This window comes from Sylvia atricapilla, chromosome Z (assembly GCF_009819655.1).
Source record: "Sylvia atricapilla isolate bSylAtr1 chromosome Z, bSylAtr1.pri, whole genome shotgun sequence".
NCBI lineage: Eukaryota > Metazoa > Chordata > Aves > Passeriformes > Sylviidae > Sylvia > Sylvia atricapilla.
The window spans coordinates 85,736,717-85,858,612 of record NC_089174.1 but is presented as its reverse complement, the minus strand read 5'-3'; the positions used below and the strand labels follow the sequence as shown (position 1 = coordinate 85,858,612).

General features: G+C 36.9%; 1 protein-coding gene across 1 annotated transcript; it reads left to right on the top strand.

Annotated features, from left to right (window-relative positions):
• Nucleotides 1-3,274: 3,274 nt before the first annotated feature.
• Nucleotides 3,275-108,398, top strand: RFX3 (regulatory factor X3). The gene is made up of 17 exons (XM_066338835.1): nucleotides 3,275-3,588; nucleotides 56,059-56,183; nucleotides 64,654-64,751; nucleotides 73,231-73,489; nucleotides 85,274-85,348; nucleotides 89,365-89,546; nucleotides 90,107-90,226; nucleotides 92,656-92,777; nucleotides 93,974-94,086; nucleotides 94,859-94,974; nucleotides 95,570-95,724; nucleotides 99,354-99,451; nucleotides 99,722-99,871; nucleotides 101,349-101,557; nucleotides 102,525-102,678; nucleotides 104,780-104,822; nucleotides 105,757-108,398. The coding sequence occupies exons 2-17, from the start codon at nucleotides 56,067-56,069 to the stop codon at nucleotides 105,993-105,995; spliced, it is 2,250 nt and encodes a 749-aa protein (XP_066194932.1). The 5' UTR covers nucleotides 3,275-3,588; nucleotides 56,059-56,066; the 3' UTR covers nucleotides 105,996-108,398.
• The last annotated feature ends 13,498 nt before the right edge of the window (nucleotides 108,399-121,896 follow it).

Genomic DNA, 121,896 nt, shown 5'->3' with positions numbered 1-121,896 from the left:
GTCTTTATCCTCTTTCATAGGACAGATAGCTACTGTGCTCTGCACAACAGGACTGAGAGGAGTGACTTACAGTAAGTTTCAGATATGTGAAAAAGGGCAGAATATATCTGAAAACCACTTGGAAATGCAACCTATGAAATGGACTTGAATAAAAAAATGGGCAATGTTATATGAGATTACTAAATAGGCTAATTATGACTTTATAAGAAAATATCCAAACTCTGTAAAATTCTAAAGATCTGAGGGATAGTAATGTAGCTCTGTTGAAAATAAAAAATTAAAGCATTATAAATCTAGTATTATAAAAAAGGAAATAATTAACAGGAATAGTCTTTCTTCCATTGCCACTCTCAACACACAAAATTGCAGTAGAAATTCCTGCATGACACCATGTTATATGTTACATTACAGTTATATTTTCAGAGGTGTTGAAGTTTTGAATCTGGCAACAAAAAGTGGTAATTCTCAAGGTACATGAACAACTTCTGTCCAACCGTCCTTTAGTGAAAGACTTTGATTATATTCTGATTATTCCTTATCTACATAGTAAGGTATAAAATTACTTTGAGATATGCAGCATATTCTGCAACTAAATACAAAACACAAGGCTTTTAGCAACACAACCACTTTTAATCAACAGTGCTTTCATATTTAAATTTGACAGGTTGTTTAATACTGTCATTAGTTACAAAAATTCTGTGAAAGGACTGAATGTTTTAGTGATTGTCTTGCAGCGAGTAACTGTTGAATAAGGTTAAAAAAATACTTCATCAAAAACAAAGATTAGATACGCATTCTCTGATAAAGATCAAATTCATGAAATGTTGGGATACAGATTTTCAGAAATTTATTTAAAATTATTTGAAACAGATTCCATTAGGTCCTGCCTGATCTAATTGGGTACTTCTGCAAATTAACTTCATAGATGGAGGCATCAAAATGTTGAAGTGGTTAAATAATCTTCCTATAACAAAAGTAGCTATTTCCCTTTGACAAAGAAATTGATCATTTCCTTGTAGACTAAAATGTTGCTATAGACGAAAATATATGCAAATATACTGGTTCAGGGAAGATGTACAGAGGTATTTATATGTATATTTTAAATTTCTGCCAAGGCCTTGATTTGTTTTTTCCACACAGTTAGACACATGAAGTTCCACAATTTCAGGAAGAAAACCAACAGCCATTTCCAGGAAGAAAAACAACAGTGCTTTCATCCTCCAACTTTACTGCATTCACCACAGCTCACCCTACGAAGGCTGCCAAGCACAAAACAATGCAAGTGACAATTGACACAATGGAAAATATCCAGAATTAAAATACATAAGGTCAATGCTTTCTTTAGCAATATAGATGACATGGATGTTGCTAAAACTTTACCATGGAATTAAGTCACGTCACTCAATTTTCTGGTAAAAATTACTCAGTATCTGACACCTCTATTTGGTTTTCACCTTGTTCCAATGAAACTTAAAATTGTATGAAACATAAATCATAAATCCTTCCCATGTAAAAGCTAAATTAAAGTACCTGTATTTGCTAGATAGAATAGAAGATGCTTATCAAAATATCTTTTACCTTTAATAGAATTAATTGCATGCATTGCTATATATTTTTAATAAATAAAATTGCTTATAGTTGTGTCTCATTTTCATGCTTTTGAAGAGGTTAGTCATGTGAGTGTGAGGTCTCCAAACACCCAGACATCCAATGAGGTTGAAGATCTCAGCTGAAATTAAGTTTAGAATCTCCCAAAAATCAGGTTCCACAGCAGAAGTATCAAGACATAGCTTCAGCTGCATAAGTGCTTTAAATGTTTTTATTAATTCAAGATAGCTCTGTTACAGACTTAAATCTCTGTCAGTCAAGACCTTGTTTGTATATACTTCACCCTATTTCCCAGTATTTTTTAGTAAATAGTTGCTGCAGCTGAAGATGATTACACAGGGCACTGAAAATCAGAGTAAATCGACTAATATAAGAGCAATTGCAATTTGTTTCTGTAGGGATAGGTGGAGCAGAGTTGATGGTAGGTCATTCCACACAAATGTCAGGTGCTTTTAGCAGGAGGTGAGATGTGACTGGTGAACCATGTGTTGGTAAAACATGTGAAGATCCAGTACAAAGGTCAAGAGGGAACTCCACGGTTTACACGGAGCACAGGCAAGCATTACTGCCTACACAGACTGCTGCAACTGTGTATAAAGCTTCAGAGATACTTTTTCTGGCTAGTACAGGGCTGCAGAAGGAAATGAATGGGGACTACCGGGAAACATAGTAGCGGCCAGTAGATGCACTGTACATAGCCTCAAAGTCACCTACCCAGAGGAAGAACTTATTTACCTTGAGAGCGGCAGAGCACTGGGACACACTGCCCACCGAGGTCCTGGAGTTGCCCTCTCTGAAGACATCCAAAACCCACCTGGAGATGTTTCTGTGTAACCTGCTCTGGGTGACCCTGCCTTGCCACGGGGGCTGGACTAGATGATCTCCAGAGGTCCCTTCCAAACCCTGTGATTGTACACACCAGGAAGGAGCGGACACGGGCTGCCAGGAGAGCACCCGGCTATCACACTTAGCGGTAACCGCCATGGAGGTGTTTAAGGAAAGACTGGACGTGGCACTCAGTGCCGTGTCTAGATAACGCACTTGTGTTTGGTCACGGATTAGAACCGGCGATCTCAAAGGTCTTTTCCGACCCAACCGATTCTGTGACTCGGTGTGCCGGCCGGGACAACGGCCCAACAAACGCACTAGAGCCAGAAGGCCACGTGGGCTGAGAACGGCCACCGGGCACTCCGAGGCCTTGCCCCGGCTCCCCGCACAAGTCCGGGGCAGGCAGGGCTGCCGCGAGGCCACCGGTGACTCGGCGGGACAGCAACGACGCCAGGAATGGTGGCGGCGGCGCCTCCCCCTTCCATCGCCGCTCGTCGCCGCCGACCCACTCATCCTCTTCCTCCCCCCCTCGAAAATGGCAGCGCGGGCCACGGGCGGTGGGGGAGCGGCCGGGCCGCCGCCATCTTGAGGCGGGAGGGACGGCGGCCGCCGAGCCCCTCCTGCCCGGCCTCCCGCCGGAAGTGGCGTCAGCCGGCCCCCCGCGGGGCCACGCCCCCCCCCGCCGGGCCCCGCGCGGCCGCCGCGCGCCCCGCGCCGAGCCGGGCCCGCCGTGCGCGCCCCCCCGCGCGGGCGGGGAACAGGGCGGGCGCGCGCCCGGCGCCGGGGGCGCCCGGGGGAGCCGCCGCGCGCCGGCCGTTACCGCAGGCCCCGCCCCTTCCGGGGCGCTCGGCCGCGCCGCCGCCCCCGCCTCCCTCCGTCCGCCCGTCGGTCCCTCCCTCCCGCTCCCGCTCTCCTTTTGTGAGTTATAGCAACCGTTGCCTTGTGAGTCGAGCGCCATAGTCACCGTAGTCCTGGCGACTGTTACCCATCAACAACAGCCGCTCCGCTCCCGCTCCTGCTCCTCCTCCTCCTGCCGCTGCTCCGCACCCCCTGCCTCACCGTCACCCACCACAACAACAACAACAACAACCGTAGCCGCCGCCAGCAGCAGCAGCGACAGCGGGAGCGCCGCCGCAGCCCGCCCCGGCACAGGTGAATGCGCTCGGCGGGCGCACCCCGGCCCTCCCTCCTCCTTCTCCGCGCGGCATCCGGGCCTGGGCTGCGCCCTCGGGCTGTGCCCGTGCTGGCGGGGCGGCCGGGGGACGCGGGGCTCCCCGCCGAGCGCCCGCGGCCCTCCCGGGAGCGCCGTGCGGCCGGGGGGAGAGGGGCGGCGGGCACACACGGGGGTGTCGGGCGGGGAGCGGGGCCGAGGAGGAGGAGAGGCTGGGCGATGCCGGGGCCGCGGGCACGCTGCGGGACCGCCAGGACAATCGCGGGGATGCGGTGGGTGTGCGTCTGAGTTGGGGCTGGCTGGTACGGGCCGGGAGATGGAGAAACGGGGGGACGCGCTGCGGCCGCAGCCGGAGGGTAATGGCTCTAAACCTGAAAGGAGCCGTAGGGCTGGGAGGAAAGATGCAGCCGGAGACGGATCCTGTAGGACAGCAGGAGCAGGGGTTGGTTTCTCCCCTTTCACTTACAGGGGCCTTGTTCTGATTTGGTGTGGCTACTAAATGACTAAATGTTGCAGATTTTCCTGAAAACTTGCTGTATCTTTCAATGATACTCTGGATCTTAGCAGCCCCCCCCCCCCTTTTTTTTTTTCTCTGTGTGATTTTTTCATTTATTCATAATTAATATTGCAGTTTATTTTTTGTGCAAGCTGTATCTTCTTTGTATTGTGAAAGTGGGGTTTTGTTTATTCAATACCCTTACCAATACACACACAGAGTAGCAGGTTGTGGTGTTGTGGGTTGGTTTTTTTTTTTTTTTTTTATTTTATTGCACTCCTTCTGCGGGGAATGTTTTTAAATAATGCTTTAATACTGACAGTGTGGCATGGAACAGTGCATGTGTAGGTCTAGTTTATTGCACAGTGAGTTACGTTCGTGTGGAGAGAATCCATTTGTTTCCTGAAACTCTCCACGATGAAGGAAATTCAAGATACTGACTGCTGGTTTCAGTGCTAAGCTGCAAAGAAAGGAGGAAAAAAAAATAGAAAAAGAATTCTGTATGATTTTGTTGGTGGGGCTGCTTTTCAAGTGTACTTTTGTGAAAGAGGGTAAGAGCACCTATTTATCCCTCGGAGATGTAGTAGGACTCATGTTAGTGATGAGTATAGTTTGCTTCATATTTTCAATCCAAAATGCTTATTTTCTTCATCCTTTTTGTGATTGCTTAATAAGATCTAAAGATTTGTGTTGTCATTGATGTCAAATTATACTTCATATACTTTCTGAATTCTTTGGATGAAATAAATTTTTGGCATCTTTTTTGGCAATGGAACATTTAACATCTTCACATTTCCATACCCAGCTGCACTCTCCCCTTTGACTTGTCAAATCATGTGTTGTTTTGGTAGTCTTTATTCTTTCTGAAGTGGTGACTTATTTATTTCCCTATTTATTTATTTAGTAAAATAATTATTATGCTCTTGTTTTTAATCTACACTCTCCATTTAAATGTGTATACACCTTTTCCATTTTTATATCCTTATATATCCATGTAAGATGTGGGATTTGTTTCACATTGGAACTACCAGTGAGTGTGACTGGGGCAATTTTTTCAAGCAGGTATTAACTTAAAAATCTGCTAAGTAGTTAGTGCTTTGTTTGATACTGATATTCCTTGAGGTAAGGCATATTGGATCTTCTTTTTAAAGTGTGTTTTAATATTTCATAGTTCACAAGAACTCAGTAAATAAATTATTTTGGATAATGACCAAAAACCTCTATATCATCATCTTCTAGTTTTTTTACTCCAAGATGAAACCACTGCATGCTAATTTTGTAGGTCCTGGTGATGCCTGGAAGGCTGACCTGAAACAGAGACTGGACAGAGCTAGAGAATAAAGTAGGTATTTATTGGAAGGCTTCCAGGATCTACTTTGGGCAGGACAGGAGCCTGACTAAGGCTGCACTCAGCGTCTACTCAGCAGTGGCTAACCGGTCACAAGGACTTACATTTTTATCAGTTTTGGTCCATTTGCATATTGGGGTTTAATTTTCCAATTACAGCTCAGGTTGTGAGGTCTCATCCTTCTTGTTCTTGCCTTCAGCCCACCCTTGTTTGTGCTTTTGGGTGTGAAAATTGTCCTTGGTTCTCAGCAGGAAAAGGATTTATTTTGTCTACCTACCCTGTGAAGAGAGCTAGCTGGCACTTAATGTGAGGCTCAGAACTGTACCCCTGGGCAGCATAGAGTCTGAAAAACATGAAAGATAAAGCTTAAGACATCACTGGTGTTAGTAAGTTCTAAATACATTAATAATTTTCAGTGTGAGTTCTAGTAGGGTATCAGTTATATGGCACATCTAAGTCTTTATGAATTTGTTGTTAGTTTCTGTGATTCATTGGTTTTGAAATAATTCCTGGCATCTACTGTTGTTGAAAAGAGATGTCAGTTCTGTACCATACCTTTCTTGAGTAACTCTCCTAGACCAGGACCCAATACTGCTCAGGATGGGATCACTCCTGGTTTTGAAATCTGTCTTTGTAGAACATGTATTCAGGCTGCTGGGGAGCCAAGGAAGGTGTGTGCCTGTGTGTGAAGTTTCTGTTCTAACTCTGGAGAGATGTATGCAGGTGTTCTTTAAAAATCGAATTAAAAGCACATGTTTCTGTCTAAAACCAAAGACCTTTATAGTACTGTTTGGCTGCATTTTCCTTAGTCAGTGAATACGGTTCAGAAAACAATAAAGCAGGTGTAGTCACTGCCTTTAATATTATGGACTTTACTGAGAAAAGTATTGAGTCCTTATTTTTTTTTGAGATACTGCAGACCACAGACAAGATCTGCATTATGCATTCTGATTCCCCAATGCCCACAGCTAACAAAATAGTTGGTGTTTGTGATGCTAACCAGTGTTTTGAAAATTACATGGCTTGTGATTTTTATTTATTTATTTAAAATGCATAGGCTTTCATGACTTACAGGGTGACTATCTAATTTTGTTTCAACATATCCAGCAAAACAGTTGGGATCAGGTGTTCTGTTGTGTTACTAGTAAGCTGACCTACATTATGCTACTTTGGAGAAATCCTTTCAGTGAGGTAGTGTAGGTAAACGAAATCAGCATCAAAGATACTGCTAAAAGCTGTTAAAGATTTTAACGTCATGGTGCTTTATTAGATAATTAGGTTCAGCTTTGTTAGCACTATCCCATTTCTTGTTCCTCCCTGACAGAGTAGTTTGTTAATCAAAAATTGCCTGGAGAAGTAAATCTTGCACTTTATTTCCATTTACTAAACTTTTGAGAGGTCAGGCTGCTTTTGTTTTCTTCTCTTACTTTAAACATAAGCCAATGTCTGTATAGTGCTTTATCATTGTGGCTTCTTTTAGTGATTTAGCTAGTGTTTCTCATTTTCATGCTTTACTTTGAAAGGCTTTCTTCTCTCAGAAAATGTTCTAGATTAGTTGTATTTTTTACTGCAGTCTTCAACAGCTGACCTTCTGCAGGTGTGTGTCACTCAGAAGGCTTAAAAAATGAATAGGCTTAAAAAAATGTATATGACTGTTAAAATGGTTTTCAAAAACATTGTCAGTTGGAAAGACATGTGAATGCTCTTTAATACAGAATAAAAAATACGCTTTCAGTGGCAATGCAGTGTCCTTGTAGTTGGAGTTCCATTTCGAAATTGAGTTCTTTGTCAAATTTATGTACTAGAATACAAAAAGAATGTTGTTTTGAGATTATCAATGAAAATGCCTTTTTTTTTTTACTAAAAAATAGGGCTGAAAACTTAATGAGGCTTTTAAAATGAATAACTAATGTTTAAGACCTTTTATTTCAATTAGTACCAAGTTTATTATCCATGTATTTTGCCTGCAGTTGGCTGTCAATCAAAACAATATTTCTCTTTTCTCACAGATGCTATGCATGCCCATATTTTGGAAATTTAAGGATCAGTATATATACTGATTTGGCTAAATCTAGTTTGTTAGGGACAGATGGCTGATTTAAACAGGTGTCACTTCATTTCTTGTGCCTTGTGTTGAAACTGGTTCCAGAGGTTTACAAAAGAGCTTTCTAAAGCACATGGTGATTTCCACTTCCGTGATTAGAAAAATGTACTTTTGTGCAAAATTATTTTCCTAGTGACTAGGTGTATTTTAATAGTTTGGTGTGTCATATTAGAGTTTCTGTTTAACTATTATGTTTTAATAGTTAAAATGTCATAGCAGAGTTGAAATGTCTCATATAGTACAATAATTTAAAAATTTCTTTTCTCATTGGACATTTCATAGAGGTGTGATTATTTTGGTTTGAAATTCAGCAGTTTGAGTGTATGGATAGCTGTAGACCTAATAATTGTTATTCTTGCAAGACCAAGAGCAGATATATTACTTGGTGTAACATTTTGTTTCACTACCTTATCTTTTCTACTTAAAAATTATTTCATTTTGGAGTATTTTTTAATAAAAATTAGTTACTCTTAAGACCATAGGATTAGTTTCAAACTAATGTATGTTTAATTTTTTTTCTGAAAGCCTGCTGTATTAGCACATCTGCAGGTTTTAAAAAATTTTTATTCAGTAGTTATAATTTCCTCAATTACAAAAGATTTTAATAAGAAATAATTAAATTGAAGTTGGTTTACTATTTTTTTTTGTTATTTTTATTTCTAAGGGTTCCTTTTTTCTTTTTTTTTATGTTGACTTTTTAATCGCAATGTCTGGTGTTTATTGTTAGTTGTTTTCTTTCTAGCAGATGCACCAGAGGGTGCTATGCTATTTGAAATACAAAAAGGAAAGAAGATCCTAAAAGTTTGTTCACTGAAGTGCATTGATAATGCATGTGAGACTTGAATAAACATTACTGAAATTTTCACGCTTTTTTTTTCTGTGCAGTGCGATATAGCAAACTTACTGTTTTGACAATATTATGTTATAAATCATGGGGGAAATTGGCTGTTCTGAATCTGATTTTGTCTATGTATGTAGATTTACACACGTGAAATGCAATTTCTGTTCATCAAGAGAAAACAAATATTTATATGTAAATTATGTCTGTTTCACATGTTGCTGAAACGATATAAGCTCTATACTTATTGAAGTACTACATGAACTTACCAGGCACACATGCATTTTGGAGTGACCTTTACTGTGTGTTATATTTTTCATTTATAAGACTATAATCACATTTCATGTAGCTGATTTGCTCACATATGAGCACTTTTTTAAAAAAACGCATTGCTGTATATAGAATTTTCTTCCTTTCTCACTGGATGTCTTCCAGATGAAACTGAAGTTGGCATGGGGGGTATGTACTTATGAATTGCAAAAAGAACAGGATATTTTTCTCCATTCATCCTTAGTTCTGGGAAAGAAAGCCAGTAATCCACCTTCCCTTCACATCCTTCCCCCCCCAAAAAAAGGGAAAAAGGAAAATCCAAACTAGCCCCTGCCTCTACATATTTGTAAGTACCATCATGTTTCATTTCAAAAAATTCTCTATGGCTATATGAACCTAACAGATTAGAAATTAATTGTAGTAACTTCTGTAGTTTAGTAATACCTATTTTTTATCATACCCCGTAAGATTAATAAGGCAATATTTTTTTTCCTGTGTGTAGGTAGTTAATGGTGTCTACTTTAGTGTAATTTTCATTTGGAAGCATGCAAAAAGGATGCAGACTGTGTCTAGGGTAGTACACCTTAAACTGCTTAGTTTTGCATACTGTTGCAAACAATTTAGTTGTTCTACCTGTTCCACTATTTCAAGTTCTTTGGTTAATTAGGAACTTTAGTTTTAGTGTCCTAAAATCAAGAGATAGTGGATGGAATGGAATATATTGTAAGTTCTATTTGATAAAGAAATTTCCCATTTTACAATATAAATTTTAGTGAGACTTGGAAGGTTAATTTCTGGCAATTTAGGTTTTATCTTTGAATATCTAATTTATTTCTAACCTGTCTTCTTTAAATTCTTGCATGACATTCATAGCAATGCAATGAGAGTACCAAATATTGTATATGAATAACTAAATTGGAGTACTTGTAGCATTTATAACTTTATTCATTCATCGAAGAGAGGAAAGAGGAATTTAGCACTATTTTTAAAGGTAATTTCATTCATCCATAGACCCGAAGATGTTGAGTACACCTCAGCTTCCAAGTAAACAATATATTTAATTCTTTCATTTTCCTCTTATTGAAGAATGATTTCAAGTAAGTTTGTAAGGCCTTTAAGGCAAGAACCACATATTTAGATTTTGTTCAGGCTTTGGATGCTGCTACTATAACTAATGACTCAAAGTCGTGTTTGCCGTTTATGTACCAAGTAAATGGATTCTCTCTTCTGTTTTACTTCCTCATATCTAATCTAACTATGCTTTTTCATGTACATCACATCAGGGATGTTTTCTAAACTCTAAAACTCAGTGTGGTTAAATCATGTAACATTGCAGTGTAGAAATAGAAACAGGCAAATCTGTTGAAAGGTGAAGTATGTCGGTTTGCAGGTGCCATTGAGTCAGATTATTCTACCTCAGTTAGGATGTTCTGAGGTTTTAATTTTTTTTTTGTCTGATTACTTTTTTAAGTGCTGTTAACTATACATCCCTTACAAAGAACTTTAAAGATATGTTAGGATTCTGTGACAGAACTACTTGCAAGGCCATTATTAAGGTTACAGATAGCTATTTATTTATTGAAAAATACATTTTTGGCTCCAGTGAACTAGTTCATGTCTGCTGAATTATCAGGTGATTGTCTAATACCTTTGGTCTGATTTTCTTCCTCCCTCCCCTGAAGTTCTGAAATTTGGAGCGGGAAGAAGGGAGAGCAGTCTTGCTTATGTATCTCTCTTAATCTGACAGTGAAATTGGATGTTTATTGAATTTCTGAAGTTTCCTTTCTAGTGGGTTAGAAAACTAGGACTGTCAAACTGTACAATTGTCTTTTGGTGTGCCCTTTTGCAGATTATCCACAAAGCATTTTGGAACGTTGCTGTTTGTACTGTATGGCCTCATATTAACAAAATTAGAGTCTTATCAGCTGGGCTTTTTCTTCCTTGCATGGTGGTAGCATTCTGCACTGTGAAGAGCTGGGAGTGAAATTAGCCATGAAGCTAGCGGAGTTGGATGGTAATAAGTAACTAGCATTATCTAAGGAAGACTTAATCTGTTCATTATTGGTAGGGAAAGCAAAAATAACGAAGTAGCTATAGTTCTCATGCCTTTGGAAGCAGTGGAAATGGCAGGATTTCTTACATTAAATGTCTCATAAATTTTAAGACTTATTTTCTATTTAACTGCTGCAAAAAGTATTTTAAATTCTTCATTTAGAGTCCTAACTGTTTTCTTTTCCCAGTAAGATGTCTGCTGTATTCTTACCTCTTTATTGTTCTGTGGCTTGACAGTAGATACAATAGAATTACAGATTTAATGGAGGAAAAATGTTTCCTACCTCTCATTTTTTGCTAATGAGATTCACATTGTAGTTCTTTCATTAGGAAGGACATGTGCCTATACACAAAGGATTGTCCATTTGTCTTTCTAGTTAAGGTTTTATATATTGTGTTTATTATCCTAAGTCAGTGTTAATTACTTTGTATCCCAGAGAATTTAGAAGATACAATAAAAAATTAACCTTGCCTCATAACTACTTTCTTTAATTAAAATCCCATTCTTCCATCTCAGTGTTTTTAAGAAAAATAGTTGTTCTATAATCCTTTAAAACCTAAATTTCTCAAAATTTCTCATTGAAAAATCTGGAGTAATTTAATGATCAGATGATATGCATTTTACAGTTAAGTTATAGAAAGGTATTGTTTAAATTATATATAGTTCAAGAGACTATTGGCATAATTTATAAAATACATGACATATGAAAACGATTTAGATCACTTCTGTAGGGAAGTCCAGCTGTTTCCACAGTTACATTGGTCTTGGATAGTGAGGAGCACTTGAGTTACCTGTTGAAATGAATCCCCCGCAGCCCGCCGGGGCTAGCTCAATTTCTTGGGAGGCTTTGGGGGAATATTTTAAGGGTAGGGCAAAAGATGCAAAAGAGGCTCTTACCCCCAGGGCTGATCCAAGACGTTTATTCCAGGAGGGGAAACAAGGGCAAGAGGCCCAGAGGGCAAGAGAGGTCCAGAAGGAGGGAAAGAGGGCTGGAGCCTTGGAGAGCCAGAGGGCAAGAGGAAGAAAGAGGAAGAACAGACCCTTATCAAGCCTTCTGTCCGGGGGGATGGCTGGATCTCAGGCAATTGGGTCAAGAAAGGAAGGAAGGGTAAAACTACATGGTTACAGGCTTCAGGGGTCCTGGGGAAAACCATTCCCCAGAGAAATACAACAACCTGTGTAGCAGCTGATTTATCAAATAGACTGTTAGCCATGAGGTGAGGTGACACACTGTGGTAGCTCAGATCACATCAACATTTGTGTTTATCTTTAGTATTTAGTTCACTTCTATTTTGTTTTGTCCACTCTGTGTTAAGTCACTTCAACTGAGTTGCAATTTGCAAAGGAGTTGCAAATCACTCTTTTTGCAGGAGTTCTTAAATAACTCTTCCATATTAATCGTATTGTTTTCCTGTCAGATTTAGTAAATGGGAAAATGTAGAATTCAGTATGTTTCTAATTCCTCAGAGCTGATTCTGGGTATTAGCAATAGCAGTTCCCGGTAACTTCAAAGAAGTTTATTTCTTGGACTTTCTCAAAGGCATGGAAGATCTTCCTTGAGCTATATCATCTTTACAGTTGTTTTAGAGAGTAAAACATGCTTAGTGTTAAATCATAGATTTAATATAATTTAATATAATCATTATTCAATAATGAGTTGAGATAAGTAAGACAGAAATACAGCTTGATTCCCTTAATTTGTGGAAATACTTTTGAGCTGCAAGTCTGGATTTTGAAGTGAGGCAAGAGTTAATAAATGAAGATGAAAACACACCTCTTCATGGTATTGTCTCTTTACAAGTATTTTCTGATGGAGGGTTGTCCTGAGTTGCTGTGGCTTTCTCCAGCCCTGAAACTCCTTTCTAGTGTAAGGAGTCCTGAGAGGATATTTCATGAAACAGCAGTGAGCAAGTAAATGTATAGAGATTTCAGTATACCGGGTCCGCAGTGGTGAGGAAATAAGAAAAGCTTAGGGTTTTGCAAATCTCAGGCTAGTTCACAGAATTTAGGTTTTGCGTCCGAAGTCCCCTTTGCTAGCAAACTTATGTCACAGTGAGGAAAGGCTTATCTGCAGTAAACTCAGAATTAGAGATGGTCCTACAAAACAGTAGCATAACTTATCATGTAAATAATAATTCTGTTCAATGAAACAGACCTTCCAGTGTTATAACAGTTTTGGGTTTACACTGATTCAGTTTTATCTGTTTGGTGTAGTGTAGTCTTTTTAATGCTGTTGTTTCAGGTCATTCAAGTGCTCAGTTGACAAAGTTTATAAACTTATGCGGTGTGGTATATTCAGATTTTGTGTTACTATTTTATATCCATTCTTCTTGTGGAGGCAGATTTAAATTTCAGGTGTTGAAATTTCCTGCCATGATCTTGATATGGGCCACTGAGTCAAATTTCTTGTCCTTAATGGGGCTTGAAAGTCTTCAGTATCTTCACTCCTTGGCCTACTTTAGTATTTATTCCTCATTGAATTCTGAAGAAACTGACATTTACTGAATTCAGGGAAGAGCTGGATACAAGATCATGATTTCAGTGCAGTGACCAACTTTCATAACCTGATGAAAATAGATTCTTCATGGGGTCTCAAATCAATGTTACAAGTTTGTCACGAACATATTTCAGGCAAATGAGATGAGTAGGAGTTTTAGTGTTACTTTGCATGTGAAAGATTGCCATATAAGGGCTCCCAGTGCTTGATTTCAGGACAAAATACTAGGTTATTTGGCTAGGACTTGTAACAACTCATGCTGTAAATTTCAGCAGCTTTTAATGGCTTGTGTCCTCAGCACAGTTGTAAGTTTGAGATACTCAAAAGTTCTTGTGTCAGCATAGTTGTATTTTCTGTTACTTGCTGTGATCCAAGGATGGTAACTCTTCAGACACAGCTGAATGTCTTGAAAGCTCAACATCAACAAACTGACCATCTGTAGCCGACTGAAAAAAGTGTTAAGCTGGAGCCAGCAGTTCATTTTTTTCCTGTACTTGAAAATAATTAATATTTTGAAAAACTGCAAGCATTTTCTTCCCATATTTTATAAAATGGGAAAAGATAAAATGTCCTAGTCAGAAAAATATGTGGATATGGCAGATAGGAAAATAGAAGATATGTTTTTTGTCATCTATAATAGGGAAGTTATGTTTTTGTCATCTGTGATAAAGAAAGCAGTGTATGTCTGTGTAAGTTTTGGTTAGAAATGCTTTAGTACTTGTCCCAGAGTTTGTAGTATAAGAAGGGGAAAGTAACAGGTTTTGGCCATTCAAAATGGCTTGAATATGTAATTGGGTGTTAATAGTGGGAATTGAGATGTTGGTTCATAATATGTTAAATCCTCTAATAAAATTACTTGTGTCATCTCCATAAAACAAACTGCATGGTCACAAATATAACTTTGTTTTATAGCTGTGCATCTGACTTCTCAATGATCTGTTCTCTTTGGCTAATGTTTAGATCTCATTTTTAAAAATATGTTCATTTTCCATGAAGTACTTCTGTCTTCCACAGGCTGATTCAAAAGCACTTTAATATGCTCTAGTTACAGCATTTAACTTAGTATGGAAATGGTTAATTTTACCATAATGATGCCAGAATGATTTTTGCTTTTTTATTTCCTTCATATATGGATATTTATAGACTGCTGTTGTGTAGTTATATAGTTCCGAGCTAGCTCCAGTACTTTTCCCTACCCAGATAGGCAGAAAGACAAAACACATTCCAGAAGCTCCAAGCCCCGGGAGTCCAAGGCCCCTATCTTATCTTGATTCTCTTTGGGAGCCAAGGTTCAAACCAGCTCTTGGAGACACATTTTCGTAAATAAAGTTTAGTTCCTATCTGTGGTAGGGGGAAAATCAAGAAAAGGATAGAACCCGGAGGAATTACCTCATTGTTTATGGTTCTAATTGGGGATTCTTTTCAATTATGCTAATTCGCTAAATTTGTAAAACTGTATTCACCCTGTGTGGGATGGATATTTTTGCATACTTACCCCTTGGAGACCTCTAATAAAGACCAGCCTTTTTATAACCTCTTACACTAATACTGTGTCAAAAGTGTGTTGCTCATTTCTAGATCTTTAAGACATCAGTAAAACCAAAGGAGCAGGAGATCCTTAGGGTACCCAGTGCAGTATGGTGTGCAGTTTGTGGTTGGTTTGTATTTGGTCAATTGATTTGTTTGTTTGTTTGTTTGTTTTGGTTTTTTGGTTTTTTGGGGTTTTTTTTTAAGAGTGAAGGAAATGTGGCAGATAACTTCATAAGAATAAGAATCATCTATCAGGACATTTTATTTTCATCTAGGTGGTTCAACTTGTCAAATGGAGTTACTTGTCTTAAGGCATAGGGTAAAACTGGTGTTTTTCACATCACTGACTGGTATGTAATTTCTGTACTGAGCGTATTTTCTCAGATAATCTGTTAACCATCCTTTACAGGATGTTAGAAAGGTTATCTTTTCTTACAGGAAAAATACAGATAACCTATTATAAACACAGTTCTCTTAGTGAAATCTAGAACAAAAGCAGTCACTGAAAAAAATACTCTTTTAACCTACTTCTACAATAATCTTCTAGCCAAAAGGGAGAGGAATGCCAGTCCTGTGAAGCTCTCTAGGGCTTCACAGATCTGTAGCCACAGCCTGCAGGCTGGAAACAAAGTGGCTGGGACTACAAGCTGGATGAGGCCCTGAGGTATGTGGTTATCAGGTAGCTGAACATGTGCTAGCAGTGTGCCTTGGCTGTAGAGAAGATTAAAAATGTCTCTTGGGCTGTATGAACACAAGTATAGGCTGGAAATTGAGAGAAATGTTTATCCACCTGTCCTAGGGTGACTTTATGATGCAATATCCCCAACTGTCTGTTCTGTTTGTGCTAGATATTAAGTTCTACACCTTTAAGGCTGGTTCTGAGAGTGAAGAGGGTGAGAAGAAGCGTGGAGTTAGTTTTCAGAAACTGCACTCACTCCTCCACATTCTGCTCCTGGATTGTTGTCTGCAGCAGGGACAGCGAGAGAGAGCTTTCCTTTGCTTTTTAGCTAAGTTTTTAGCTAGCTGAGGCAGGGAAGTTCTCCAGACTCTGGCTTTTCTTTTTCTTGGAAGTGATCAGCCCTGCTCTGGGCTGAAAACCCAGAAAATACACCGGAGCTCACACCTGTGGCCCACCAGGGCTCAGGACACTGCATTCCAGTGCTGGAGTGACTGATAAAAGACTAAGAGGGCCAAGCTACAGTCCAGAACAAGGACTTTGAAATTTGCCATCTCTTCAAAACAACAAAAGGTTTTATTCTTTAATATTATTCCATTTTTTATACTTGTGAATAGTTTGCTTGTTAAATAAGCAGTTTTTTCCCGACTTTTCTCCAAGGAAATCTTTTCCTGAACCAGCTGAGGGAGGGGCTACTTGAATCTGCTTTCTAGAGGAACCCCTTTGGAAGTTTCCTCCCAAATTTGCTCTAAACCAGGACATCACCTCTCTTCTGTATTTATTATACAACATTCACATGCATTTCTGCTTTTATCCTCACTCTTCTGCAGTTGTGGGAAAGATGTTGGAGTAAGTTCAGCAAAGGGCTACTAAGACAGTCAGGAACTAGAGTGCACATGTCTGTGAGTAGGCATGGAAGGACATGGACTTGATCAGCCTCGAGAAGAGACAGTTACAGGGGGCCCAACAGCAGCCTTCCCTGGAAGTGCACTTCCTATGGAAGCACATGGTAAAAGGATGGGAGACAAATTTGTAAGCTGAAACAAGAGACGTTTAAATTTGAGACAAGAAGAACCTTTTTCCCCTAAGGACAGCCCAACAATGCATCTTGGACCAAGTGAGGTTTTGCCATCTCCATCTTTGGAGACTTTCAGGCTCTGACTGGATAAAGCCCTGGGGAGCTAGTCTAATGCTGACTTTGAACTTGCTTTGGGAGGGAAGTTGGGCTTGGAGCTCCTGAAATCCATGGCAGCCCGAGCTATACTATGGTTTTATTTGTGACTCTTGCTCTAGAGCAGAAGTTCCTAGATGTAATTTAATTTGCCTTGTAGTCTAGTTGGCCAGTTCAGTTTCCTAAGACTGCATTTGAATCCTCATATCTGGAGGTAAATTGGAGGGATAGAGCTAGAGTCACAAAGTAGTCCTCTTTACATGTGTCACAAAGACCTACATTGGGTGCCCAGGAGATGATCTCCCAACTCTTGTGTTCCTTTTATCTTCACTGCATTACATTTCTGTTATTTTGGTCCAACACTTCATTCTGTGGGTTTTGCAAACTTAGGTCTGGACATAGACTGGATTTCTTGCATTTATTTATGCAATATTTTAGAATGAAACCTCAAGACTTCCCACTGGAGTCCTGCAGAGGCCAAAAAAAAAAAAAAAAAGGCAGCAGAGAAAACTGCAGTAGCAGGAAAACAAATTTTCTTAGGTCTCTTCAGGAAAAGATGGTGATGAACAAAGGGTTTTATAAAAGGAAGAAGGACTTTGGTTGAATACCTGGGAAAACCACAGTTGCTGATTTCTGTGGACATCTATTTGTGTGTATTGATCAAAGTCTTAATTTGCAGTTTTAAACTCCTTTGTTATAGCAAAAGAGAGGAACAAATTAAAAGAGGAAGAACCACAAACAACATTTTTATTGGAAATTATTTAGAATTTTAAAATAAACTAGATAATTTCCTTTCTTTATTGAAACAAGTTCAGGGGTGTTGAGGAAACATTCTGTATTTGGCTAACTGCCCAGTGATTTGTAAGTGGTGTTCAATGTACATAACAGACAGCAGTATGAAGAGGGGGTCTTTTTTGTAATGTCGATATCTAAATATTTTCCTGTAACTTGCTTATATCTCTGTTCATTTTGATAAGAACTGGACTGAGTCCAAAAAGAAAAATAATTTCAGAAGCAAGGACGATCATTTTCTGAATCTATGTAAAGAGATGTTTGTTTTAAAAAAAGTGTTTTCTTTATCATATAGCTGCAGATACAAAATTTATAGCACTGATAGAGATCAAGAGGAAGGATCTAAGGAAGGGTGTATTACAGTAACTATTACTGGTGAAATCAGAAATAGGTTGATAATCAATGCTTCTGTTGACTGGAGTGGTTCTCCTTGGGGGTCTTTTGTTTGTTTTGGCTGCAGTTTATCATGATGGGACATTGAGATCCATAGCAAAATTAATGTACTTTGATTTCTCTTAGTCTTGTGTAGCACTGCTTGAGGAATAGGCAAAAACATATGTATACAATACTAATTATGATAAATGTAGTCTTGATAATCATGGCAGTATTAGAAAGTAATTCTTTTATTTAAATGGAGATGTTTCCTATCAGCTAATAAGCTGAGTTGAATTGAATGATTAAGGCCTGGATAAGCAAATACATTGTTTACAATGTGTCTTTATTTTATTCATAATTTGTTAAACTTACCTCTGTCAAATTTGAGAATTTAAGTTAAAGAGGGTTGTAGGATGTCCAAAAAGTGTTTCTAGTGAATTTTTTTCCAAGGAAAAATCCATTTTCTGATTGAACAAAGTACATGAATGCACAGTGAGACTCAAAGTTTCCTAAAAGATGTAACACCATGACATAGTCAGTACCTTTTTCAAGTACCTCTGTTCTAATGTGCTTGTCTTTTAGAATGTTCCTGTCAAGTCCTGCCTGAGTTTTCAAAGTCAGTGATTAAAATGAGTATCAAGAAATTCAAGTAAAATTCAAGCTGGGCAAAACAAAGAATACTGCAATATGGAAAACAAGTGAAATAAACTTAAGCATATCTCAAAATGTATGTAATTAGTGTTCACTGTTGGTATTGTACATGTTGTAGTTTAGATTTCTGTATTTCTGTATTATAAATGAGGTAGCTGATCGTATTTGTTTCATATTATTTTGACTATTACTTGGCTATTATGGAAGAACAGTGAAATGGTATGTTATGCAGACATATGTCTATCTTAAGACTTAGCAATCAAATTCAGTTTCCACTGTTCATGACTTAAATCTTGAATAAATGTTGTTGCTGAGTGTTCTTTATGTTTGAATTGGTTTTTTTTATTCTCTATAGGTGCAGTAGGCTGGAGCCTAATAAAGAAAAAATACCAAAGAATTATAAAAATCAATTACCATTACCTATTGTCAAAGCATCTTTTGAAAGTAATATTACCTAAACTTCCTGGGCATGAAGCTTTTTGTCATGTTATATGAAAATTTCTTTCATGAATGTTTTGTAACATTATAAGCCAGAAAACATAAACAAACAAATATGCTTCGTATCCAATTGTACAACATTCTTTCCTCTTTTTTTGTAATTAATGAATTTCCCTTATATTTTTACTTTTTTTAATTACTCTTATTATTTGCATTTCTGTGTGCTTTTCATTGCTCTTTACTTCACTTGGGTTTTACATTGTGCTTCTTTATTTTTAACTCAGTGTTTTTCTTTGAGGGCAAGAAAGCCATGCTAGATAAACCTAGCTAACAAGAAACCTTATGCATGTTTTCATTTTACAATTTCATGGTTTCAAATGCTTTCTACAGTCAATCTTCGCTATGAGCTCAGAGAACTGATTCTTTGAGAGAAAGGTAGTGGTGAGTAAAGATGATTTAATAATTTTAGGATATTTTTTATAAATAAATGCCTGTAAGCTGAAAATATAAGTTGAAGTGGTTTGTTCTAAGTCACACATGGAATAAAAATAAAATATTGGTATCTATCCAGGAAATACAAGCTGTGGCTTGTTCAAATCACTATCTTTTCAGGTGTTGAGTATTGTTAGGTTGGAAAAGCAGAACAGAATGTGCTGTTTGGAACTGAGTGTCTTTTGCAGTGAGGTCAACAAAAAGCCATGTGGGAGGTTTTTTTGTATGTTTGGCTTACAGAATTTTGGTTTACTTTTTTGTGTATGAATTTGTATGTATTTTAAGTGTTAAAATAGATCTCATTTCGTGCGACATAAAAATCAACACTGGTAGGAACAGTGTCTTGGTAATAAACATGTGCTTGTGAAAGCTAACATTTTGGGAAAGGTCACACAGGAAGGCAAACAAAGTTATAATTAATATCTTAAATAATGTTATCAAGTGTGATAGTAAATTTCAAGCATGTTTGGTTGGAGTGAGAGGTTTTTTTGTCATTGCTTTCAACATAATGAATTTCATGTGTATTTTCTGTAGAATTGCCACTGCTGAATTTGCTCTTAAATTGAATATAAATTTCTTAAATAAAAAAAGAAAGAACATGGTAAACACAGTGAAATATAAGTTGCCTTGTTGCAGTACTTCAAATACATGGTTACAAAGCTAAGTAGTAGATTTCTAAAGAGATGCTTAAAATCATATGGTAGGGCAGGGTAAAGGATATCTTCAGGACATAAAGCAGTTTTTTATAATAAGACAGCTTTCTGTAAATGGGTTTCTAAATTTCTAAGTTTGTAAATGTTTCTTTCTCTCTTTTCTTCTTTCAAATTAGAGTATATGCCAGTCTTGATTTTTTATGTCAGCATTTTTCCTTTACTGTTTATAATGTAGTTATTTTTTTGATGCTTTATTCTGCCATCATCGGTGACAGTGATATCTGCTTACTTATATTTTACAACTACAATTATTTTTTCAGTACTTTTGTGGCATTCACTTTTACTTATTAAGCTCTGCAGTTCAGTATCCACAGTTTGGCTGTTTGTTTTTTTTTTCCCCTTTTCTTGTTGGATGCCTGGGATGTGGTTTAATATTTAACAGTTTACCTGAGATAGTGGGATGTGACTCGTCTGCTGAGCATCACACAGTGCTGACATATACCCAGCTGGTTGTAGGGATAGCCTACAGGTGCCAAGGCTTTCAGGGACTGCCTGTTTTTTTTATTTGCCAACAGCCACTTTGCTTTCATGTTTGCTAATCTCTGGCTTTCTCTCGGGGTGCTTTAGCTTGCTTCATGGCAATGTATACAAAATTGATACTTAAAAATACATTTGGAAGAACATTCTTTCAAATCAAGTTGGTTTGATGTAATTTGAAATAACTTGAATTGAGAAATTCAGAATCTGTTTCTTCTAACAGCTACATGAGAACAGGTAAACAGAAAATAACCCCACTTATTGAGGAGTGGAATGCATTAAGAATATCTTAAAAATAAGATCTTGAGTTATTTAGAGGTTTTGGTAGAGGGGCTATATTTGTTGTTGTTTCAGGGAAATCAGGGGAGCAGTTGTACATGCATTTGATCTGGTCTAATTGTGGTGGTAGTGAATTCTATCCTAAGAATAGGATTCTAGAATTATGGGAGAAATATTCCCTTCATAAGTCATCTTACTAATATGGAATTTTCTTCTAGAGCCGTGGGAATGTTCAGCTCTCAGTTTATTTGAATGGCCAGTTTACAAGTGAGTTATCTTCTGTGATAAAGGATGAAGGAATCTGAGGCTAGTCCTTAAGCTAATTATTTTGAGATTCTGCTCAAATTTCTGTTACTAAACTGTCAATGAAAACAACCAGAGTGTCTCATCAGACTGAAGGATCAAGGCCCTATTCTTTTGTTTTGTGTAACTAAGCCAGTGATGTCTACAAATTTCATTTGCTTCAGTACCATTAATGTAAATACGTTTACAGAAGAACATTTAAGAAAAAATGGTGATGGGCATAGCTTTGGATCAGTTCTCTTTGTCAAAGTCTTCCTTGTCTCTAATAAATTCTTGGGCAACACCGAAGTATGTAATAAGCTCTAACAAAATGTTGACTACAGAACTTGATTCAGCTAATCAGTACCTACTTTTTAATTCTAAACCTGTAGGCAGTTTTACAGCATGACATGCATCTGTTACATCTCTAGCTGTATCTAGTTGTTATTAGTGTCCAAGCAGCCTATCATCTTTGAGGTCATGATTTCTAGGGTAACATGTTACAATGATTCTTTTTTTACAAAATCATAAAAAATAAATTAGCAATGGTGGTTATACACAGCAATCATTCTAAATTCTATAGATTTATGGATTTGGCTGTAGAAGTCAATAGAATGGGTTTCATTCTGACATTTGGTTGTAGACTCTACTAGACTGGTGGCTGTCATCTGTTCCAGGCTAAATCCCTCAAGTACAGGGGGTAAAGGCAGGTTTTTTGTTGTTTGAGTGTTACCCTGACACAGGTGAAAAATTCAATTTTGCCTTTGAAAAAGATTTTGCAAACTTAAAAATTCTGGAAAAGCAACAGAGTTGCAGTTGGAAGAGTTTGAATGAATGAATGCATTCTGCTGATATTTGCTGTTTTACTCCCAGCCGTCTGAGATTTTTGTCTCCAGAACACGCTTCATATTTGTTGTTTTCATGGTTCTCCTAAAAAAACATCAGCCACTAAGTAGTGCAAAGCATTTTGGAAAGGATAAACCCTAGCATTTCCTTATATTACTACTGGAATCCATTTTGTGGCACTGTCTGTTACATTTGTTGTCTAGATAACTAATCTTAACATCTCCAATAACTTTTGGGCTAGTGCAATAATTTCTCAAATTTGTACTCTTAAAGTAATTTTGGTTGGTGGGTCACCCCCCCATATGCCTGTCCATCTTATTTAAGAGGATTAGCAGCTTCAGAAAAACATACTAACAAAATAATTAGCTTGAAAAGGTAAGCAAGAAGAGGTGTTACCGTTGAAGAAGAGACATTTGCAACTTATTTTTCACTCCCAACATTCTGGATAGTCAGGCAGCAAATACTCACAATCCATCCCACAGTGTTGTATGGATCTGTTTAAAGGACCAAGCTGGAGGAAATGCTGTTTTCTTAATTCTGGTGCTGTGGAACAACTTGTTCTTTGATGCAGACTGGAACTGCCTCAGATTATTAGAAAGAAAAGCCATAATAATCAGCTCTTTTGTATGTCATTTCTTAGCCATTCTTCAGCAGATTTACAAAAATATTGCTGAAAGAAGTTAATCTGCAGAGATTTACATGAATGTCTAATATGTAGAATGTGTAAAGGTGACAAAGACACAAAAAAACAACTCAGTTGGAATCTGCTTAGTGGTTTGTTGGCTGTCTTTTGATACAGATTATAAGTAAGAAATATTCTGCCATTTTAGAGTTAATTAAGTTCTTTTATTTTTTCCTCAAAGTCCCACTTTTATGATCTAGAGCATGAAAATTTTATGAAAATGTATTGTTCTGTCAAAAGTTCATAATAGTATCTTTGCAGAGCATGTTTAGCAACTACATTTTTCTAGCTGGTTAGTATGTGAGGGTTAAACTATGATGGGGTTTAGAGTTAACAGATTTTAACTTTTCTAATTTAAATGATAGATTAGAGGAAATACTGCTGTCTGCTTTGTTCTAGCATGCAGTATAGCTCAGATATATTGCTTCTGTGTAATTTTTTGGGGGTTGCGTTTGTATATAGTATTCAGATCTGTCATTGTAGCTTTTTTTAAGGGTGTGCCTGGAATTGGGGTTGACTAAGGCGAGTGTTAATCTATTTAAATGAACTGGTTAGAGCCATAGGAGAAGGCCTGTGGTGTTTTCAAGGCTTCTCAGACTGAAAGTGCCGCATAACCCTTTTAGGTTGCATAGCAACAGGCTCCTAGCAACAACAATAGATTGAATTTCCAATAGTGACCAGGCCGGATGTAATAATAAAGCAAGAGTACAAACAGTTGTCATGGTTTTCTTTTCACAGTAAACTAGTGTTGAATTTAGGGAGATTCTGTTTCTCAAAGCGGTGAACCTCTTTGCAAAATGAAAGTAATTTTGAAAATTGAGGTAACAAAACCCTGACAAGGTGGTTAAAATGAGTGACTTTGATGTCTAGTAGTTTGAAACACTGAATTAGTTTTAATGAAAAAGAGTATTTAGTAACCACTTTAAATTGCTTTTAAATCTCAACTTCTTTTATAAATTGACCTGTACTGGATCTTCACAGAAACCCCTAACTGTACCGATATACATGTTGTTTACAAAAGTTTTGAAATAATCTTGTGAGTATACTGTTAAAAGGTAATGAATAATACTGAGTAACAAATTTGTTTTATATCACTAAGCTGTCAGGATTTTGTATTTTCAAGACCTGATATGTGTGAAAGGTAGAAATACATGGACAAGCAAGCAAATTGGAATGAGAGACAGAAATAATCTCATAAAATAGTAATAGTTGTAATTCTGGATGATTACATTTCAGTTTAAATGTTTTGACCTAGCTAACAGTTGAAAACTGTAACACTGGTTGTTAAAGATGTAGATTGACAGTAGATGAACACCCTCTTTTCAGTTCTTATATCTGTTTTTAGGCTAGTGTTTAAGGGTCCCTATAGTAAAGGGCAGTTATCTTAACAAAAAGGACAATTTTGTTATTTGTAATCTGCTATATTCCATTATTATGGCACCCTTTGGTTTCTGAATAGGTGAAAACTGTTCTAAGAGTATAAAACATTCCTCTTTAGTTGCTGATAACATGGGCAGCTCTAGGGGCTGCACAATATTGAAGAAAAAATATAAAATTTTATTTTAGAAGTTATAGACTTGAGGTGTTTCACTAGATTTTGATGTTTCAATACATTCAGATGTTTATTGGTAGTGTTTTATCTCAGGAATTTTTAAAACTGAATTCTGAAAAAAGCTTTTATTTTCAGTGGACCTCTTAGGTCTGACTAGAGATGGTGTTCTCCATTTCAACTGTTAATCTCTGTGTTTTGATAGAATCATAGAATGTTAAGGGATTTGAAGGGACCTTAAAGGCTGTATAGTTCTAACTCTCTTGCCATGGGCAGGGACTCCTCCCACTCGACCAGGCTGCTTATGGCCTTATTCAACCTGGCCTTGGACATTCCCAGGGTTGGGGCACCCACTTCTCTGGGCAGCCTGTTCCAGTGTCTCATCAGCCTCACAGTATAGAATTTCTTACTAAGTTTTTCCTCATTTGACACTAGAATTCTCATGGTGAATGGTATTATCATGGTGACAGAGACATATTTTGGATATATCCAATGAAACAAGGCGCTTTTATGTGATTGTATTCAAAAATTGGGTTCTGTTATTTGAATTGTGAGTTAAGCAGTGGACTGAACAACATTCTGAATTCATATTACATTTGTCATTTAGACAATCCATGCATTTAAACTTTTGAAATTTAAAGCTTAAAAAATTATTTTAGGAGTGTAATCTAGTCTGAGTCTGACATCTAAAGAGAGGCGTTTGACTAGCATTTGTGGATTTCTAACTAATTTTGTGCACTACAGGGGAATTTATGTGGTAAAGTAATAACTACTGCCACAGCTGGAGAGCTGGGAGAGTTTGAAGGATTTGGCAGAATTAGAGGTTTGTAACTTAAAATAAGGTTAAAATCTGATAATGGAATTATAGCAAGGGTGTAGAAAGAAGAAATTTAAAAATATAGGAACATAGCTTTTACAGTATTCATAGATTATGACTGTTAAAGGTGTTTTTACTGAGAGGTGTTTTGTATAGTGCAGGGGTGATATTTGCAGAGAAGTCTGGAGCATTTTAACCTTCTATTCTAACAATAGTATCTAGTATTTATTATGGCAAATACATATTCTTAAATCATGTACATTACAGTCAGAATTCCTCTAAGAATGTGCTTTCCAGGAGTGCAGTCATTAACTTTGTTCAGCTCCCTGTGCCCCTTCTCCTACATTGTTGGATTTCTGTATGTTCTATTAGTGCTTGCTTTTACTTTTAGACCAGACATATTGCTTAGAATAGTTACTTACTAATATTGTTCTTGTTGGGCAAACATAAATAACTGGATTTGTGGGTTAAGGCTTCCAGTTCATCCAGACCTAATGTATCAGGCTGCTTGCCTTATAGTTTAAAAAAACCCAAAACCCCTTTTCTATTCAAATCAAAAGAGCAGAGGTTAGATATTTGACTGTGCCAGACATGATGATAATGAGTGTTTCTTTGCTTCCTGTGCTTTTAGGGGAGTTCAAGTGAAACTTGCATCTGGAAAGAATACTTTGCATTTCTTAGAGTTTACAGTTTTTATGAAAGAGAAAAAATAATTATTTAATATAATAACTAAAACCTGAGAGGACAGAAAACTGACTCTAGAGTCTTGTAGCATGTAACAATGGAAAATCTTGAGGAACAAAAACAGAAGGTGAGCTAAAGAAAATTTTATTTATTTATTTTCAACGGTAAGAATATGTAATTTTAGGAAATTGTTCAAGTGTTTGGAAGTGTACAAAGAAAGACTGGGAGGAAGTCGGTCTCTGAAGTTCTAAGGACAATAGAGAACAAGAAGTTTGGCAAAAAATCTGTGTAGTCTGTTGGGCTGTACAGTTATCCTCCTACTGAATTGCCATGAAACATAATGTGTTGTGGCATGGCATTGTGTGTTTAATCCTATTTTTTAAAAATTATTGCTTTTGATATATAAATTTATTTTCAGGACTTTCCATTTCATGTAAACATATTTCATTCTCATATTAATTTATTGTAAGAACAATTACACTACAATTTAGTGTAAGAAGTCAAAATAATTATTTTTAAATGTCTATAAGTTGAAAAATGTAGTTTGCATTAATTGACTAGACACCATTTGTGAAACAAACATCTCATATACTTTCTGGGTTTTTTTGTAGTGATGTCTTCCTTTTCTCAATAAACTAACCATGACTAAAATAACAAATACAAGCAATAATGTTGGTTTTTATAGTGTTAATGAAATGTTGTGTAAAATTAAAAGATATTTAAAAGTGCAGAGTTTTTTTAATGGGTAAAGAAACAGGCTGAAGTATTGAATGCTTCTAAGCAAAAAGCTAGATTAGCATTAAATGTAATTGTTGTTTGGAGAGCTACAAGATCTAATTAACTTTTTGGACTTAACTGCTATTTATGTACTACTGGAGCATACAAGATATTCTTTCATAAAATTACTCATGTACAATATTCACTCTTTGATCATATACTGTTATTTATGCCACATTTATCTCCCAAGAAGAGTGAAGAATGTCAATGAGATGTTTTTCTGCTTAATTAAATACTTAACACCCAACTTAATACGTCTACATCACATAAACATAGCCATTAATCAGATATAAGTACAGAATGCTGTTTGTGCATTGGACCTGAACTTGTGTGTTCAGTACCTCTCTTTTTGATACACCCTTGAAGATTTTAAAGTTACTTGTAGTGGAAAGGTAGGTGTAGGAAGCTACTGTGCAGTATTCCCGTGAATCAGACCTGCTTTTATCTAGAGAGGACAAATATATCCAAAAATAATCTTTGATGGTGACCCTTTGAAGAAAGAGATACAGATTTATGTATGTTTATGTTTCTGGGAAGTAATTCTTCAGAATGCTCATGTTTTACCTTTTTTTTTTTTTTTTTTTTTTTTGGCAAGGGTTTCATTCTAGGGAAATTCCAAGTTGCCTAAGATTTACAGATTTTCTTAGGTATTTTCCTATGTTTCTGGCAATTGAGAATCTAAGATTTCTGTGGTATTCTGAGAAAAAATATTCTTTTGCCATTTTTCTTCCAAATACATTTTATATTGTAATAAATAGGAGAGTATTTAAATAGTATTGCTACATATTACATACAGATTTACATTTATACTTTCATGTGCTAGTTTTTGTGTTTCATTTGTCTCATGTTTTTAGTAGAATTATTGACTATTCTGAAAATGCTGACTATGATCATACAATCCTAAATGTAGCCCTTGGGACTACCTATTTTGTACTTGTTATTGATGAGAGAACTGTCATTAAGGACTTCTCTTTTAAGAACTTTACAGCTATAGTGTGTGAATTGCAGTCTCTTATGATTTAATTTTTAAAGCATACTAGAACAAAAAGCCATGTGTTTGGAACTTGGTTAATTTCTAGGTCTTTCTAGAAGCACAGAAATTTTCTATTACAGTTGTTGAAGGTGCTGACCTATAATGTAAACCTTATTTTAATTTTCTCATACTTGATCATGAAATATAACTACCAAGCCAAAATCAATCAGAAATATTATTCATGCCTTGAGTTAATATCCCATTTAGTTTTTACATAAATATGAGAATAGTGGTGATACCACCTTATAGTCATTTACTTCACTGAAATAAAATATATTAAGCCTCTAATCATTAGATAAATAATACTGTAATTACCTGAAATCTCAGTAGCTAGGCCTGTTTTTTCCTTTCCTGTAGAAGACAGTCACTTTTGAACTTGAAGGTTGCTTTGACATGACAAATGTGACATTAAAATCAGTGTAGTTCCTTTGAATAATTAATTGGCATGCCAGTGCTCCTTTAAAAGTGGCAAATGTAGGATATATCTGGTGTTGTTATTTCAAAATAATTTAAAACTGCAGTAATGCTTACTGTAGAAACATGGTGTGATACATATGTCAGTTCTTTTTAAAAGTTTCACTTCCTTAATGTGTTTAACTAGGTAATTTTATCAAAACTTATTACCATGTCAGTTGTGCCTTGTATTTGAGTTTGGGGGAAGGGGGAAAAGCGATGTTCCCAAATGAATTCTAGTACTATTTCAACTTTCTTTGATATTATTGTTTTTAATACCTGAAACAAAACCATTGTAGTGTTGAAAAAAATATCTTTTGCCAGGCAATGATGCCTAAACGGGGAGAGTTTGACTCCCAACTTGTACTGTTAGTCACTTCTGCCTGCACACTACAGTTCTTTCCTGCACTTTTCACTCCATTTCTTCTTCATTATGTAAGATAAATGTGTAATGGAAAAAGCAAGTAGTTTAATTTTGAGTTGAATCAACAAAATACCAAACTGTAACTGTATGACTAAAACCATTGTGGTGTCACAGTCTTGCATACCCTGCAGTGAATTTGATCACAAGGGAACAGCTGATCACTGTGAAAAATAAGTTACTGTCAATGGTCTCTTCAGGGGATTATTTAAATATAGAAATCTACGGAAGGGATGATAGGGAATGGAATCTCCAGATAGTAATTGAAGATGAGTTCCCTGGATAGAATTTGGGGCAGATCTGATAGAAGGGAGCAGTGGTAAAGGCCAAGGTACCTAAGATACATTCTTCACCTTGGTCTTTATTGGTAAAATCTGCCTTCGGGTGCTGCAGGTACCAATGGAAAACTTCTGGGTCATAGAGGGTTTGCCCTCTGTGGAGGAGTGTCAGGTTATGACTATTTAAACAAACAGGATGTACAGAAGTCCATTGGTTCAGGGAAAATGCACACAAGAATCCTGAGGAAGCTGACCAGTGTCACTGGGAAATCAGTCTTGATTGTTTGAAAGGTCATGATAGTCAGGGGATGTTCCAGATGTGGGGCTAGAGATATGTGATTTTGTTACATTTTTGATCCATGCTTCTGTCTGTAGACAATTACCACAGAAATGAAGTTGTTTTGTACTTATTCTTACTAAAAATAACTACACATTCTTGCACGTCTTACTCCACTTTATTAAACCCTTTTTCCCCCCCAAATTAATAGATATCTACATAGTGTTCACTTGTGCTTAGGATTGAATTTTCTTTTTTGGTACAATACTGACTAAAAACAGATACTAGCATTGGATAATTGAACTATTCAGCTACCAGTTTAAGAGAATTTATTCTGAATGCAACATGATATGATTTAGTTAAAATGCTTTCAATGCTGTTTTGCTGTCTGGTTTATTAAAGATGCTTTAGGATAGTAGAGACTCTGCTAGTAAAAGATTAATGTAAGGAAGTAATTTAAGAATAGAGTGGTGAGTTGGGTTTCATTAATTTAGTCAGTTAAATACCTTAATCAATTAAAAAAACTGTTGAGCTAAATCTGAACTAAATGCCAGGGTATGTGATAGTATAGATGCTAAAGTAAGTAGCATAGAACTATTCCTTGCTTTTCATTTATGCTAGTGTGATTAAAAAGATGCCGCATCAACATTCCTGTGGCTTTGTCACTGCATAACTTACTACATGACCTGCTGTTCAGCAATGAGCTTATTCCTCATGATTTGCTTTTAAATGGGAAATCTAATTTTTGCAGATTATACAATTCCTGTCAATGTCTATTGTTCAGCTGGGAATATTTGAATTAAAATGATTAGGTATTTGAGAATTGATTTATTGGTCATAAACATTAACCAGATCTTTCCGTAGGAAATATCTGTCAGGACTTAATTGTTACAATCAACAGTTTCAGTCCTACAAATGTGTGAATAAATAATTTTGTATATTGCCATTTCTTTACTACTTATTCAGATATTACTTATTCAGAGATGGGAATGTTGATGAAGAGGATTGAGTGGTTGAAAAGGCAAAGAGACATATCAAAGATCATAAAAAGAAGTGTGGGAAAACAGAGTACTGAATTTAAAGATTCTCAGCTCTTAGACAAGTATCTTCACTGCATGTGCCAGGATGCCTGAGAGTTATTTTGGTTTTTCTAGCCTAGACGTTGTATAGAAAATGAAACATCTACTGGATATATTGAGAATTTTTTTCCTACACTTAAATCAGTGAAATACTTAGGACATGCAGAACAGTAAATGGTTATATGGAGATAGATGTTCATTTTGTCTATATTACTAGAGTCTGGAGCTGAAGAGACTCAGTTCTGCTGCTAGCTCTGAATTCAACCCTCTAATAAGATGAATATAATACTCATGTATCACCTCTAAGAGGGTTGAATTCTAAACATTCTAAAAAGGGGTGAGAAAAGCAAGAGGATTAGTACATTAGTTGCATTTTGAAGAAACTTGTTAACATCACCTGAGATTTATTAATAACACATTGTACAGCACACACCTTCTGTAATGATTTTGCAGTTGTCCAATCTGCAAATCTGCTCAAGTAACATAATAAGCCACCACAATTTTTACTAAAATGAAGTTAGTAAGCAGCCAAAGAAGAGTTTCCATGGACTAGAACTCCTAGGATTAGCTGCAGCTTAGCAGCATTCTTAATGTACTAAGGTCTGTGTAATTCGCATGTTCATAATTGTATTTCAGAAGCTAATGTCATTAAGGTAATTTCTGGAGTTTGTGTTCATTCATGACTGTAACATAATAGAGCTACATCGGTGTATCAATTTATCTCCCATGATACTATTGGAGTTGACCTAATAACATCTTCATTAACTGAATTTTAAAAAGTAGGTTTCATAAGCTCAGTCACTGTAGGGAAACTCTAAATGTAGTATGTTACCTTGGTGCTCAGATAACTGATTTATCAATATGATTTGTATGAGAGAGATAACTATTCAAAGCATTTAAAATGACATGTGGCTAAGAAAGATCATGCCAGTGATTATATTTTAATCTTCCGTTATATTTCATTAATTTCAAATGTTTCATGTTTTATAGAAATTTCTGCATACTACAACAAGAAAGATCAAAAAGAAGCACAATTAAATAAATATTTATAATATGGTTTCAGATTCTCTATATTTATCAGTCAATCTGTATCAGTAATCAAGAGAAGATGGGGAAAAAATTAGGTGATGGATTTCATGCAGGTATGCATTTAGAGTTAAAAACTACCAGGTGTCTGTAGTATTTCTAATAGGTCATAAAAATAAGGATTGGTGTCTCAGCCTGTTTTCAAATATCTCTACAGTAGCTAATTTTATTTTTATGCACTTGGTGTTTAAGGTTTCAGGAAGCTTAAAGACTTCAACTTCCATGCCATTAACTGTTTAAGGATGGTTATGTAGATAACTGTCTTACTTTCTTTGGGCTGCTTCTGTAGTTATATCATTTAGATACTATGGCAATAGTGGTGATGGGTATTTTAGTTAGGAAATGTTAACTTATGTTTGGGGGTTTTTTTGACCTTGCTTGAAAACATGTAGATCCCTGTTCTATTATTTATTTAGGCTGAACTGGAATACCACTGTACCAATGCTAAACTGGAAGAAGAACTAGACAGCATTCCCTGTAATAAAGATTTATCAGAAACCCTGGAGTACATGAATGAGTTTCTTTAATTTAAGGGTAGGACAGAACACACTTTGGGGAAGAGTTATGCTCACTAAACTGCATCTCTAGATACAAGCTCTTGTAGAAAATGTATAGAAAATATTCTTAAAACTGTGCAGTTATAACATTATATTATAATATATTACTTGCCTAGTTTTCTACACCATAATGAATGTGTAAGAAAGCCATGTAAATAAATTGGTACCTTATCTCATTGTTACACCTCACGTGTGTGTGTGTGTGTGTGTGTCTTTTCTGCCACCCGTGAGCCAATTTAATTTTTTTTTTCCTAAAATGAAATCTTCCTTTATTTCCTGGAGAGGAGCAGTTAAATTTTTCCTTACATGGATTTTTGTGCAGTTGTTTTCTGCTCATTTTTGTTTACTGAGCTGAAGTTGAACAAAACTTCTCCTAGTGTTTTAAATTCAGCATTAACTCTCCTAGGAAACTGATCACTTCAGTTTCTACTATCAATGGCTGGAATTTCTAAAGATTCTAGCAATATGTTTTTTTCCTCAGCTCACTTTGTAGCACATGGTGTCAGTTTAAGAACAAAGATGTTAAAAATGGCCAGGAGTTTCAATTTTCAGGTGGACAATGTGGTCTCTTCATTTGTTGTCCTCTACTTGGACACCCTTCTCTATGGACAGCTGACTGTTAGAGCAGTTTCTAAAATGGAAGATATTTTTGGAAAATCAAATTCTGTGCAGGGGAATCAATGCATTTGTGATAGCAGACATGAAAGAAGGTGAGGCCAGCTGGTGAGACCCTGACTATGGCATGGAGGATTGAGAAAGCATGTTGTAATAAGCATGTGCTGTAGATGGAGGTGGAAAAAGGATCAAGACATTCACTACAAGAATAGGGATGGGAAAGTTTGAGAATTATTGTAGCACAGATAGATTTCTATAAAAGATAGTAATTTTTAGTTTTTGAAAAATATGTGGTAAAAACTAAGTAAGATTTCATGAAAGCTCTAGAGGCAGTGACTTCTGTACCTTTAACAGTTAGAAAAGCGAGGACAGAAAGTACACTTTTCATCCTTTTCTTCCTGACTGTCTGCCACCCCTTCCTTTTGCCTTTGCTTTCTCCCCTTTTCTACTTCTTTCCCTTTCTTACACTTTGCCAGACAAAAAACTGTGATAGAAGAAGACAGTGAAAGAAGAGAGTTTTAAAGCTCTCACTTCGTGTAAGTGCCCTTAAAATACATACTTTAACAAAACTTTAGGTTTCTTTGATATCTGAAATGAAATAAAAATTGCAGTATTTCCCTTTTTTTTTTTTGTGAAATACCCAGCCTTTCTCATCTAAAGGTTGAACAATGCCACATAGTTTCAATTTGCAACAACTATTCTTGCTGTAATTTTTAGATTAAATTTTTATACAGATTCTTTGCAACAAAATTCTAGATATGATAATCAAAAAATTAAGGTGTTTATTTCATATAGCATATGCGTATTTAAAATAATACAGGGAATTTTTTATTAAAAATAAATTATTCTAGCTTTTATGCTTTATGTGTTCATTAATTTGTAGAAACTTACTGGTTTTTTTAATAACATCCTGCTTTCCAGAAAGGAGACAGAGCAGGGGGAATGAAGTTTAAATGTGAATTGTATTTTAGCTTTTCCAAAACTTATGTTGACATAAACAGATCTAGGTCTTTATGATTGGCGTTTGTAGTTAATTAGCTTTCTCTTCCTTAACAAACAAAGCAAACGGAGTCACAAGACACTTGTTACCTTCTCTGTCACTCTAATAATAATTCATGTATTTAACTTATGCAGGTTCTTCAGTTGATTTTAGTGCTAACCTTCCTACATTACCTGTAATGGAAGTGATAAATAAAAGTTGCAACACAACTGTGTTGCAAGAGAAACCATGATTGACAACAACATTCCACTCTACAGAAAGGAAAATAAAAAGCGTGTGTGGTAGAGCCTAAAGAATGTCCTAAATGTATAAACCTTAACACTTCAGGTTTCAGAAGTTAGCTTTGAAAAATTATTGCTACTTTGGGTCGCTTTTCGTAGGGAAAGAATAGTTTAAGTAGTACTTTGAAAACAAGGTTTTGTTTTAATTTTTTGTCAGCAGTATCAGTAATAGAAATTACAAAGAAAATTCATTTTGTACTCTAAAATAACATTTTATCCCGTTTGAAATAAACCAATGTCAAAACTGTCAAATCCAAATAGGTAAAGTGGAAGACACAGGAAAAGAAACTTACATGCTAAAACCATTCCACTTTAATGTGAAATAATATAGGACTTGTGGTATTGCTTTGTGAGAGATGGTTATGAGCTACAATAATGTTTTTCTAAATTGAAGGCTTACCTCTAGTATCTGTCATGTCTACTGAAGAGGAAAGAAGATCCAGAAATAAGGGTGTTCATCTGGAAACTTGCAGTCTGTTCCCTGTGTTGGTAATTCTCTGTGTGTTGTCCAGAATTAATTGTTCAGGCCTACATACATGAAGGTTTTCATGAATCTAATTCCTTGTAGCTGATTCTTAGTCAGAGTTTCTAAGTATTAGACTTTTTTTGGTTGTGATATTTTTTCTTCTTTTTCTCAGAAGTGTGAGATTTTTTTAACATACTGATATTTAGCACCTTGAATTTGTTGTGAAATTTAGAAGGAAATGGCTAGGATTTAACAGATGCCAGTCTTGACTTTATTTTTTTTAGTATTTTATATAGAGAATTTTTCAGATTGAAGAGCTTTTCTCTGAGGAAATAATATATTGGTATAAAATTGACAATATCCTAATCAGCAGAGAAGAAATGAGGCTAAATTGAGGGCTAAAATTTCTTAGGATCTATCACTCTCCAAAAAAATGTTTTGGAACTCAAGTATAAGTGTTTTTTTCTTAATCTTATCCATTTATTTCATAAAGATTGATCCTTGTCATTGTTCGTCAATGCAAGAATGTGAATTGTTAAAGTAATTTAAAAGGAGACTGATTTCCTGATGGCTTTTAGTCACTACCAACCACTGTGTACAAAACAGTCCTTGCAGTTGTGTATCACCCACAAGCCTAACTGAGGTACACTGTGTTCAGTGCTGTAGATTGTTAATGAAGACATTAAACAGTGCTGTACCCAGTACTGATCCTTGCAGCTGATCACTGGCCACCTGCTGAACTTCGTGCCACCCTCTCTTGTTAAATTCTGTTCAGAGCTCATTTGAAATGTGGGTATCAGCAAATACATGTTTCAGAACTTCAGAGACTTTAATATGCATGCTTTCTAGTCCTAAGACATCACTAATGGAGCAGGCTGTCTCTTGGGCCTTAATATTTCATTTGTAGGGTTATATAAAAAGACTCACTCACAGGACATACTCAAACCTGTGTGTGCCCTGGTTCATAAGGGTTGCCTGACAGGCATTCCTCTCCAATTCTGCCTATATATGTTAAGCTGATTATAACCTTAATTCCTGTTTTTTTCCGAGTCTTGTATTTTAGCACTTTTTTTCTTTTCCTCTAATGATGGCTATGTTCCTGATGACACAATAGTACCAAGTTTCAGGTGTATCCCAAAGTAACTGTATTGTGGTTTTGAGCAGGAAAGTGGGGGAGGATACTAAATCTTTGGGGTTTTTTGACACACAAGATTGTAATTATCCAAATCCATTTTTTAAACAGATTAGACACAGTCCTTTCATCAGCTTTTACTTTCCTTGCCATGTGCTTTCATCAGTAGCATTCTTCCCTTTGCTTTTTTATTCTGTTATTATTAGCTAATTTTCTAATTTATTTAAAATAATGATTGTAATGAAATTACATAAATCCTGCCCAACTTTCCTTTCTTCAAAGCTTTCTTTACAGCATGTGGCAATAAACTACAAATCTACCTGGGTTTTTACTTTGAAAACAATCTCAATGAATTGCTGGTCGTGACCAAATATCCTATAAACTTAATGATAAAATCAGCTCTTAAGCTATTATATTTTATTGGGTTTTTATTGTGCATCTGTAAAGACCACTTCATGTTCTCTAGTCCATGAGACATGTTGCAGAGGATACAGTTTCTACTTGTCTTGTGTCAGAGTCTGTGTTTGTTATTAGTTATTACCTTCTTCCATTTTGTCCGTCTGGTTTCTGGCTGTAATAAAATACAGCTTCAAATAATGTGCTGCTTATCCTAAACTAAGACACATAAGAAATTTTTAATAATTTGATTATCATGAAGATACATCAATCTTCATGCAAAAGTTAGACAATAACTTCTAAGACAGAAATGATAAAGTGCTAATATATTGTGACTTTGATGTAATATATTAACTCCTGAATGTATTCTTATCTGACATTTATTGCACAGTATGCTAACAGTAACAGTTTAATGTATGACAGCTTGCCAAAGGAAGTATGCCCTTATTTGCTTGAGGTAACATTCTGCTTTTGTACTTTGTATACTACTTGTGTACATATTTTCTTTTAAAATCATCCTTTTTTTCCAATGATATCTCTTGGGATTTTCTTCTTGTTTGTTGTTGGGTTTTTATCCTTTTTCTTGCTTAGATATATCTGGAAACTTGTTAGCATTTGTTGGAAACTTCATAAAACCAGAAAACAACAAAATCCATCTTCTTGTTAACCTATGCAGCTTATCAGTATAAGACAAGGAAAGGAACATTTATGTTTAAAAAAAAACAAAGGAAAAGATGGACTGTACTTTTGGAGTGCATTTTGTTTTAGTATCTGCAGTGCATAGGAAGTTATTTTAAGATGACAGACTGAAAATCTTGTAAGTATTACTATGCCCCCTAAAAACTATCAGCGTTTCAGCTCACTCCTGCTTTTTGCCCCTGGGAGGCACGATGACTCATTTTAAAAGGTGCAGGGTGTCATGGTTTGACCTCAGCTGGGAACTAAGCACATGAAGCCTCTCACTCCTTTCCCCCAAGTACTGCTTCCCCCCACCCACCCACTGCGGGGGAGAAAAGGTAAACTTCATCGGTTAACGCAAAAACACTTTATTAATTTAAACAAAACAGAATTCACTAATACTAGTAACGACAAAGAGCGTCCAATATACCGAGGGAGAGACGAGTGTCCCGGAAAGCCTCTGGATGTTCATTCCCGTGCGCAGGGCCATGAGGCCGCCCGCAGCCCCGGCATGTCCCCAGCAGGAGCCCGAGATGTCCCTCGGCATGTCCCCAGCAGGAGCCCGGGATGTCCCTCGGCAGGTCCCCGGCAGGAGCCCGAGATGTCCCTCGGCATGTCCCCAGCAGGAGCCCGAGATGTCCCTCGGCATGTCCCCGGCCGGGCGCTGCCCTGCCGCTCCTCCCGGGCTGAGGTGTCGGAGGCCTCGGAGCTCTCCGCGGTGCGCTGCCGGCCGCCCCCTGCTCCCGGCAGCGGGATGGCGGCGGGGCCGGTGCGGGATGAGGCGCGTCCCCGCTGCCCCACCGCGGCTCTGCCCGGGCCGCAGGGGCCCGGCCCCGACTGCCGGCAGCCGCCGTCCGCCCCGAGCCGGCGGCAGGCGCGGCCCGAGCGGCCGCCGGGCGGAGCGGGAGCCGTGCGGGCCGTGCCCACGGGGCCCGCGGTGTCCCGGTGTCCCCGGGCCGATGGGGCACGGCCCGGCCGCCGCCGCCTCCCGCTGCCCCCGGCCCGGCCGAGCCGCTCTGCTGCGGAGCCGCCGGGGCCCCGCTGCCGAGGGACGGCCGAGGGCTGGAAGGGGAGACGGCGGCCTCCCGAGGGGTGTCCTTGCGGGACAAGGAGACCTTCCTGCGGAGTGACCGAGCGGCCGCTCGGCTGCCTCCCACACCCGCTGCCCGCTCCGTGCCCCCGGGAACGCTGCCCCGTTCCGGGAGAAATCGCCCTTCCACAGCAATCTCCCGCCCAGCCGGGGGCACGGAGCGGGCACCGGGGACCTGCGGGAGGGGCGGGAGGCGCTCAGTGGTGCCCAGAGCACTCACAGGAGCCAGGACTGAAAGCTCCAGCTGCTGATGTGCAGTGAGTTTCTGGCTGTTTGCCCCCCAGCCATTACACGTAAGTCTCTGGGCCTGCACCACAACCAGCACCTGAGGAGGACAGCAGACACCCCCAAAGGGGAAACACCTTTGAGTGATAGGCTGTTTATGTTTAGGTGGCTTTTAGAGTTGAGACTCCTGGTCCTGTGGTGACTGACTGTTCCCCCTTAGTGTGAGGACTCAGCAACAGGCAGTGCAGCAATGCAGGCATGGAACTCTTGGTGCGTATGAAGCACTCTGTCTTGGCACTTTAAAGACCTGTCAGGGGAGAAGGACCCCTTGCATGTCGTAAGAAAACTTCAGAAGTGGAAAGTAAATTCTGGAGGCCATCTCTTCCAAACCTCTGCTCGACAGGGCCACTTAAGAGTCAGTTGCTCAGGACCATATGCAGATGGCTTTTGCAAGTCCTCAGGATGGAGATAGCGCAAGCCATTCTAGTGGTTTTTCTACCTCACAGAAAAAAAGATTTTCCTGATATTCAACAAGAACCCTCCTGTGTTTCAGTCACAGGCTGCAGAATGGACGGATATCTGCTCCATTGTGGACCTCTCTGGATTGTGGGGGCACAAACTGTGTCACCATGTTTTTTCTACAACGTTCAAGAATCTCTGTTCCTACACCTGAATCACTTTCTCTGTCTCCTCCTAACCTCGATGTCTGCAGGACATCTTGCTTGTCTTTCTCAGCTGTTGTTGGATGGCATTTTTTTACCCTCTCTTGATTACATTATCGAAGGGACATTGCTGCCATTGCTGTTCAGCTCAGCTTTGGTCAGCAGTGAGTCTGTCTTGGAGCCACGTGAAAGTGGCTCTCTCTGACATGAGGGAAGTTTCTAAAAGCTTACAGAAGCCAACCATGTAGTCCCTCTGCTAACCAATTGATACAGGAGCCCAGAATTTGACACAGCATTCACTAGTGCTGAGCAGATGGCAATAACGATCACCTCCTTTTCTTGTCTTCAGTACTTTCTGTAATGCAGCTGGGGATTTTTGTAGCAAAATACAAGCTAGCTTCTGTCACTGTGGGAAAATTCAGGGTGGAACCTGTTGTGCATATACATGTGCATATCAATATGATTTAACAGGAAAGTGTTTCCTTGGCACATGAATTGCTCAGGTTAAATGGCTTCCAGCTGTAACAAGGTTAAGTTTAAATATTTGGTGTTTTGAAGATGGTTCTATTGAGCATATATGGCCTACCTTAGAATAAGTTAGAGCAACTTCAAAAATAACTTTTTAATTCTTTTTTGTGTTGTTTTTAGGTTAGACAAGTATATGTGTATACTTGTGTATGTAAAGGTTTTTATTTCTTCTGTCCTTTAGGTCAGGAACTTACTTTTGTTATGTCTGCACAGAACTTCCTAGATTTTTCTTTTTAATATTTTGATATTGTGTGTAACAGCCCGTTATATTCGTGGCATGTAAAATACATGCAATTTATATTTTAAAGCAAGTTTCTGGTCCTAGAGCAAAGTCTTAAGAGAAAGATTTTTAACTCTGTCATATATACCTTGCACTGAGAAGTTCAGACACCTTTCCTTTTATTTTGCTGTATCTTGTTAGGTGGTAGTTGTGTAACAGGGTTTTTTGTGTGCACCATCTCTTAAGTGAAAGCTATGCAAATGCTGAATTGTTTCTGTTGATAGAAAATATGGCACATTTCCAAGTGCAAAACTAATGTATTTGTAAAGGTTTGTGTGTAGTAGATAGACATCTGCAGTGTTGAGTACTTTTGTCCAGGAGCTTGAGGGTCTTGGGAGAGTGTGAGGAGAGATGAGAGGGAGAGAAGAGAAAAACAGCAATTCTTGTAAATAACCACAAAACTCAGGTAAGATACTGTTGTGGCTTTCTATTATTCTAGGACCTACACCATCTCTCTTCTAGTAAGCAAATTAAAAGAAGGGAATAGTATTTCATTAGTATTTTGTTAGGAGTGGTGTGTGTTAACTGTGCAGTTTGTCCTGGTGTTCTAGATATGTGCAATTTGTACTTCATAAGGAAATTTCTAAAATTTCTTCCCTAAAGTGTTTAAATGCTGTAGTTGAAAAAAGTAGCATATATGACTGGCAGCTTCATTGATTAGTAAGCAGCTCTGACATTTCAGATGTGAGTAGACCATTTAGATTGTGTTCATTTGCAAATGTATTTTGAAAATGTAGTGGATACAGCAGAAACTGGAACATAATATGTCCATTTTTCAACTCCTTTAAGTATTGCCAGTTATCTTATTCTGTATTTGGTGTGAGTTGAACTACCTTTTTTATTTGTGCTGCCTTCTCAAAGCAATTGAGGTAGTTGTGTCATTATCTTGATTCTCCAAAAATGGAGAACCACTTGGGAGCATAGCAGATTTGGAAATTTTAACTGACTAAGTATTTTAATCATGGCTGTAGAGTTCTGTAGCTTTTTGGGTTTTTTCTTAGAATGAGGATGAAATAAATATTTGGTAGGTGGGCAGTGTTGTTTACATAGAAATAACACACTATAACATAGCTAATCAATGTTGATTCACTTATAGTGAAAACAAATCTTGAAGTAGCTTGACACATTTTTTTACTTGGTACTAGAAATTTGAACTACAATCCACAGACTTAGAGGAAAGCTGCTCTTTACCAGAAATAAAAAATCAGCAGTTATCTAAGCATGATGTAGTCAGTGTGATACCTGTCAATTCCTCTCAGATATTAAATGTAAATATAATAGCTGCATTGGCGTATGTGCTGTGAACAGCAACACTTCACCAACTTGTTTAAAATACGTAGTTAATTATGGGGGGTCTGACAGGCAAGTTTTCTTTTGCAATCAAGGAACTTGCCTTACAGTGATTGATAGTTTTTGCTTGCTTCTTTGAACTGTAGTAGAACTGCCAGGGTCTCTCTATATGCTGAATGAGTGAATAGTTGAGAGTAGTTCAGGCTTTCAGCTCACCATGCTACAATTGTCCTCCTAAAGTTATATATATATAAAAAAAAAAAAAAAAAAAAAAAAAAAAAAAAAAAAAAAAAAAAAAAAAAAAAGTTAAGGTAAGAACTATTTGCTGTGAAATTGTAGAGAGACTTGAAATATTAGCTCTATAACAATGAAACTTTCTTGTACTGAAAGGCAGTGCATTTTGGTTTGTGCAGTGCAAGTTCCGAGTTGGCATCAGGATGATCTTTTTCCATGTGAAGGAAATCAGCACAGCAGCATCAGTGTAATTTTCGCAGAGTGAGAAAGAGTCACAGTATAGGTTGAAGCCTTATGGAACAAAAGGTGTAAGAAAAGCTGTAGTAGGAATCGAACAGTTTTTTTCAGTAAGGATAACAAGCCTACTGCTGTAATACTGCAAGGATGTGAGCAGTGAAAGAATTAATAATTTTTGTGTCTCTTAGCTGGAGACAGGGAGGTATCATGCTGTAATCCAAGCCAGGCAAATAATAATAATAATGTCATATATTCTGAAGTTCATTCTTAGTAAGGCAAAGTTATGTAAACTAGGAAGTATGCTAAGTTGTTTCTTACACCTGACCAACCATTTGAATTAAATCTTACTATTTCTACCTGTCAAATGGTGAGGAAATTTGGTTCTTGTTTCTGTTTTTATCTAAGAGCTTTTCTTTTCCTCTCTTACTTGTGAGGGGGATGTACAGATCTAAGCTCATTCTTAACAGGAAATTTTCTTATCTCAAAAACCTACATATTTTTTCTAATGTATAGTGCTTTAAATTTCATCTTCCAGTGTGCTCACACTAGTTTTGGGTCACACTATTCTTTTGTGTACAACCACAGAGGATCAGATGCAAACTGTTAAACCTGGACCCACACTGTCAGTGACTTGTCTTAGTTTGATTTTTGAATCCATTCTTTCTGTAACAAATTTTTCAGTTGCTGCAGCCAGTCAGAATATTTTTTTCACTTTCCTGTGTACAGATTTCTTAAATGTAAGTGAACCTATCTATAAGAAACTAAAACATTCCAGTTTCCCAATAAAAGTCTCTGCTCTTTTGTTGCCTGGAAGATACCAGCAGGTAAGTGAGAATGTCTAGTTAACCTGAATATAGGTTAATAATTCAGTAACTACTGATTTACTTTTTTTTTTTCTCCAAGATGTTAGATGGGTTAAGAAGAGATAAAAAAAGTTATGGGAAGAAGGTTGTTAGTTTTTCTTTAGGTTGAGTTAAGGAATCCAAGCACTCTGCTGAAGTCTCTGTTTTGTTGGTTTTTTAATGAAGGTTTAGGTTGTCTTAGAAAAACTAATGGATTACTGATTATTTGAGAATTATTGTCTACAGCATAAGTATCATCTTTAGCATTTAGAACACAAGTCATCTGGAAATTGGCTGCTTCTAAGATGGAATATGTGGGGAGGTTATCTCAGAGAAACCCTGGTAATGCAATAATCATATTTACCATTAAAAGTACTTGGATGTTTTGGAGTTATAAAGGTGTATCATGAAATTCAGGAGGCAAGCAATTTACCTGTGGGTCCTTCTTCAAGAAATTATATGTGTGTAAACTTCATTTATTAACGCTGAACAAATCCCTTCTGGTCTGCCTTTCCTCCCACATCAAATATACTTGAGATGGATAGAACATTTCAGGTGGGGTCTAAAGTCTGAAAATGAGGCATGTGCCTTTTACAGTCAAGACTGCTTTTTGTCTTTACTGCAAGGATATATCAATCTGCAGTTCCCATTTTCTTTACTCTAGTTGTGTCCAAATACTTAGTAATTTTTAACATATCAACACTTAATACATGTTACAGTGTATTGTTTTTTAGGGAGATCAGAAAGACTTATCTGACACAAGTTAAAGTCATACATAGTTAAAACTATCAGCACAAATGAAGTATATGAGAGTATTTTTTCTATTACTATTATTAAAATAGAGAGCACATAATATGCTGAGATTTGTACCTTTAAAAAATCACAGATATAAATTAAAATACATTACACTGTCTGTTCTTTAAACAATTTAGTCCTTGCAGATTCTCTTTGCAATATAAAATAAAGTTGTCAAAGTATCTTGAAAGATGAATGTTCTACTATAGCAAATGCTGCCAAGACAGGAACAGTCTTAAGTAGTCCTAGGAAGAGAGAGGAATGTTGTCCATTGATACACAAAGTATATCAGATTATGGTTTAGGAACATACAAGCCTTCTGGTAAGTCAGAAATACTAAGCCATCAATTAGTGGTTGATCAGGACCTGAAGTTGTTCAAAATACTACATTTTAATTTTTTTTCTGTTGTAAGTTCCATCTTTTCAGGTTCCTAACCTTAATGTGAATTATTTGATCAGTTCCTAGGTCTGAAAGTTTAATTTCCTTGAAATAACTTTGGAATTTTTTTTTTTTTTCAGTTTAGGGAGTTCAGAGGATACATCTGCCTGGTGTTATGCAGGCCATGATGAGAAAGCTTTGCCATTGTTCAGGGCTGACTGAGGCTTCAAGGCAGAGTTAATTGTTCTAGTGCTAAAGAAGAGTTTGCATGCTCTGCTGAGAGCATTCCACATAATTCATGACTGAATGTGATCAGAAAAAAGCTGCACTGAAGTATTCACAAAACTTGGCTCATTTTTCATGACTTCATTGTCAGTGCTTCTGACAGAATGCAGAAGTACTGTGTTTTATTCTTTGGAATATTTTTAGGTTTAAGTGTGGTTTAAATCCATCTGGCACCTAAACCCCATGCAGATCCTCAGTCATTTCCTCACCAACAAGGTGGGGGAGAGAATCAGGAGGGTTATCCCTGTGGTCAGTTTGGGTCAGCTCTTCTGGCTGTGTCCCCTCCCAGCTTCTTGCACACCCCCAGCCTACTTGTATTACCACTCTTGGGGTAATACAAGAAGCATAAAAGGCCTTGGTTGTGTGCATGCACTGTTCAGCAATAAGAAAAATATCTCTATATCATTAACCCTGTGTTTAGCACAAATTCAAAACCCAGCCTTACACCAGCCATGATGAAGAAAATTAACTCTACCCCAGCGAAACCCAGCACATTCCAGGCTTTATTTCCTGGCATTTACATCATGCTGAGGTCCCATACTACTTGGTATGTCCTCATTAATCACTACCTCCTTCTCACTGTTTGATACAATACACAGATAACGAACACTCCTTTAGTCTGAGGAGCACCTCAGCAATATGTCCATTGAGTTTATTTAGTCCATGACTTTGGGCTCCTTCTGTTCTGGTGGTCATTTGGGACAAGGGAGGTTGGAGTACCTGGCCACGAAAGCCAGATCAGGTCACATCACTGCTGCACTGAAACTGCTTTTAAGACTTCTCCTGCATTGGTTTGAGTGGTTACTGCCATGGTGATTCCTATAAGATGCAACTCAAATCATGGCTTACAGCAACAGTTTAAAAGTATATCCACTACAAGCTCTGTCCCTCATCCTTTTGGGCCAGGTTTTATGGTTTAACATTGCAGAGTTAAACTCCTTCACTTGTTCCTACACTGCCTAGCAGCAAGGGGTTTCTGCTGTGGTCCACCATTAGCCTCCATGGGCTGTGGAGAGACAGAGTAACTCACCATGGTCTTCACCAAAACAGGCTACTGGGGAAATCTCTTGCTTCCTCTCCTCCATCATGGGGTACCACCCATAGGAGACAGTTCTCCACGAACTTTTTAAATGTGGATATTTGTCACAGACTGCAACTCTTCATGACCTGCCCCAGCCTGAGTCGCTTGCAAAAGGTGCAGTTCTTCAGAAACAGCCTGTTCCAGCATGGGTCCCTCACAGGGTCACAAGTCCTGTCAGCAAACCTGCTTCAGGGTGGGCTCCTGTCTCCATGCATCCACAGGTCCTGCCAGGAACCTGCTCCAGCATGACCCTGGAGCAGGGTCACAGCTGCTTTCAGTCATCCAGCTACTCCACCGTGGGGTCCTCCATGGACTGCAAGTGGATACCTGCTCCTGCATGGACCAGTCCTTCTGCTCGAGTTCACACTAGTGTTCCAGCCTCTCCAGTACAGCAGCACAGAAGATTGCAGCAACACCCTGGCCACCGGCCAGCCCAGGCATTTTGCCATGTCTGTTTTCAAAATGCTCTCAGGCACAACACAGGGAGGTGGTCAGCAGCACTGTGGTAAGCAGCAAAGACAACAAGTGGCCATTCAGTCAGGCAAGCAAGCCCCATGGCAAGCACAGGAGCCTGCTCATTACTAGCTAAATTGCACTAGCTGTAAATTTGATTGAGTACATTCCAGTCAAATCTGTTGTTATCTTGAACCCTTTGTGCTTCATATTGGCCCCCAAAAAGGACTGTTATGAATTAATCCCTGCTGTTAGCTAAGCCCCATGCAGCTATTCACTCACTTCCCTACTAGTGGGATTGGGAAGAAAATTGGAAAAGTGAGAAAATGCATGGGTTGAGATAAAAAACATTTTAATAAGTAAAAGCCACATACAAAAGCAGAATAAAACCCAAGGAATTAATTTGGTGCATCCCATGGACAGGCAGGTGTTCAGCCATCTCCAGGAAAGCAGTGTCATCAAACATAATGGTGACATGGGAAGGCAAAGGCCATTGTTCCAAATGTCCCTCTCTCCCTCCTTCCTCTGATTTTATATGCTGTTGTTCCAGCTATGTCTCCTCCCAACTCCCTGTGTAACCTCCAGTCTCCTCACCACCATGGCAGTGTCAAAATCAGAGAAGGTCTTGCTCTGCAATAACAAAAGCAGCTCTATTCTATCAACCTCCTGTTCAGAACAAATCCAACACATAGTCCCACACCAACCACCGTGAAAAAAATTAACTCGATTCCAGCCAAAATTACATTATGAAAATAGACTTTTTTTTTTCTTTGATTAATGCTTTTTCATCAGGACCATAAGCCAGAGTAAGACTAATTTAGGATAGGAGGATAATTTGGGAGAAAGGTATAAGGATAAGCAAGGCTTGTTTGGCTACACAGCTGCTAGATGCAGAATGACAGATATAAATGAGTATGATGAAGTTCATCTGGACACCGTGTATCCTTATCATCCTCTACATTCCATGCCTGTTGACATCTTAGTTCTTTTCTAATTGCATTGTATTTCGGAATTGTCTTGCATTCCCAGTGGTTTCTTCTCCTTTTTCAGGTGAGTTGACACCATACCAAGCAGAGTCCCTGTTGCAGCTAAGGTGTGAATTATTTGCAGCTACTATTACTGAGTAATTGGGGAGTTCTGTAATGGTAATGATCTGAGAGACACTGATCCAATCTCCAAATTTCAGGCATGCATTTTTTTTATGTTCCACTACCAGCTGGTTAGTCTGTTACAAGCTAAGAATCAAGCACTAATCAAATACATTGTTCTTTGGGTTTCTTCAGAGGGTTGATACCTAGTGTCAGAAATCTTTCCATTAATCTGTTTCCTGCAAATAGTTGCAGACTGTGGCACACAATTCAGTATGGTAAAATACTGTATTTTTGATTCTAATTCATTCTTTCTAGGTGTCTGGGTGTAAGGTGAACAGAATTTATTTCATTTTTCTGTTTTAAGCAAGCAGTGTAGTGTCTCAGAGCAAGAATAAAATGATACGTTTCAGAAATGGACCTTCTCAGTACAGGGAAGGAAAGCTCAAAGGAAAGATATGCTTCAGATGATGCCTCAGTCATTAGCAAAGGAAAATAGTCACTAAGTTCTCTCTTGACATGGATGATATACATTCTTCTCTTATGAAATAAAATTGCCAGTTGAAGAAGACAGGAATGGGAGAAACTGGTGAGATTTTATCTGTTCCATTCATTAAGTAGATTACATTTAGTTATCCCTGAAGTAAGCCTGCAGATATCCCAGCTATAAGCCTCTTTGCTTGTTTCCCAGGTCAGTGTAGAAAAGATTTGTCTTAGCTTGCTTCTTTGTTTTAAGCCAATATAGTCCTTACTGGTGTCAGAGTTACAATATTCTTGTTGGAGTCTCCTTCTTTGTACTTTCACAGATAAAAGACAGGTGTGGCTTCTGTATTTAGTAACCAAATGGATTTCACATTGAGCTGAGAAAGCCATCCTGACTTGAATCAGCAAAAGTGTGGCCAGCAGGAGCAGGGATTGTCCCCCATGCTCAGAACTGATGAGGCCACACCTCAAATCGGTGTTCAGTTTTGGGCCCCTCACTACAAGAGAACTGATGTGCTGGAGCATCTCCAGAGAAGGGCAATGGAGCTGGAGAAGGATCTGGGGCACCAGTCCTATGAGGAGCAGCTGAGGGAGCTGGAGTTGTTTAGCCTGGAGAAACAGGAAAACCTTACCAATGTACAATTGCCTGAAAGGAGATTGTAGTGAGGTGGGGGATCAGCACCTTCTCCCAGGCAACAAGTGACTGGACAAGGGGAATTTGCCTTAAGTTGCCTAGAGGGGTCCAGGTTGGATATTAAGAAAAAAATTTTGACTGTGGTTAAGCATTGGCATGGGCTGCCCAGGGATCTGGTAGAGTCACTATCCCTGGGAGTGTTCCAACAATGAGACATGGCACTTTATGCTATGTTTTGGTGGCCATGGTGGTGTTTGGTCAAAGGTCACACTTGATCTTGGAGATGTTTTCTAGTATTAATGATTCTATGATTCTGTGATAGTTTATCATTGTTTTTCAGAGCCTAATATACATCTCCAAATAACTTTTAGTGTGCCAACAGTATTTTTCACTTTCAATGGTTTGAACTGCTTCAGCTTCTCAAAAGCTGAAATATTAAGATTTATACATCCTAACTGAAAAAAGCCAAAACTTTAGCCATTTGGAATCTGATAATTTTGTGATATAATGATTTTTTGAAGCAAACTTTTCTGTAGTTCAGAATAGGGAAAAGATTTCTCTCTTAATTTTCTTTTCCCTTTAGGTGCAAAATCATGCATTAGGATTGCTATTCTCTGATATGGTGTAGCAAGACAGGATCATGCTGTTTGACCTTTTATTCGCTACATATTCCAAAATCTAAATTTTAATATTGAACCACTTTTAGTTTCTAGAGATCCCTTTGATAGCTTTCATCAGATTTTATCCTAAGCCTTCTTTCCTACGCAGTGACTATAAATTCTAGTTTGGCAAATGGTATTGATGATAACCTGAATATGATGTGATGAGGTTGTTCTTGGGTGAAACCTGTGTGTCTCCATCTACATTCCCTTTTTTACCCTCCCCTCTTTTTTCCTTTTTTTTCCTAATTGGTTTCCCCCATCCCTATTCATAGAGGAACCATGGATTCTTACCTGTCTCACCATCTGTTTAAACTACAGCTAAGGTGATGGGTAAAGGAAGAAAATGAACAACACAACCATTGGGGCAATAATTCTGGCATGAATTGTTTCCTTCCTCTTGTACCTGTTGAGGAAATGGCTAAGTGAAGCATTTGAAAGATATCAGTGTATTACTAATGTAATAAAACCTTTAAGCGTTAAGTTATGACATGGGCCAAGGCAGAGCTGACTCTTTTCAGTGGTGCCCAGTGTAGGTCCAAGAGGCAATAATAGGTGGTCCTCTCAGCCTGAACCAAAGCTTTTTCTGTGAGGCTGACCAAAGATAGGCACAGGCTGTCCAAAGAGACTGTGGAGTTCCCATTCTTGGCTATATTCAAAAGTCACCTACACGTGGTCCTGGGCAGAAGTGTAGAAGCCTGTAGGTAACACTACTTGAACGGGTGCCTTCCAGTCTCTGGGAGTGTACTGTCATTTGGTGAAAGTCCAAAAGTAAGAATCACAAGCAGAAAATTTGTGACACAGAGGTGACACATGGAGAACATAAGCTGTTTCTTCTAATACTGCTCATTCTGTTAATAAAGTAGATTTTTCCAGCTATAATGTTTTGATATGTTCATTTTATGTTTCCATCTACTGAGTGGTCAAAATAAATATAGTCTCACTTTTGACATCACTTTTTCTCTCTTTATTTCATTATTATCAGGTACATATTTAGTCTTTTGATTAAAGATCTGCAGCACAATATCATACTAGGAGGAAAAAACCCACCCAAACATCCATAACTCACTTCTGAAATAACATAGAGATCTCCTTTCATAACTGTATAAATTATGCAGAGGCAAAAAAAAAGCTGTTTTATCCAGGTGGTTCTCTTGCTTTCATATTCTTCCTCAGAAGGTAATCAAAATACATTTTGTTGTCAATAATTTTGAAAGGTGTGAAGAAGTGTACATGTTAGACTTTATAATTAATTCTGCTGTTATCATTAGTGCCTTAGAATAAGATCTTGGCTCAAGCTAGAAATTTCATTTGATATTGTAACTTTCATTCTGCATGGAGATATTTTTGGGAGATTGTGAACATGCTCATTCCAGCCCATGACAGTTATGCTAATATAATAAGGACAGATGCTTTAGAATCTGAAAAGTATCTGATTACTATTAAAGATGGATAATACGTGACTAACTTTGAATTAAAAGCTGTAATACACTAGACTTAGCAGTGTAAATAGCAACTTAGAAAGCGCACTAAACTTGTAGCAATGTTCTGTACTAAAATTTATTATCAAAACTTGTTTCTGGTTAATTACTACAAAATGCCACCCCAACAAGGAAGTTCCTGTGAACTTCATCCTGGATTGTTTCCTAAAGGCATTTTTATTTCTGAAAAAAACCCAAACTGTAAGGTCAGATAAGCTTATGTCCCTCCATTGTTGCCATTCAGTCATGTTTGCTGTCTCAGCATGTCACTGTCATCTTGACAAGACAATTGTCCTGCAAGTGCACAGAGGTCTCTATTCCTCATGTTTGTTCACCATGCTGGGTGTGAGGCCACTGAATACCCCTTTGGATATGAACTCTTCAGAAAGTTCAGTGTGCTGATTTCTGTGTGTCTTCCTCATAAAGATGCCTTCCTTGCTCATATGCACATTCTTGAGGTGACTCTGCTGAAGCGTCATTTTTTGATTTTGTGTTGTTGCCTTTCATTCATGACACCCCAGGCCTTTGCTTGTTGAACATGTCCACCTCTCCTTCACAGGGCTGCTAGAAACTCTTTCTCTTCCCATATCAGTCCTGATTCCAGTCCCTTCCTACTAGGTCAGCTAGTAAATATATTTCTGCCCAAATTCATGAGGTGCATCCCATCTCTTCTAAGTTGTTAACCTCAGAGAAGGCCCTGTGGTCATAAAAACCAAAGCCTTGTTGCGAATGCCAGTTCTACAACCAACAACCAGCAGTATCTGTGACCTCTTCCTCACACACTTTCACCCATGAGGAGGGAAACCACTTGGACTTTTATACTTGCAGAACCTCTACTGGACAAACTCATGCTTTAGAATAGCAAAAATGTAGTTGTTTGATGGTTTGCTATTTTTCTCACAACAAAAATATTGAGAAGCTTTATCCTGTTTGTGAATGTGATCTTGGTGCTGGTGTGTATAATGGGTAGGGCTGCTGTGTGATACTGATTAATTTTCCAGCAGGAGTAAATACAGTTTTGATGGTTTTAAAGGTAAAATTAGTAAGTAGGTGAAAGTGAGAGCATCATGAAGTAGTCATTCAATCTAAGCACCCATGTGTGCTGTGATCTGCTGGCAATATGGAATTTCATTATGACTGTTACTGACTAGCACTGTTCTTAGGTACTTACTAAGCTGATCATCAGGACAATGCTTTTTATATTATGAACTTTCTTTGAAGGTGTTACCAGGAGTTTCTACTTGCAGAGGTCTCTTCCAGTGTTCACTTCTGTATCTCACCCTTCTGTTTGTTACTCTTCTACAGGGTTTTACTACTCAGGCATATATATGTAAGTCCTGAGAGGCAGCTTCTAAACTTCATTCTGTGCCATTCAGCTAACTGTTACTCCTCCATAAATCTGTGAAAAGCTGAAGAAGGAGTAAGGAAATTTATATTACTAACTGCAATATTTAGCAACCAGTACTAATACCAGGCAGAGTTCAGCTTCCTACTTCAGTGTCCACAAGAACCTTGGGAGGAGACAAACAATCAAATGATGTTTAGTAAGAAGCTGGGGTTCTAACATGAAAATGCATTAGCATCTGAAAAGTATAGTGATATTCTATTCTTCCTCTGTGAATAGCTTGTGCAATCTGTCTTCTGCTCTTTGGCTAACACAACACAAATATGAAGTCAATTATTCATAAAATTTTTGTTTGTACGAAAACTGGAAAGGAATGCTTATGTGAAACTAGTGTATTACTGAAAACTATTTCCATTTATACTCTTGTTCAGGAATCAAGCATTCTGTATTAATTGTTGAAACTTAATGTTCTGAGAAGTCTTCCTTTATTGTGAAACACGTTATGTTGCTGCAAATTCTTAATTAGTATATTGGCTATTCATCATTATAAATAGATAAGATCTTTAGATTAGCCTTTTATTCGGACTATTAAAAGCCTGCCATTACTGCATGTGATTACGAGATCTGGTTCAGTTTATCTTCTGTGATGTTTTGTTTAGGCTTCTAGAGGAGAAAAAAGAAATTTCCTGCTGCACTTGAAAGTAAATTACAGGCTTTCATTTTTTGCATTGAATTAAAGCCTGCTACATTATTTGATCTAGACAATAAAGCATATGTAGCTGAACAAAACTTTGCAAACTCTGGTCGCTTAAAAAAGTAAATTAGTTCAGTGTGAAGTAGTCCGGGAACAAAATAAACTGTAATCTGACACATTTTAACAATCTCTTTTGGTAAGTAATAGAGAAAGTTATACTCTTAAATCATTCTATCTTCATATTTCAAGTCTAGAAAACAGAAGGATTCCAACTGAGAATTTGGGTGTATTAAAAGATCTTTAGGGAATTTAGCAGTCAACATGAAACTGCACAGAATATAGAGGAAAGGAATAATTTTCAGTAGCTTTGCCTAAGTTCTGCCCATTATACTGAGGAAATATAACCTTGTTGCATTCAGCAGCTGGGTCCCGACAGTATCTTTTCCCACTTGGAGGGGTTAATTAGTCTTCTTTCAGAATGTGGCCTGTTTAGCTTACATTCACATCATGCAACAAGCACTGGCTATACAAAGCAATACCATTAACAGATGGGTGTGTCCACCTGCTTAATTAGGCAGAATAAAAAGGAGCTTGTCAAACATTCATCTGTTGTTTGTCATACACCTGACAGTCCAATTAGGCAAGGATGACGTCTTTTCTGCCGTAATATTCACTTCCTTTACTTACATTGAGTGTCAGTGAAAAAATGGCAGTCTTCATTTAGATTATTGTTGTGGCTTTAATCGTAGCCCACAGCCAAGCCCCTGCAGCCAGTCACTCTCCCACCAGCAGGGCTGGGGAGAGAATCAGAAGGGTAAAAGCTGAAGAGCTCAGGGGTTGAGATAAAAACAGTTTAAAAGCGAAAGCAGAAGCCACACACGCAAGCAAAGTAAAACATGGAATTAATTCACTGCTTCCCAAGGTCAGGCAGGTGTTCAGCCAGCTCTGGGAGAGCAGGGCCCCATCACATATAACAGTGGCTTGGGAAGACAAACACTATTACTTCAAATGTCCTCCCCTTTCTCCTTCTTCCTCTCACTTTATACAGTGAGTGTGGTGCCACACGGTCTGGAACATCCCTTTGGTCAGGTGCAGTCACCTGTCCTGGCTGTGTCTCTTCCCAGGCACCCCCAGGCCCCTCCCCAGTGTGGCAGTACCAAAAGCAGAAAAGGCCTTGGCTCTGTGCAAGCCCTGCTCTGCAGTAACAAAAACATCTCTGTGTTATCAACCCTGTGTTCAGCACTAATCCAAAACACAGCCCAATGCCAGCCACTATGAAGAAAGTTAATTTTACCCTATCCAAAACCAGCAGTGTGTTCTCAATATTTATGCAATGTAAAGGAAGTACACTGACTGCATCACTGACATGATGCTGGAGAAGCTTCCAGTAAATAGGAAGATGCTTAAGGTTAACTGTCAAACGATATTGTATAGCACCAACAGGAAAAAAAAATCTGCACAGTGTACTGAACTATAATAAAATTTTGCATTTAGGATAGAGATTTAAACCAGAACAATGAAAGCGGTCCTTGCTGAATGCCAGGTGCTCACCAAAACTACTCTATCACTCCAGTCTTCAGCTGGACAAGGGAGAGAAATGTAACTAAAAGCTCATGGATTAAGATGACGACAGGGAAATATCGCTCACCAATTACCATGACAGGAAAAACAGATTTGACTTGAGGAAAATTGTTTTAATTTATTGGCAGTTAGATCAGGGTAGGATAGTATGAAATTAACCTAAATCTTCAAAACACCTTCCCATCATCCCCCACTTTCTCCCTGGCTTAACTTTATTCCTAATTCTCTACCTCCTCCCAATAGCGCAGAGGAATTCAGAATGGGGATTACCATCAGTTTCCCACACATTGTTTCTGTGGCTGTTTCCTTCTCAGAGGTGAATTCCTCATATTCTTCCTCCTTCTGTGTAGGGTGATGTGATGATGTTTGTGTCCCCAATCATCTGTTGGGTCTGAGAGCAAAGGGGAGGGAGAAGCACAGAGTTTGTTTTCAGAAACTCTCCTCTGCTGGCTGACCTTGAGAGTCGAAGTCGGCAACACAAAGCGTAGGACAGAGAGGTTTTTTCTTTTTTTCACCTTTTTTTTTAATTAGTGTAGCTGGCTGAGAGGAAGAAGCTTCATTTTGCTTTTCCTCCTGGTTTTTTTCTTCTTTTTCTTTCTTTCTTTCTTTTTTTTCCTTTTTTTTTTTTGCCTTCCCTTGGAACTGTTAAAATCTCTCTGGACTGAGGACCTGGGGGAGCACTTTGGGGGGCTTGCCCCTGGAACCCACCAAGATCCATCCTGCACAGCAACTTTTCCCAGCACCAGAGGGACTGAGAACAGAGCAACCACCTCCAGGAAGGACTTCTTTTCTAAATCTGTCATCTCTTCATAGCGGCACGATGTTCTTTTCACTAGGTATTGTTCAATTTATTTTGCTGGGGAATGCTTTGCCTGTTTGATAAACAGGGTTCTTTCCACTTCTCTCTGAGGAGGTTTGGTTTTTTCCCGAGCCAGTTGGGGGAGGGGAGAGAGGGCCCCTTAGGAGGTTTCCTCTCAGATTTGCCCTAAACTACTACAAGTCCCTTCCACAGAAGATAGTCCTCCATGCATTTCTCTATGAGTCATTCCCATGGGGTACAGTTGTTCACAAACTGCTCCAGCATGGTCCCTTACATGGGGTGCAGCCCTTCAGGACCATGCTGTCCCACATGGCTTTTCACTGGGGTCACAAGTCCCGCCAGCAAACCTGCTCCAATCTCAGCTCGGGCACCTTTCTCCTGCTCTTCCACTGACGTGTCTGTGGTTTTCCTAACATTCTCACTCCTTTCGTCTGTGGCTGCAATTTGCTTCTGCCCAATACCTTTTTTCCTTCTTCTTAGATAGGTCACCTCAGAGGCGCTGCCACTGTCACTGATGTGCTCAGGGCTCAGCTTTGGTCAGCAATTGTTCTATCTTGGATCCAGCTGCCACTGTCTTCATCAGAAACAGGGGAAGCTTCTGGCAGCTTCTCAGAGAAGCCGCCCATGTAGTCCCCGTTGCTTGCTACCCAAACCTTGCCAGGCAAATAAAATACACCTATCTCTCCTTCCTCACCTGTTCTTTCTGAACAGCTTGTAACCACTGATGGCTGCACTCCAGCCATGGGGTTCATCTCACCAACTTTGAGTAATGACAACTAGGTTTTAACTTTCTAACAGCGTGGAGGCTTCCAACTCCTCCATATTTATTGTATGGACATCTGTTTTAATTGTTAGGATTTTAATATATAAATGTAATCTGAAGTTTTGTTTCTTTCTTATTTTTCTTTTGTATTCTAGTTGTTGTCTAGTGTGCTGGATCCTGAAGTGCATTCACTGCTTAAAAGTAGAGGGTTCAATTAACATGAAACTCAGGGAATCTGATGATAAATCTGAAATTAGTTTGATCAAGAATTTATCAGTCTTTATGAATATTTCAGAAGAAGAATTTTAATCAATCAGGTGTGCCATAGGAATGGTTTCCTGGAGTTTAAACCTAGAATGGTCTCAATTGGTGAGGTCCTGGCCCTATCACCTGGCCTCATACCATATTTATATACCTGTTTCCTGCTCTGTAGTAGCTGCATTTGATTGCAAAGTGAACTAGAGGTAGTCAGAGCTGCAGAAACCAGCCTTAAATCAGCTTAAACTGCTGTGGAACCCAACCTTCAGAGGAAAGTTTGCTGTTGACAGCTGGTTCTATTGTCAAGCAAGGAGAATACTGAATTTTATTTTTTTTATTTTGATACAGTAATTAATTCCTTCTGCTATCAGTGGTATGTCCCTCATTTTTTTGTTATGGTTTTGTCTCAAAAAAAAAGTAGAGTTTTTAGGGGATCTTGTTATTCGGTGGTGGTGGTAGGGATTAAAGTCCAGTTTCTTCGCTGTCAGCCATCTGGGTCTCATGAATTAATCTGAAAACCAAATCATTTGCATAGGTCATTCTAAGTATCTATAGATTTTTTTTATTATAAATTTCTTTTATTGTGCATGATAAAATTATTCATTTTTAATGACAGCGGTTGTCAAGTTGAAGTATTCTGTACTAATATAGATTAATAGAGACTGAAAGCCGTAAAATTTCTCACAGAACATTTGGATTACAGACTCGTAATTTGTGTTTGTTCACTGTGATTCTTCACAGACACATACAGTCTTCTGTTTTGAAGGTACCAGGTGAAAAAGAACCTGCGTCGTCTGTTTATTATTTTCAACTGGTTAATCATTGACTGATTAAAAGAAATTTAAGAAGAAAGGGAAATAAAAGGCTGGTTCACAATTTTGAATTAATTTTGGTTTGTCACCATCCAATTGTATTGTCATTTTGGCTGTGCTAAATTGAGGAATCTGCTGCTCACAATCTGTGTTTCATATGAAGGCATGTAATTCTTGGTTGTTTTTTTTGATAAGCTTTCTTGATCAGGCATTTTCCCTGATTCTTGAACCATTTCTTAATTCTGCCCCAATTTTGTTGTTTCCTTTAAATATCAGGACCATGATCATAGGCACTCGTCCACCATTTATGTATTTCTAAATGGTTTTGGTGTCAAGAAGTTTCTTACTAAATGCTTTAATGCTTTCTACTGAAGAAGGTTATTTGACTGATTTTTTCAGTGGGACTCATTAGATGCTTTTCAGAGTTTGGTTTCCAGAGTAGAGGCCTTCGTTCTGTGGCTTACTTTAACTTTGAATTTGAATATATAGAGATTTTAGTGTAATTCAGTAAGACAGAGAAAATATGGTTTTGAATACTGACCAGTTATTTACAAGCTGAGAGAAGATATGCTAATGATTTTTCTGAGTTATTCCTAAGGTGACAGTGCTCAGATAAGTGACACGTTTCTTCATATGAAAGCAAAAGGTATTTCAAGTATAAGTAAGACAAAAATAACATAAAACTCCATCTATACAAACTCATGTGAAATAGGGCGAAAAATCTTTGGGCTCATAACAAGATTTGTATTAGCTAATTTTAAAATATTAATAGAAATAAAGGACAAATCAGTGTGCTAATGCGAGTGGCAAAATAAAAACATTTATGCACTAACTTTTTGATTTTATTTTTAAATTTTATTCAGCGATCACAATGCAGACATCAGAGACTGGGGCGGATACAGGTTCGACTGTGACTTTACAGACATCTGTGGCTGGCCAGGCAGCAGTGCCCACACAGGTAGTACAGCAGGTACCAGTTCAGCAACAGGTACGTCATGGCTGTTAATTTTGAGAAGATTAAAAAAAAAAAAATCCCAATAATAGTTCTTTACAATATAATGAAGAAGTTGGTTTTCTGCAAGACTGCTAAAGGAGCTTTTGCTCTGCTTTTATCAATTTTAGTTTGCTGGAATTAAAATAACCAGAGAAAAGCAAGCTATTTTCAGGATCTGTTCCTTAACTAGAGCATCTGACAAGTTCTGGTAGTACTCATACATGATTCTGTTATTTATTATATAATTCATGCAGTAGCTCACAGAAGTTTCCTTTACGTTACTGTACATTTGCATTTTTTTTTCCTTTAAATAATGCATATATTTCTGAAATTTTTGACCGTATCATTTCTTCATCTGTTTGGATGTTCAAGTAAGTGCAATACAAATGTAAATATGGAAAGCACTGTTCTTTGCACCTCTAGGCATGACTGCCTGCAGATATATACACAATGTCATGAAAGTTTTTGTGGTGTGGCAATTAATAACTCATAATGTAAATTTGCCAGGGAAGGAAGAAGATTTGTGTAGCACCCAGCATAATGCACTGTTCTGTTACATGAGGTGGTTATTCCTATGCAGCACCCATGAGCTTTAGAAGAAATGGAAGCAGAAGAAAATGGGGAGCTAAAAAGGAAAAGTATGGAGGTGGAAAATGGCTTTCACTCAGTGTGAAAGCTATGATGGCTGTCCAGGACTTTTCCAGAAAACACAGTAATTAGCTGGCCATGTGATGGATATTCTGGATGACATCTGATGTTTTGCACCAAAATCTGACTTCCCATTTTCCAAATCAGTAATATGAGAACTAGACATATTTTATTAAATAGTGCCATTCATTTTTGTGCTGGTGGAGCACTTCTCTCTAAATTACACTCTTCAGCATTTTTTGAGCTCTTAAATTTCAGTGCATTTTTATATGTGTGTTTCACAGTCTTACACATTTCTCTAATATTTTTTCCTGTTGTGTAGACTCAGATTGAAGTGCCTCATAGTTCCATTACTATACCATGATGCTTGAATTTAGTTAAACTTTGAAGGAGATTTGTCTGTAACTCTTTTGTAGGATTTGTGAGTGAAATACTTTTTTTCCTTCATCAAATACAATCTGGATAATTTATTTGATTTATATCTTCTTTCATGATGACAGATGTTTAATATGTGTAGTTTACATGACTTGCTCTTTGCTATTCCTGTATTTCACTTTTTCAGATACAAGATAGCAGATGTTTAATACATGTAGTTTACATGACTTGCTCTTTGCTGTTCCTGTATTTCACTTTTCCAGATACAAAACAGCAGTTTGGTGTGAAGGACTGAAAACTGGTAACCAGTTAGTGCCATAGAGGAGAATGTTTTAGAGCAGTTCTAGTATTTGTGTTGATTGAACTTGTAAGGTCAGGTTCTATGCATTTGTATTCTACTCCTACAGAAAAATGAGCAGGACTTTGGTATTTGTAAACTTTGTTTGTGCAAAGTTTCTACCTTTTTGGAAACTTCTAGGATAGAATTGGCTCCTTGTTTATGGACTGGAGCTACCTGCTGTGGAGGGGTCTCAGGCCCAGCAGCTGGAGCCTCTGCACTGGGAGTGTGACTGGCAGAGAGTCTCATGACTGACTGGGAAGTTTCCTTAATGTATTTTCCTGTTGCAGAATATTTGAAAATGAGGTGTGAGCAATTTTAGACTGGGCCCTTGGCCTGCAGAATCTGTGGGCCTCTGTGACGCAGTGAAAATTAAGTTGTGGCGCAGCAAAAATTTCACCCCTCTCTCTTAAGGTATTCCGGGTTCTAACAGGTGTTCATATGTAGTTTTATAGTGTTCATACGGAAGCCTCCTTAAGGCAGCAGATGTGTACATTTTTTAAGTGCCTTGTAATGTCAATAAAGTCACAAGAGAATAAATATGAAGAGACAAACAATAAACGCCAGTGCGGCATGAAACACGGTCTCGGTGTGAGTGTCGTACTCAGCCCAACCTCAAAAAAGGGTCCCCAACTTTATTTTCCCACATAAATAATGTGTTAATCTTTGTCACCAGCTGTCTGTATCTTTTCTAAAATAATGCTAGTTGTCCATTAATGGTGTAACTTTTGTGACAAAACTTAGAAGCCAAGGATCAGATTGGGTTTTTTATTCTTTGATTTAATAAGAATAGCAAACAGTATTTTTTTTGTTGCTCTGAGTGTGTGAAACTGTTCCTGATCATGTCTACATACATCTCCTTTAGTACTGCTACTTCTGAGTATCACCTTGTATTGAATACACCATCATTATACTGGATTGTTTTTCCCTGTGGACATTGTAAATTCTACTTTTTTGACTGATTCTTAACACTGACTGTATAATCAACATAATGTTTGAGGAGAGAAATCTGAAGGATCAAGGATGGAAGATGCAACAAGAATGTTGGGATATCTAGTGCAGGCAGTATTGCAGTGATTGAAACACATATGTATGGGAGTTATGTGTAGAGACAGATGATTAGATTATGGAAGTAGTGAGGAGGAAGGGAAGAGTGAAGCTGTGAATATGATATGCCAGCAGGAAATGTGATGAAGAATGTAGGTGGGATAGGTAATTTGAATTGCAAGGCTGAAAAAAAAAAAAGGAATAGCAAATACAGAAACAATCACTATATTGAGGAAATTGCATGTATGATCTGTCCTGAGGAATTATCTGTGTAGAGATTGCATTGGCCTAAAGTTAATATTGTCTCTATGTACCTTTAGTAGGAATTCTTTAGGCCAATTTGCCTAAAGAAAATTAGGAGAAAGAGCCATTGTAATGGCTATTTACATAAAGACATTCTTTTAATGGCAGAGGGAGGACTTAGTATTTCTGTACATTCAAAGTTACCAAAGTTGAAAGCTGGAGAGATTTTAGTCAAGAGTATATAGAATGTGATTTCTTTTTTCCTATGATTTATAATGGACATGCTTAATGATTTTATCTGTATCTAAATTACATGTGAATATTCAAATTTTTATTATATTATCTTGTGAAAATACATTGCTAAAAACAATGGGACGCTTCTGGGATTTTGTTAAATTCAAGAGTATTGTAACATGAGTATCCATGTATATAGAGCAATTTGATGTAAGCTGAAACTTCCATATTATGATTTGCAGTAGTTTATTAGTGCTTTCTAGTGAATAAGGCAATTTTAGATGAATTTGTTTTTAATAATATTAAAACAAGGTATAGTATTTAATTTTTCTAGGGAGGTTTCTGTTTCCCATGTTTCTATTCCTTTATGTACATCATATTTAAATGACATTGCCTAAATGCATTAATTTGGGGTTGATTTCATGACATCATGTTTCTTTTATGCACATGAAATGTACATTTTTTTTGAACTGAAATGTTTCTGCCCTGAAGAAGAGCAAGCTGAGTAAGTGGAAGACTAAGAGCCTTTTCTCTTCAGCTGTTTTAGGACTCAAGCATCCTGTCTTTTGAACAATCAAGAAAAGAGTAACTTTTAATATTTTCAGCTAAAACAAATCCCTAATTTCCATATTTCTGGTGTTAATATGCAGCTCATAAAAGTCTGCTGTAATGCTCCAAGAATAGGAACAATAAAGGTACCATTTATGAAAATCTGTATTTTTTCCTCTTGCAAAAGTGGCTCTAGTGGCAGCTGGGTTCATGCAACATAGCAAAAGTCACTGTTGAGATGAGATAGAGGGGAATGAGAAGCAAAAAGTAAAAACAGTAAGAACAAAAATGTGTAAGTGTAATTAAATTCTGTTTATATAGCCTGAGGAATTCTCTTAGTCTTCTGTTTCCTTGAATACAGGGTTAATTTTTCGTTAATATATCATTGCTTTTTCAACAGGCAGTCTTCAGCTCAGTGCAGTAAGCTTCTAAGGATTCAAAATTAAACTCACTTTTGAGTTTATGCCATGCAATATGGAAGAATTGGAGAAATAAAACTAAAAATAAGCTATTTTATAAAATATGTATCCATGCATCTGAAGTTGGGCAAAGCATTTCTTCACAGCCACTGAATTTGGTGGCCATTGCATTCACAAAGCATTCTATCATTCATTAACTGGAGATGCAGACTTGTGCTAATCAAAATTGCTCCTAATGCAAAATCATGTTTAGCATATGAAACACATAATCATGAGCTGACATTAGCCATTATATAAATATGAATGTGCTTAGAATATTACAGCATGTGCTATTTATATGTTACTTGCCAAAAGTAATCCATACTAATGAAGCAAAAAAATTATTTTTATCTCCAAGGACAGAAAATGTTGCACATCCAAGCTGTTTACAAAGACACGGTGGATAATTATATGTTCTTTTTAAGATGGAATTTAAAACTCCTGATATATGTATTACTCTATTGTTCTAGTCTTTGCTCAGTACTACTTTGAACAGAAGCACTTCTTATTGGAAATCAGAGTTCACTCTTACATTTTGATCCGTGCTTCAGTGTAATTTCAGCATTTCAGTATGCTTTTATACTCTTTATTTTGGTTTATAAACTTTCATAGATAAAACATAACTTAGTCTCTCATTTGTTTCTCTGAGGTAGTATAATTAGGAATACAAATAGATTTTTTTCTTCCTCACCTAGTAAAAATAATTATATATGCATAATTAAATAAGTTTTCATTCACGTCTTGCTGTCCTGCAACATTTCAGCTGCTTGTTTCTAATCCAATTACAGTTTTTTATTTCAGGCTAGAGTCACTGAAGCAGGAGGAATGAAAGCTCTACTGTCTGACTTTATTTAAGTCAAAAATTGCTATACAAATTTGTTCATTTTCTGTTTTCCAGCAAGATAGTAATGAAAATTACCTTGGCCAGTTCACTGATCCACCCTAGAACATAGTTTTTGAACTTGCATACTGTTGCTCTTTATTAAATACTTTATTGAGTTTTCTATTTTGAGCCCAGTTCAATTAATTATTGGAGTATGTTTTAATACAGGAATTTAGGTTTAGGTCTCTGGAAAACACTGGAAGAATAGTCAACAATTTCTGCTCTGCCTCAAAAACTACATGACTTAGCTGATAGCAGTTCTTTAGCAGTTTAATAAAAGGTGAAAGGATATTGATAAACAAAACAGAAGTGAAAAAAACAACCCTTTTTCATATTTTGCACAGTTTTTCCTTGTGTTTTGTTTCCTCATAACTGGCTTCTCTCAAATAATTCTGTGCTCAGAGAGAGTAAATATATATATACATCTCATTTCTTTCTTTTGAAGATTAAAAAGAAAATACAGAGGCACTAACTTTAATTCTCATTCAAGCATTAAAAATGAAATAATATAGGAAGTAAAATTAGAGGAAATAAAATATTGGAAGTATTGTTTAACAAAGATTTTCATCTTCGTGGAGGTTTTATATACAAGGCCATCTTAAAGGCTCCTTACTTATTTTGTCATAGGTTCACAGGAAAAATACTTGCCTCTAACCTTCCCTAGCCTAAAGTTCTTGGTACATTGCAATACCATGTAGTGACTACAGCTTCCTTTGGCAGGATAAAGAGTTTAACTGTAGCAGTACTGAGTTTCAGAGAAGCTGAAGCAAAGTAAGGTGTGTTTTTTTTTTAAGTTTTAAAATTACTGTATTGGAAAAAATATAATTTAATGGCCCTCTTTGTATTGAACTTAAGTGTTAAAGGAAAAACATTTTGATTTTCAGAGGTAGGTAAAATGTTTTAATAGCACTGTACCATATCCATTCTTAAATGTTGGTTTAAAATATAAGTTACTTTCTATTCACAAACAGTCCTGAAGTTTCTAGGAGTGCTACATGTTAGCCTAGTAAAGAACCTACATAAAAATTGCTGAAAAGTTGAAATTAAGCAATGAAAACCTTAATTTCAACAGATAATAATATTTTAATATTTTGTTTCATGGTAAATTATATTTTTGTTGTTCTTACTCCATATTAGAAGAGAAACACATTTTGGAATTTTTCAGTTTCCTGTCCAGTAGACAGCAAACATTGATGCACTTTGTACACACTTTGTCCCTACAGTATCACCTCAGTTCTGATGGAAAGGTCTTGTGCTGAATCTGATGTTTTTGAAATGAGTAGCAGCTTGGGAATATTGGGAAGATATAATGCCTAGTATAGAAGGGGAACGTGACCTCTCTGTTTAAATGCTGTGTTTGTACACAATGCAGAGTTCCATTTTATCCAGTATATGCAGGTTACAGGAAGAAAATCATGTCTCCTTTATTAACAGCAAAATAGTGTGGGTTATTTTAAATAGGAACTAAGCCATATTCATTGTGTGTGAATAGGGAACAAAGTGCATTTTGGGAGCAGTTGGATGAGAACATGGAATTGATACTGACAACAGCATCATTTCCACAGTGTTTCCCCAGCTGTGCTAGTGAGAGAGAAAATGGGACATATCCATTCCATGTCAGGTGACAAGCTACTGGTTTTAAGAACAAAGCCTGTTTTCAAGATGTTTTCTCACAGCATAGGTCAAGTACATCAGTTTGGTGTTCTGTAATAGACTGATCAACAATAACTCCCCTTCTCCCATTGACTGAAGATCATATAATTGACTCACTCAAAAGGAAGAAATGTGCCTAGAGTTAAATTTAAAAAATATCACAGTAAGTTGCATATATGCTTCACAATAAAGCACATACATATTTTGGCCAATTGTTGTGTGAGTGGGTCATTTTATCAGAGTTTGGCTGAACTGAATATTGAGAGGTACAAATTAATAACAAGCTTACAGGTCTTTCTTAGAGTGGTTTTGTATCAAGCCCATTCCATGAAATTATGATTTCAATTAATTTAAGTTATGAAGTCAAAAGTTATGGGAATAGAAATAATTTAATTTTGGAAGGTGTTTGCACAATAGAGCTATCTGTGCTTTTTAATTCAAAGAATTTTCTAAAGTCTTAGTAATGGGCATAATTTTGATTAGAATTTTTTGTGTTTATTTTGAAAACTGAACCTTCCTGTTAAATAACTAAATATTATTAGGAGGAGAAATGTACACAGTTGCCTTCCCTTAATAATTAGGCAAACATCTTTGAAGTATACTTTTTGAAGTTGAGAAATTGTATTTCAGGTGTGTTTCTCAATTTATGTAATGATTCATGTGGAAAATCAGAAAACTTTGGATTTTAATAGATATCTTAGCCATCATTTTCTGTCTCATTGCTGTTAGTGGACAGAAGCATCTGGTTTTTCATCATGGTAGTAGAGCTGCATTCTAAACTTTGGCTGTTTTGTCTCTTTTTCAGACTTTCGGTTTTAATATCAACCTAGGAGAAGGTTTACGTGAAAATCTATGTTTTTGTTTCAAAGTCAGAGTTAATATGATGAAAAAGTAGTAAATGTGCTTATTTGCAGGACTTTTTAAAACACAATACAGGTGAAAGTATTAGATTAGGATATTTTTAAAGAGCTCTTGGAGGGGGTTCATTAAATGCATGAAACCCAGACTGATCTGGGATTATGGTGTTTGCAGTCCTAAGAACCAACTGGATTAGACTGAACCAGCCTTATAATGATAAATATGAGAAAAATTCTTGTCACATAATGTTGAATCTAATTACTAAATAAGTGCATTGATACTTTCTTGATTCAATTCCTTGGGTAAAATTGTGGTAAATCTGTGAAGTCTCTGTAAGTCCTTTAGTATGTTTGGATTCTGGACTGCTCTTGGACTACAATATGGCTTCACTGAAAGATGAAAGGTGAAAAAATATGAAATTCTTCATCTTTACTGTGACAGAACACAAAAAATTGAGACTGGAGAGAAAATTCATATAATCTGAAACATTCCTACAATAGTATATGAATCGAAGTAATTGATAAGTAACTGTCTTTAGCAATACCTGTGAAGGTAATCCATGCCTTACTGCCTCTTGCTATTTAGTTCATTGAAGTAAAACCAGGTTGTGTTGGAGTTTTTAGTAGCTGGTAATATTCTGGGGAAGGCCAGAATAAACTGGGGGTTTTTGCCCACAATTGTACACCTCAAAAAAATCTTGTATCACTGTAATTTAACTCCAGTTAAACAAGAGCTGAAGCATCTTAAGTTATTTCTAAACTTGCTGCAACATATCTTAGCTATGATTTTAAGGCTTGTACTATTTAGGACTTAAATGAAATAAGAAAAAGGCATAAATGTAATGAAATTACACTTTCTTCTCTAGTAAATGTAATTCTTCAGCTTGGTGCAAAGCCAAATTACACTTCATCTCATTTTTGTGCTCTCCAGTTAGTTATGTCTTTGGCACTTGAAGATATGTATGCTTCATGAGTATGCATCTTCAGTGTTAGGGCTCCATTTACCAAACTTACAGCACAAATATTGTGGAAGAATAGTAATTTTCTTTGCTGGTGCTGTGATATACTTTTTGTAAAGTTTGAGAACAGAGATATCCCAAATTGTTTATAAACTATTAGGTGCACTGGAGCACTGGTTCTGGTTTATGATGTCCCAAACTTCTGATTTTCTTGTTTTCAGGTACAGCAAGTACAGACTGTGCAACAGGTACAGCATGTCTACCCAGCCCAGGTTCAGTATGTGGAGGGAAGTGACACAGTCTACACTAATGGAGCTATGTAAGTTGGAAAATGGTCAGAATTTTAATGTTAATTAAAATGTGAAGTTAAATATGTATTTTCAGTTTGATTATATCAACTACTGTATACTAAATTGGAAAAAAAATTATTCATTTACATTTCTTCTAGTGTCACAGTAGTTTTTTGGATAAAAATGTGAATTCACACTATTTGTTTTTATTAAGGCAGAAAAGTTTTGTGTAAGTAGAATTCTTGTGGTTGTTTTAGTTGCACCCTCTATGGCATCGTGTCGTTTGAAAAAGTATTTTCTAGTTCATGGGCACATTCTGTCTGAAAGACATATTGTATAACTTATGTCCTCAGGACAAAAGGCAAGCCTTCTGTCTTCTTGGTTGCAATCCTAGTGGCAAAAGATAGAAAGGTGCAGCAGCTGTAGTTACTATCTAAAGAAGGTAGTAATGTAATTCCATTCCTATGTTTCATAAAATGAGATCAGTTTGGGGTTTTTTCCAAAGGAATGAGGAAAAGCAGAGGAAGGAAATCAACAGTCTCATTTTGCTGTTTCTTTACCATCTTTTTTCACATGATTGTGCATTTCCTGCTTTCCTGAACAAGCTTTTTCATCATCAAGTTTCTTTGTTCAATAAACAAGCTAAGAAAGACTAAAAAAAAAAAAATAAATCCAGATTTGACCTGACCTCTGGACATTACTTAGGCTTGGAGCAACACCACCTTTGAAATTGGCTCAAACTTTAAAGCAACGTGTTGCTTGGAAAGGAGGTTCTCAACGTCATTTTTTCAAATACTGTTTTTACTTTCTAACTGGTTTTACGAAGAAGTACAGTTTACAAAGCTTTATTGGTACTTTTTGATGGTAATCCAAAAGTAGTTTGAAAGAATAATATTATTTGGATTCAGAGATTTAGGATGCTAACACAGGCAGCATTCTTTGGCCATCTCTTTTTAATTTATTAATTTTTTACCTACTGTCTTCTCTGGGTTTTTTTCTCACTTGTAAATCCTAAACAATGTATTTTAAATATGCATTAGGCTTCTCTATTGTACTGATTTTCTCTGAGATAGATTAATTTTCATCCTAGTTTCATCTGTGTTTCAGACTTGTGCTACAAATGGTATTAATACTATCTACTGTGAAGAAAGTAACTGTATCCTGGCCAAAGCCAGCACACACTTGCAGAAGCATAACATCATGGTCACCCTGACAGTCTATTATCAGCCTCCAAAAGAGGTCATTCTTAAATAAGATGTTTTTCAAGTTTCTGTTTTCATTCATGACTTTTGAATTCTTGTGTGTGCTGTTGGGACTTTTGGGACTGGTTACAGTCCAAGGGAAAAACAGAAGCAGGTGTGACTGACTGCTTGGTATGAACCTTCAGGTTTCCTTTTTATTATTGTATTTCCATATCTGAATCTCTCTGTCAGTTACTGCAAAATCAGTCAATAGGATATAAAAGAAGAAAGGTCTTTTTAGCATGTGAGCCAAATCTAGATTGTTTTTTCCTCCTACAGGGAAGATTTAACCTATGTTTTTGTGAGCAGAAATGTAGTGGACAAGCATTTTGTTATCCAATCCTTACAGGAAGATTAACCTTTCTAAAGATTAGGATCTCTGTAATTTCATTAGAGAATGGACCCAGTCTGTGTTTCTACTCAGAGTTTTTAACGATTCTCTATAGTAAAACACATTTCCCATATGCTTTCATGCACCAGATTTTGGGTAGTCTCCCTATGATTGTATGTTTTATATATTTTATGATAAATCAAAACCTTAATTCTAACTCAAAATCAGATATAGGATTGTTCTGTAATCTATCAAGCCACAGTACTGGTCTAGCAATGGAATAACAAGTCTACAAACCATAGTTAAGGTGATGACATTAATTCATACAGGAATCTCTGGAATAAATTGTCACAGCATGCCTGATGAAGGACCGCACCTTCCACTCTGCTCTCATGAGACCCCACTTGGAGTTCTGTGTCTAGCTCTGGGGTCCTCAGCAATTATAAAGTTATGGAAGTGTTAGAGCAGTCCAGAGGAGGGACACAAAGATGATCAGAGGGCTAAAGCACCTCTGTTATGAGACAGATGAGGACAGGCTGAGAGGCTTTAGTGTGACCTTCCATTACTTAAGGAAGGCTTACAAAAGAGGTGATAAAAGGACTTCTTACACAGGCAGATAGTGATAGGCTAAAGAGGCAGTGGTCTTAAACTAAAAGAGGAGAGATTTAGGTTAGATTAGATCAGATGTTATGAAGAGATTTTTGGCTCAGAGGGTGGTGGGGGAGGTTGTCCAGAGAAGCTCTGGATGTCCCATGCCTGGCACTGTTCAAGACCAGGTTGGATGGAGCTTTGAGTAATCTGGACTAATGGGAGGTGTCCCTGCTCATGGTGGGGGACTAGAAGTTGGACTAGAAGATCCTTCAAGTCCCTTCTGATCCAAACCATTCTACAATTCTGTGTAAGAATTACCCTTTATTTTAAAATACAGCGCCTGCAAACTAGCATTGATTTAAATCCATGTACAATAGCAACAAAGGATGCAGTTAAAATAAGTATCAGGAAAAATATACCAAATTCTTTGCATTATAGAAGTAAGAAGTTTGTCAGGTTTCACAGCCTGTGTAACTGTTATATTCCTATAATACAATTCTTCCCACACATTTTATATCATGATTTGTCTACACTTAAAAGTTATTTGGGTTTATTATACTTGGAGTCAATATAATAATACAAAGGGTGTAGCCCACAACTTGTCACATACGTTGTATGATATGAGAATATTTGAACTCTGTTATCTGCATTTGTCTCTAGTTAACAACAGTTTTGCTTGTCAAGCATGTCATTCTGTCCTGAAACAAAAGTGCATTGTTGTTGCAGTGGCATTTACAGGCTTACCTGGCTGTTCAGAATATATTAAGACTATTACTGCTGCACCTATGTTAAGAAGTTAATTGGTTCTGCATACTAGACCTGAACTTCCTTCTCACAAATTATAACACATGAATAAAATGTAGCCATTTACCTGGTAGTTCTGATGCTGCCAAGAGGGTTTTAATTGCTGGGATTGTGCAAGGATTCCTATTGCTGTTAGATCCAAACCACATTCTTCACCAACTTGTACAACGATTTGTGGTGTTTATGTTGGCAAAACATATAATTTATGCAAACCTAAGAATTTACTATTACCCTAATTGGAATCTTAATGGTTAAATAAAGTAATTATTATCAATATAGTTAAAATTGTTATCTTCCTACTCGTTACTAGTATCTGTCCCTTTTTCTCTGGCATTGTCCTTTTCCTTTTATTTCCTTTAGGCATACTGAGGTGTGTGGCTCCTGTGTGAGTTACCCAGAGTCACAGGAATTTACCACTAACACATAGTTATGTGTGGACAATGTATGATGGATGGCAAGGGCCACTCCACAGTCTGTGTCCACTTGCAGCTATTTTTTGTGTGTTCTAGCACAGTCTATTCCTTATCCCTTCTTCACTGGTTTCCATTTCCAAAGTTTATCTGAATTTGTTTCTTGTGGTCTGGTTTTGCCAGAATGGATAACTTTTTGAATACTGTTATGCCGGCTCATGGTCCTCCTCGCTACAGTTTTGTTCTAGGGTCGTGAGTTGTTTATTGTCTACAGAAAAGTTATTTGATATTAATGTTTGTTAGACAGAACAATGCCTCAGCATTTTAATTATAGGTTTCATACTACACAATCATAGAAAGCTAAGATAAAATGGAAACAGATTAAGTAACATTTATCTAATTGTTCAGTAATCACAGCTAGAAAAAACCTCTAGACTAAGACAGAGAAGCCTAGACAAAGAGAGACTGGCAAGTCCAATCCTTGAGTTGCAGAGTTAGTATGTACTATCTGACATGTTCCTAACAGTGCCAATACTATATTTCTTGGACTGTAGTTCTAGTGTACTTAGAATTTCAGAAATCTGTAATTGATGTCTCCTTAACTATCTAAATTTAAGATTCTGAGGATAAAATTTATAGAATTTCACCTTTATTTTCATTTATTATATTCCCCGATTTGGAGGGTTTTCTCTAGCTGTGCACCGTGTGTGCTTTTTTCCTTTGTTTCCTTGTGGAAAATGGTCTTGGACTGAGTGTTGGAGATCTCAGGTCTTTTTTAAGGCCTATAAATGCCTCACTATTATAATTTAATGGCTGTATCTTGTTCTTTTGTGACAATCTCAGGGTGTATGGCACTTCCTTTTCTTTCCCTTTGCTTAGGGTACATCACCTCCAGAATCTGGCTGTGGTAAGGTCTTACCTCAGTATTAGACAAAGAATTCTGTTCTCTCTAGTTTCTGTGGCACTCACTATTATCACACAAACAGAGTTATCCTAAAAACTTAAAAGAATTTGAGGATATTGTTCTGGCATGAAAGAATTTCTTGATTTGGAGGTTTTCTGAGGTTGACCATTGATACATAGTAGTCAATGCATCAGGTATTTACATAGAAACTAATCATAGGTGTAGGTGGGAATAAATTATTTCCAATGTGTGCATGTGCACACTGAAAATTAAGGGAGGACAAGAACAAGTTTACTCTCGCTGTGCCATTGTTTTTATTTTTTTATTTTTTTCAGATTGTCAGTGTCTTTGAAGAGACAAAAGTGTCTGTAAAAGTTGGGCTCTGTAACATGATATTAAAATATGTAATATAGGGAAACACATTGCAATTGATTTGCATGGTAATGCTGGGGCTTACTGAATATAGATATTAATTCTTTTCTTTTTTCATAGGGGGAAAAAAAAAAAAAGTACTTAAAAAACAATTTTGTACCAGAACTCCATCTCTTGTATTTCTAATGTTGTATTTTGTAAATCAGTATAAAATTTATATAAGCAAGCAATGAGGCATAATAGGAAATGCCTTGAATTATTGTACCTTGCAATGCTAGTTTGACTCCTGCTGGTATTGCTAATTTCTAGTGTGGGATCTTAACATCAGGCACCTGTTCTGGGCTTGCTTAATCTGAATTGAATTCACACAGGGGGAGAATTTTTGTTGCTTGCTCTCAGTAAACACAATTTAGTTTGCACAGCCTTCTGGAAACTAGGGTTCTGCAGCCTAACTACTTACACTTTAAATTTACTTGTAACTGAGGATCTTTCTAATGCCACATTCTAGTAAGCACCAAACTTCACATTGTTTCAGTAGTAGGAGCTATCAGGTTCTGTTGCCTTCCTGCTATCTCAGGCAAGAGATAATCATCACTGTGTTCTCGTAAAGAGCAAGAAAACTTTGAGATTACTCCCTGTGCAATTTTATATGCAGCTGTTAAAGGAACGAAGAGCTAGGAATGCTTTTACAGCCTTTGGAATGGGAAGGAATTGACTATGATCTGTCAGGCTATTTGAGAAAGTATAATGTATTTGTGCTACAAGTACTGTGGAGAAATAGAATATCCCTTCCTTATTTGAAGTTATTTTCCTCTTTGCTGCAACTTTATTTTAAAGGTTTGTGTTACCATGTGCAATGACCTTAAAGAATTCAAGTCTGCTTTCTGAAAACATCAGTTCTCAAAACTGCTTTCCAAAACATGTTCTTATCCAGCTGCATTTTTAATTTCTATATTGAATAACTTGGGTTAAATGTCTCTTTGCTAAGTTTCAATTATTATTGCATGGAATAATAATAGTTTCATCTCACTTTTAAGTACACAGTTGATCTGTGTTGTGATGGGTTTGCTAAATCATCTCCAATAATCAGATATTCTAGAAAAGCCTCTTCCTTTTGTTGGACCAAACAGAAGAGTGTGTTTATTTTGGAGTCAGATCCATTGATGTGTTCCATTGATACACTGATACAGAGTGCCATTATAAATAGAAATGGTTGCTCTGTCCTTATTTAGAGACTATGTGTGACATAGAGGTCTACAGATGATACATATGATATACAGATATACCTAAACAAGGTAAAAGCAAACAAATATATCATCTCCTAGTCCACACCAAGTCTTTGACTTAATTTTCTTTGAAATTTGAAGCATTTTCTAGGATTTGCATTGCTTCCAATATTCAATTCCACTTTTGCAAGTGAGATTTGTTCTCCTTGCATCTTTTGTACAGCATATTTCTTCTAGCTATGTCTATTTTTACTGTAAGGCAATGATTTTTATCCTTTCATTACTTTCCTTACTGACAGCTGATACCAAGATTTTTCTTTTCTCTTCTGGGAGAAATTACAGTGTCAGTCACTTGGTGATCATTTCCATGAACTGTTTTTCCCCTGAGCCTACATCACAACAATTCCCTACATTTGTCCTCTGCTGCATGGCATTGTTCACAGATGTAAAGACAGATGCAACATCCAGTCTGCTAGAGGTTATTGTGCTCATCACAAGATGAATGACCAAGGGACACTTAGGTTAGACATTAAAAAAATTTTCTTTGCTGCAAAGGGTGATCAAGAAGGGGAACAGGCAGTTTAGGGAGGTGGTGGAGACACCATCCTTGGAAAAGTTCACAAAACATCTAGATGTGGCACGTGGGGACATGAGTTAGAGATGAATATGGCAGCCTTCACTTAGTGGTTGGACTTGATATTTTTTTCAAACCTTAACTCAGCAGATCTTTTCTACAATTCTCAGATAAACAGTATCCCTAACGTATCACAAGGTATCACCATGATACCTTGGATAGAGAGAACAGATTAATCAGGACCTGCAAAGTACCTCAATACATACATAGGTTATTGCAAAGCAAAGATCAACTGATTTTAACTTCCAGAAGAAAGGTTACTGGATTAAATGTCTGTTGGAGCATTAGTCCCTAAAAGAACCATTTAATTTGTTTTTAGAGGCTGTAAGGGATTTTTTTTTTATTAGCTTTAAGGTTTTTTGCAGCTGATCTTGAGGCTTTTGAAATTCTCAAAATAAAATGGAAAGTGTTGAAGTAGCTTAAAGGGGGGAAGGAGGGAATAAGGTAGTTTGAGGCTTATGAGACATTTCATATTTTAAAACTTCCATTTTGGAGATTTTGGAAGTCTCTGTAGGGGAAGGGAGAAACTGTTGCCACCATAGTTAATAAAGCAAAAATTCTGACTTTAGTTGTTGAGGAGGTTCTATTATGTTCCTCAGTTATTTAGAAGTAATGCTTTTCTGAAGGTAAAGAAGAAATTTTAATTTCTGGGTCTGTTGTTTACTAATTAAGCAATCTTACATAAGTCTTCATAGTTAGAAAAAATACTAACAGTAAATTGCTTTGACATTTTCTTGATAATAATAATTTAAAAATTGTATAGATAAAGGGGAAGAAAAACCTGACAGGTTCTTGAATAGGTCTCTCACTCACCAGCTTACTGCATAAAACATGCATTCACCTCTTGTTTTTCTGTACAAATGTGTCTGGGTTTTGTTGTTTGGTTGTTGAGGTCTTTTTAACTTTTTAGTTACATGCTCTATAAATTGATTTCGCCTGTGGGTTACAAGAAATGTTATAGATTTTTATGCTTAAATAAGAAAATTAATGGTTGGGTAAACTGATTACTTGTTATCATGCTTGTCAACATGCAGAGATGCAGTCTTTGAAATAATGAATTATATACACTTCATGATTTTGAAATACGTTGAGTTAAATATCAAATTTAGTTTGTGGGAACATACAAATTCAGAAATTGTAAGTCGATTATAACACATGGAGAATAATTATTCACAGTAAGTAAATAAGAGCATGAAACACATGATAAAAGGTTTCAGTAGCTGGGTAGTTTATTAGGGTGAACTGGTTAATGATGTGTGAATTTTTCATACTTGATGATTATTTTTAAAATGTTACTGTTGCATTCCTTAAACTTCTTTAATCTTTGAGACCATTTTACACATTCTGTTTGGTTTTATTTCTTAAATGCCGTTTTTTATCATTACATGAATTCATGTCTAATTTTGAATTTGCCCAGTAAAAATAACTGCATTTCCCAAATCTGAGCAGCCTCAGATTTTCAAGAGCTTCAGTGAATTTAAAAACAATAGACAACAGGGGGTTCTTGAACATCGGACTTTGTTAGCTGACATTTATATGAATTGTTTGTAATTTTGCAAACTGCACATTATGCAAAACATATAACATCCAACTAGAAATCAAAATCCTATTGTCAAATTTTAAAAAAATGTTGATGCAGGCAGAACTTTGTAAATTACTCTGCGATATATTAATAATTGGATTAGCTCTCTGTGCCTGCCTTCAGTTTCTTGTTGTTCCTTTCTCTCTTCCTCAGTGTAAGACTGACAGTTTGTCTATAATGTTCAGTGGATACTTGGCTTGTCATTGACACTGAGTTAGTTATTTAAGGCTTTGACTTGATTAACTGTTATTCTCTGAGGAGGCAGAGACTGTGTGCCAATCTTATCCAATTTTAGTTTTTTGTAGATCAATTTCTAGTGTTATAACATTACCCTCAGCTAAACGAAATACAAATAACGTACTTTCCTTTTCTTTTTTTTTTTTTTTTTTCTATTTTATTTTCTTTCCTTGAAGCCGATCAACAACTTATCCTTACACAGAAACCCAGATGTACAGCCAGAACACTGGGGGAAATTATTTTGATACTCAAGGAAGTTCTGCACAGGTGACAACGGTGGTCTCGTCCCACAGCATGGTGGGCACTGGAGGGATCCAGATGGGCGTGACAGGAGGACAACTCATTAGCAGCTCAGGAGGGACCTATCTGATTGGCAATTCCATGGAAAATTCTGGTCACACGGTGACTCACACCACACGGGCCTCCCCAGCGACAGTAAGTATCTCAGACTGATGCAAAACCTTTGGGAATAGTCTCTTGTTAGTCACTCAGATGCTCTTCCAGACTGACACAGTTTTTTGTGACAGAAAGCATTGTGGTGTTATGTTGTCAGAATAAGAACTACATAGTACTTTCTGAAAAAAAAAAAAAAAAAAAAAAAAAGGCACTGTGTATGTGTAAGACACAGCAGTAAGGGCACTGTGAAAACTGAATCATAAAGGCATACCTTTCCCTTGACAGCTTGTGAATAATTACATTTCATATGCTTAATTTTAACATTTTATAGTTTTCCTGAGAATGTAAGAAAAAGACAGTGTTGTTGAGCGTAAGTATGGTAGATGTAAATGTTAAATAATGTAATATGTCATGTAATATTATATGTAAATGCTAAATTATTTAAATTATAGATCAGGATCGGTAACTTCCCTGCATTTAATCAGTTTGTTTGCCTGATATTAGTGTAGTTTTGGTAGCTTATTTCAAAAAATTTCAAATTGTTCAGAATACTGAAGTAATATGTTTTAACACTTCATTCTTACTTATCTCAATACATACTCTCCAAATTCTGTTCCAGCTTAAAAGCTCATTGTGGGAATGTCTGACAGGGCTATGGGAAGATGCATTCTGTTACAACTGTGGTGTAGAATATTGTGGATCTTTACCTAAGAGCTTAATCAATCAGCCTATATTTTAGTTAGAAAAGTGGGTTTATACTAATCTCAGCTTTGCTGCCCTAAGGAGTACTTCTACTTCGTTCTTCTGAGTATTCTGGTCTGCACATAGATATTTGAAAGTAATGGAGAGGAGAATTGTGAAACACTGGGTAGTAGCAGTTAAAAAATATAGAAAAAATATAAAGAATCTGTGATAATACAGATACATCAGTATTCAAAAAGGCAATAAAGTTAAGGGACTTAATTTTTAGGAACTAATGTAAAAGCATTGGATAATTTAGATGATCTGAAAATTCTCTCCAATTTGAAGCTCAAGGTGATTGGTATGGATAAATACAATTTTTGGTACCATGCAAGAAATTATTACGTTATCCAAAAAAACCATGCAGTATTATTTCCTGAAAACAAAAATTGTGAAGAGTCATAATTCATGATTAGTATAACTATCCCACTTGAACATAGTGGGAGTTTTCACAGCAACACAGAAGTTTATACCTGAGTTATAAAAAAGAGTGAATGTTAACTTTTGTCTGTATTTTGCATGACTTAATAGAAGAACAGTTTCTGAAAAAATTGTCATTCCTCTTTCAGATTTCAGATACCTGACTGTGAAAACAAGTGAAAAGTTTTCACATTAAATGTATCCAGTAAACACAAATGAAGACAGTAGAGTTACTTTGAAGTTGAAAACCCTAAAATTACTTGAATGTCAGAACTACACACCATATTTTGCAAATTAAAAACTGGTTCGATTTTTTTTTTTTTTTTCAAAAATTTAAAGTAGAATTTGCCTACACTGAACACAAGATAAAGTTCATGGCTCCAGCAGCATTTTTCTCTTGCTCTATGCATCAACAAAACAGCCTGTTTTAGTTGCTCAAAATAAATTCTGTACTGCCATATCAATTCCTATTGAAGAATAGGAAAAATACTACTAGTTTAACAACAATTATTAAATTGCATTTTGGCACAAAAATAATTTCCTCTGTTTCTTAGAGTGTTATTTCTTCTGTATAATACAGTTCTATAAGAGTGATACATTAGAGTACATCAGAAATACATTTCTTGATAAGAAAGTGGGACATAACATGATTTTAGATCATAGTTTTAGGCTAGGTGTTTTTCAGTGCAAGAACTAATTGAAACACTAAAGGTTCAGTTTAAACTCACTTGAAAACACCAAGTCTTAATTTTACTGGGGGGCATAATTAAACTGAGTTAAATAGAGCAATGTAATACTTCAGTGGGATTGCATCTTAGATAGGTAGAGCTTGTTTCACTTGTGATCCTCATTTGATCTTTAACAGAATAACTCTTCATTCTTGTGTAAAGAATACATTGGAGCCATCAAAATAACCTGTATCCAGACTGCTTTGGTAGAATAATATGCAGAAAATTTTTCACAGTTTTGAATTAGCGTGAAAAATTTTCATATGGAGAAAAAGGATATAGAAATTATTAACAATTTATTTATATTTATATGTGGTCATCACAAGTTCTTTTTATTTTGCCATAGAGGTACTAGTTCTGTTTACTCTTTTCAGCTGATAACTTCACTTGTTTTGTCATTTATCACTCTCACTGATCAAGTCATTACATCTGTTATAAGCAAATTATTGTATGAATGATGTTATCTCTTTCTGATACATCTAGCTTAAGTTAAAAGAAAGAAGGATACGAGAATTTCAGGTTAGAGGTCAAATATTTAAAATAGGTAAATTTTATTAACTGTCTTTTTGATAAATAAAATTAAAAATCTAATTTACTCTTAGCAGGTAAGCTATTTGTTTTATGCAGAATTCAGTAAAACACAGACTTTTTAATTTAAGTTTATTTTCCCTTTTTTCTTTATGCTTTAATGTAATTCTGAGTTCTGCTTCAGAAATTTAATAAAGAGCTATTATTTTGGTTGTAATATTTAATCTGTTTTAATTTTCTGTCAAACATTCATACAAGAAAGCTGTCCTTATTAAGCCATAGGATGCAGTAGCACTGCTTTTATAGTCAAAATATCAAGACTTGTGCTCTGTCAAAACTATTCCAGCATATATACAGTAGTGGTTTATATTGGTATGCATGAAGAACATTTGCAAAGCTTTTTCTTTACTTTTTTTCATTTCCATTGATTTCACTGCTTCTTCCCATTATATCCCTTGCTGGCCTATTAAACTACTTTCTCTCCGTGCTAAAAAGGTTTTTTTTCACAAAACCAGAAATGCATTCAGATTTTAAGAACTGTATGAGATGCTCAGTAGATAACAGCTTTCCAAAACTATCATTTTCATACGAGTATGTTTGTGGATTGGTCAAGAACATATTGTGATTGCATTGAAGAAGAACTGATTTAGCCTAGCTGGATGTCTATTTGAAACAAATTTGCATGTTGAAACCTGTATGAAAGAGTCATCTGTTTGTTTACTGGCAGCTCTCATTAAATAAGGAACCACTACATTTAAGGGACTCTCCAAAAAACTGCATTGCCATATTAATAATGAAATATAAATCACCTTCCATTTTTTTTCCCCTACATGAACACCTAAGGATTGTTCTTGTGATGAGAAAAGGTGATCTCTAATCACCATATTTCATAATATCACAAGGTTAAAAAATTCATACAGTTTCTGGTAATAAATGTGTTGTTATGCCTGTCAGTCAGTGAGAGGCTCCCATCTATTAGTCTTGTTTTCTAACAAGCTTTATGACTGATCCTCAATTTACAGTTGTCATTCAGCAGTCATCACCAGCCATAGGAGGTCTCCACTCACACTGTTACAGAAATTCATCCTACTTCAGTGCAAATCTTAATCTGCATGAAAATAAAATCAGAATTAATATGGATATAATGTATCACAACAGACTATTAGTTCTGCTAGTAAACACAGCATGCAGAAGTCACTATTAACTTTAAAGGAAGGATTTAAAGGCACTTGCTGAAAATACATTGTAATTATTGGAGAGAAAGCACCAACAAGAATCAAGAAGGCCCAACGTAAATACCATATTCTGACAATACAATGCTAGTGGAAGTATTGAAAACTTCCTTTTTTTTCAGAAAAACAAGGAAATCTTGCATAAGGGCATAAAGGTTATAATTTGGATTTAAATTTGAGGTGAGATTTTACTTATTAATTTCCTTTTCAGTACAGGAGCTTTTTCCTCCTCCATTTCTGAACTTTCCTGGTGATTTTGATGTAGTTGAATCCATTTTAGCATTAAATAAAACATTTCTGATCAAATCAAAGCTGCACAAACTGTTATGCAAAAAGAATTATTAGAACATTTTGTCAAACATCATATACAGGCAAGATTTTTGGTTATCATTTCTGCAGCTGATCACGGTGACTTCTTTTGTGAAAAAAACAAAAAACAAAAAAACCAAAACAACAACAACAAAAAAAACCAAAACAACAACAACAACAAAAACGTGTCAGGTGGATCTTGAAAAATCTCCTGCTTTGGTTTCTGCTTCAGAGCTGTAGAGCATCATGGCTTCTCCCTGTCTTTGAGAAGTTTAGGTGTAGCAATGTAAGCAGAATAATTTATATATTTCTCTGTCCCTTTGAATGCCTTGCTGCTACAGTCTAAAGTCTTGCATTGAGACTATGTCATCTTCCCAAGACAAGGAATGTGGGGGGAAAGGGTGAATGATTCCTAGTCAGGTCAGCCACACCTAACACAACTGTATTCTGGCTTCATCTGTCTATGCTCCTTGCTTCTCCTCTGATACAGGCTGGCCTGGTACAGGCTGGCTTTTAGTGTGTTTTCTGCATAAAAGCCCTGCAGCAACTATAGCTTTTCCAATTTTGGCAGCTTAATGTTTATTCTGGTATTTGTTTATCAGAAAAATGAGCTGTTCGAAACTCAGTTTATTCCAATGTAGTACTTTCTGATTTTAAAAGATTTTAAGACACACAATTTTTTAATCATAAGATGTCAAGTGTAGGTATCTTTCAGTCCAAGGGAAGAATTTGTGCTAATTTTTTTTGTTTGAAAATGCATAATAAACTGGATGCCTGGAGAGTTGCCAGGATGTTCTCAAAACAGTCTGGTTATCAATGGCAGAGATGCATCACCTTTCTAAAGGACTACAGGTTTTCTTTGTTGTTGATTAAATATTTGTCCTAAAATTGCCACTCTGTCTAAAACTGTCATGCCATAAATGTTTTCAAATTTAATTTTAATAGTAATCTGAATTGAATTTTCTTTTTAGTTTCTCTATTTTGGTTTTCTGGTGTGAATATTGTACTTACATCCAATAACTGATGTATTTACATGTGTTTTTCAGTGTTAGGTGGAATGTATGTATTTTTAAAATCTTCATTGCAAGCTTGACAACAGATTTTTACATGGGATTTGTTTGTTTTGTTTTCCAGTATGGGGAAAATAACCACAGAGATGAAGGTTTAGAATATGTTTAAAGACATTTATAAGAGACATTAGGCATACAAATAACTGCATGATCTGGGGAAAAATGGTGAATTAGTTGATTTGACCCTGTGTTTGAGAACTTACAGGAAAGAAGATAAACATAGAATCATAGATGGTTAAGGGTTGGAAGGAAGATTAAAGATCATCTAGTCTAATGCCCTCTGCCATGAGCAGGGATATCTCCCTGTAGATAAGGCTGCTCAAGGCCTTATCCAGCCAGGTCTTAAACACTCCCAAGGGATGGGGAATCCACAACCTCTCTGGGCAGTCTGTTCTAGCCTCTCACTACACTCACAGTAAAGAATTTCTTCCTAATATCCAATTTCTTCCTAATATCCTTTGTTTCTCCCCTTTCAGTTTGTATCCATTACTTCCCATAATTTCAGTCCTTATAAAGAGTCCCTCTTCACCTTCCCTGCAGGCCCCCCTGCAGGTACTGCTGCAAGTTGCTCTGAGGTCTCCACACAACCTTCTCTTCTCCAGGCAGAACAGACCCAACTTCTTTGGTCTGTCTTTGTAAGGAAGGAGCTCCAGTCCTCCTATCAACCTCATGCCCTTCTCTGGACTTGCTCCAAGAAGTCCATCCATGTTCCTTCTGTGTGGGACCCAGAGCTGATGCAGCACTGCAGGTGGGCTCTCAGCAGAGCAGAGGAACAGAATCCCCTCCCTGGTCCAGCTGGCCATGTTCCTTTGGATGCAGCCCAGGACATGGTTGGCTTTCTGGGCTGTGAGTGCCCACTGCCAGCTGTTGTTGAGCTTTTCCTCAACCATCACCACCAAATCTTTCTCAGCAGGGCTGCTCTCACACTTCTCCACACAACCTATAGGCTGGGATTGCTGTGATCCAAGTGTAGGACCTTGCACTTCACTGAATTGAGTTCTATGAGATTTGCATTAGCCCCCCTCAAGTGTCTCAAGGTCCTATGGGACCTGGGCAGCAATGCTACATTTGAAAATTTAGGAAGGAAAAGGTAATCAGATTTAGCTCCAAGCATTTTTTTTATTTTTCAGTCTATGACTGCTAGGTGTGCTTTTTCTCCCAAGCAACTCCATGTATTGTTTTACAATCACTAGAGAACATGCTGTAGTCATTAGTCAGGATGCGTGCCTTATGTACTTGCAGACTATTGGTGTGCATTTGCAGCAGGTGTTTTGACCCAAATCTGTGATTTATATTAAACTTTCATATTTAAAATTTAATCAGGGGAGTTGATAGGAATTTTAAAAAGCATTTATTTTTTAAAGTTTTTAAGGTTTATCAGCATTCTTTTAAGGTCAGCTTTATGTAAAATACTGCATTTATTCTATATCTTTTTTTTCCTTCTTTTTCTGCATATTTACACTTCTTTCATTCAACAGACTTAAAAAAATACCTTTCTTCCTGTCTCCATCGTTTCAATATTTTGAGGAAAATTTCACTGAACCTGTTTGCAGGTGTTGCTACAGTGTTTTCTATTGACAGGAATGCAAATCTCTTAGATTTAAGATTCCCAGCTGTATGGGCTAGATTGGATTTCTCCTCACATGGTAAATAGAATTTAATTTTCAACCTTGTTTCTTGTGGGCGAGCTTGTCTGCCTAACACAATCATCTGGCACAGGTTTCAGAAAACAGTATGAAATACATGAATACTCTGTCCTGAAATAGAACTGAAAGCCACTGTAAAGCATGTATGTTTGTGGCATCCTAAAAGGGTGAAAATGTCACCTTTTCAAAAGGCCTGTGTCCCTTTATCCTGCATTTTCAGATTAGTTCTGCCTTATTTAGGTAGGCACAATTGCCACAAGTACCCGGGACTTAGCTAGCTGTACCACCAAATCAGTCTTTCTTGTATACATATGATGAATTATTAATTCCTGTATAATGGAGCATTGTGATGATTGCTGCTTTAGAATTTCACTTCCTTTAAAAAGCCTAAAAGGGTGAACCTTTGGAAGTGGATAAAGGGCAATGTGAATGAAAGGTGCCTGTGGAAAAAGAGACAGGAGCTATCTTTATTCAACATGTTGCAACAATATATTGAATACTAAGACACCACCTGCCTGCCCTGCTGCTGGTGGAGGGTGGTTTGCAAATGCAAACAGATAAAGGAAAAAAGAATTGTGGGATACCCAGATTATTCGCTGAACCTCAGGACTTCAATTTCTGCACATTGTTTTCTTTCTTTTGACCTCCTCAGAGCAACTTACAATAAACATTTTGTACTAGTTGTTAAATTGTTAGTTGATCATGGAAATTGTTCGTTGAATCATATGGAAAAGCACTATTTCTTTCTTGTTCCTAAAAGGAAGGGAGTTTTTTTGCAAAGTGGGTTTGGGTAGTTGTTTGCTATGTCTGTGCTACGTGCACCTTAGACTATGATGTGTAATTTGTTTATCTAGTAAAATGTTCATGAATACTAACGCATAACCTAGCAAAAACAGTCAATAACTTCCAAATCAGTAGATCATGTAAGGCTTACATTACAGATGCACGTACTGGGATCAAACTGCTGAAGTTTTTTAACCCCAGGAGAATATCCTTATTCCTTAATGGTTGTGTCACAGGATAAGACAGTATTTTAGCTGGCAAACAAAGTAAATTGAAGAAATTCACAATCATAGTTTTCTCATCTATAATGCTTGTAATTTAGTGACTGCCTATGTTTGTAACTGTACGAACTGATTAGTGTTCCTACGTGTAGTGTAACATTTATCATGGTTTAGTAGGAATTGAAGTGAGAGTGATAGTGTATGTTTCAGTTATCAGAACTCTTAAATAAATGTTTTTAGTCTTATTAAGAAAAAGAAAAGGGGAATGTATGACTGATCACATATTCAAATAAGTGAAATTCCTCTTATGTAACATTTCAGATAAATATGTAGAAAACTGTGCCTGGAATCTCTCACTGCTTATTGTTAAAAATGAAAGAGTATCAGTCTTCCTTTTGTATTTACACAAAACATAATTTTAAATGTTAAAATTACTTTCATCTTTCCACAGAATATCATAATAATACACACTGTGTAGTTAGTTATTCTGCGTTTGTGCTTAAGGGCTGTTTGACTAGAGATGTAATGTTCAGTTTTTCTAGAGCCTAAATAAAAGTCCCTGGCCAGAAATTAGAACCTAAAAGCTTGAAGGAACCGATCCTTCACTTAAGGAAGTTTTTACTCAGGTAGCCTCTATTTCCTGCACATATGGTACTCTGTGTCACACAGAGCCTCTTGAAAACCCAAAACCTTGGAATAACAGCGTAGAAAAAAATAAAATATTTCAGCTGTGGGGGACCTACAAGAATAATTTAGCCCAACTGCTTCACTTCAGGGCTGACCCAAATGTCAAACAGATTGTTAAGGGCTCTGTCCAAATGCCCTTACACACTGACAGGCTCAGGGCATCATCAGGCCTGACCACCCTCTCTATAAAGAAATGCTTCCTAACAGCGAGTCTGAACTTTCCCTGGCACAGCTTTGAACCATTCCCACACATCCTATCACTGGATCCCAGGGAGAAGAGATCAGTACCTCCCTCTCCACTTCCCCTACTCAGGAAGCTGTAGACAGCAAGGAGGTTGCCCCTCAGCCTCCTTTCCTCCAAACTAGACAAGCCCAAAGCCCTTAGCAGCTCCTCACAGGCCATGGTATCCACCAGCTGTCTTGCCCTTCTCCACACACCTTCCAGGACCTTCCCATCGTTCTGAAATGGTGGAGCCCAGGCTTGCACCCAGCAATTGAGGGAAGGCCCTGCCCTAATGCTGGACATGGAGGTCACCTCTTTGGACAGCTGGAGATGTCAAGTTTGGTGCACCCAGGATGGGGTTTGGTGCACCCAGGATGGGGTTTCTGCACCCAGGATGGGGTTTGGTGCACCCAGGATGGGGTTTGGTGCACTCAGGATGGGGTTTGGTGCACCCAGGATTGGGTTTGATGCACCCAGGATGGGGTTTGGTGCACCCAGGATGGAGTTTGGTGCACCCAGGATGGGGTTTCTGCACCCAGGATGGGGTTTGGTGCACCCAGGATGGGGTTTCTGCACCCAGGATGGGGTTGGTGCACCCAGGATGGGGCTTGGTGCACTCCTGGCTGCCAGGGCACACTGCTGGCTTCTATAGAGCCTGCTGCCAGCAAACATCCCCAGAGCCCTTTCTGCAACCCCAGAGCTGCCCCTCTCCCAGTTTAGATTGTGTCTGGCATTTCTCTATCCCAGGTGCAGAATCTGGCATTTTTGTGTCACTGGTGTTTGCCCAGTGCTCCACTGTATCTACATCCCTCTCTCTCAAGGGCTCTTGTCCCTCAGGGGAGCCAACAGCACCTCACAGTTTGATAACACCAGCAAACTTACTAATGGTGCATTCAACTCCTGTATCCAGATTATTGATAAAAACATGAATAGAATTTGCCTTAGAATTGACCCCTACAGGGCACCAATAGAGTAAAACAATAAGCAACCGTAAGTTTTCAGGAAGGGTAAGTGAATCACTTAGTGTGTAAAAAAATCTGTCTTCAAATCAATCATATTTTATGCTCAAAAACAGTTAAGAAGTAATTTTATAACCTGTATGCAAAGGGGGTTTCTGGCATTGTAGAGACATCTGTCAGATATAGGTGAAAGTTCATTTTATAAAAAATATCATCTGAAAATGGTGAACCAAATAATTAATAGTGAAAACAATTTCTCTTTAAGCTTTCCTATTAGAATATGGTGGAGACTTATTTTACTTGATATTACTTGATAAAGAAATTAACGTGTGTTAGTGGTTACCAGTGTTGCTTGACTTACGTGATGCATTAAAAATGAATATAGATCCTTTGCCTTCAGTGGCCACACTGATGAAATCCACTAAAAGAAACTCCAGCAACAAAAGCCTCCCAAATGGCAGAAAGCCCAACAGCTATCCCCAAAAACCATGGAATCAACAGGGCAGTGAGGAATCAGTGTCATCTGTAATGCCACTTTTCACGTTAAATTACTAGAGGTGCCAATATCTTGAACAGATTAGTTCCCTGAACAAAGAAGGCCACAGGTTGCAGCAACAAAATGAGAGTGGGGCAGTGGTGGGAATGAGCAGCAGGTGGTGTAACCCCGGTGTAAAGTGCTGCTGTGGATTAAGCACTGTGGTACATGTGAGCAGACATTCAGATTTAGGATTTAAATGTCTACACAGTCTCAATTGTAGCATTTTGTTAGGAAGGGAAACTCTCTGGTACAATATGAAGTAAACTGACCTTATGATGATCTTTTTAGCTTGTAGTTTTTTATCTTGCGGCGTGCTTTTAAAATTTGATCTTTCCTGTGGGATTGAATACTTTGACCTCATGGTATTTTCCACTGAAGCAAGTCAGTGAAGAAGTCAAACTTAAAAGAAAGAACATTATTGCCAAGCAAGAATGTTTTCTTACATAATAATTGTATATATTTAATAATGTACATTTTTTAAAGACTTGCAAAGCTAATATTACACAATCAAAAGAAATTACTCCCCACAGCTAATACATTAAAATATTTGTCAATTGCCCTGGAAAAAAAGGAGAATTTTACAGGTAAATTCAAATATCAGCTACAGTAGTTTTTAATTTCTACTATACATAGAGTAAATTCAGCCAATATTGACAAATTATGTCACTTAAATTATAATTAGTACTGTGGTATTTGAAGTAGGATAGAGACAGCTCATTAAAAATGTTTACAGAGATAATTATAAGTATTTTTAAAAGTTTAAGTGGTGGTTCCATTGCTTTCATTTTGGCCATTTATTGTAGCTAATAATTGTGTGCCTTTTCTTACTGTGCATTCCATTGTCTCTGTCATTTTCATTGTTGGTTTTTGCTCTTCTGGCCTCCCAGATAAATTACACTTAGGTTTTTTCTTTTAATGTTGTTACCAAACTGATCAAAATCAAAATATCCATTGTTATTTAAAAGGAAAAGAAAGAAAATGGATGTGAGACTAACCATGCATTTGCATTTGAAAAAAATCTACTTTGTATTTTAGTTATACTGTGTTTTCTTTTCCTTTTTAAAAGCAAAATTATTGTGAACAAATCTGCTTTTCTAAGGGCTGGATCCTGCAGTCTGTGTAACTCCTGACTTTACATTTACTTTGGCAGCTGGGGATCTTCAAAGGGTGCTGGCAGGAGTGAGGGTTGATGTCCTGTCCCAGTGAAGCTAATGGTGTAAAACCTCTTGAATTACTTTGGTTTGGGATTTGATTCTGTGATTTCAATTGAAGTTTTGTTTCTAATTCAATTCTTATTGCAAGCTCTGCATGTTTCTTCCTGGTCTAGTTGAAGGGAAAACGTATGGAGGCCTTTCTGGAAATTGTTTAGGGATTTTTTATTTACCTTTTTTTTTTTACTTTAATGATTATATTTTTGTTCAATCTGGGTTATTTTTATTTCAATGCAGCTCGCCAGTAATTCTACTTCTTTGAGCTCATTCTGAGCAGCTTGGAAGGTAAAATGAACTTTGCAGCTGTGATTCTGCAGTATACATACAAGCAAAATGACTTTCTGACCTCATTGAGGAGGCTTGAGTTCACTGGGACTCTAGAATGAGGCATTTTGATAAAATATATGCCCTAGCCAGGAATAAAGCAGGCATTTCTGTTGATCTGTAAGGAATCTGTCAAAACTTCTCTGATCAGGCTTTTTTACTATCCCATCTTGAGTCCTTTTTTTAATGACATCTATTATCAGATTGAAATGGCGATTGAGACACTGCAAAAGTCTGATGGTCTGTCCACTCACAGAAGCTCTCTTCTCAACAGCCATGTAAGTTGTCTCTTCTTCACATACACTCTCTCTTGCTTGTTCTGCATGCTTAGCCTGCCTCTAAATGTTTGTTTTATTTTATTATTACTTTTTGCTCTTGATCTTCCCATCTTAGTTGCTTGTAATCTTCTACTACACCTCCCATGGCTTTATTTTGTCAGATTAAATGTCTTTATGGTATATTGCAGAGTGTTACCTGTTTCCTATGCTCTACACCTGTGTTAGGATGAGTTAACACATTTGACTGTTTTGCGGATTACAGTGTAAATGTCAAGCTAAGGTTCAATGAATTCTAAATTAGCTGGTTTTTGGCATTTTAAAGACAATTGTCTATGTTGCAAGAACTGTGTTCCATATACTAATTTTGGGGCATGTGAAGAGGAAGAGAAGAAACAAACAACACACCTAAATAATATATTTAGGTTATCCCTAGGTGTTTCTTCATTTATGCTGACTAGAGAGTTTATTTTGAAATTGCTTATTTAGGAATCCTAAGGATCCTTATGATGACCTGGTAAAAATTGAAAGCAGTGCCTTAATTTGAAGTACACAGTAATGTCTTATTTATCTGACTTTTACTTTGTTCTTACCCTGCAAGTCTTACAGTTAAGAACTTTTCATAGCCAAAGCTAAAAGATATTTGGGCAAAAACATGATCTCCAAATATAGTGATAAGTTCATTATATATAACTTTAAAAAAAAAGGAAAAAGACCAACTTAATTTTAAATTTATTATATAAATAATATTATTACTTGTAAGTTGTTAGTCTTTCTGAATTTTTTCTGTTAGTACTTACGGTTTTGAATTTTGTATTTTTGCCATGTTGATTGGTTTGTACTCATATTACTTTTTTTTTCCTTCTAAGCTTTATTATATAAATTCAAATACCCTTATTGCTTTGCAGAAGAAATTGAAATTTAATTTGCAGTCTGAATGTAGAATATGATAGTAGAGATTGTTTTTGGAACTCAATTAAAAATGTGTGCTTTAGAAGGTTTGGGGCTGGATTTGGGATTTTTTTTTTCCTGTAAAGGTTTGCTTTTGTTGAAATTAAAATTAAAAATGTTTTGTGGAGAATTTAGGCAAGCTTTTTTTTCTTCCTTAAATCTAAAGAAATCTGTATGATAAAATGTTACAGGAAATTATATACAGAAGGACGTTTAGATTCCACCTGGTGTGCTTACAAAATAATTATTTTGAAGATAAGCTGGTATCAAAATTACTATTTAAATAATAATAGGTATTATTAAACTGATAATATCAAAATCACTGTTTGAATGTCATTTTTAACAGACCATAACTTTTTTTGCCAGTGTTTTAAAACTCTGTAGAAAGACTCAAAACACTAGAACTATTGTAAGTTTCTGCTTAAACCTGTTCAGAAGTCCACAGTCCTTGTATAAAACCAAGAAAGATTACAAGATAAGCTGCAGTGCCTCATCAAACTGTGTTTTACTCATTCCTAATTCTAGGCACTATTCACAGTGTCTTCCCAATAACAAGATTTGCACAGAAGATCACATTCTTTCCAGCTGTGAAGACTTATCATGGTATTTCTTGCCTGTGAACCCTTTGTGAAGAATATTGTAATAGGGATATATCTTTGACTCTGTGGAGAAAGCAAAATTTAAAACAACTCTTGTAAATATTTTTGTGGCAAAAAGTCTTTCCTGGTTTTGGTCATTTTGAAAGAAATTTTAAAATCTAGATCAAGCCTACAGGATGTTTTGCTTGTTTTTAAAGCAATGCTTATTGTCTTCAAATTTCAGGACACTGTAAAGGAACTGTAGATGTACACTTTGTCTCTTTAAACTTTTCTTGAATTTGCCTTCTAAAGGTTTAGTTTGGCATTTATTAAAAAATTGCCTTAACAGATTTTAAAATAGAATTTTAAATTTTGTTTTTAATTAACTTGTACACTTTTCAGGTGATTCTTTTGTGGGAATATTTTAGTTTGGGATTTAAATTTTCAACCTTTGATACTTCATTGAGGTTTTGTAGGATTGTTTTTTCCTAAATACATGAGTTCTCATTTAAGAGTTTGTCATTTCTCCTGTTTTCATTTGTTTCTTGATGTACTTCTGCATGGGATCAACTTACTCAATTAATTGATAGTTGAGTGTTTTATAAACATTGCAGCTTAATTGAAGTCACACTCAATTTAACAATTCTGGCTCTGTAAATATTTCATATCTTTCCCCATCTTAACAATACATTATGGTCAGTACTACAAATTTGTAAGCCAGGACTCAAACATGAATAGTTTTAGAATTGTATTTCAGCTTGGTAGAAAAATGTTTGAGATCTTTAGAAAGGTGTTTACAATAATGTTTGGATTGAATTTTCTCTTAAAGTCATGAATTAACTGCACTTTTTCTTTCAGGCTATAATCTATCAAGTAAGGATTTCAAGCCCTTGCTACTAAGTAACTCCTTCCAAGAGCAAAAATTCTTATATTGCATTTAACTTTTGATTTGGGTTTTTTTGTGCGTTGAATAATGCAAGTTATGTTTGCAATAACATCTGTTAGAAATTCATATAATTAATGAAGTGCACTTGAAGTGATTAATAATAGATTAGAAACCATCTGGAGGAAAATATCTTTAATGCTACATACAGAACTTAATTACAAAATAATTATTTTTTGTTTGTCAGTCTTTTGGGATTGACAGAGTTATTCCCCTTGGGGAAAGCAGAAGTACTTCACGTTCTGTATCATTCTGATTCAATTCTAGATGTTATAATATATGACAAATGTTATATAAATGTATTAATAAAAATAGAGATACAATAACAGATTTTCAATATGGATAGATTGCAACTGTTGGAAGTTATAATTACCTTTGTTTGTAAGCCAAGACAGGCTTATGTCAGATCACTAGTAAAATAAGTTTCATGCATTCAACAAGAAACTCAAATGTTTACAATTATACCTTCTCTTCATCTTTATTTCAAAATGACAGACCCTCAGTTTGGAAGCACTTGTGAATGTTAGTACATAGAAAACAATGATATGGTGATGATTAACTGCACTTCTTTATTTTCTTTATTTGAAATGCAAAATTGCCTGCAAACCAAGCTAAGAATTTAATGTCTTGAAAGCATTTGCATCTTCTTACTGTATTTTTCTGGAGCTTAGAAAATTCTAGGAATCCATGACAAGTACTGGGAAAAATAAGGAAAATGTTGACTTATCAAAAAATTTAACAATGAATTTTAATGTATTCTTGGACTATATTGGTTTTGATATATTTTGTCATTTTCCTTTAATATTAAATCTCAGAGTATTAAATTGTCCTTTTGATTTATTTTTTTTTATATGTTAGTAACAGCTAAAGGTGTTTCATGAGTGTGCTGTACTTAGAACATGCAGTGATGTTACATAAAATCTCCTCTTGCATGTTTCTAATTATCTCCCACAATTACATGAAAAGATTACTGTTTTTCTGAGAAACCCATTCTGTTCCTTTTGGGAGTCAAAAGGGTTTGTATCCCTAATGATTCATAGATGTACCAGTTATTTTCAATGTTACCTAGGTAGCTCTTTGACTTCTATGCAGTAGCTTTTTTCTTACGTGTATCTTAATGTTTTTTAACAACAAACAGTATAGTATTCCAGGTTTACAAATACATTAACTGCACATTGTGTCCAAGGAAATTTTTTTCTGCAATTTATGTGTGTTACATTCATGATTACTTTATTTCTTTGTGGTACTAACAGTTTGTCTCCAAAGCGTAGATACCTTTATCACTGATGTGTGGTACTGAATCAAAAATATTTTAAGAAAAGGACACTTTCCTGAGGTCACAAGTGCAATGAGTTCTGCTATTTCCTGGTAATTCTGAAGATATTAAAGCATTATTGTTTAACTGACATTTAAAGACACTCTGAGGAAGTAATTTTTTAATAGACCTGAAGAGTGGTTCCAACTGTCAGAAGTTAATCCTGTATGGCTACAATAATTTTAATTAAGTATGTAATAGGGTCTTTTTTTCTGTTTTGTATGTGATATAGCTTCAGTGGCTTTTAGACAACTATGAAACTGCAGAAGGAGTGAGCCTTCCAAGAAGTACCCTTTACAACCATTACTTACGACACTGTCAGGAGCACAAGCTGGATCCAGTCAATGCTGCCTCCTTTGGAAAACTCATACGGTCAATCTTCATGGGACTGCGGACCAGAAGACTTGGAACTAGGTTTGTGCAATTGAAATCCTGAATTGTAATGAAAAATAAAGGTAATAATTGTGAATAAGAAGCTTATCTGTGAGGCAAAGAAATACATAAGGACAGCATTAAAATGTTAGTGTTACCTGTCAGTTCTGGTTCTTCATGTTGAAGAGTTTTATGTTTTTTTCAAGATGCTATTTGGTTTTATTTCTTCTGCTCTTGACAGTTTATGTGTTTATATTTTGGTAACTACACTTTCAGATTTTTAGCATTACAAATAAAACATAACTTGCCGTTTGGAAATAACTAAGAATACTGTTTTCCCATAACTAGAAAAATTGTATTAATTTGCATTTTATGTTTCTTACCCAAGTGGAGTGCAAGTTAATATGCTGATAATATTTGTTTGAGAGAGTGAATTAATTTCCCAAAGGTCATAAATTACACTCATGTAAAACAGGTATGACAGGAGAGCCAGACCTGATTTGTATGTGTTACTTTCCAGTCAATGTAAACTGTAAAGTAAATGTAATGTAAATATGGAACACTAGTATTACTGCTCTTTTAATTCTTGTTCTTCCATAAAGGGGGAACTCCAAATATCATTACTATGGGATTCGTGTCAAGCCAGACTCTCCTCTTAATCGACTACAAGAGGACATGCAATATATGGCCATGAGACAACAGCCCATGCAGCAGAAACAGAGGTAAAGTGGGAAACACAGCTATTCACCACTATTTCTGGTTTATCAAGTCTTACTTTTCCTTAGAAATTGGAATTCCTGTTCAGCTTTTCTGCTGTGAAAATAAAAGTGTGCTCGATACCCAGTTGATGTCAGTGACGTCAGACACTGGTCAATGTGAAAGAATATTTACCTAGAAATTGTCAAAAATCTGCAGAAAATATATAATAATGAAATGACCCATAAAGATTTTTCTTAATGATACTAAATTCTTGTCCCACAAGCTGAATAAAAGTAGTAAGAGCTTCAGTTTCAAACATTCCTGTTTCTTTTCATTGCTGTATCATTTTACGTTCACACTTCTTATCAGAGAACTTACTATTAAGTTGCTTGGTATTTATTTTTATCTCTCTGTGAGGAATTAATGTGACCACAATGGTTTGCCTCCAAGTACATTGAAGGATGTTCCCCATGGTTTCTGTTGCTCCTGAGGAACCTGTGAAAGCTCCAAAGTATTTGAAAGCAGTTGCACAGGCCTGTGCTGGTGGTGAAAGAATGTGTGAATATGCATATTAAAACCAGGAAAAATGAAAATGAGTAAATTACTTTGAAATTAATTTTTGATTTCACTGGTGTCACTAGTCTCCCATATTACCCTAAAGTAAAACACATTAGATGCATAATTTCATGATACTCACAGGTAGAAGAGCACCATATCAAGCAAGTCACCTTTAGAACAATTAGTTCTCCAAAATAATTCAAAAGAAGTCTGGTACAGTCTACCGAGCATATTTTGTGTCCTTGTCACAACTGAGATATGGAAAACCCAACTTCTAACTTTAACTTCAAATACAAAGATCACTTTGATCTGAAATGATTTTACTGTCATTTCCAGTACAGATTAGTTACTAAATGGAAGCTCATGGTAAGATACATGCTCTTAACTATCTTTTGCTGAGCAGGACACAGGAGCATGAGATATCACATAATAATATCACATAGATAATGCTTGTTACAAAACCCATGGCAGGATTATATAGCAAGGAATGATGATAGGTATTTACAAAATCTCCCAGCAGGCTTATTTTATCCACTCAATGTAATTCACTTAGACGTTTTACTCACTTGCATTCAAAATTACTTATGTGCACCAAAACATATGCCACAGTGGTCTAACTAGAACTATTTCTGGAAAAATGGTGCCAGTCATCTAAACATTGTCACATCTCTTGTCTTCTTTATGATTCACGATGAAAAAGTGATTTTGGAATTTCATTGTATAGCTGTTTGGACTGGATATTTATTTTCGTATTGTTTATTGATTGTTTTATTTCACACTGTATGTCTTGCATAGTTCCCTTATTTTCCTTACCTAAGTATGTTTGGCATCATCTTCTTAACTTCATGTCAGCACGTTCCTTGATCATACCTGAACAAAATCACACAAATGGCACTGTGTGCACCTGGTGCACACTTCTCCTGTGCCCCATGTTTTGCACTTGCACACGTGTACTTACAGCAACATGCACCCAATTCAGGCTCAATTCACACCAATCCTAAGCTCTGCTGTGAGAATCTGCAAAGGTGTTGATGGGGGCAGGAGCTGCAAGGTACCACTATGCACAATAGGTAGCTGTTACATGAAAAATACTGTGCTATAGGAGGCTTTGTGTTTAACTTCAGTGTTTCATTGTTATCCAGGTGTATTGAAAAATTCTAGCAGGATTTATTAAGAGAGAACTAAAAGATTGAATACTGTAATTCTCATGATTATGGTAATATTGCTCTTTTGTCAGCTTATTAATCTTGCGAGTAGTTCTTTTGTCTTTTACATCAATGGTAAATTGCAGTCAATATACTTTTTCTCAGGGCAGTTATACCAATTCTACAATCTCTATCAGACACTTGTAATTAAACAAACACTTCTGGTCCTCTTCAGCAAAGGCTGTAGACTGAATGTATGCCACACATAATTTTTCTTCATTCCCTTTCTTAATGTGGGAACCATGCACCTTTTATATTTGCATAACTTCAATATCCCAAAGTGCTCCTGTTGAAGTCTTTTTTGTCCTCAGACAGTAATGTTGTTTCTTCTTTAAAGTAATGAAGCATCACCTGTATATCACAAATTTGTGTCAAGCTGAGTGGAAACAGAAGGATTTGATATTTTTAGTATAAATTTTCCAGTATTTGTTTAACTGTTACTAAGCTAAATTCTACCAGAAATTGGGAGTACTGCTGGAATATCACCTTTGTGAATTCTGTAGTTCATTGTTAACACTCCAGCTTCCCTTAGTGTTTTTTCTTATATTATTTACAAAATAAGTAAGAATCTCTAAGTTCTTCTGTCACTTGCCCTGGAAATTTTATTTTGAGATGGAAAAATCAAACCCTGTGTTGCATTTATGAAGAAGCAAACAGAAAGGATAATTTTGTACTTGATGTTTTTGCAGATATAAGCCTATGCAGAAAGTGGATGGAGTTGCAGATGGCTTCACAGGAAGTGGTCAACAGACAGGCACATCTGTTGAACAAACTGTAATTGCCCAAAGTCAACATCATCAACAGTTTCTAGGTATGGAAGCAGGTTTTATGCTGCTATATAAATAAGTAAGATGAACTTTGTTATCACAGTCAATGTCAATCTAGGCAGGTACAATAGTTGCTCCTGCCCCCTCTAAAACCCTTACTCTCAACAGAACAGAAAGGCACTTAAATTACATGTAATTTCTATGTAATATTTAATATGCATCATGTAAGTATAAAATGAAAAACAGGGTGAGATATACTTCATATTACATAAATGGAGTTGCTTTGCATAATTATATTAAATGTGCATATTGAAATTTCTGCTATGAAAGTTGTATCCTTCATGTGCACTACAGTGCAATTTATTTCATGGAAGTTGGGGTAGGAGGATGGCATTGCCCTACCTTGCAGGTTACCCACCCCTGACTGTTTTGAAAGGGTATTCAAGTGTTTTAAGTGGAAAGAAGAAAATAGTCTCAACTGAAACCGTAAATGTTCAAAAATATCCAAATTGTGGATTTGTTGATCCAGTTAAGTATATGTTCCAGTCATAGAAACAAACTGTAATTTAGTTAATTGTTTATGTAAAAAGAGCCCTTGGCTGTGCTGATAGAGTGTGGTATTAGTGTAGGCTTATTTGGATTTTCAACCACCAAATCCTTCGGCCTGATTTTGCTTTTACTAAAACCACTTGGAGCATAAGTGTAGCATTAAAATGTTTTGAATCTTCTTTTCCGGGTACCTTTCAGTTCAGTGTTTTTATCTTACCAGGTTGCCTCTCAGAAACAGTTGTGGCAAACAGTAAAAGCACACATTGGTTCTACTTGAAAGTCTAGTAAATGTCAAGAGAAGATGTATATTGAGTTTATTAAGCCCCGTCACACCTGGCTGCACAGAAACTTCAGCTAAACAACAAAAAAATTATTCAAGGATTAGTCTATCTTGCACTGACTCTAGATATTTTCTTGCACCCTGTATAGTCTAAAAAAGCATGTGTTAGATTTTCTATATACTTGATAGCATTTAAATGTATTCACATATAATTTTGTGGGTTTTTTGTTTACTAAAAATTATTCATGTATTTAGTACTTTGGCATACAACAGGTATTGAATGCTTTCTTGTTTGCGTTTGAATATTGTGACCTTTTGGAATTTATTTATTTCTTTGTATAATCCATTTATTTTTATTTTTTTTACCATACTGTAACTGGCACCTCTGTCATTATGTTGTCATGACAACAGATGCATCTCGAGTCCTGCCAGAGTTTGGAGAAGTTGAAATATCTTCTCTGCCAGATGGTACTACCTTTGAGGACATCAAATCACTACAGAGTCTTTATCGAGAGCACTGTGAGGTATTTCCTGTAAACCATTTATTTTTTTAAAGTTCATGAGTTTTCCTGAAGGCCAGTACAGGAGAATAGTCCCAAATACATTGCAGCCATGATAGTGGCATGTGACTTCCCCACAGTATTTTACTTACCTCACTGAAAAGGATAGCAAAAAGAGTTTTCTGTAGGATCCCCTTTACAGGGGAAGGAGTAATATGTAATAGGTACTGAGAATTAAACGTTGCTTCAGAATGTTAGACTTTAGATTGTGCATGCAGATCTTTGATTTAGTTAATAGGAAATGCAAATCAGGTTAGATTATAATTTAATTTCCTTTTACATTAAAAGGAGTACCTTTTTTCTTACAACAAAGAAACATTGAGACATTTAAGCCACATTTGATACCAAACACTGTGTCTTTTAAAATTATTTTTGAAGGTACTTCCAACTTATAAGCCATTATGAAAAGGAGCAACCTATCAGGTTTACTTTTTTATTTGCAGTAGCAGTAAATATTTTCTGTGCTTAAATTCCTCTGAGATGTTTACATAGGCTACACTAGTTCCTGGGGGCTTCCATGCAAGCCTTGTGCAAGTCTCTATGCACACCACTTTTAGTGCTGAATAATTTATGGATATCAAAGGTATTAAAACAGATACCATTTATAACTTGAGAAATGTACAGTTTGCCTTGGTTGTACTATGTGAGGAAGGAAAAGAGCTGTAGATCTAGTTGGAGTTGGGGGTGGAGGGATTCTGGGTGAAAGACAATAGGGTCTCCTGTTTTATTTTTTCAGGCAATACTGGATGTGGTTGTTAATCTTCAGTTCAGCCTGATAGAAAAATTGTGGCAAACTTTCTGGCGCTATTCTCCTTCTGCTCCACCTGATGGCACTCCTGTTAATGAGCCAAGGTCAGTCAGTGTTTCTCTTTGTTTAAGGTGTCTCATGATAATCTAAGTGTGAAATTTAAAAAAAAAATCCATATTAGTTTTAACTTTAAGATTTTTTTTCTCCTATAATTATTTTCTAAATTGAATTTATGTTGCCTGTCAGTTGTGTATGGCCTGTGTGTGTGCCAAAGGGCAGTCTTGAAACAGTTGTGTCATCCATGGGGTATTTTGCATGGACAGCTACAGGGAAGGTGTCTCTTCCCAATATTTGACTCACTTCTTTTAAGCCAAAAGGATCATTCATATGTCTGCACTCTTTATGAGCTGTAGGAGAAATATGGAGACTTTTTTTTTAAAATCTATTTCCGTGTGAGACAATGTGTAAATAAGTTATATTGGGTAAAGTTGAGACATCTATGAAGCCTGTGTAAAAAAGTACATTTTAACACCCAGGTTTTTACCTGCTGTTAATCATGGAATCTTAGGAACTTTAGGTCAGAAAAGTCAAATTCAACTGTTAACCTAGCACTCCCATGTTAGCTGCTAAACCATGCCCCTAGGTGCCATAAGTGCATTGTCATTCATTAATCTGCTACATTTTTTTTTTTAACACCAGCAATCTGAGTGAAATAGAAAGTCGACTTCCTAAAGCAAAGCTGATTACTCTGTGCAAGAATGAGTCTATTCTGAAATGGATGTGTAACTGTGACCATGTGATGTACCAGGCTTTGGTGGAGATTCTCATTCCTGACGTCCTTAGACCTATTCCTAGTAAGTTCAACACTTGAAACATTTTCTAAGGATTTTTCTGCAAGCATGTGTGTGTTGGAGGTGTACTTGTGCCTCGCAGGGCAGCTTAAGAAAAATGTTTCAAAGTTAGAAAATACAGTGTATAATTTATGCTTAGTTTTGTTGTGTCAGGAGTTGTGCTGGGAAATGCCTTGAATTCTAAAAGCTGGTAGATCTAGTTTTTAAGGTACAATTTCATATTAAATATACTTCTTTCTCTATATCTGTTACATCTTTAGGTAAAAATCCTTTTTTTCTTTTACCCTGGCTCCAGGATGCCTGGTATAAAGAAGTCCTGTGGCAATGTGGCAATGTGCACTTTTGTCAGTCAATCCTTCCACTAAATTCAGTAGTTTTCAGTTCAAACATCATATATTAATCTTTGATTAGTCTGGAAGAGAACTATGGTCTTTGTGATTCCATGTTTGGAGAGGTGGTCCTTTGTCCCTGGCTGCTGAAATCAATTCTAGTAACTGTTAAGGCAATGAAAAATTCCTAGTCCAATTTATTACTCTAATCTACTGTTCTCCTGTCATACATCCTGCATGAAAGAGTGAGTAATTGTCCAGTCATACCACCATTACCAGGAGCAGAGCTCTTTTTTCTAATTTAATTTTACTACAATCTGTCACTGCTCCAGCAGTGTATTTATTTATGGCTATCTTTGGTAGAAAAGAAATTTACATGAAGAAAGTTGAACTCCTTCATGAAGTGTTTATTGTCTCTCATAAACTGTCCTAAATATGATAAAGAAATCATGTCAGCAACCCACAAAACCCCTCATAATTACTATGTATTATCTTCTAACAATGAAAAAGACAGTATTTACTTAAAGAAGTTGGATTTTTTTTTTTTTTAAGTTAGGGCCATAATTAATAAGTATCCAGCAGTAATAAGCACTCAGTAAGAATATTTGGTAGTAGTGCCTTGCAAAAAAGTTTTATTGACTTCCTGCTTGCCAGTGGAATAAAATCAGGCTTTAGGAAATTATGTATTAGTACAAAAATAATTGAAACTAGAAGTGTATAAAATATGAGGGTTTGCCATTTACAATGCACATTTTACCTGTTTTTTTAAGGAATGAGTAAATTCTGGGTAGCAATTGACATGATCTGTGCATCTATATAGCAGAATAAATGTTTTCTCAAATATATGCAATTATTGACAACTATTACTTGTGTAAATTATTTTGCACTGTCTTATATTTAAGGCTTTACTTCTCTAATGAGAATACCATTAGGTAGGATTTTAGACTAATATAGTGTATCACAAACCATTAGGTAATAATAAAACCCCTCACAAATTTAATTATAACATTTATTAAGTTGAATGAAAACTCTCACTTGCAAAAGCAAATTAATTTCTGAATAAAAAGGTAGTGCAGACAGAGTTTTTCATCAAATCTACTCCTCTCCTTTTTTTTAGCAGCTTTCCTTTAATGATGGTCCATCCAAATTTCTTCTTCAACGTTAAATGGTTAAAATTTTATGGTTTTTAAACTCCTGGTTTTGAATGAAAGCATGTCCAGTTATTACAAGACACTGAGATAATGGCTTAAGGCTGACTATAACAAAAATGCAGCTGGATGAAGCATACAAATTCATCATCCTCTGTGGGAAAACAGCAGTTTGTAGGAAAGTTTGGACTCTGTAGAGGAGCTTGGACTGTAAATGCTTCATTTTAGGCATGTTCATGATTTTTTTAATAAATGGGAACATAGCAGCAGCTGGTGCTCAAAATAGGGAAAAAATATTAATTTGAAAAGGGCTTGAAGAAAGCATAATTTTTTCAAGGATTTTGTTTTGTTTATTTAGATCTTCAGAGTTTTTTCTTTTAGACAAGTCCTATTGTTGATACATGTTACTGGAGTAGAAAAAAAAAAAAAAAGGCCGTTGGGGAAAAAATGTTTTATTTTTAACCTCTGTATTAAATTTGCTGAAATATTTCGCACCCACAGGAGGAGTGAAGAATTGCTTTGTACAGACCAACAAAATTCCTTTTCCTAGGAAAAGTGAAATGCTGTCCATTGAAGTCAGGAATAAAGCCTATAATTATTTAGTGTCCTTGGCAATAGACAAGTGCTGTTATGTTTTAGAATGGACATCTTGCATCTTCACACATGGCAGAATGGACAGTAACAAATTTGCTTGTGAGTTAGTTTCCATGATGGGTGGAGAATTTATGCAAAACACACACATCATCTTGCACAATTCCAGACAGGCAAAAAATACAGTACTGGAAAGACTGTGAAGCTCAGGTTTTTACAAGTCAGAGGGATTTTGATTCTGAAATTTTTAGGTGCTTATGCAAATCAAACTTTCAGTAAACTGCCATTGCCACATTGTTTAGTGTGTGACTAGTAACACTTAATGATTTAGGCCATTTACTTTGCACCGTGCTTATCATGCAAAAAGATTCTTTGGAAGGGTTCAGATGAACTTAAAAGTTCAAGGATGATTACTTATGGTTTTGGTATTGGCTAGATGTATACTTAAGGATATGAGAAAAATTCTGTATTTAATGTATCTCCAAAGCTTATTTGAAACTCATGATGGTTCTGTACAATACTGATGCCTGATTAGCTACTTTAGCTATTTTATTTCTTCAGAAATTTGAATTCCTTTTATTTTTTTCATTTTTCATTCTAGTTGAAGGCCTTATTTAAGGCCTGAGCTGCTTTTCCGTATTTATTTTTAGTGCAGATCATCATTGCAGTGATGCAAATAATTTTGTAACATATATATATATATATATATGTATATACTTGGGTAAAAAAGAGTAATGAGAACACTAGAAGTGAAAAAGCGTTAATATTTTTCTTAAATGTCTAAGTACCATTCATACAGTATTTACATTATTACTTTTATCTTGTCAGGTAGGTAAGAATATGTGAGTGAATATGTAGTCAATTAGTAAGTGCACAGAAATAATTTTCAAAGCAGCACAAGTGAGCTAGGGGATTGACAGGATTGAAGAAAAAAGGCTTGTTCTTCATGTGTAATCCTTAAAGGAGGAAAAACCCTGATAACATAGGAGAGCACAGCTAACATAGATGTTTTGTAAGATCAAACTGTGGTCATTTGAGTAATTTCACTTTCTGTCAGTGAAACACACTCCTGTATTTTACTTACTGATGATATCCTTAAGCACTGCATGTGAACAGAATTTACTCTTTAAAACTGAATTAAGCAGGATTATGACACAGTTTAAGATTACTTTGGACTTTTTTGAGGAAACTGCAGTATTCCTATAAGTGAGTTTTCCCCCAGACTTTTGCCTTTTAAAGGAGGTGCTTAGCTGAAATGGAAAGCTGAAAGTTTGTGATGGAAAATTCCATCACAGCTGCAGCAGTTAGTCTTGTTCTTGTACTGGAGTGCCCCAAACAATACTGCTAAGTCACAAACTTCTTTGGAAGATTGCTTATTGAAACAAAACTAAAATAATCATTATTGTGTAATCTTTATCTCAGGCATTTTGAACCTAGGCTAGACTTGTCTAGTAAGCAAATGCAGCAGACCTGAAAGTTGGGTATGAGAATTCTGGGGATGCAAAACATTTCCAGGGAGGTGCACTGCTTTATTTTAATTCTGTTTTTATTCTCCAATGCACAGGTGCCTTGACCCAAGCCATTCGCAATTTTGCAAAAAGCCTTGAAGGTTGGCTTTCAAATGCCATGAACAATATTCCACAGAGGATGATACAAACCAAGGTAGATGAAACTTGAAGTGCTATTCTTGAAGTGGCAAACCAAGTGGGCAATAGCATCTAAAAGGAGAAGCATTTTAACTTCAATGCTAAATTTCATGTTTAGCATCAAGCATCAAATAATGGAAGAGGAAATAATGTTGTTTGATCTGCTACACGGTGTAATTCAGATATGAGGGCTCATTACTATGCACTGTTAAAATGAAAGTCAAGACTCGATGTGTAGAATTAATGTTTGGAGTACAACATTTAAAAATAATACATTTCCTCATAGGTTGCCGCTGTAAGTGCCTTTGCCCAGACTCTGCGAAGATACACATCTCTTAATCACCTGGCTCAAGCAGCTCGTGCTGTGCTTCAAAATACTTCTCAAATCAACCAGATGCTCAATGATCTCAACCGTGTTGATTTTGCCAATGTTCAGGTAAAATTCAGCTTTGAATAGCAGGGGTTTTAAGTGTTATTTTCTCTGTAACTTTGAACATTATTGTCAGGCATCATTCTGTCAAGAAAGTCAAGTGCTAATATTTTACTCATTCATAAACATAGTGACTCAATCCAAATGTGGCAGCATGTGCTTTAGGGAGGTAAGTGCTCAGAACCATTACTTGTTTCCATTTGCTCTCTTGAAATGCACATATTCTTCCAACTTCTATGCAATTGTAGAGCAAATACTTTCTTAGAATGAGTACCGTGAATCATGTCTTTCTAAGAGCAAAAATTATATTTTAGGATTAGATCTGAGTAGCGTATCTTCTGAATGTCTCTTAAAATTGTTACATGCATAGCATTTTCAGCAGCAACTGTCTCCATTGTTTAAAACTCCATACATTAGTATGTTTTTTCTATGTGCTGCTGCCTGAATTTACAAGATCTCCTGAATAATGGGTAGATTAGTATGATTAGAACCTATAGAGCATAAATTCATGTTTTTACTGAGCTTAATTTCTCTACAGGTTTTTTTGCTTCTCTGAGGAAAAAACTTTTGTCCTTTTGGCCAGTAAAGTGAAAGGTTTCAGATTCCTGGTAGTGCTCTGTTTCTCTTTGTTGTGAACAAGTGTTTAATGTATTTGTTAACACACTTAACAGAAATCTAGTCAAGGGATCTTGACCAAAAGTATAATATTAAGTACAGTGATATGTTGACATGGGTACAGAGTCTGTGAATGAGATGTTAACTTGGCACATGACCACTGGAATATAAATGGAAATGGCTTGCTGTTACTGAACTGTCTTTTTTTTCTCATTTTCTGAATTGAACAGTTAGCTTTATTTAAACTTGGTAACACTGACTAAATTGCTGATTACTGTATGCACAGTGAGTTTCTCCACTTGTGTGCAGCTTTAAGTAATGTGTAATCTATCAGTGAGTCTAGAGTCAGCAAACAACCCTTGTTTGCATACAAAGTTTCTTTTATAAGATGATGTAACAGGATTTGTCTTTAAGCTTAATCTATTCAGAAAAAAAGGAATGTTGCACTTGATTTCTCATTGCTTCTTTTATTACTTTAGTCCCCTGCATTTGACTCTTCTTCCTGCTTGCCCTGCCTGAAACCCCAGAAAAAAATTACAAGATACAAGCATTTCAGTAGAAAAATTACAGAAGTAGAAGCCTTTCGCCATTCTCCACAAATGAATGTGGGAAACAGGAAACTTTAGTTGTTAACATTGTTTGTTCTAATTTCTTAATTTGAGGTCTGTTCTTTTATGCTACACTTTTCCCACCTATTTGTTTTCAACAAGATTACAACAGACGTAAAATAAAAACCATGTCTTAGTTTGTCTAGTAAGTGGGTCCTGTCTCTTCCATCCATTGAGCAGCTTTAACCTTTGAGGTACAATTGCATTGTGTGCTTTGGCTTACGTATTGTCAATTGAAGAGCTGCCATGTGCTGTGACAGGAGCAGGCTTCCTGGGTGTGCCAGTGTGATGACAACATGGTTCAGAGACTCGAAACAGATTTCAAGATGACTCTTCAACAGCAGAGCACTCTGGAGCAGTGGGCTGCCTGGCTTGATAATGTAATGATGCAAGCATTGAAACCATATGAAGGAAGACCCAGCTTTCCTAAAGCAGCACGGCAGTTTCTGTTAAAATGGTCTTTCTACAGGTAGCATTTTATAGATTTTAAAGCGTTCTAATTCTATTCTGTTAATTGCTGAATTGGGCATTGTGCTGAATTTGACAAATCAAACAGTGGCTTGGTGCATCATGAAATACCTGGGGTTCTTTTCAGAGGACAACTGTTATTAACCTTGTACTCAGGACTATCAGCAAATGGACAGGGACTTAAATGACCTTTGTTTATTGTTTTAAAGGCCATCTGAAAATGAATGCAGGTGTAATTTTGTCCAGAGTTTGAAAAATATGAATTGTTTTGGTTAAATGACTATGCAGTTATTAAGTCACTCTTTTTAGTATTACTTAGTTAAACATTGTAGCATCAATGTTTATTAGGTAAGAAAGGCAGAAGCTGTGTTTATTATATGAAAAGAACATTAAGACAAGCATTCCATGTTAGTTGCTTATTGAAACAGTTATCAGAGTAAACCTTGCTCCTCGAACCTGATTGTAGCAACTGCTTGCTGAAGATATGAAGATAAAATATATAATATGTACACTTGTGTCTACAAGTCTATTGTTTTTGAATTTTAAGTTTCAAAGCTTTGTAAATTCTGGCAATTAAAAAAGAAAGATTGACACAACAGACACTATTTAAGCAATAGTTTATTTAAAATCAAATCATTTTCTTACCATTTTAGTTGTTTATGTTTTCAACAAAGCTTCTTTCAAGTTAAGTTTTACACTTGCTCAGTTAGTGGTAGTTATGCATAGGTCAATACCAAAACCAAACCAGTCTGGTTATTTGTTATATGGTGTCCAACAGTACCTTCAGAGAAAGGAGAGAAGCAAATGATTCCCCTTTCCTGGTCATCCCTTTAAATCAGACATCTGAGGATGCTGTTGCTTTTGAAAATATTGGTTTTGAGGTGAAATGTCTGTCTGCGTGGATAAATGTTTAAATGGCTGTGGCATACAGTACATAAACATATATATATTTTTTTATTTTCAAATAGCTCAATGGTGATTCGGGATTTAACCTTGCGCAGTGCCGCTAGCTTTGGCTCTTTTCACCTGATCCGCTTGCTTTACGATGAATACATGTTTTACTTAGTAGAGCATCGTGTTGCTCAGGCAACAGGAGAGACACCTATTGCAGTTATGGGAGAGGTAAGATAACGTGTAAGAGACTAAACTGGTAGATTTAGTGATAAGTTGGAGAAAAAAAGTGGGGTTTTTGCACATTTTTAAGCATGTGTGTAGAATGGTGAGATGGTCCTCAGTATTGCAATAGACTGCAATAACAAACGCATGCAGTGGCTTCAAACTTGTTTCACTGGTTCATTGTTAGAGTACTGAAATCACATTAAATTCTTAAAATAAATTATTTCTAAGTGAACTTGCTCTTTTACGAATCTGCACACAGATTCATGTGCACAGTTTGAAAAAAGCTGATGAACCTAAAAGCATTTTCCACTATTTGAGACCCAAATATTTTATGTGAAAACAGAAAAGTGTAGTAATAGGAGAATGTTACTTCTGTGGATCTGTTTACATGCATTTGCACAAATAATTCCCACACAAATGTATAACCTCTTTGACATAAGGAGACTGGTTTACATGCAGAATTGTGGCTTGTACAGACCTGTTCACATACCAGCACAGACATATGCAGAGGTTTGCAACACATTTGGTTTTCTTACAGTTGTTTCAAAGACTTGGTTTAAAAAGCAGATGTAAAGTCTCAATTTATAACTATTTTTTATACTCAGCTATGGCATCTGCACAGCAAAGTTTCTCTTACACCTCTTCTTTTCAATAGTTCATCTGACCTTTTATTTTGAGTGAGACAGTAAGGAGAGCATGAACTGTTCCCAAAGAATAATGCTTCAAAGGTGCTGGAAAATGGATATATTTGAAAATATGCTGCATTGTTAATAGGACAGATTTGTTACATTTTTACACTTGCGAGTCACTCTTATTATGTTCTGTGTTACCTATAAATTACAGGTAATTTTGCTAGTTGAGTTGTCATTCTTCTCACAAGATATATTGATAGACTTATTAAATATTATAGAGATATTATATACTCTCAAGAGAAGTTGGAAAATGTCTCAGCTTGCTTTGTCAAATTATTTTATATCATGTGTCATGACATGTTTCAGAAAAATACTGTTTCTACTTAGTAGAAAGACTCACCATCAATCTACATATTCTTGCATTTCTTGCCTTACATTTGCAGAATGTACTACACAAGTATGCAGTTACTGCATTCTTGTTGTCTCAGCAAACTTTGTATGTTGTATATAAATGTAGCATAGGGACTTGTAAAAAGTTTATGAGACTGAAGATGGAAATACTGTGAGAAAGTAAGTATTGCAAAGTTTTTGAAGGTGAGGGGCAGAATGGAGGTAATGCATGAAATGCATGTCTTCTTATGTTTCTGTGTATTCAGTGGCTGAAATAAAATGAGGAAGATTACAGTCCAACAAGCACTGTAAAACAGTATATACTGGTTTCAGCTGAGAAAAGTACTCTCCTGCTTCTCCCTTCCTCTTCTTCCACCCTTGGACACACAGGTGTTGGCAAAATTCTGGAAAAGACTGGTATCATCATTTGTGGTTAGAAATGTATCTAGCTGAACAACGTGCTTTTCATTTGATACCCATTGGTAGCATTTTGATCTTCCAAATTTCACACAAGAGAAGTGGAGGAAGGAAAGAGAAGAAGGTTTCTAACTTATATGCAGCTTCTATTAAAAGATCTGGATTTTAATGTGAATCACTTATCAGGTTATAAACCTTTCCAGTAAACCAGTGCCTTTCATTTGCCTCACAGGTAGATTAAAAACACCATGACATACTTAATTTTTTGTTCCAGCACGATTAAACTGGTGCCTGGGAAATTTTAAAGCAAGTTTTTTTGTTATAATATTGGCAGTTCAGAATGAATATCCAATATAATTTATGGCTTTATAAAACACAGAAATAGATCACTTCAAATGACCAAGACCCTGAGGAAGCAATCTTTAAAAAAGGTTATACTTCTCCATTCTAATTTTTGAGGGTTTACTTAGTGATAATTGTCTTAATAAGCACAAGACTGAAATGGAATGGGAAATAACTCTGCTGTGGATGTGGCTGCAGCTAAGATCATGCATTTGAATGAATGCAACCATAAAACCAGTCGAGCACAGATTTCCTATGTCATAGATATTCTAAGTCCACATTTGCTTAAGTCTGTGTCCATTTCTTTATTGTTTATTTTACAGTTTGGTGATTTAAATGCTGTGTCCCCTGGAAATATGGATAAAGGTAAGCATTTTAGTATCTCCAGGGTAGATATCTCCCGTGTAGAGCTAATGTGTCTCTGAGCAAAATAAATCCTTATGTTTTAAAAACAGAATATAGTTTAACAGAATAACAGAATAACAGTCAAACAGAATATAGAGCTGTATCATCCTTTAAAGTACATGTATATGCTGTATGGATACATTGATATAATACAATAGCTATGTATGTAATATGCCACATGTAGTAATGACTGGGATATTGTAGGTTTGTTTTACAGTAAGAATATTTTAAAGATGTTTATTATTGTCGCAAAGAAATATTCCAATTTTTATGCAAATTTTGTTATATCTAATAGGGTGGAGGAGAGTAACAGCTGTGCAAGGAAAGACATGAGTATGCTCAGGGATATTTAACTGTAGTGGGTGTTTTGCTAAGTCAAGAAGCAGAATTGTACACAAGTAGTCAGGGAGAAATTAGTTCCTTACATTCTCTTCATGCCCTATTTTGACATACATTTTTATACTGACTACTTGAGTGATTTGGGGTGACCTCAGAACACTCAACTAGTGAGTGCAAGAATGTTTGTCAAAATTTGGGGTCAAGTGACCACAGCTCTCCTCACCTCAGTTTCCCTATCTGTACCTAAAACTAACAATTCTTGTTCATCATGTTTAGGAAGTGAGGAATTTTCCAATATAACGTTAACGTTGTTTGTTAGACCTTTTGAGATTGCAGCTGTTTTTTCCCACATCAGAAGTGTGTAGCCCAAGTGACCAAACCTGAATCTGTTTATCTATATGAGGTAACAGCTGACTTCTTTCCATTAAAATTTTAATTTTCAGTTTGCACTTTATCAGATTGCTCCCCTGTATTTCAACTATTGCTTGCAAAATAAAGAGTTTTGTGTTAGAGACTTCTCTCTTTGTGGTAGTTACATGCTGGTTTGTTTGTGCAGATGAGGGCAGCGAAGTTGAGAGTGAAATAGATGAAGAGCTGGATGAAAGTGGAGAGCCACAAGCTAAGAGGGAGAAAACTGAGCTAAACCAGGCATTCCAGGTGGGCTGCATGCAGCCAGTGCTCGAGAGTGGAGTACAGCAGAACCTCCTGAACCCAATTCATAATGAGCACATTGTTGCAACTACTCAGACTATCAGACAGTGCAGTGCTACTGGAAATACATACACTGCGGTCTAATGTGAAACCTCTCCTGGCCTCCAACACACACCCCATTGCATTAGCTGTTTAGTTTTAACATGAAAAAGAAAAAAAAAAAAAAAAAAAAAAAAAAAAGAGAATAAGTCTGAAGGTTGACTGTTGTCAAATGTAACTTTTCTGATCACTATTTTGTTGGAGTTGTTAAATGGAATGGGTGTACGTAATTTGCCAGGCCTGCTTAGAAACAAAAAAAATTTTTGTAAAGAAAATCATTTCATATCGGCCACTTAATATGAAGAGGTTTCTTTGTATCAAATGCAAAGAAGATTTTTGCAAAGTTTAATGTTAATGTTTTGTCCTCGTATAATAATTTAATTTTTTTCATAGTTTAAAAAATATTTTAATGTTAATTATTAGTTATTATGATGATTTCATATAGATAGGTTTTTCAATTAGATGCACTTCTGTGAAATATCAAAAGAACTATTTTCTTTGATTTACACTGGAGGCATACTTATTTGACAGCAGATGTATCAAATTTGTTATTAAAGGTGCTTTTCATCGTACTACGAGAAGACACTATTTTGATAAAATTGTGAGTATTCAGGGGGATTTTTTTGTAATAATGCTGGAGGGTTGAGAAGATCTCCTAGTTTCTTCCTGTGAGGAAGAAGCTGTTTAAATGATGGAGTTGTATTAGAATGTGATAATCTGTATGGCATAAATGTACCTAATTATCTCAACATGATGTAAACAATGCAAGCTTCATTTAAAATCAACAGTTTCAGATATTATTTGCATACCAGTTCCTCTGTTTTGAAGACTACTGATTCTATATGTGAGACCACTGAACAGATGCTTTTGATTGTTCAGTGGCACTGTAGTTGTTAGAAACTGAAGCTAAAATGGAAGTGACTTGATTATTGTTAATTTTAAGTGTATGTGCTACTTATGCTGAACTGGACATACAGGAAAACATTCCATTTGGATGACTTTCTTCTATTCCAGGTCTTTTCCTACTAGTGGTTCAATCTGCTGCTCTTAGAAAAGGTGATTTATAGAATGCAAGGAATGTAGCAACCTGCATCATTTTCCTTTCAAAAGCATTTCCTTGTTGTTAAAGTGGATTTAAATTTTTACAAAAAATTAGACAAGGCAGTGTAACTGGCACACCTCACTTGTACTTATTCCCAATTGTGTAGAATTTGAATAGGTGGCTAGATGGACCATTGCCATTTAAGAATGTACATCAGGGATCATTGTACCTCGGCTATTACATGGTGCCTTAAACAGAACTGAAGCTAAGACTTAGTACTTTTTGTTATTCTTAACTCTTAAATTCATTCAACAAGGTGTGCCTGTCATTTTCAAATTCCCTAAGAAGTAAGGACAGGTTACACAGCCTTCAAAAGTATAAAAGGATTTTTTTATTATTAAATGATTTTAATATCCCTCTTAGAATGACAATAGACCTATTTTTTCTTGTTTCTAGCTGGATTTCACTTTAATAGAAATAAAATTTGCTTGGGAATTTGGAAAGCAAAACTAGCTTTAATACCAACTTCAAATGTCAGAATAGATTGACCATAGTCCCAAGCATGATTATATATTTTCTAAGCCCTTGCCTACTTTTAATTTTAAAAACTAAAAAGAAATAAATGAGCAGGTACATAATGCAGTGCATGTTTTCAATTTCTATATTTTGTGGTGTATCAGCCAGATATAACATTTTAACGGTTAAATAGTATCAGTTTATAGAGACCATATTAATTGACATTAAAGAACGCAAGTTTTTCTTCACAGACATTTCATCATGCAGACACATGAATTTGATACACTAAAGTAGTGGAATTAAATAAGAAAAAAAAGCGCCAAAAAGTGAATGAGAACACAGAAATATCAACTTTACAGGAAAAACTGTATAAAAAAATTCTGATTCTTTTATTCTCGTTTATCTAGTGTGTCTGAAAATGACTTCAAAGTCATATATACCAAATGGGAGAAGAGCATGTAAAATGGAAGTGTATTTATAGCAAACAAGTTTGTTGCTAGAGTTTACATATGCTCCAAATACAGCTGCACATAAACTAAAATGTCCTAACATTATTGGTGCACAAAAATAAATTTTAATCCCTTTGCAGAATTGCGAACCCATCCAGCTCATTCTGTGTAGGCATAATTCCTACTAATGTCAGTAGCTTTTGCCTCAGTAAAAAGTAAAAGTGAGGTTTATATTCATTACTTCTAAACTCATAAATGCACTTAATCTCATTATAGATTTTGTTGTCACATATATCACTCAGTGTGTCCTGATTTTTTCTTAGAAATCAGCACATCTGTATCCTTCACCAAAAATGCTAAAACTAAGCTGTGATAAATATTTACTCCCCTTCATTGTGCATTATAAGATGTTTACAAGTAAAATAAAGTGAAATAATTCAACTTTTTTTTTTTCATTTTTAGCTTTTTTTAATACTGTAGTAGTTGTTTTAAATTTTGTGTTTGTTTGTGTTTTCTTATTAGTATTCTTTCTTGGTTTAATGTTGAATTTATTGTTGCTGAGAAAAGAGTACAATTGTAAAAGGTAAATCTAGCTTGCTAAATATGGTGAGACTTGAGTATCTTTCATTATTTAGCTCTCCACTCCACTCAGTTCTTAACTGTCATAAAGTGAAAAACAAAACTGAACAAAAATCTGCATACAAGAAAATGGAATGCATTTCCTAGCTTCTAAAAACAATCAATTATCAAGACAAATTGGAACTTTGTTCAGGTTCAGAAAACTGACTGGAGTCTGTATTCTTGCGCTTAAATTCTAAAGATTTTATGAGATTTTTTTGGAGCAACTATCTTACTGTGTTATAAACTTAGGAGTTTTGGGGGTCTTTCATTTTTGTGTTTTTTTAACTGACATTTCAATCAAACACTTAGATAAAACATTTTGCACACTCTTGCTGTTTGATAGCTGGGTTTTAGTAGTGGTTGAAGTAGAGATTTGCAGATACCTCAGTGTGTATTCTGTAACGTGGGGCTGCCCTGCCACACCAGCTCTGAACTCTGCTGTCAGTGGTCTGGAGAGGTGCAGCCCACAGGGTAGACATTATGAGAGTTGACATGATTTATGTGTTTGATCTAATCTTGAAATGGAATCCAGAATAATTATTTTAGAGGCATTTCCCCCATTAGCACAAAATAGCACAGTGAACAGTGTGGGGGAAGAGGTCTTGTTGGACTTTTCAAAGCACAGGGCCCAATTTTCAAAAGTTTTCTGTTTGTTAAAGTGTTTTATTACATTTTCATCTTGTGCTAAATTGGTTTTAAAACATGTGGGTTTTTTCTTTTTTTTCAGGTTTTTCCACTTGTACTGTAGCATGCTCTAAGCACCTTCATTTTCTAAAAGTTCCATAAAAATTTGGAAAATAGATGTTAAATTATTTGCCTATGAAATGATGATTTACAGCATTACTGCCTTTAGTTCAAAAAAGTGAGAAAATAATGTTCTGTCATTCAGGAATGCATAGGTCTATGTACAAATTTAATTTAAAGCGAGGTATTTTTAAATATCTGAAACACTTTTTGTTTTACCTTGTTTTCCCTAGGAGAAATGATCTGATATCTTTATCATTCTCATCATTGACATCTGCACTGCTTAGAAAAAAAAACAAACAAGCATGTTAGATGCACTGCAATCCAATTTAATTCAGATTGCTTTTACAAAACAAAAACAACCACTGAGAGCCATAAATGTGCTGACAAAAAACCCAGATTTATTAGTAATATAACTACACCACAATAATTTCAGAGTTTAAAGTACAAATTTGAGAGAGCAAGGTGAATTTCTGAAAATTGGGCCCTTGTCACACTAACAGGACATGCTCTTTGTAAACAGTTTAATGCAAATTGATAAATGGAATTCTAGTATCTCTGCTAATTTGTTTGGTGATTTAACACTGACAATAAAAACTGGAATAGAAGCATAAACACAGTGCTTAGTTCTAGTATTAGAAAATTAATTTGATATAATGCCTTGCATTAACCCTTTGAGCATTGTAAGTAACATGATGGGAACAAAGATTTTTAGATAATTTAACTAGTCCACTGAGCATATACTTTGAAATAGCTTATAGTGTTGTCATTTTTTTTAATTATGTCTAAAGTAAATACTTGCATACAATATGGGGATTTTTTGTATTAATAGGGGGCTCAGTAGATGTAGGCAAAATATTTGTTGCCATTGATATGTACTGTGTAATATAAAACAGTACTACAGCTCCCTGGTTTTTGTAACTGCATATATATACAAAGAAAATCAAACATGATTCTACATATAAGAAGTTGTCTACTTTAAGATGCCTTTAGAAGATAAAGGTTTAGAAAATATATTCAGCTATTTTGAAAGTTTCCTGAGATAGATTAGTGTTGGAATACTCTGGTACTGTAAAAGAGAAATCTTTAGGACTAAAAGAAGGTTTAGTAATAATAAATTTTGCAGAATATTTGATGTGTTTGCATTTGAATTTTTGGCAGTGTTTGTGAGAAACAGGAACAAAAAGTGCACAATTATGATAATATTCCTTTTAAAACTCAGTCACTGCAATAATGACTAGCTAGAAGATGAAGGTATTTTATTAAATTTCACATACAAGGGTGCAGTTTGGATGGCCCTTATTGAATGTCAGAATTTTAAAAGCAACCTAGAAATTGCACGAGCAAATATTTTTAAAAGCCCCTTTGTTCTTACAATTACTGCTTACAGGAACAAGGGAACGCGTTGTAGCAGCAAGTAATGATTCTTTTAACTTAGAGATACTAATGCCACCTTACTAAGTGAGAATACAGTACATTTTCTACTGGTTTCTTGCAATATCAAGAAAGTCAGCAAACACTAAAGCAGCTGTACTTATTTAAGTCTAGCTGAGGGCAAAGAAAAAGGGTATCATTTAAAGTTATTGAAGGGAATTACGTCAGTAGTATAGTGCAAGTAAGTTGTAAACATTTTTAGTCAGTTAATGCAAATTAATGCATAATTAATTAACATAAATGCAATACTCAAAGGGTTTTAATTTAACAACTTTTTTTATTCATAATTTACTGTAAATGCTTCTGAGTTTGCATGCCTTGATCATTGCTGCTAGTGATTTTATGTGCCAGTAGACCTGAGTTTAATTTACCAGTTTAACTAAGAAATAGTAAAAGCCACTTACAAAGTGACTGCCTAGTGTTTGTTTGAAGTAAAATATGCCTTAGTTTGAAAACGATCATTTTAACTCTTGTTTTATTCTGATTTTTTTTCTCCTTTTCCTGTTGAAAAAAATAAATTGGCATTTTGGGATTGGAAGCCCTGAGTAGTTAAATATTTGGTAAGAATTGTTCTTGGAGATTTCTCATTAAGGCTGAAATTCACTGTAGAGAACAAGGCCCAGAAAAAGCCTCTGGGCATCAAATGAGCCTCACTTAACACTAATTCAGGAAGCTGTTCTTTGTATGTTCTTAAGCACTTTCTTGGTTATGGTGCAAACATCTTACAGGAATTTTCAGTTCTAGATTAATTTTACTCTGAAAAAATAAATGTCATTTTAAGAGAAAATCAGACTTCAGAGGAACAACCTTGAATGGATTGGTTTTTAACAGGAACTCAGTTCAATTCTTCTTGACTCACTGATACCAGCAAAAGCTTTTTACACAAAGAATATTTAATGGGTTTCCCAAGTAAAGTTTCCTTCCATACAATATTAAAGTGACTGCCTTGTATTTAAACATTAAATACCCATCTTAAAGTAACCCAGTTAAGCAATTTAAAATATGTTGGGAAAATATCACTTTGTACCAAAGCAAGTTGCCCATTTCCACTCATACCCACTGAAAATTTGGATTTACAGTTAATAACCAATGAGGCTGTTAAAGAAACTTTGAGTGCCTTTCAAAAACTTGGAAAATTGTGCCTGAGGTGGTAAACTTTAATTAGGTTAATTCTAGAGCTACCAATCAGTAATTTTATCATCACTCAGGGCTTTCTTACCTTCTAGGAAACTTCCCTTGTTGCATTTATTTTATACTGTATTTTTTTTAAGTGCCATCATTTAAATTTCACTTAGTAAGTGGCAGATTACATTATCCAGTCCCACAGCACAGAAACATCATAACACTAGGACATATTCAAACTCTTTATTTTCCAGTTGACTGAATATATTATGTAAATGAGGTAAGCAACTTTTTGTAGATTGTATGTGTGAGATAACGTAATGTTCTTTTCCAGTTTTTGGGCTACCGTTGAATATACTTTTTAATTATTTAAAGAAGACATCTTTACAGAATAACGTGATGGTTTTTTTTGTATAATGTATTTGATTTTGTAAATACGTATTTCCTGATGTGATTTTTGTGACAAATGCTAAATCTTTTAGTATATAATGTCCTCTCAAAACTGGCAGGAGCTAAATAATAGTTTGTTGGCAATTTGTATTGTGTACTGTACAATAACTGGGGACCTTTTATAATTATAAAAATATATATTAACTTTTAGTGTGTTGTATAAAAAAATGACTGGAACATACTAAAGACAGTAGGATTTTTCTGAATATTTCAGACTTGAACTCAGGCTAGCTTTCTTGTGTTTTTCAAAACAAAATTGTGTCTTGTCTTTTAAAATCAATAAATTTGTTTTCTTGTTACAAACATATCTGAGTGGCATCAGTTTTTATATAGCTAGATATTTTGGACTGTTTTACTGTTGATTTTGAGAGAAAAATTATTGCACTTACACCTTTGAAAAAAGACCACTTTTTTTTTATTTAACAACAGAGCTAAGTAAGAAGTATGTCTCAGATGGCAAAAAACCCAAGTATTTTGAATCACAGAACTGGTAGGGTTGGAAAGAACCTCTGAAGATCATCTAATCTAGCCCACCCTGCCAAGGCAGGGTCACCTAGGAAGTGTCAGTTCCACTGAGTTCCACTGTGATATTCCCATAAATAGAGACTGTAATGTACTTATTCATTTCACTGTTAACAGTAATTCCCCATTATAGATTTACATAGTTAACAGCTAACATTGAGAGGCATGCAGACTTTGGCCACCACTAATTAGTGGTGTCAGTTTGGTACCAGCAGAACTTACTTCTGCAATTTTTGCTGAAAATATCTGCAATATGCTAGTGTGTTAGATTTTTTGACAATTTCACAAAACATGGTTGAAGGCCTAATCTTACCCATTCACATATTCTATGGGTCTCTTAATATGTGTTGCAGGCACTGTATATTTTTCATATTATATTTCATATAAAGAAATGCTGCATTTTAATATAACAGGGAGGACCCACCAAATAATAGATGCCAGAATATCAAAATAACAATTGGATACCAAGATTAAAGCAGGTATTTCACACAAAACTGTGGTAAAGGTGGAAGAGCCGTGACCCTAGAGCTTAATTTTCTCAGGATGTTCAGCCATAAATTATGGTCCACTCATTGTCTATTCTTTAATTTCAAATAAAGACCAGAAGCTTAGTACAGTACAGTATCAGTCCCTGCATTGCATCTTACCTTACAAGACTACAGCTACACCAGTGAAAGAGCAGCTAAAGAGTTGGGGAATTGTCGAGGTTAGAAAAGACCTCCAAGATCACCCAGTCCAACTGTCCCCTCAGCACTACCCCTGTCACCCATAAAGCTCCAAACCACATCACCACACCCAGATGCCTCTTGGACACCTCCAGGGACAGTCCACCACCTCTGTGGGCAAACTGTTCCAATCTCTGACCATCCTAAGAGAGAAAAAAATTCTGATACTAGAATTCCTCCTATCTCAGCTTCAGTGCATTTCCTCCTGTCCTCTCACTGCAAGCACAGCATAAGAGATCAACCCTCACCTCACTGCAGCCTCCCTTCAGGCAGTAGTAGAGGGCAGTGTGGTCCACCCTGAGCCTCCTCAAGACTAAACAAACGCAGCTCTGACAGGTATTCCTCATGTGAGATATTCTAAAGCTTTCAAGAGCTGTGCTGCCCTTCTCTGGATACAGTTCAGCACCTCAATGTCCTTTTTAGAGTGAGGGGCCCAGGACTGAACACAGGATTTGAGGTGCAGCCTCAGCAGTGCCCAGCACAGGGGGACAATCCCTGCCCTGCTCCTGCTGCCCACACCATTGCTGGTCCAGGCCAGGATGCCATTGGCCTTCTTGGCCCCCTGGGCACTGCTGGCTCCTGTTCAGTCACTGTCACCAGCAGCCCCAGCTCCTTTTCCTGTGGGCAGCTTTCCAGCCCCTCTGCCCCAGCCTGTGGCCCTGCCTGGGGCTGTTGTGAGCCAAGGGCAGGACCCAGCCCTGGCCCTTGTTGAACCTCCCACCACTGGCCTCAGCCCATGATCCAGATGTGCAGATCCCTCTGCAGAGCCCTCCTGCCCTCCAGCACATCAACACTCCCACCCAGACTGGTGTCACCTGAAAAATGAGTGAGGGGACACTCAACTGCAACACCCAGATAATTGATAAAGATGTTAAACATGACCACCCCCAAAAAGAGCCCTGGGGAACACCATTGCTGACTGGCCACCAGCTTGATTTAGTTCCATTCACCACCACTTCTTGGGCCCGGCCGTCCTGGTAGTTTTTTACCTATGGAAGAGTCCACACATCCAAGCCATGAGAGTTTTTATAGGAGGATTCTGTGAGAGATGGTGAAAAGTTCTTTTACTTAAGTCTAGATAGACAACATACACAGCCTTCCCCTCATCTACTAAGCAAGTAATTTTGTCATAGAAGGAGATCAGGTTGGTCAAGCAGGACCTGCCTTTTTAAAATCCATGTTTGCTGAGCTTGATTCCTTGGTTTCCCTGCACGTGCCATGTAATGGGCTTCCATAGCCTTTCCCAGAACTGAGGTAAGACAGACAGTGACAGCCCTGTAGTTCCCAGGATCACCCTTCCAACCCTTCTTGCAGATGAGCATTACATTTGCTAATTTCAGTCTTCTGAAACTTTTACAGTAACCAGGACTGCTGGTAGATAACTGAGAGTGGTTTGGCAAGTTGTTTTACCAGTTGCCTCATTAGTCTGGGGTGGATCTCACTAGGACCCACAGACTTGCGAGTGTCTAACGGGCACAGCAGGTCACTGACCATTTCCTTCTGGATTATGGGGCTTCACTCATCTTCCTATGACCAATTTCCAGCTCTGGTAATTTCTCGAGATGGGTATCCCAAGGACAAGAGGGAATGATACTAAAGACCAAGGAAAGAAGGCATTAAGTACCTCTGCCTTTTCCTCATGCCTTGTCACTCAGTACACTAGCATTCCACACTTGAAAATACTCCCTGACCCTCCTTTTGCTATCACTGTATTTGTACAAGCTATTTTTGCTGTCTTAAATCAAGTTCTAGTAGGACCTTCTAATCTTCTCCCTACATGATCTTGCAACATTACAGTCCTCTTAAGTTAACTGACCCTCCTTACAGAGAAGATAGATTTTCTTTTTTTCCCCCAAATTCTCTTTAATGAGGCTGGTCTTTTTTCCTGATGACTTGTCTTTCTAGACACAGAGACAGCCTGATCCTGAATATTTTATAATTCCTTTTTAAAGCACATCCAGCCCTCCTGGAGTCCTTTGTCCTTCAGGACTGACTGCAAAAAGACTCTATCAATCTAAGAATCTATCAATCAATGTCCTAAGCAGGCCAAAGTCTGCTAGATGGAAGTCCAAGGTGGAAATCTTGCTGGTGCCCCTCCTTAATCCACTGGTACTGAAAACTCTGTTATTTCATGGTCTCTCTGCCCAAGACAGCCACCAACCACTGCATCACCCACAAGTCCTTCTTTGCTCAATGTCATGGTTTAAGCCCAGCTAGCAGCCAAGCCCCAGGCAGCCACCTGCTCACTCCCCCACCAGTGGGATCAGGGAGAGAATTGGAAGGGTAAATCCCAGAAAACTTGTGGGCTGAGATGAGGACAGTTAAATAGCAAAAGCAAAAGCCATGCACACAATCCATGGAGAACCACTTGCATTTTAAGCCATGATGCTATATGGTCTTATATATCCCTTTGATCAGTTGGTGTCACCTGTCCTGGCTGTGTCTCCTCCCAGGCACCCCCAGTCCCCTCCCCAGTGTGGCAGTACCAAAAGCAGAAAAGGCCTTGGCTCTGTGCAAGACCTGCTCTGCAGTAACAAAAACATCTCTGTATTATCAACCCTGTGTTCAGCACTAATCCAAAACACAACCCCATGCCAGCCATTATGGAAAAAGTTAACTCTACCCCTGCCAAAATGAGCACATACAAAAAACCAGATCTAGCAGGGCATCTCCTCTGGTAGACTCTTTCAGCAGTTGTGCCAAGAAGTTACCTTCTCAAAGAACCCCCTGGTCTGCTTCCTCTCTGCTGTGTTCTATTTCTAGCAGACATTTAGCAAGCTGAACTCTTACACACCTAAAAGGGCAACCATGAGACTTCTGCCAGCCACTTGCAGAATGCCTCATCTGTCTGTTCAACCTGGCTGGGTGGTCTGTGACAGATTCCCACCATGACATTCACTGCTGATCTTCCCCCTGTCTTACTATAGGCACTCAACCTCGTCATCTTCATCATAGTCATCAATTTCAATACAGTCAAATCATTCCCTAAGAGTGCTACCCCATGCTAGTCCATGTTTACAGAATACTTCTAATTGGTTTGGTAATTGAGAAAAGGCTTCCTTTTCTAGCAGGTGCCTTGCTGAGACCAAATAGGTTTTTCTCTGACACATACATGGCAAAATGCAGAGGGACATTGTCCCTAGAGGGATCACACACCAACTCTTGATATAGCCAACAGCCCACATTGCTCGGCTCTTTTCCACTGACAGTGCTACCAGGAAGACCCTGCAAAATTCAACCTCTGTTGCTGTTCATATTAAGGGAACTGATTTATTATGAAAGTTTCATTCACAGTAATAGATCCACAGATCCAGACCTCTAAGAGTGAAGTACAGGTAGACTGTAGGAGAAACTTGAAAATACTGGGTATTGTAAGAAAACAGAAGTGTAAGAAAGGTAATAAAATGTTTCTATTATTTCTGTGAGGTAATTTTCTGCACAATGTTATTGTCAAATAAGTAAGACACATTCTACATTCTACAAGTACAATTTAAGTGTATTTAATTTGACTTACCTAAAGCATTCACTTTAATTATGTAAAATCACATAGAGCCTGCAGCAATCCAGTGTGCATCAGTTGTTTAATTCTGTATCAAGGTCTATGCCAAAACCCACATGAAATATAAGCCAGTTATTTTTTCCACAAAAGCATCTTACCAAGGAAAGGAAGAAGAAGAAGAAGAAACCTTGATCTATTTTTGGCACTGTTAACAGTATGCTACAGGGAGTTTTTATTCTGACTTCGTTCTTCTGGTCTCATTCAAAAATTTGCTAAATTTCACTGTACATGTACTTCCCAATACATTAACTAACCTACCATATAGGACTTTCCTGTTCAAATACCAAAACAACCCCTTCTTGACTGAAATGTGCTACTGCTGACATTTTATTCTAAATGTTTTATAAGAAAACTGTTCTAATAAAAGTAACTCTGTGTGTAGGCATTTGCCACAAGTACACTGTACACAAGATCTGCTGCTGCTTTTAAGATCAGAGTTCAGGACAGATGTAGTTGGTCAGTACCTATTTAGCAACCTACTTGTTAGTAAAACAGACATATTTTCAGAGATCTAAATGGAAGAGATATTAAAAAACTGCTGTCTCAATGCTCTGCAGCTGATGTTACCTTTCCCCACAATAAATGGTGTCCTGGCAGACTGTGTTAGAAACAGCTGAAAAAGCTGTAATAGCAACATGCTGAAGTTAGGATCACAAATTGTGTTGTTTGTGAGCAACACAGGCATTGAATTTACTGGTCCATGTGAGTGACAAGGTGACTGTTGCTCAAACAGTAGCAATCACTTCATCAGTTTATTTCCCTGGTCTTCAATGGTTTTCAATGCCAAAGAAAAAGTTAGACCTCCCTTCTTCCTCCAGTTTCACCCAACAAAGTCAAACAGCCAAGATCAAGAGGTGCAATAATTAAAATTGCAAGAAAATGGGACAGTCCTAATCATCACCACATATATGACCACATTCCCTTCCTGTGAACTTCTTGATGGACTATTCTGTGTGTTTTTGAGAAGCATAATCCTTCTATGTGCACACTTTACCCCCTTCCACTTATTATGGCAAATTCAAATCCATGTTTTACTACACCAACAAGCAGACCAAAAAAAAAAAAACCAAAACAAAACAAAACAAAAACAAAAACAAAAACAAAAACAAAAAACCAAAAACAAACAAACAAACAAACAAACAAAAACAAACACCTTGGTTTTGGCTGTTTCTGCTGACAAACTTGCCAGAATAACAACAATATCTCTTTTAAATAATGTATACCAATCAAGCTTTTTTCTTTTTTTCCTATTAAAAATAATTTAATTGATTTAAATTCCCTAAAATTGGGGTGGACTTTTCTTTTTTGTTAAACATAAAAAAGTGATCAAATAGGTAATCTATTATAGACAAATCCTGTTGTGATGCCTGAAGGGGAAAGAACTAGTCTCATTTAACAGCACCAGATCTGATACCTTTAAACTCACTAAGCTGGACTGTAGCTGCAGTTGCTCTTGACTTTAAAGGCATTGGGGCTCTGCAGAGACAACAACCCAGCTGGGAAAGACATTCAAACAATTCTGTTACAGCACAGGGTATGCCTGTGGAACAAATGCTGGTTGATTTGTTCTAGCCTTCAATGTCAAAGCAGCAGCTTAACAATTATGTTTAATAGAATGTACTGTTGCACCTCTAGACTTCTATTTGATTTTTAGTAAAAAATATTTGATTTAGCAAGAGATATGGAAAACCTAGTCTTTATAGCATTAGTGATGAGCTCGTTGGTAGCATTGATTTGATACTAGGGATATTACTGACTTTGTTGATGGCCAATGAAAGACGAAAGTGATTTAAAAACTGTTTCCCTATTACTTACACAGATCAGTTTTGAAACCAAAATGGCACACACACAATAAAGAATTCACAGCAAGGTAGCAGTTTCAGGTGAGCAACATCTTGTAGAGTGTTTACAGTCAAATTTTGATGGAATTCACCATATGGTTGTCACTTGTTTGAGCAATAACCCTTGACAGTATTTCCTCACGTTCCTGAATAACACCACAGTTCAAAGGGACTGATGGAAATCTGGACAGGAAAATAATCATAAATCACAAAGGCAGAACATAAATTATCACTTGGGGGATTTTTTGTTTGGTTGGTTTGTTTTTGTTGGGGTTTTTTTTTGCTGATTCACCTAACAATTCAACATGGGCATTAAAGGCTAAAAGGAATTATCAAAATTTCCTGTCTTCAGTAGTCCAAGTTCACACTAGCTGTTGTTGTTCACACTTTTAGGAATACATGTGAGTTTTTTCAGACACAATGGCCTCTTATTTGGTTGGGTAATTAAAATTATTTTATGCCTTCAGAAAACACATTTGCCCAGTCTATGTCTCATAAAGGGCTGCACTACAGAAATTATCTCAGAACTCTTCCCTGCATGAAACACATTCCCCACTTCCTTCCTCAAAACCACACATATTTGGTCCAGGAAGCAAGCTTGGTACCTAACACTCACTCTTGCAGCTAAAAACTAGTGTACTGGAGCCACAGGCATACAGCTGCTCAGTGGTTTAGTGGTGGTGCCTGAAGTTGGAACCAAGGCTACAAGTTGAAGCTAAGGAATTAAAAGCAGCAACAGCCATTCCCTGAAGTTGGCCTCTTTTGTGGGACACTGTTTATCTTTAATGTGGGTGAGAAGATGCTGAGTAGTGGTCAGTGTCACACTTCTGCTGAAATGAGGCAGTCATCCAGTAAAGATCCTGGTTAAAAAAAAAAAAAAAAAGAAGATACTCTTCTGTCTCCTTTTGTGTGTGAAAAAGTTTACCCCTCCAAACTAGCCTTGCCACCATCTTTTTCAGAGCATTGTGAGCAACATCTTGCTTGTTACTCCATTTTATTAACAGTGTGTCATCAGGTTCTCACATCTAAGAGAGGTAAAATCTATCTGTATGTCACTTTCCTGCTTATTCACTAAACTTCTACAACTCTTAGCTGGCATTTGCCCTGTATTTCATCTACCTGTAAATACCTTCTTCCGTGCTAAACAAATGCAGTGTTACCTTACTTGTATCTATTCAACTTTTCACTGCAATAATGTATTTGACAGCCCGGAAATTGCTGTTATTTGGACTAGGTGTTAATTAAGAAGCGGTGGGATTAGCTTTGGGTGCAAGTAATCCTGCTGAGTGCTGAAGCACTGACTGTGTGCAGTGTGCTATGCACCTGACGGCACTGTAGTTGATGCAGACAACTATTCCTCCTTCATACAGGGGTAACACCAAATTCCCTCACAGAACACTCAAGAGGTTACTGGTACAGTGAACTCTCTCCGTCGTTAGTGCACCAGAGGTTCAGCAACATGTGTGCCACTTCTGTACATTTTGCAGCTAAAGAAGCTCCGAGGAACAATTCTCTGATGAACAATTCTCTGTGTAGCTGGAGATCGTCACTTTGTATAACCACACGGTCCTTTGAATGCATTGCGGGTGGGTACATCTGCTTCCTTTTCAGACAAATAGCCCATGTAACCATTTGGGTGCAGAGATTACTGACATACGTGCTACAAAATATCTGGAAACATAGTGAGCTGAGGCAAATGTATAACTCTCACGGTACTTTTAAACCCAAGAGCACTTCTCAAATATTGATTAATTAATGTGCCATGAGAGTATTTGACAGCGAAGCGTACATACGAAATTAATTAACAGGGGTGTGGTTTGGTTTTTTTTTTTCTTTTTGCCGCGACGGGTACCACCCACCGGGGGTGGCACTACCTATTTCCAACAAAAACAGGCAATCCAGGAAAAACATTTACAGCAAAACAGCGACACCCACTGCTGGACATCACAGCTGCACTCGTATGAAAACTGCAAAGGGGGAAATGCCAGGGAGGGGGAAGTCGAACTCCCAAGGGGTTCGCGAACGTTCTCGCTGCATCGCTGCCTCGAGCCTCAGGTTGTGGTCCCATCACAGGGCTGCCCCCAGGCGCTGTGGTCATTCAGCAGGGAGACAGGGACGGAGAGGGGAAGAGTCTCACCGTGTCACGGCATCCTGGTCTCGCGTGCCCCGCTGCCACCCCTGGGCGCGGCGACAAGGGCTGGGGGCCGGGCGGGATCACGGCCGCGCTGTCACCGCAGCCGCTGAAGAGTGAGGATGCTCTGCGCTAGGGAGGAGCTGCCGGCGGGGCTGCCAGCCCTCACCAGAACGCCCTGCAGCCGGAGAGAGGGGGGCACGGACAGGACTGTGACAGTCGGGTAGGTACCGAAGCCCCTCGGCTTTTTCTGCCCTGCATCTTGCTCCGCCGGGGAGCAGCAGGTGCTAAGGGAACTGGGCACTTGTTGCTGACGGCTCGGCGGGAAGAGGTGCTGCGGCTCACGGGCTGTCAGCACTGCACGCAGCCCCGGCGCGGTCCGAGATGCTCCCGCCGTCTTCCTTCGCCTTCCCCCGGGTGTCGGCGGTGGCCGTGAAGCGGGGCCGGGGGCCGCGTCTCTCCCGCTGTGCGGCGGCCTGGGCTCGGCAGCGTCAGCCCTGGGCAGGCCGGGCTCACTTCAGCCTTCGGAATACGTGGCTGCGAGTTTTCCTCGGTGCAGACGTCGGCGCTGCCGGCGAAGATCCAGCTGGAATTCCGGCGGAGGGCCAGGCCGGCAGCCGCTGGGAGCGCTACCCCGGCTACCAGCGAGCCCAGCAGCGGGGAAGCGCTACTCGGCTGTCGGAAGCCGCTCCGTGGGGCAAAGGTACAGACTGGCGTGTCAGGATCGTTTTCCCTCCCTGTTCTTGAGTTTGTAACTTCAGGCAGGGATGGTCAGAAGAGGTCTTTCCCC

What these genes read in the sequence shown, in the direction of transcription:
- RFX3 (XM_066338835.1), top strand. Translation starts at nt 56,067, where the DNA reads ATGCAGACATCAGAGACTGGGGCGGATACAGGTTCGACTGTGACTTTA. An exon ending in ACCAGAAGACTTGGAACTAG is followed by an intron (nt 89,547 to 90,106) that starts GTTTGTGCAATT and finishes TCTTCCATAAAG; the next exon opens with GGGGAACTCCAAATATCATT. An exon ending in AGAGGATGATACAAACCAAG is followed by an intron (nt 99,452 to 99,721) that starts GTAGATGAAACT and finishes ATTTCCTCATAG; the next exon opens with GTTGCCGCTGTAAGTGCCTT.